The following is a 109,838-nucleotide window of genomic DNA, read 5'->3' on the forward strand; positions in this document are numbered from 1 at the left end:
AGGGCGTTTTCACATTTCTCTAGAATTTTATTCACATGCACCTTCCATGTTAACCTTGTGTCCATCCACATACACCCTATCCTCGTTATATGCGGGGGATACGTTCCTCGAAGTTGACGCATAATGTGAATAATTATTTAAATGGAGAAAATAGGGATGCGTTCCAGAGGGCTTCCTAAATATGTTTTATCTGTAACTTATTCACATTTTCACCATTACCGCACAAAAACAATACTACAAGACCACATTTGTATTATATTTCATTAATTTAAGGTAATATTCAACATAATAAGTCATAGAAAGTTAACATCCTAGGGTGTACAGTACTCACCAACAGTGGCAGGTGTGTTCACTCCGGGAGATGAGTGGTTGTTGTGGTGTTGGGCAGCTTTACATGGATAAGGTAGATGGTTGTGGTCGACAGGATCATATCAAGCACAGCAAGAGGTGAAGGAAGAGTCACAGAACTCTTAGAATTGTCAGCAGCAGAAGATGACACTGATTTGAATAAAGTGGTGAGGGTTGTTTGCTTTGCAGCATTTTGTTTTTCAGCATAAATTTGCTTATAGGAAAGAAGGGTTGATGGCAGGGAATGACTGAAATGCTGACTCCGTTCTAAACTTGGGTCCATGTCCATCACCATTTGTGCCAAATGTTCCAACTTCCACCATTCCCTCACCGTTGGTGAACTCCCGGGATTTTCAAAATCATCTGTTGCTTGCAGTATCCGAGAGATAGCTCACCGTAAAAAAAAACGTATGCCTTGAATGTGGATCACACCTTGGTCGAGTGGTTGAATCAGTGATGTTGTGTTAGGCGGCAGGAAACGCACTGTTATGTTAGGATGAATGCTGTCCAAATGTTTAGGATGGACTGGCGCATTGTCAAGCAACAAAAGAACTTTAAAGGCAAGATTCTGTTCTGGGCAGTAGTGTCCCAGAGCTGTGTTACCTTCGGCTGATGCCGCGTTGTTTATAATTTCCAACTTTTTCTCAAGCGTTAAAGCGGTTCTCTGCCGCTCGGCTGATGGCCCAGGACATGACATCGGACGCTTAGGAGTCATAGTTAAATATTTCAAGTGCAAAATCACTGCACTGTAGGTTAAAACCAACAAAAGTTTAAGAGCGCAAGATCGCGCATCCTTGCCAAAACCAGTGCCAGAGTGGCAGGAGTGAAATTGTGAGGCACGCGCACCTGACTTGTATTGGCGGGAAAGCGGTGCTTCTCGCATAACTGTGAGTTTTGGACGCATATAAGGAGACGTTGGTAGAAATAGGTTCCTCGCATAACTGTGAATCCGCATTGTCTGAAGACACATATAACAAGGAGAGTGTGTATCTAGAAACCTTACCGCTGACTCTTGTTTAAGAGATTTACCGTATAACTTAAGACCAATTTTGGGTGAAGTGTTTCTTTTAGAAAAACAAATAACTTGAGTCTTTGCAACAGAAAATTTAAACCCCCACCAACATCCCCTACTTCATTAATAGCTGCCTGTATTTTCCTAACTATATTATTTATATTCCTGTCTCTCATCCACCTTGCACTATCATCAGCATATAACAATTTGGAAATGTCTAAGCCAACATTTAAGAAAATATTATTAATCGTAGCATTCAAAATGAGTGGGCTATAAACACTCCCCTGTGGAGTCCAATTCTCCATCTCATACTCCTTAGAGAATGTTGTTCCCACCCTAACTTGTACCTTTCTATCTCACAAAAAAATCCTGAATCCTGTTGAACATTCTACCACCTAATCCCATCCTTTCCAGTTTAAGCAGCAATCCTTGCATCCAAGACATATCATAAGCTTTCCCGACATCAAATAGAACTGTTACCACTGATTCTTTATTAACTTGTGTCTTATGAAGATCTGATTCCAAACTTAACACTGAGTGCATAGTCATTCTCCCTTTATGAAATCCAGACTGGAATACAGCTAATATTCCACTACTTTCCACGAAATAAGAAAGTCTTGCTATAACCATTCATTCCAATATCTTTTACACATGTGAAGTTAGCGAAATAGGTCTATAACTGGAAGGATCTGATTGATCCATACCAGGTTTCAATATAGGGATGACAAATTCCTATAATTTCCAGGCAATGAATTTTTCCTGGAAACTAATTTCTATGAAGCTGAAAGTTACCCTTCAAACCACATTTTATTAAAGAATTTCAAAGCCAACATGTTTCGAATCCGATAACCATGAAAACATATTATGATAAATATCATCTGTCCCAAGTAATACCTGACCAGCACCATGAATAGCCATTTTAATGTAAATTTAACATCCAAGTGGGAAAATCTGAGGATTGCTTGCCAAAATTCTTTCTCTATAATAACTCTCTTTTTTACTTAAATTGGCCGTACTATGTACACTGATGTTTTTGTGACTAATTCTACTTTTTCAGAGTTAGCAACTGCAACCGTCTTCCCATCCTACAAAACTAGTAATGCACCAAGTTTCCTATCTCCCCCATGTTCTGTATCATTGCCCAGACTTCCCCTACCTGGATCTCTTTCCGAATACTATCACACTACATCGTCCAATACATTTTCTTTGCACTTCTCACTACCTTTCTGACTATAGCTAGTACTCTTTTATGTTATATGAAAGACAAATAGGAGTAACACTGCCCAACTTTGCTAAAAGCTTTATTCCGCTCCGTCACAGCTCTTTTACATTTATCCATCCACCAAGGAATAGCTCTCCATTTATTATCTCCAAACAATCTGGGAATTAATTCCTTAGCTTTGAGCTGAGTTGTTATTACTCAACTCAATATCCTCCAGCAGCAGCTGGATGCCCTTTGGCTTGTACAGAAGAGTGAGGAGATAACTGATCAGAGTTACAGAGAAGTAGTCACCCCGAAGTTGCAGGAGGCAAGTAGCTGGGTAACTGTCAGGAGGAATGGAAATGTAAATGGGCAGTTAGAGCAGAGTACACCTGTGGCCATTCCCCTCAAAAATAACTATACAGCTTTGGATACTTTGTTGGGGATGACCTCCCGGGGGAATGCCACAGTGACCGGGTTACAGGTGCTGAACGTGGATCCGTGGTGCAGAAGAGAAAGAGTGAGAAGAAGGGCGCAGTAGTGATAGGGGACTCGATAGTGAGGGGAACAGACAGGAGATTCTGTGGACGTGAAAGGGACACCCGGATGGTATGTCGCTTCCCAGGTGCCTGGGTCGGGGACGTCTCAGATTCCGTCCACAACATTTTGGAGAGGGAGGGAGAGCAGCCAGATGTCTTGGTACATATTGGTACCAATGACATAGGAAGGAACAGCAAAGAGGTTCTGAAAAGAGATCTTAGAGTGCTAGGTAGAAAGCTGAGAAGCAGGACCTCCCAGGTAGTAACTTCTGGATTACTGCTTATGCCACGTGCCAGTGAGGATAGAAACAGGATAATTTGGCAGATAAATGCGTGGCTGAGAAGCTGGTGCAGGGGGCAGGGGTTCAGATTCTTGGATCATTGGGATTGCTTCTGGAGGAGGTATGACCTGTTCAAAGGGACGGGTTGCGCCTGAACCTGAGTGGAACCAATATTCTCATGGGCTGGTTTGTTAGAGCTGTTGGGGAGGGTTTAAACTAATTTGGCAAGGTGAGGTGGGAACTGAAGTGAAGAGACTCAGGATAGGACGGATGGTAAAAAAGTAAAGATAGTGTGCAGTCAGACTGTCAGGAAGGGCAGTCAGGTGATGGGACAAAATTGCAGCCAACAGGATGAGTATCAAAACATTAGGGATGTAAAATCAAAAAGGGTAGCAAATACGGTACTCAAGGTGTTGTATCACAATGCGCAGAGTATAAGAAATAAGGTGGATGCTCTTGTTGCACTATTACAGATTGCCAGGTATAATGTTGTGGCCATCACTGAATCGTGGCTGAAGGATGGTTGTAGCTGGGAGCTGAACACCCAAAGTTACACATTGTATTGGAAGGATAGGAAGGTAGGCAGAGGGAGTAACGTGGCTCTACTGGTAAAGAATGGCATCAAATCAATAGAACGATGTGACATAGGATTGGAAGATGCTGAATCCTTGTGGGTTGAGTTAAGAAACTGCAAGGCTAAAAGGACACTGATGGCAGTTTTATACAGGCCTCCCAACAGTGGCTGGGAAGTGGACCACAGATTACACCAGGAAATAGAAAAGGCATGTCAAAAGGGCAATATTATGGTAGTAATGGGAGATTTTAACATGCAGGTCAATTGGGAAAATCAGGTTGGTAATGGATCTCACGGGAGTGAGTTTGTTGAATACCTGCGATGTGGCTTTTTGGAGCAGTTTGTCATTGAGCTTACTAGGGGATCAGCTACACTGGATTGGGTGTTATTTAATGAACTGGAGGCGATTAGGGGGCTTAAAGTAAAAGAACCCTTAGGAACCAGTGATCGCAATATGATTGAATTCAACTTGAAATTTGATAGGGAGAAAGTAAAGTCTGATGCAGCACCATTTCAGTGGAGTAAAGGAAAGTACAGTGGTTTGAGAGAGGAGTTGGCCAAAGTAAATTGGAAGGAGCTGCTGGCAGGGATGTCATCAGAGCAGCAATGACGTACATTTCTGGGAAAAATGAAGAAGGTGCAGGATAAATGTATTCCAAAAATTAATAAATACTCAAGTGGCAACATAGTACAACCATGGCTGACAAGGGAAGTTAAAACTAATGTAAAAACAAAAGAGAGGGCATACAACAAATTAGCAAAGCAAAAATTAGCAGAAAGATAGAGGATTGGGAAGTTTTTAAAATCCTACAGAGAGCAACTGAAAGCATCATTAGAAGGGAAAAGATGAACTATGAAAGAAAATTAGCAAATAATATCAAAGTGGATAGTAAAAGCTTTTTCATGTATGTAAAAAATAAAAAGAGAGTTGACAGTGGATATAGGACCACTAGAAAATGAGGCTGGAGAAATAATAACAGGAGACAAGGAGATGGCAGATGAACTAAAGGAGTATTTTGCATCAGTCTTCACTGTGGAGGACACTAGCAGTGTGCCAGATGTCATACTGTGTGAAGGAAGAGAAGTGGGTGCAGTTACTATTACAAGGGAGAAGGTGCTTAAAAAGCTGAAAGACCTCAAGGTTCAGAAGTCACCCAGACCAGAGGAACTGCACCCTAGGGTTCTGAAAGAGATAGCGTTAGAGATTGTGGTGGCATTAGAAATGACCTTTCAAAAATCACTGGAATCTGGCATGGTGCCAGAGGGCTGGAAAATTGTAAATGTTGCTCCACTCTTTAAAAAAGGAGGAAGGCAGTAGAAAGGAAATTATAAACCAGTTAGCCTGACCTCAGTGGTTGGGAAATGGTTACAGTCAATTGTTAAGGATGAGGTGATGGAGTACTTGGTGACACAGGGCAAGATAGTACAATGTCAGCATGGTTTCCTTCAGGGGAAATCCTGGCTGACGAACCTCTTGGAATTCTTTGAGAAGATTTCAAGTAGGATAGATAAAGGGGACGCAGTGGATGTTGTATATTTGGACTTTCAGAAGGCCTTTGACAAGATGGACACATGAGGCTGCTTACCAAGAGCCCATGGTATGACATGAAGGTTACTAACATGGTTAAAGCATTGGCTGATTGAAAGGAGGCAGTGAGTGAGAATAAAAGGATCCTTGTCTGGTTGGCTGCCAGTGACTAGTGGTGTTCCGCAGGGGTCAGTGTTGGGAACTCTACTTTTTATGCTGTATATAAATGATTTAGATGATGAAATAGATGGCTTTGTTACCAAGTTTGCAGATGATACAAAGATTAGTGGTGGGGGCAAGTAGTGTTGAGGAAACAGGTAGGATGCAGAAGGACTTAGACAGATTAGGAGAATGGGCAAGAAAGTGGCAAATGAAATATAATGTTGGGAAATGCATGGTCATGCACTTTGGTAGTGGAAATAAATGTGCGGACTGTTTTCTAAATGAGGAGAAAATCCAAAAATCTGAGATGCAAAGGGACTTGCAAGTCCTTGTGCAGAACACCCTGAAGGTTCACTTGCAGGTTTGGTCAGTGGTGAGGAAGGCAAATGAGGTTAGCAATCATTTCAAGAGGTCTAGAATACAAGAACAGGGATGTGATGCTGAGGCCTTATAAGGCACTGGTGAGGCCTCACCTTGAGTATTGTGAGCAGTTTTGGGCTTCTCATCTTAGAAAAGATCTGCTGGCATTGGAAAGGGTCCAGAGGAGGTTCACAAGGATGATTCCAGGAATGAAAGGGTTATCATACGAGGAGCATTTGATGGCTCTGGATCTGTACTCACTGGAATTTAGAAAGATGAGGGAGGATCTCATTGAAACTTTTCGAATGTTGAAAGGCCCAGACAGATTAGATGTAGAAAGGATATTTCCCGTGGTGGGAGACTCTAGGACAAGAGGGCACAGCCTCAGGATAGAGGGGCGCCCTTTCGAAACAGAGATACGGAGAAACTTCTTTAGCCAGAGGGTGGTCAATTTGTGGAATTTGTTGTCACATGCACCTGTAGAAGCCAGGTCTTTGGGTGTTTTTAAGGCAGAAATTGATAGGTTCTTGATTGGACATGGTATCAAAGGTTATGGAGAGAAGGCCAGGATATGGGGTTGAGGAGGAGAAAAAAAAAGGATCTCTCATAATTGTATGGCGGAGTAGACTCGATGAGCTGAATGACCTATTTCTGCTCCTATGTCTTATGGTCTGATTGTCTTAAAACCAAATGATCAGGAAATCTACCTTCACATAAATCATCAAATTCATCCTAATTTGCCTTTTTAAAATTCCATCTAGGTGTATGAGTATGTTTCCTGTTATACACATCTTTTCCCATTGTACAGATAATGGGGAAATGATCGCTCCCCACTGATACGTACATCATTCTGCACTTCCCAGTTACACACCCTTGCTATGTTCTCAGATAGCAGCAGAAGATCTGTAGCAGAAACAGTGCTGTTAAATAGATTTATCTTTGTACTTCTACCAACATTCAAGCAGACCAAACACTTTTCTTCCAGAAAATCTTCCACTACCATCCCATTCCCATTTGTGTCACTACAGCTATGAGAATTAAAATCCTCACACTTTAAAATCTTATTTTTTCCATTTCCACCCATACTTTCTAACATATCAGGAATTAACCTTTCACAAGGGTTATAAAAAATTATTCTCTGTGCTTTACTATTCTTTCCCCAAATTTCAACCACAATTGACTTATAAGCAAACCAGATTTCCGTAACTCTATGTGCTGTCCCATTTCTGACAAAGGTAGCCGCCACTCCTCGATTGCCCATTTTCCAATCACATCTTGTATCAACGTAACCTGTATCTTAAAACTTAAACAAGATTTCAACCAGGTTTCCCGTACATCAGGTTTATTTGGTAAATCTTCAATTAATTTCTTAGACCTTTGACCATTAGCTAACAGGCTTCTAGCATTCCATTAACAGCCTTTCTTTGGAGTCTGAACATTATTTAATCCTCCTTGTAAGGCATCATAAATAATTTCTAAAGTTCTTTTATCTCTAGGTGTTTTTCTGCAGGTTTTAATATAATTTTAATTTTTCTATCCTACTTTTAGTACAATTTACCACATCTGCCATGAAAATGACAAACTTTAGTTTATCAACAATCAACAAACCCTTTGTATACAATCATGCACTTTACCCACCGTCTTTAATCTATCTGCATTCTGGATATTAATAGGTTTCATTGGCACTCTCTACTGTAGATTCTGCAGAACTTCTGAATATGAAGTGCCGTTTCCAGCCAAACACAAGTAAACCCCCCTACAGCAACAGCAGGCTCAGTCCTTTGCTCTAACCCCAACCAGTTTAACTAGCTCCTTTTTTCTCCAGAAGTCTTGAAAGCCCACTCCAAAGTTCAAAAGTTAGAAGTTTAAAGTTCAAAATAAATTCATTATCAAAGTAAATATATGTCACCATTTACCACCCGAGATTCATTTTCTGGTGGGCATACTCAATGAATCTATAATAAAATAATAACTATAAGAGAATCAATGAAAGATCACACCAATTTGAGTGTTCAACCAATGTGCAAAAGACAACAAACTGCAAATACAAAAAGAAAGAAATAATAACAATAAATAAATAAGCAATAAATATCGAGAACGTGAGATGAAGAATCCTTGAAAGTGAGTCCATAGGTTCTGGGAACACGTCAATGATGCAATGGTGAGACAAGTAAGGTTCAGTGAAGTAATCCCCTTTGGTTCAAAAGCTGAGGGATAATAACTGTTCCTGAACCTGGTGGTGTTGTAGGTTTTCACAAATAAAATGGCGTGAGGCATTTTATGTTTAAGAAAAACTCCAAACACCAAACACCAAGCATGGTAACAAAACTTCACTTAATTACATCATCACGTCAGACCAGACCCTTAAAATGACCCCCAACTCAATGTCAGTGGCACTTCATGATGATGGATGTGAGTGCAACGGGACTGTAGTCGTTGAGGCAGGACACTGAAGACTTCTTCGGCAGGGAGATGATGGTGATGGTCTTGAAGCACGTAGGAACGACAGTGCTGCTCAGGGAGTTGTTGAAGATGTCAGTGAGAATCTCTGCTAGCTGGTCTGCACATCCTCTAAGCACTCTGCCAGGAATATTGTCTGGTCCAGCAGCCTTCCGTGGGTTGACCCTGCACAGGGTTCTCCTTACATTGGCCACATTAAGACACAGCACCTGGTTATTGGGTGGCCTTCCTCGCCACCACGTCATTTTCCGCCTCAAAACGAGCGTAGAAGTTGTTCAACGCATCTGGGAGGGAGGCATCACCAGCATAAGCAGGTGATGTTGTCCTGTAGTTGGTGATGTCCTGAATACCCTTCCACATGCGCTGCGTGTCACCGCTGTCCTGGAAATGGCTGTGGATTCACTGGGCATGTGCACACTTTGCCTCTCTGATGGTCCGGGACAGTTTGGCCCTCACTGTTGTTAGGGCTGCCTTGTCACCTGTTCTGAAGTCGGAGTCTGGGGTCCTCAGCAGTGCACGCACCTCCGCAGTCATCTATGGCTTCTGGTTAGCGCGTGTAGTGATGGTCTTGGACACAGTGACGTCACCGGTGCACTTGCTGATGTAGCTAGTCACTCATGCCGTGTACTCCTCTAAGTTGGTAGAGTCGCCTTCAGTTGCAGCCTCCCTGAACGTGCCAGTCAGTGTCAATCGTGGTATCAGGAATAAAATTATCTGGCACTCGTAATGGCTGCCCGAATACCAATTCAGCCGTGGACGACTGCAGGTCCTCTTTTGGAGCTGTTCTGAACCCCAGCAGGTCCCAGGGGAGATGATCATGCCAACATTCATCAGTCAGGGAAGCCCTCAGAGCAGCACTTAAGGAGTGGTGAAACTGCTCACATAGGCCATTAGACTGTGGGTTATACACCATGGTGTGATGTACCCTAACACCGAGGTTCTGGGCCATCGCAGTCTGGAGGTCTGATACGAATTGGAGTACACAGTCAGAGGAAATGTCAGATGGAGTGCCAAACCAAGCAAAGCGGTTGCTGATGAATGCCCGAGCCATGTCTGTGCCTATCGTTGATGCTAGAAGAACGACCACGGTCCACCTAACGTACAATCGAACATAGTGAGAAGGTGCATGAAACTGTGGGGGTGGGGGGGTGGGGAGACCAACAAGGTCCACATTGCCGTGGTCAAACCGTCGCTCAGGGACCTCAAAAGGTCCTGGACATGATGGTTAATTTTTGCCTGCTGACACTCCGCGCAGGCTGCAGTCCAATCATGCACCTCCTTTCTGAGGCTGAGCCGTACAAACTTTAGTGGAACCAGTTTCTGTGAAGCTTTCCGGCCTGGTTGAGAAAGTCTACGCATGAAGTTAAAAACAGTCCGCCTCTAGTTTCCTGGCACTATGGGGTGAGAGCGACTGGTTAAGACATCGCACAGAAGGAAACCCAAGCTTCCCTGAACCAGCCCGTGACTGCTGTTCAGTAATCCTGGGCCTCTGGGTCAGCATTTGGCCTCAACGGCTGGTCATGACAGACAATCATTCACGGCATTATTTTTCCTCTTTATATGCTGAATATCAGTTGTGAGCTCTGATATTTAGGCCAGCTGGTGTTGCTGCCATGCAGACTAAGGGGCTGATATTTTGGCCATCATGTGGACAAGGGGTTTGTGGTCAATGAATGCTATGAAAGAAAACGAAAATGGTGGACAGCCACATAGAGACCAAGAAGCTCATGGTCAAACACACTGTACTTCCTTTTGGAGGGACAGAGCTGCCGGATGAAGAAGGCAAGTGGCTGCCGTGAGCCTCTGACCAACTGTTCATGCGCAGCATAGTCTGAGGCATCAGTAGTAATGGCTATAGGTGCACCGGGGAGTGGGTGCACCAGTAGGGTTGCATTGTAAAGAGCTTGTTTGTTATCATCAAATGCCCTGGCCATTTCCACTGACCAACCAGTCAAGCGCAGGATTAGAAGTATTGTCTTTAAGCACACTCTATGGGGGAGCATAAAATCAGTAGCTCACAGAATGAAGCGGTGAGAGAAACTTACCATACCTAAAATCTCCTTTAGTTTTTTAGTAGTGCAGGGCAGTGGGAAATCCATAATAGCGGCTACTTTTGATGGGAAGGGTTTTGCCCCTTCTGTGGAGATGTGATGGCTGAGGAAGTCGATAGTTGACAACTCAAACTGGCATTTAGCAGGTTTAATAATCAACCTGTGTTGGCTTAAGACTTTGAAAAGTGTGTGGAGATGAGCTATGTGTTCGGATTTAGATGTGCTGGCAACAAGTATGTCGTCCAGGTAAACAAAAAAAAGTCTAAGTCTTTTGATACAGAGTCCATCAGCCGTTGGAAAATCGTGCTGCATTTCTCAGCCCAAACGGCATGCTCAGAAATTCGAAGAGGCCAAACGGAGTTATCACAGTCATTTTGGGAATGCCTCCAAGCACCTGACAGTAGCCCCTAACTGATTTGATTTCAGAAAAAAATTAACTTTCTGGCCGAACGTGCCGAAAAGTCTTGGATGTGTGGGCCTGGGTAACGATCGGGGGTGGTGACCTCTTTAAGGCATTGGTAATCACTACATGGGTGGCAACCACCATCGGACTTAGGGACCATATGGAGAGGTGAAGCCCAGGGCTATTTGATCACTGTACTATTGCAAGCCGTCCCATGTTGGCAAACTCAGTCTTTGCGGCAGCCAGCTTTTCTGGGTCCACTATATGCACGCTGGGGCAGGGACTGGCAGGCCAGCTGTGGAAATGTGGTGCTCGACCTCATGTTTTGTGACTGTAATGGAGAATGTGGGCTTCGTGAGGTCTAGGAATCCTCCCAGCAGCTGAGTAAACTCACATGCGGTGGTGCAGAGTTGTCGAGAACTTTCTGGGGGAGCAGGGTAATGAGGCAAAGTCCTTGACATCCACAAGCTGGCAGTTGATTAAATTGACAAGCTAAGCATGGGTGCATGAAGCAGCACCAATGCTGTCATCAGTGTAGTGGAGGAAGAGTTGGGGAGCATTACCAGGGAAGGCTTAGTACATGGACTGTTCTACGTAGCCAATGAAGAGGAATGAAGCATAGCTGGGGCCTATGTGGGTGGCCCACTCTCCTCCTCCTCCATCATCTCCCCCATGTCATCAGACACCCCCACTGGAGCTCGCGTCTTGTCCACTATATATGCTGAGATGTGACCATGGCTACCCCTTGAGTCTGGAGAAGGTGGGAGGAGCCAAAAGAGAAATTGTTGAGGGTGAGGACCAGTTCTGCCAGACCTGTTGCTATGGCACCTCTCAGCCAGATTTTCAATATCCTTCCTATATGCTGATTCATCACCAGCTTTGATTCGGGCAATGGCAGTAGTGTCATCAACTCGAATATGTTGTTGAAGTTGTGTTTAGCCACACAGTCATAAGTGTAAAGCAAACACACACCCCTGTGGTGCACTTGTGATGATGGCAATTGTGGAGGAGATGTTGTTGCCAATCCAAGCTGACTGGGGTCTGCAAGTGAGCAAATCAAGGATCCAATTGCACAAGGTGGTATTGGGGCTAAGGTCCTAGAGCTTAACGATTAGATCCACAAACCTGACTGTCCAGGTAGACCTATTGTCTCTGCCTGCTTCTGCCTCACTGAACATGTCCTCATACCTCGACTCTATTCTATCCCCCTTGGGCCCTTCACACCTATATCCACGACACTTCTCATGCTCTCGATCTCCTCAGTAACTTTCAGTTCCCTAGCCCTGACCACCCCATTTTCATCATGGATCTCCAGTCCCTATACACTTCTATCCTCCATCAAGAAGCTCTTTGTTTCTTTCTTAATAGAAGAACCAACCATTTCCCCTCCACCACTACCCTCCTCTGTCTGGCAGAGCTGGTCCTCACCCTCAACAATTTCTCCTTCAGCTCCTCTCACTTTCTCCAAATTCAAGGGTAGCCATGGGCACCTGCATAAGCCCCAGCTATGCCTGCCTCTTCGTTGGCAATGTAGACAGTCCACATTCCAAGTCCTCCCCGGTAATGCTCTCTAACTCTTTCCACGCTACATTGATGACCGCTTTGGTGCTGGCTCATGAACCCATGCTGAGCTTGTCAATTTCATCAACTTTGCCTCTAACTTCCACCCTTCCCTTAAATTCACCTAGCCCATTTTTGAAGTCTCCCTCCCCTTTTTCGATTGTTCTGTCTCCATCTCTGGAGACAAACTGTTGATCCACATCTTTTATTACCTACCGATTGCCACGGTTATCTTGACTATACCTCTTCCCACCCTGTCTCCTGCCAAAAGGCTATTTCCTTTTCTCAGTTCCTTCATTTCTGCCACGTCTGTTCCCAGGTTGGGGCTTTCCTGCCCAGAACATCAGAGAAGGCCTCCTTCTTCAAAGAAAGAGGGTTTTCCCTTCTTCCACCATGGATGCTGCCCTCACCTGCCTCTCCTCCATTTTCTCAACATCCACGCTCACCTCAACAGTGATAGAGTTCCCCTTGTCCTTACCTACCACCCCACAAGCCTTCACATCCAACACATCATCCTCTGTAACTTCCATCATCTCCAATGGGATTCTACTATCAAAACATATTTTTACTTTCCCCCTTCTCTCTGCTTTCCAGAGGGATTATTCCTTCTGTGATTTCTTTGACAACCCATCCCTTCCTATTAATCTCCCTCCTGGCACTTATCCCAACAAGCAGCCAAAGTGCTATTCCTGCCCATTCACCTCTGTCTTCACCTCTATTCAGGGCCCCAAACAGTCCTTGAAAGTGAGGCAATCCTTGACCTGTGAATCTGCTGGGATCATCTATTGTGTCCTGTTTTCCCAATGTGTTCATTGAACACCTCCGCTCCATCTGCATTTTTTTTCCAATTCCCGTTCTGACATGCCAGTCAAGATGAGGCACCTTTAGGGTAGAGGAGCCTATATTCCATCTGGGTAGCCTCCAACCTGATGGTATGAATATCGATTTCTCCTTCTGGTAAAAATATTTTCTCTCCCACTCCCCTCTGCCTCTATTCCCCACTCTGGCCTCTTACCTCTTCATACTTGCCTATCAGATTCCTTCCTCTCCAGCCTTTTATCTTTTCTACCCTTCCTCTCCAGTACTTTATCTTTCCTACCCTTCCTCTCCAGTACTTTATCTTTCCTACCCCACCTCTCCAGTCCTTTATCTTTTTGACTCACCTGGCTTCACCTATCACCTTCTAGCCATCATACTTTCTCTCCCCCACCTTTTTATTTTGGCATCTTCCCCTTTCTTCTCCAGTCCTGGAGAAGGGTCTCGGTTCAAAACGTCAACTGTTTATTCATTTCCATGAATGCTGCCTGACTGCTGAGTTCCCTTAGCATTTTGTCTGTTGTTTATTGATTAGTTTTGAGGGGATAATGGTGTTGAATACTGAGCTGTAGTTGATAAAAAAAAATCAGAAAAAAAAGTCCAGAAGCATTGATACTTAACAGCAAGTTTTTAAAATATATAATCCCCTTCAAAACAGCTAACCAAATACAAATCTCACTGTCAGTCAAGATCATTGCTGCAAAGTTATAGTGCTTATTATGAGATTTCTTCTCAGTTCTTACTCTGGTCAATTGCTTTTGATTTCCTCAGCATTTTATCCATGAAAATCAAACATCAGGAAATCCACATGCCCTAAATCAAATTGGAAAGTATTGGTTAAATTTGCTCTTAATGAGCAATTAATATAATTTAAATTGCTAAATTACCTTTCCATCAGCCTGAAGATTCAAGGAGAACAGAAATATTTGTTTTGTCTGAAACTCTGAATAGATTTGGAGATTGGAGAGTGTATAACGTAGCTTGGTGAAATCACCTGTGACTGCAGATGCTCAAATATGGAGCAAAATAAAACTGCTAGAAGAACCTAATGGTTCAAGCAGCATATGTGGGGGAAAGGAATTGTTGAGCTTCTGGTTCTGGACCCTGAATCAGGTCATCAGTTAAAATCAATATCTAGGGCACATATGTCTAAAGACAAATTAGCTCGTTTCTATTCACATATAAGCCCAATTTGTGATAGATGCCATTCTGAAGTTGCTTCCTTGACTCATATGTTTTGGTCTTGCCCTTTCTTGCATAAATATTGGAAAGATATCTTTGATATTATTTCTACTGTTTTGCATATTAATTTACAACCACACCCCGTTACTGCAATTTTTGGGTTACCAATGATGGGAGATAGTTACTTATCCCCTTCAGCCTGTGAGATGATTGCTTTTTTAACATTAATGGCTAGAAAATTTATCTTATCGAACTGGAAAGAGGTCAATCCCCCTACTACATTTCAATGGTTTTCTCAAACTATATCTTGTTTAAATTTAGAGAAAATTAGAAGTGGCACCTCCGACCCTTCGGTTAAATTTGAAGAAACTTGGAGACCACTTATTCAACATTTTCATATGATGTAGTTTGACCTTCCTGAATCTTTTTTTTAAAAACTTAAAATACACGGATAGAGAAGTGGAGTTAATGACATTAATGATTCTATTCTATCCAATGTAATATGTTAGCCTGTCTTTTTTTTTCTAGTTTTGTTTTTAGTTTTATTTAGTTTAGGTTAAAATCGCTTAGTTTAATTAATGTCTTTTTTTCCTTTTCTAATTTGGGGTTTGTTTTAGATTTTTTCTCATTTATCCCTCTACCATGTTTAATTATATTTAGAGTTTGGGAAATTTAATACATCTGTATTATTACCAATGTTTGTCATAGTCATACTTTATTGATCCTGAGGGAAATTGGGTTTCGTTACAGTTGCACCATCCAAGAATAGAGTATAGATATAGCAATATAAAACCATAAATAATTAAATAATAGTATGTAAATTATGCTAGGAAATAAGTCCAGGACTAGCCTATTGGCTCAGGGTGTCTGACCCTCCAAGGGAGGAGTTGTAAAGTTTGATGGCCACAGGCAGGAATAACTTCCTAGGACGCTCAGTGTTGCATCTTGGTGGAATGAGTCTCTGGCTGAATGTACTCCAGTGCCCAACCAGTACATTATGTAGTGGATGGGAGACATTGTCCAAGATGGCATGCAACTTGGACAGCATCCTCTTTTCAGACACCACCGTCAGGGAGTCCAGTTCCATCCCCACAACATCACTGGCCTTACGAATGAGTTTATATTTGCAATGTCAATTATTAATAATGTAATCCCAATCTCTGTTCATTAATATTGTTGCTATGTTTATAATTCTGAAAATTAATAAAGAAAATTAAAATCAATATCTGTACTTTCTTAATTCAGCATTTTTTGGGTATTGACATTACTAGCAAGACCACCTTGTGAAAGTGACAGTGAGCTACCTGTTTGAACTCTTGTAGTCCTTATGCCAAAGGTGCTGTTGTGTAGGGAGATCTATGATTTAGACTGGTGGCGATAAATGAATGGCAATATGTTCTCATGACTGGATAATGTGCAGCCTGGATGGATACCTACTACACTTTTTTTGTGGAAGTTGTTGTGATTTTGGAAGATAGAATTACTTGCCTGAGCTGAAAAAGTGTCTATTTGGTATATAGCACACATTGCAGCCAAGGTAAATGATAGCAGAGAAAATAATATTCAATTAATGAATGGAGTCCCAATCAAGCAAGAGTCCTTAATTTTGACTCCAAAGCCCATGACCAAATATGGGCAAATTAGGGCATCTTGGTCAGCATGGATGAATTGGACTGTTTCCTTGTTGTATGACTATGATTCCTTGCACAAACGATTCCTACTTTACGTAATATTTCAAGCATCTTCTGTTTTCATTTAAAGTATCTATCATCTGCATTTTTTTAAGTTTACAAGTAGGTACTTGCGGATGCTGGAAATCCAAAGCAACGCACACAAAATACTGGAGAAACTAAATAGGACAAAAAAAATTAAATTGTCAGGCCAATAATGTCATTCGAAAGATGACATTAAGGCTTGAATTCTTCATGCGCATCAAAAATTTCATACTGGGAAAACTACCCTATACGTGCATCGGAAAGGATTGCATATAACTGCTATTGATTCCAGTAAGCATTTGAACGCCGCACATCATTTCTCCCATCCCAGACCGGGATGTTATGAAACTTGCCGCAGCTCTTTTGTAACTGCCAGGACGCCCCGCCCCCTTCGCCACTCTCGGCCAATAGCAGCGGCTCTCGATGTCACGCGGCGGCCGCTTGGTCCATGCTCGGGAGCTGGTCTGGCGGGTTTGTATACGTCCGCCAGTCGGTCGGGATATGTCGGATACGCGTAGTGTGGGTGGTGTCTCGTCGCTGGCGAGTGAGGAAAGTTCGGGTTACTGCGACAGTGGCGGGTTGGTTGCCGTAAGGAAGCCCTGGGAGCACGAAGGGGTTGCCCCTCCCGCGGTAGATCGGGTGGCAGCCGAGCGGCTGTGGGAGGTCCTGAAGCGGTGCTCCGTGGCGGGGGACCGTGGAGCTATGCAGCTGAGCGGCTTGGTGGACTATCTGCTACTCGGCTTCAAAGCTGGAGGCCTGACTCCCACCGCCGGCTGCCCGGCCCCAGCTAAGGGCCTCCTGGATTGTGGCCGCTGCCGGCAAACTCTTGCTGGCCCGGTCACTCTGCGCTGCGGCCACACCTGGTGCTGGCGGTGCCTCCTCTGGGATCCCCGGTGCCAACTGTGTGGGGAAGAAACGGCGGCGCCGGGGGTCGAGGCTCGGTCCCTCCGGTCCAGTGTGATCCTGAGTCATCTTATGGCCAAGTGGTTCCCGGCCCAAATGAGCCGTGTTCGGGACAACTTAAGACTGGAGGAGTTATTGTCCGAGGGTCGATACCCCGAGGCGTTGGCCTTAGTGGAACAACTGGACTTAAGTGAGTATCAGGACAGGTGCGTGGTCGGATGCTGGTGGCCGTGAAGTGCAGTAGTGAATGGAGTGGCAGCTTTTCAGGGGATCCTTATTGCTGTTGCATTCACCCGTTTGCCGGCCAAGAACTGGTCTCATTATGTAACAGTATGCCGACCATACAGGCTTATATAACCAAGGTGAAGTCACCAGCTTGGTGTTTTAAAACAAGTTGGGGGGGAGGGGGACGCTCGGCAGAAATTCACCCCTTTAGGACTTTGGTGACCTCTTTTTAAATATGTAACTTTTTTCTTCGGACTTAAAATGAGCCATACATCCACTCTCCAGAACAACATCAGTCTGGTTACGTAATCCCTCGCAATTACTTATGAAACAGGGAATTTCTTCACTCGTTGTCGGAATTGTTTACAGTAAAGGGAGGTGGAGGCTGCGTCTTGAAATGCGCTCAAAACGAAGAGATTTTCTAATATGAATGAACCGGGTATCAGACAAGAAAATACCGATTAATGGGATTGACGTGCGTATGTTCTTGTACGAAGTTTCTGTATTTTCAAACGGCGGTGCTTTCCGTTTGCCGTGGCGTTTGTCCCCATCGTGCCCATGTTTATGTTGTTATTTGTTATCATAAGCGAAAGAGAAACATACTCTCAGTATGTCAAGCATCATTGTTTTCGGAAAGATTCAGGTTGGAACCCTGTAACAAGGGCAGGAATGGCTGCTGAATGCTCCGGGGTTTAGATGTTTCAAAAGGGACAGGGAAGTGGGGAAATGGCATTGCGAGTCAGGAATAGTATGGCAGCTGCAGAAAGAAAGGAAGTCTGGAGGAGTTGTCTGCTGGGTCTGTGTGCGTCGAAAGCATAAACGGGAAGGGAGCAAAATCACTATTGGGGTTATTCTATAGACCCCCTCCCCAATAGCAACAGACACCGAGGAACAGATCAGTCGGCAGATTTTGCCAAGGTGCAAAGTGAGCAGGGTTCTTGTTATTTGTGACTTCAGCTGAGTGGCACCTCTTTGCAGAAGGTTTAGATTTGAAAGGAATTTGTTAGGTGTGGCCAGGATAGGTTTCTGACACAGTATGTAGACAGGCTGAGTAGAGCAGAGGCCACAATGGATCTGGTGCTAGGTAATAAACCAGGTCAGAGGTTTGGAGACAGTGATCACAACTCCCTGACCTTAGCCTGCAAGAAGGATGGGAGCAGATGGTATGGAAAAGTAATTAATTGGGGGAAGGGGAAGAGTTAGTGCTGCAATTAGAGAGGAACTTTGGAGCACAAGTCGGGAGTGGGATATTCAGTGTGACTTTGTGCATGGTAAGTTGTGTCTAGCCAATCTTAGTCTTTTGAATAACTTACTGGGAAAGTTAATGAAGGCAAGGCAGTGGATGTTGTCTTCATGGATTTTAGCAAAATCTTTAACAAAGCCCCTGGATGGGAAGCTGTTCAAGAAGGTTCATTCGCTTGGCATTCAAGATGAAGTAGTAAACTGGATTAGACATTGGCTTCACAGGGGAAGCCAGAGAGGGGTAGTAGATGATTGCCCCTCTGACTGGAGGCCTGTGACTTCTGGTGTGCTGCATGGATCAATGCTTGGTCTGTCATCCATATGTTTGTAATCAATATTCATAATCTGGATGGTAATGTAAACTGGATCAAAATTTGTATATGACACCAAGATTGGGGTTGCAGTGGACAGTGTGGAAGACTGTTAAAACTTGCAGTGGGATCTGGACCACCTGGAGAAATGGTGGAGGGAATTCAGTGTAGACTAGTGTGAGGAGCACTTTGGGAGGACCAACTATGGTGGGTCTTGGTGAGCGGTAGGGCACTTAGAGGTGCGGTAGAACAGAGGGATCTGGAAACACAGATCCATTATTCATTGAAAGTGGCATCACAGGTAGAATTGATCATAAAGCTTTTGGCATATTGGCCTTCATAAATCAGGGTATTGACTACAGGAGTTGGGATGTTATGTTGAAATGTAGAAGATGTTGGTGAGGCCTAATTTGAAGCATTGCATCCAGTTTTGGTCACCTAGCTATAGGAAAGATGTAAATAAGATTGAAAAGGTGCAGGGAAAATTTACAAGGACGTTGCTTGCCCTAGAGGACCAAGTTATAGGGAAAAGTTGAATAAGGTAGGACTTCATTCCCTAGAATGTAGAAGATTGAGGGAGATTTGATAGAGGTGTACAAAATTGAGGGGTATAGATAGAGTAAATACAAGCAGGCTTTTTCCACTGAGGTTGGGTGAGACTACAACTCGAGGTCATGGGTGAAAGGTGAAATGTTTAAGAAGATGATGAATGGGGTGGATGGCTGGTGAGTGTGGAACGAGCTGCTAGCATGTGGTGGATGAGGGTTCAATTTCAATATTTAAGAGAGATTTGCATAGGTACATGGATGGGAGGAAAATGGAGGGCATATCAATAGCTTGGCATGGGCTAGTTGGCCCAAAAGGCCTGTTTCTGTGTTGTAGTTGAGAGGAAGAGAGGAACTTATTTAAGAGCTCCAGAGGTATCCAGAAAGCTGAAGAATGGACTTCAGAGAGCAAGAAAAAGGTGTGAGAAGTCCTTGGCGAGTAGGATTAAGGAAACCCCAAGGTATTCTACACATATATGGAAAAACAGGATGACTAGACTGAGGGTAGGGATGAAATGTATTGGGAGGTGGAGAATGTAGGGGAGCTCCTTCATACCTTTCTGCAGCATTCATTAGTGAGAGAAACCTTGACATTTGTGAGGACAGCCTAAAGCAGGATGATATGCTAGAACATCTTGACATTAAGAAAAAAAAGGTATACTGGAACTTCTGAAAAATATTAGGATAGATTAGTCTCCAGGACCAGACAGAAGTTACCCAGGTTACTGCAGGAAATGTGGGAAGAGATTGCTGTTCCTTTGGTGATGATCTTTGTCCTCACTGGCCACAGGCGTGAGATCAGATGATAGAAAGGTGGCATATGTTATTGTATTGTCTAAGAAAGAGACTAGGAATAACTCTGAGAATTACAGACTGCTGTGTCTTATTTCAGTTGTGGGCAAATTGTTGGAAAAGGTTCTTAGAGCCTTCATTTTGGAGATTTGGAGAAGTCTGATTAGCGGTTCTCAGCCTGGTTTTGTGAGGGACAGTTCATGCCTCTTGAGCATGATTGAATTCTGAAGATATAACAAAGCACATTGATGAATGAAAAGGAGCGGATGTGTGTATATGCATTTTACTAAGGCATTTGATAAGGTTCCCTGTGGTTGGCACATAAGAAAACCAGAAGGCATGGGATCTAGGGAAACTTAGTTGTACGGATTCAGAATTAGCTTGCTCTTAGATGACAGCGGTTGTCGATGAACCTTATTCCGCCTAGAGGTTGGTGACCAGTGGTGTTCCACAGGGATTTCTTCTGGGACATCTGCTCTTTGTACTTTACTAATGTCTTGGATGAGGAATGAATGGGTGGGTTAGTAACTTTGCAGATGACATAATGGTTGGTTGTGTTGTGGATGGTGTAAAAGATTGTTATAGGTTACAATGGGACATTGACCAGATGCTGAGTTGAAAAGTGGCAGATGGAGTTTAAACCAGAAAAGTGTGAAGTCATTCACTTTGGAAGGTCAAATTTGACGGCAGAGTACAGTATTAATGGCAGGATTCTTAGTGTGGAGGAACTGAGGGATCATGTGTCCACATCATAGATCTCTCAAAAGTTGTCCCACACGTTGATGGGGTTGTTAATAAGGTGTACGGTGTGTTGTCCTTCATTAATCAGGGGATTCAGTTTATAGCTGCGAGATAATGTTGCGGCTCTATAAATCGTGGTTACACCTCAGTTTAAATATTGGTCACTTCGTTGTAGGAAGGATATGGAAGCTTTACATCAGATGGCACAGAGGAAACTCACTGGGATGCTGCCTGGATTAGAATGCATGCTCATGAGGGTGGGTTGAAGCAAGCCAGGACTTTCCTCTTTGGAGTGAAGGAGAATGACAAGTGATATAGTAGAGGTGTACAAAATAAGAGGCCTAGATAAAGTGGGCAGACAGCTGAGCTGCTTTTCTCAGGGCAGAAATAGCTAATGGGGAGGGGGGCATAATTTTAAGGTGGTTGGAGGAAGCATAGGGAGATATCAGAGGTCAGTGTTTTTTTTTTCCACGCAGAGTGGTGGGTGTGTGGAACGTGCTCCCAGGACTGGTGGTAGAGGCAGATTCATTAGGGGCATTTAAGATTCTCTTAGATATACACAAAGATGATGGAAAAATGGAGGGCTATGTGCGGGGTAGGATTAGATTGGAATAGATTAAAAGATCAGCACCATATTGTGGGCTGAAGGGACTATAATTTGCTGTAATGTTTTATGTTCCATATCAGGACTGAGTACAAAAGGTTGATGTCCAGTTTACAGTAAATAGATGACGAGGGATGGTATATAAGTGGAACCAGGTGTGGTAGGAGGTGGCAGATGGAGCCAAATAGGAAGGGTAATTAATCTAAATAATAGGATGGGGCGGTAGTAGAAATAAAACCTCGTTGGACTGGTAGAAGTGGAAAAAGAAGGTGTGTGTGAGGGGAGGAGAGTGTTGGGTTACTTAAATATTAAACGTTACAGTTGTAGAAGTATAGTGCAGATGTTGGCTGTCTGGATCTATTCTGTCCAGCAACACAGAATTCAGGAGTGTTGATATCATTAGCTAATGTGTTTTTTTTTGTAGATGGATCTAATGAATTGCTTTCCAGAATGCAAAAATCTATCTCAGCCTTGTTAGTAATGGTCTGAGCTAACATACTCAATCTTAAACTCAATTTTGAAGATGAAGTGCTTTTCTGGATATTTAACACTACTTCATTTCTTTAGAACCCAATGATGTTGTCTTACTGGGCTACAGGGCTGAATCATATGCTGGTCTTCAATTATTCACAGAAGCGATGGAAGATATAGAAGCTTTGTTTTCAAGAATGCCTGCTTGGCCGGAGGTATGTTTTTATTTTGCATTTTCTTTTTGGCAATGAAATGTAATTTAGCTCTATCTAAATTAATCAGTTTAATTCATCCTATTATATTTTCTATAGTTCTGCCTAGTAGGATGTATACATTAAGGTAACTAAAAACAAGTTCTAAAACACTTCTATTTTGAACATAGCCTATTTAGACAGATAGATGAATAAGAAAGCTTCAGAGCGATATGGCCAACTACAGCTAAATGGGTGCGTCTCAGGCAACTTGGTTAGTATGGAATAGTTGGGCCAAAGGGCCTGTATCTGACTATGAAATGCTGCATTATCTTCACACCTTTTGAACAAGAGAAAATTTCAACTGGTATTTAAAATCCATGCTTCTCCATGAAAGAGCTAAAAGATCTATGCACTATGATATTTGCCTTTTTTAGATAAAAGACAATAGCTGCCCATTCTTTCTCTGAAGTATGATAATTAGTCTACCTCCATAACTCTTAAATCTCCCCTGTTTGTCCAGTGCACTCACTTGCTTCATCATTGAAATGTTCCCACAACCAATGATCTCATTTTAAGGACTCTTTATCTCATTATCTTATGTTCTTGCTACTTATTGCTATTTATGTATATTTGCATTTGCACAATTTGTTGTCTTCTGCACTCTAGTTGAGCTTTCATTGATCCTGTTATAGTTACTATTCTATGGATTTGCTGAGTATGCCCCCAAGAAAATGAATCTCAGGGTTGTATATGGTGATAGAGGTGTACTTTGATAACGTTTCTGTCCTTGTTGCAATCAAGGAAACTTTAATCTGTAGGCATTTGGAAACTAAAATTTTAAGATGCATTGATTCCCATCAGTCAAACTGCTAAAGTACAAATAATTAAAGCATCATGTCAATCTCCTGTAATGTGTGCCAATATGAAAACCCTTTAGATTTGTTCAGCTAGTGATCACCTTGGTTTCCTCGGCTGCATAGGTCTAGGGAAGACAATCTTCAGCCCCAGCAAACTTGTGAGATTGAGGTGCGCTTGATCCCACCCCGAACCTCGGTTTGTGTGGGTGCTGTGTCATTGCTATCCTGCTACAAATTAATGCCATGAAGTAACAGAACACTGCATATAACTAAAGGAATTATATTTATGAATCTTAACTGAAGGGTTAGTAAAGAATAACAAGAAGAAAAGGCATTCTAATTAAACAGTCAAATGTGCACAAGTTGGAGCTCATCTTGAACTTCACTGTCACTCGCGCTCTGGGCCCTCGGTCAACGTGAAAGCGCACACCACCTTCTGAACGTTGCTAGAAATCCATGTCGAACAAACGGGTTTCCCACAGGATCATATGCTATGACCGGTTCTCCCCAGTGTCTTCCCTTTTCATCTCCTCTCGAACAAAAGCCCCAAGCACAACCTCATTATCCTTCACCAAGAAAACCTCCCCCTAATTGGATGGCACCCATGCCACATCATCCCTTATTTTCAACAATAACCAGATGAAAGCAGAACAGCAGCTCTTACAGAGCTGCTAAATAAAATACCTACAGCATAACAGTAAAGATGTGCTTCACTGAGCAGCACAATATGATGTGAGCATTAAATAAATCCTGAAACTGTTCTTTTGTATTGTAACTTAAAATGAAGCTATTGGGAGCATATAAAAGTATGTTTTGAATTGTATACATTTTAACTAATCTAGCTAAAGCTTTCCCACTACTTAGATCAAAGTATAAATAATATGAAGCATTTTAATGAGAGTTCTAAATAAGTTTTAGTAATGTTATTCGGAATTTTTTCCCAAAAATATCTGTTACAGAGCTCACTGCAGCCTTCACAGTGCGCTTTTAAAGATTGTAATCTATTAAGTCTTAGCACTATTTTTAGAAGAAAATCTCAAATACGTAAGTGGAAAAAAAACAAATCAGTTAATCTTATTTCCTATATGTAAAATACCTTGCTCCACTGCTAGAGAATTCATTAATTTATATGGTTTGCAAATAGTGAAAGTAAGAAATAAGAGGCCTTGATTCAGAATCATTATGCACATGGTTCAAAACTTGGGTGGAGTAATTATACGTAGAGTACTGCAAAAGTCTTGGGCACATATTCTGTACAGCAGGGGGCTTAAGACGTTTGCATCGTACTATAGTAATTTTATGTATTGCACTGTACTGCTGTACGAAAACGATTTTCATGATGTTTGTAAGTGACGATGAACCTGATTCTGATTATGGGTCTCTATTACGGACTGAGTAGGAAGGGGGCAGGGAGAGGGCAATCGTGGTTTGGAAAAGTGGAAGGAATTGTTTAGAATAAAGTGACCTTGCTTGATATAGTTTACAGTTGCGAGAAAGTGCTTGTGAACCCTTTGCAATTCCCAGGTTTTTTGCATTAATTACTCATTAAATGTGGTCTGATCTTCATCTAAGTCACAATAATAGACAAACACAATCTGCCTAAACTAGTAACACACAAAAAAGTGTACTACTTCTCATCAATACTGAGTACACTATTTTAAGCAATCAGTCTCAGTTCAAAAAGAGTATCTGAACCTTTGGGATAGTACCTTCTACAAAAACTATTTAGAGTCAGATGTTCCAACCAATGGGATGAGATTGGAGGTGTGGGTTTCAGAGATGCCCTGTCCGATTTTATAATTGTTTTTTGGCATGGCCGTGTCAGAGTCCAGACCTTAACCCAATTGAGATGCTGTGTCATGTCCTGAAGAGGGTGATTCATGCAAGGTATTCCAGAAATATTGATTAATTGAAACAGTCTTGTATGGAGGAATGGTCGAAAATTCCTTTTTGTTGTTGTGCAAGTCTGATCAGCAGCTGCAGGAAACGTTTGGTGGAGGTTATTGCTGCTGAAGAAGGTTCTACCAGTTATTAAATGCAATGGTTCACATGATTTTTCCAGCCTGGACTGTGAATGATTAAACAATGTGTTCAATAAAGATACGAAAAGTACAATTGTTTGTGTGTTTTTAGTTTAGGCAGATTGTATTTGTCTATTATTGTGAGTTAAAAGATCAGACCACATTTTATAAGTAATGCAGTAAACCAAATAATTGCAAAGGGTTCACAAACTTTCTCTTGTAACTGTTTATGCACCTAAGACTTGCAGAGTACTGTAAATATTTCACTTTTGAAATAGCTATCTAGAAAGGAAGTTGTATTAGAATTCAAGTCTGAAGTTTGTTACTGAATATTTTATGGCCTAAATTGCAGTAACCATTGCATGTTAACATCTAAAAGTTTTGTTTAGAAGCTGCTTTCACTCTTTTAGGGTTACTTTAGAAAAGCTAGAGTGCTGCATTCAATGGGTCGGGTTGAGGAAGCCATACAATCACTACTTCAGTGTTTGGCCTTGGATGAAAACTTTACTCCGGCTGAAGTAGAAATGGAAAAGGTAACGTTCTTCTTCAGTCTTAAAGACTTCATGGCTGATATTGATTGTTTTCTTTTGGTAGTTGATGCAGTTTTTGAGGTACTAAATTCCTGAATATTTGTGGTTGATTTAAATGAAGGCAATATATAGATTCATAATTTTGGTAAGGATGAAGTTTTCTTTTAAAGAATATGTGTAACAACTTCTGGGATTGGGTGCTGGAGTTTGTACATTCTCTCCATGACAATGGATTGTCTGAGTGGGTTGTTTCTTGCATGCCAGTATCTAACTTGTGTCAATTTGTAGCTATAAATTGCCCATTAGTACAGATTAATGGCAAAATTGAATTGGGTGTTGATGGGTATGTACAAGGAAAGAATAGTTTGCAGGAATACAGGGGGAAATAAGGAGCCGAAAAACACAACTAATGGGATTAACTTGTTATGGTAAATTGTGTTTTATAACTATCCTGATTACTTTGGGATTTGTAACATTGTTTATTCACAATTAGATTTTATCTCATTTGCTGACACTCGGTCCTGAGAATGTCAAAGAAGGATTACTGCACAGTAGGAATAAAGCTTTAACAGTACAATTGTCCACTGCCGTTGCCTGCTGTCAAATTCTGCCATATTCAGCCAAGTTGAAAAATGAGGTGAGTTTTTTGATTTTTTTTTCCCCACATTGTTATGCTTTAATTCATTGGCTGCATTCAGTTTTACTTTGATTATTTTTTTACAATCTAATCTTTCTGCATTTTAATTATTATAGTATTTCACCAATATTGGCTAGTTGTTAATTGGTGCACAGCAGCGGATTGCACTAATAAAATTCCATTGTAAATCAGCAGATATCAAACAGAGGGAAGGGAGAGCAAGTATGTCTGGATCAAGCAGAATTGTTTCACTCCTCACCTTCCATGGGGAAGACTGTTGGATTACAAAGGGTTTCTTCGGTTCCACTGTTTTCAAGCGAAGAGAAAGCGGTTAACATGAAAAGAAAACTGTCTTTCAGTGATCAAGAAATAAAGGATACCGTCATTTGGAAGAATAAACACCAAAAACAGAGTTTGTTATTTATTTTATCATGTACATTTACAGATCTTGTGCTTTAATGCAGCTTTAAAGTAGACAACTCCTTTAGATGTAAAGGCTGATTTATACTGGTGCGTCAAATGTACGGTGTAGCTGTGAACCCTATGCTGAACCCTACGCTGTAGCCTAACGCGCACCTCTCCCAAAATGTAACTACGTGTAGCAACAACTGTGATTGGTCCGCTTGGTAGCATCTCATTTCCTCCTACGCTGCAATAGCTTTGCCATTGGGTGACTGAAGGGCAGGGAAGGAACTCTGGCTGTAATGCTTTCCATAAAGCTTTGCAGACCTCCGAAATTATGGAGGACCCTGTGCTTGACGCCAGTTTGTAGCTAGCTGCTACAGCCTGTTGACTTCCACCCAAAGCTAAAACTTGAACGGTGATTGCCAGTCTCTGAGTATATTGTGCGTACACTGGTGCGAAATAAATGGTTGCAGATGATGAACCAAATTTTTCAAATCTACCTGCTGACATCCGAAAATATTTGAAATGCATTTCCTCATCCATGTCTCTCAATGGCCGGACAAGCACAGAAAATTCACCCTCCTTCAGTTTCAGTCGCCATTGTTTGAAGTTTGAGTTTCTTCATGTTGAGTTTCAACACAAATAAACTCAACACAGTGGCATGGAAACCCCACCACCAACTAGCGTTTTAGCGGTGAATTGCAGAGAGACGCAGACACACCAACGCACAAGTATAAATGCACACAACGGCGTAGCCCACTTGCGTAGGCTACGGCGCAAGCTAGAACGCACAAGTATAAATCAGCCTTAAGAGTGCAATTGATGATCTCTTCATATCTGTCTAGTAACTGCTTAATTAATAAGTGATCTTAAAATTTCTTAATATTTTATGTAACTATAGCATCAAAACAATAGCAAGGTGTAATTTTTTGAGGTCTGTAAACTTTTAGATTATGATATGATTATGGAGATAAGATGTGTGTTTGCATCCATGTCTCCTTGCTCTAACACTCATAATCTGGGAAAGCTATTGTTATGCAAATCACTTAAGATTTGAGTAAACTGGATTGGAGCATTTAATTATTGACAACTATCATTTTTTGAGATGGTGTGGAATAGGCTCTTCCAGCCCTTTGAGCTGCACCACCCAGCAACCCCCGACAGCCTCGATTTAACCCTAACGTAATCGTAGGACAATTTACAATGACCTACATGTTCTTTGGACTGTGGGAGGAAACTGGAGGATCCTGGGAAAACCCACGTATTCTACAGAGACTCCTTACAGAGGATGCTGGGATTAAACTCTGAACTCCATCCTGAGCTGTAGTAGCATTGCACTAACCACTGCGGTACCCCATAATTAATAAGTAATACAAGATAGTCCTGTTGAGCTGTAAAGTGATTTTGATAGTGATAGTCCTGTTGAGCCATAAAAGAGAAATTTGCTTAGTCAAAAACTTAAATCTGTTTTTATTTTTTTACTTGTCTTAGATACTGAACAACTGTGCCATTCATGTTCTGAGAGTATACTAACAAAAGATCAAATAGATGTGTCAGACTTTGAATGTTCTCTTTGCATGAGGTAAGAAATAGTTACTGGAAATAATAATGACATGTCAATATCTATGGTTATTATAAATTTTAAGTACCTGCATCATAACTGAAATGAGTATTCTCAACCCTCTAAGTAAACAGGTGAGTAATAGTGCTCACATACTGTATAATTCATACATTTTATGGTTGAGTTTTTGCTTGAAATCATGACCCATATTTTTGCTCTAAAGTTACTAATTGTAAGATGACTTGTAGTTGCTCTAAATTGTTTTGGAAATTTTAGCTCCCTCTGGCTTTGCTTTTGCTTTTTTTAATCAAAATGCTTACCTACCCATGATGTTCATTTGTCTCTAAACACTTAACTCTGTTTTTGTTTTTGAGCATTTCCTTTTGGTAGGCACTCAGACAAAGTTATCATTCTTTGACATTTGTTAGTCTGACATGCTTGTATTTGGAGAATAGTTATAATTGGTATTGGACTTGCTAATACTTATTTACCCCACTTAATTTCCAATTCTATAGCAACTCAGTTTCTTGGACAGCATAGTAATGCAGCTCGCACACCTGTTGCCACAGCTCAAGCAAACTTTTATCTTGATCTCCAGTTCATTAATGTTGTTTCTATGTGCTCCCTTTGACTACGTGGGTCTCTACATCTCTACAAATGTGCAATTTAATAGTTTATTTGGCTACTGTAACTTTCCCTAATTATGAATGGTCAAATCTGGAAAGAATTGACAGGAATGTGGTGACAAATTGGTAAGAGAAAATTCATGGGGGTATGGCATTGAGAACTTAAAGCTGCTTTAAGAAAACATGGAATGGAATATATTTATGATAGGCAGTGGTGAATATACTCCCTTTGACAAAAGCATTTTTGTTCTACCTTGAAATTTCCTATTGCTCCATTGTATTCTGTACTCAATGCAGTTTTGTTTGGTTTTGGCTTGAATGTGGTTATATCTTAGTGTCCTCTGAAATGCCTTGTCAAGACACTGTTGTTGCAAGGGGCAATTATGAATAGACAGTAATTGTTCTTACCATTGATATCCAGATCCCAGAAAATGTAGAATGAAATACTAATGCATGCAATATGAGGTTCTAAATTTACCTTTTTCCTGAATTTTGATGTTGGCAGATTGTTTTTGGAGCCGGTCACTACACCGTGTGGCCACACCTTCTGTAAAGGCTGCTTGGAACGAAGTTTGGACCATAGCCTAATGTGTCCACTATGTAAAGATAGTCTAAAGGAAGTAAGTCTAACACCATGGTGTTTGTGTCTTAAGGTTTTTATTTAACATTAGGTGTCATTTGTTTAAGAGAAGGATGTGTATATTTTTTATTGACAATGTATATCATCAAATTCTACATGAATATTAACAGCCTCTCCAATTAATTTACAGCAGTTTGATGCATTCATTTAGCAATTTGATGTGGCTTCCAACTTTTAGTTAGTGGAAGAATACTAATCTTTTCTCGATTAGTTTGGAAGTAGTCCCTGAATTCCAAAGTTAGCAGTCGTGTTGTTCTCAAACATACAAGTGCTTGTGTTGAAGGATAGAACAGAGGGCTCCAATCTTGGGTACTGTAAACTCTACTCTGCCCCTGCAATTTTCCTTATTAAATTAGAGTTCATTTTGCACCATTATATTGTTTGCACTAGATGTCTTAGTGAGATGAGCATCATCTTTTGCATTTGCAACATTTCCATCTGGATATTAGGAGGTGATTGGAATCCCTTTAAGCTTATTTCATGTGGATTTTGCTGCTTATAAGAGTTATATTCCAAGTTGTTTGGGCAGAATTTGAATCCAGACATTAATATATTTGTTAACACGAGGAATTCTGCAGATGCTGGAAATTCAAGCAACACACATCAAAGTTGCTGGTGAATGCAGCAGGCCAGGCAGCATCTATAGGAAGATGTACAGTCGACGTTTCGGGCCGAGACCCTTCGTCAGGACTAACTGAAAGAAGAGCTAGTAAGAGATTTGAAAGGAGGAGGGGGAGATCCAAAATGATAGGAGAAGACAGCAGGAGGAGGGATGGAGCCAAGAGCTGGACAGTTGATTGGCAAAAGGGATATGAGAGGATCATGGGATAGGAGGCCCAGGGAGAAAGAAAAGGGGGAGGGGAGAAAACCCAGAGGATGGGCAAGGGGTATAGTGAGAGGGACAGAGGGAGAAAAAGGAGAGAGAGAGAGAGAAAGAATGTGTGTATATAAATAAATAATGGATGGGGAGGTGGGGCATTAGTGGAAGTTTGAAAAGTCAATGTTCATGCCATCAGGTTGGAGGCTACCCAGACGGAATATAAGGTGTTGTTCCTCCAACCTGAGTGTGGCTTCATCTTTACAGTAGAGGAGGCCGTGGATAGACATATCAGAATGGGAATGGGATGTGGAATTAAAATGTGTGGCCACTGGAAGATCCTGCTTTCTCTGGTGGACAGAGCATAGGTGTTCTTCATTACTGTTAATCTGGTATACTAGACGTTTTGTTCAACCACTCTAAAGAATAATTCAGTGATTAAAATATAATTGAGAAATGGTAACGCATTTTAAATGCATTACATGAACTTGTGTTGCTATATTTTTTTGACTATAAGTTCCTTTCATGAAATGTACTAATTCATGGTGTACAAATGTCCCCCGTTTTTCGAACGTTTGGTTTACGAAACCTCACTGTTACGAAAGACCTACATTAGTACCCTGTTTTCGCTTTCAGAAGGTGTTTTCACTGTTACGAAAAAAAGCAGCGCGCGATAAAAGGCAGCGCGCACCCCGAGCAGCCGCTCTCCCCCGGATTCGGAACGGCATTGCTTAAACACGTGTCTGTGAGCAGCCGTTGGCAAGATGAGTTCTATAGTATCGGAAAAGCCTAAAAGAGCTCGTAAGGGTGTTACACCTCGCGTAAAACTAGACATGATTAAGCGTTTCGATCATGGTGAACGAAGTAAGGACAAAGTGAGTTTGGCTTGTGGAAGCTGACGAGCATGATGTTGAAGAGGTTTTGGCATCCCGTGACCAAGATCTGATAGATGAAGAGCTGATGCAATTGGAAAAAAAAAGGATAACAATCGAAACTGAATACAGTAGCAAAAGTGAAGCAACTACGTGAGATTTTCGCTGCAATGATAAAGTACGACTTTAATTTTGAAAGGGTACGTCGGTTTAGGGGATATTTGCAGGATGGTTTGAGTCCTTACAAAGAACTGTGTGATAGAAAAATGTGCGAGGCTCAGCAGTCAAGCAAGTCTTCCACATCAGCCACAGCAGATGATGAACCTCGACCTTCAACATTGAGGTGAGCAGTCATAGAAGAAGATGAGCTGCCTGCTCCAATGGAAATAGACGACGAGATGACACCCCAGTGTCCCACCACCCCCAACCCCCAGGCCACGGACAGATACCGATTCGCAGAGAATGCAGCGGTAGCCAGGAGGCACACAACACATCTTTAAGAGAAAAGCCGAAATAAACATGCTAATTAATTAGGTGTCGCCGACACATAATTGTCGACCCAGATCAGAGACGACGCAATCTGAAATCGGCACTGATCTGGGCCGACAATTACGTGCCGGGTGGCACCTAATTAATTAGCATGTTTATTTCGGCTTTTTTCTTAAAGATGTGCTGTGTGCCTCCCAGCTATCACTGCACCACTGCATGCTTCGCGGCAATGTATCGGTCGGTGGCCTGGAGAGTGGGGGCCACTGTACCACCCAAACTCCGACTCAGCCTAACACACCATCATCAGTGTGCTCGGCGCTGTCTTTCCGATTCCGGTAAGTGATACTACACTGTACATACATTATTTCTACTTTATATAGGCTGTGTATTTTTACGTGTTATTTGGTATGATTTGGCAGCTTCATAGCTTAAAGGTTACTGGAGAGCACTTGCACCGTGCTTTTGCCAACAGCACTTGCGTGAGATTTTCTGCCGACGGTGCTTGCGTGAGATTTTCGCTACGGAGAACAGTTCAGTAATGATTGTGGAAAAGTATTTCTACTTTATATAGGCTTTGTATTTATCATATCATTCCTGCTTTTACTATATGTTACTGTTATTTTAGGTTTTATGTGTTATTTGGCATGATTCGGTAGGTTATTTTTGGGTCTGCGAACGCTCACAAAATTTCCCCATATAAATAAATGGTAATTGCTTCTTCGCTTTACGACATTTCGGCTTATGAACCGTTTCATAGGAACGCTCTACCTTCGGATGGCAGCGGAAACCTGTAAGAACATAATCTCTTGGTAGAAAGTCGGATGTTAAAAGTTGGATGTAGAAAAAAAAGTCATAATTCAAAATATTATGAATCCTTGTTTTATATGTCAGATGTTGAGTTCAGGATCACAAGGGAACTGAGATGCTTTCACTTGTACCTTATTGGAGAAATTGGGCTTGAAAGGGTTTTTGGCTGTGTTCCATTTGTAAGGCTATTACTGCCTCTGGCTATTATAATCAGAATTATCTTTGATTTATTGGGATTCCTGTTAAGTACTGGGGGCATTACATGGTACAACAATCTTTCAGGTCATCAAAACTACTATTCTTTATTGAGTGATTGAATGTCACAGTGATTCCATTTGGAGTAGACAATGTTCCAGTGCTATACTGGATGGGTTAGAAGTGTGCAGGAAATAAAAGCCTGACATGGGACTTTCTTAAGGAGATTTGGAGATGACCTCCCAGCATGGGACAGGTTGTTTATCTAGAATAAATCCTACCTGCTATTTCTCTGGAGAAACTCAATAGGTCAGGCAGTATCTATGGAGGGAAATGGACAGTTGACATTTTGGGTCATTAGGACTGGATCCAGTCCCTCCAGAGCTGCCTATTCCATCTTTTGTGGCTGCCTGATGCACTGAGTTGCTCCAGCAGTTTTTTGTTGTTCCAGATTTCCAGCATGTGCAGTTTTTCTTTACAGTTTCTCTGCCTACGTTTCCAACTGGTCAACATATTTTAAAAATCTTCCTCACTATCTACAACTGCACCAAATTTTGTTCTCTACAGAACTGCTAATCAGTTCATCTACATTTTGTCCAAATCATTTGTGTATTTCATAAACAGGAGGTCCCAACACTGATCCCTGCCAAATATATTCCACTTGGAATAATTCCCTTCCACCAGTGCCCTGAGTCTTCCATGGTCAAGCCAATTTTGAACCCAATCTCTATGGATCCCGTGTGACTTGATCTTTTGGATTAGCCTGCCATGAAGGACCTTGTCAAATACTTGACTGAAGCCCACGTGTACAACACTACCCTACCATCATCAATCAGATTGATCATATCCTAACTAAAGAATTCAATCACGTTTGTAAGACTTGACCTTCCCACCACAAAAGCCTTGCTGACTCTCCCTTATAAATTCGCTTTTTCAATCTATGAGTAAATGCTATCTCTAAGAATCTGATAGAAGGCTCACCAGCTGTACCTTCCAGATTTAGAGTAAAAACTAGTAGATGTTGAGTTAAAAAGATACCAAATATATGGTGACAAGCTAGATTGTGACTTCCTAACCAAACAAATGATGATAGATGCCGAAAAGAAATTGCCTGACTTCTACTTGAAACAAAAATCTATATTTTGTGTGTAATCAAGTCCTGTATGTAATAGAAAGTGTGATCATCTTCCTCAGAACTAGAAAATAGAATGCACAACTTTCAATGGAAAGTGCAAAATGTTTACTATGTAACAAATCACTGCCTACCATTTATGCATGAGGTACCAATGCTGCACAGAAAGCATGTCTTGAAACCTTGGATTAGATTGGTAAACTTAGCATTAAGTTGCATTTCAAAAAGTATGTGACAGTAAATGAAATTAAATTGATGATATTAAAGCTCGTGTAAGGAAAGATGGCTTATTTTTTATAAATACTATTTCTCTTCAGTATCTTGAAAACAGGAAATTCAGTGTTACCTGTATATTGAAAGAATTGATTGCAAGGTACCTTCCTGAAGAATTGTATGAAAGGCAAAAGATGCATGATGAAGAAACTGCTGAACTAGCTAAGTAAGTTGATGCTAACTGTGAACATTTCCTGTCTTAAGAAAGGGATTTTCAAAGACAAGAAAAGGTGGTGTGCATTCACAGTGATGCTATTGGGAAAGAGATACTAAAGGAATTTGGGAAGGGTACTTTACAAATCTTATGCATCAGTTTTGGTAGAATAATCTGTTAATGTACCCAATTGGAAAATATTAATCACTTTCTATTAGTTGGAAATATAAATATAACAAAGTCATTGCAATAGCTTGAAAAAAGATTGACTGTGTAGAGTGGTCTAAAACATTTGTGGAAACATTTGTTTAAAAAATTGTGTGAGCAAGAGTACTGGCTGGATTCTGTAATGTAACATGCTGATTTCTAAAATGAGTTTGGAGTCATTATTAAATAGCTAATATTGAAAGTGATGCATTGGTTTTGTATAGAAAATTAAGCATTGAGTTTTTCTATGAGTGAACTTGAAATGGTATGAGTTCTATTATTTCTTTCATGGGATTGTCCCAATGTGTTGTTAAACAAGTACTTTTAATGTAGGAAAAGTAGTTGACTCTCAACTATCTCTTCAGTTTTGGGGAAATTGGGAATGGGAGCAGCACTCCTTTACAATACTGTCAGGAAGTTATAGGCACATTTCAGTCTCAGAAGGAGAGTTTAAAGCCATATTTAAAACTCAAGTGAGAATACAGTCCAGACCCACAAGAGATTTTATTTGTTGTTGGGTTGGGACACAGTATAATTAATATATGTAAATCAAGCTGTGTGCTTGTTAATAGAAATACAAGTAGGGAATTTATTCCACACAATTGCCCTCGTGGCTCCTGATTATTTCTGAGATACATTAGAACAGACTTTCAGAAGGTACGATATGCCTTTGTCACAGGCGGTTGTTTGTAATTGATATCTCCCAGATATAGTGAGCATTCAATTCAAATATGAACTGATTTTGGTTTTCTTGTGAATGTACATACAGATACTGATGCTCTTTTAGTCAATTTTACATGAGGATAATATGAAGTTTATTAATTGATTTTTGTTTTCCCACCTTGATGTTATTTGGAGTGTTGAACTCCATGAAATTGTGGAATCCATAAATTATCTATTTTTTCTTTTTCAGTTTAACCAAGAATGTTCCTATTTTTGTGTGCACAATGGCATATCCTACTGTGCCTTGTCCACTTCACGTTTTTGAGCCACGGTATAGGCTTATGATTCGAAGATGCATTGATACGGGTACAAAACAGTTTGGAATGTGCATCAATGATCCACAGCATGGGTATGTTTTAAACTAATTATGACTTTCTATTGTTCTCAGATATTGGTCATTTGCTTACCGTAGCATGTTTCAAAAATAGTTCAATGAAGATTTGAGATATTGAACATAGAAATCTACAGCACATCACAGGCCGTTCGGCCCACAGTGTTGTGCCAACCATGTAACCTACTCTAGAAACTACCTAGAATTTCCATAGTGCATAGCCCTCTAATTTTCTAAGCTCCATGTTCCTATCTAAGAGACTCTTGAAAGACCCTATTGTATTCACTTCCATCACTGCCACTGGCAGTGCATTTCACACACCCACCACTCTCTGTGTGGAAAAACTTACCCCTGACATCCCTTCGGTATCTCCCTCTAAGCACCTTAAAACTATGCCCACTCAAGTGAGCCATTTCAGCCCTGGGAAAATGCTCATTCTATCTCTCCAATCCAGGCAACATTTTTATGAATCTTCTCTATAGCCTCTAACTTAAGCACATCTTCCAATGCCTCTCATCATTGAGCCAAAGATGACAAAATGTTACGGAGGAGCAAATGTTTTCTGGGGTAAGTTTGCAGCATGGAATGCTGAAGGGGAAATAATTCTAGCTTTAATCACCAAAGATTTGAATACAAAATCCAAGATGCCCTGAACTATTGCTAATGCTCTCCCTCCTTGCCACAACTATTACCTCTGGTATATTACTCTAGGACACATCCATAAATTAATCATAAAAGTTTTACAGCATGGAATTGGGGCCACTTTGTTCACCCTGTTTATGCCAATTATTGTGCCTATCTATACTAATTTCACTTGCCTGTATTAATTCCACATCCTATTATGCCCTGCTCATGCAAATATCTGTTCAGATGCATTGAAAAATATGCCCCTTAGATTTTTTTAAACTTCTTCCCCCTCTCCTTAAGACTATGCCCTCAATTTTTATATACTCCTACCATGGGAAGCAACCATTGGCTCTATATCCTACCTATGTCAGTCATATCTTCATATACCTCTTTGTCACCTTTGCTCCAGGGAAGACTAACTTGGCCAATATAATTTATCTTGCTAATTCTATCTCTCCAATTCAGGCAACATTTGTATGAATCTTTTCTACAACCTCTAACTTAAGCACATCTTTCATAGAAATAGGATAATACAGCACAGGACAGGCTTTTCAGGCCATGATGCTGTGCTGACCTTTTAACCCAACTCCAAGATAAAACTAGCCCTTTCCTCCCATGTGGTTGTGCACTTTTTCTTTCACCTATGTGCTTATCTGAGTCTTTTAAATATCCTTAATTTACCTGCCTCCATCGCCACCCCTGGCAGTGTATTCCACGCACTTGTCACCATGTTGGGAGGAGGAGGAACTGACCTCTGACATCCCCTTATACTGTACTTTCTTCGAATCACCTGAAAAGTTTGTCCACTTGTATTGGCCATTGCCGCCCTGGGAAAAAGGCCCTGACTATGCCTCTTATCTTGTACACATCGATCAAGTTATCTCTCATTCTCTTATGCTCCAAAGAGAAAAGCCTTGGATTGCTTAACCTAACCTCAAAACATGTTCTCTAATCCAGCATCATGGTAAATTTCCTCTGCATCCTTTCTAAGCTTCCACATCTTTGAGGCTACCAGAACAACCATATTACCTTGCAGCTGTTGAACTCAATCACCCAACTAATGAAGGCTAACACGCCTTTTTAACAATCTTATCCACGTGTGGCAGCTTTGAAGGATCTATGGCCTTGGGACCAAGATCCCTCTGTACCCCAACTCTTCTAGGAATCCTGCCCAGCTCTGCATCCTGTCAGTATCCTGTGTAATCTCTGACAGCCTTCTACATTATTCTCACCGCCATGAACTTCATGTCAAAGTTGCTACTTCACCCTCCACTTCCTCATCCAAGTCATTTATAAAAATCACAAACAACAAGGGTCCCAGAACAGATCCCCATGGGACATCCAGGCAGAATACACTCTATGTACCACCACTCTCTGCCTTCTGTGGACAAATCGGGTTTCCCTGGATCCCATGCCCCCGATTTTCTGAATGAGCTTACCATAGGAAACCTTGGCAAACACCTTACTAAAATCCATATGCATCACATCCATTGCTCTGTTGTCATTGTCATTTCCTCATATCAGTCAGACTTGAGGCATGACCTGTTCCTCTCAAAACCATGCTGACCATCTCTAATTGGTCTATGCTGCTTTAAATGCTCCTAAATCCTGCCTCTAAGAATCCTCTCCAGTATCACAGTGCCACTGAGGTAAGACTAGCTGCTGTATAATTCTCAGAATTATCCCTATTGCCTTTCTGAACAATGGATTAACATTTTCCATCCTCCAATCTTCTGGTAATACTCCTGTAGTCAGCGAAGACAGAAAGATTATTGCCAATGGTGCAGCAATCTCTTCCCTTGCTACCCATAGTGACCTGGGTATATCCTGTCTGGTCTTATCCAAATGTTTTTCAAAAGTTCAAACACTGCCTCTTTCTTAACCTTGACATGCTCCAGCATTTTAGCTTCAATGACCTCTCCTACCCCCTCAAATAAAGGCATATGCTTCCTCTTATCCTTGATCGATTCTACACTCACTCTAGTCATTCTCCTGATCTTCATGTACATGTAGCATGCTTTGGGATTTTCTTTAATCCGACTCACCAAGGCTTTTTCATGTCCCCTTCTATCTCTCCTAAGTCCCTTCTTAACCTCCTTCCTGGCTACCTTATAACACTTAAGCACTGTTTGATTTTTGCTTTCTATATCTTAAGTATGCCTCTTCCTTCCTCATGACTAAGTGTTTCATGTCTCTTGTCAGTCATGGTTCCTTTACTGTACAATCCTTTCTCTGCCTCAATGGGACTACCTAAGCAGAACCTCATGCAAGCGCTCCCTAATCAATCTCCACATTTCCATTGTACACTTCCCTTTGAGCTTTTGTTCCCAAATCATGCTCCTAAGTTCCTGCCTAAAGCATCATAATTGGCACTCCCCAGTTAATACTTTCCCATACTGTCTGCTCCTTTGCTCCTATCTATATCCAAGGCTGTGATGTGGTGTAGTGATGAAAGCAGCACAAAAGAGTACAAATGTAGCCTATCTAATGTCGTATGCAATTAACATGTCCAAACTTCTCTACCCAGTTTCATGCTATTCTTGGCCTCTCCACCTGTGCCTTCACTTTTTGAAGGCTGTGTATTTTTTTTGTCAACATCTCTGAAATTAACAGGGCCTCGCCATTCACCATGTATTAACAATATGCCAAACATTACATGCAAGTTGGGAGCAGGAGTAGGCTTGTGAGTCTTTTGAACTTGTTCAGCCCTAAGGTCATGGCTGATCTGATTCATGTCTCATCCTGTTTTTTTCAGTCTTCCTACTGCAATCTTGTTTTTCAAGAATGGGACTTCTTTTGCCTTAAATATTCCAACAATTGTATTGTTCTTTTGAGGGTGATGCATCTTGGAACCCTTGTCAAAAACATTCTCCCTTTTTTTAAAAATTGGATGCCCTCTCTTTAAACAACCATCACTTGTTCTAGATTTTTCTACGGCACACTGCAGGATCCTCAATTTTAGTCACTTTTCACTCATCATGCATTCTGTGGATACATCCAGCCTGTTCAATCCCTAACACCCTCATTTTAGGTGTGCTTATAAATTTCTGCACTGCTTCCATCCATTGCAATCAAACAAGGTTAGTATTGATCATATTATTCCAGCTAGGTCTCATTAATGATCTTTATTACTGAAGATGAACCATCCTACTTTTGTATTAATTTCTAATAGTCATTAAACAATAGCATTGTTAGTTTTCCCAGTTACTGGCTATACTTGTGTATCAGCTTTTCTTAAACCGTGCACTAGAACATCCAATTCTTTGCGTAAAGTGCTCAAAAATATCTCATCATTTATATAATGTTTCTTGCTTTTAATGCCTAAACAATATTTTCTCACTTACTGCATTTGCTGGATTTTTGCCCAGTCATTAACCTATACTTTGTAACCTTTGTATTCTCTAAACAATTTACTTTCCAACCTATGGCTATCAAAATTAGCAAGTTTAGTTCATTACAGAAACATGGAAAATAGTGCCAGGAACAGTGGTCCTACAAACTTGCTCTGCTGTTCAGTGTGGTCCTGGCCGATCCTCTATATTCCTGCTAGTTTTTGTCTGTTGTCAATAAATCTATGCTGCACTCCTCCACAATTAGTGTGAAACTTCTTCGGTAAGAAGTCAAAAATGCACATGTACTCCATATTGCTGTCACGAAGCCCTATAATTGGAGCATGGCATCCTAGCAGTTATACTCAAACCATTTGCGTTGAAGGCCAACATACCATTTTACTTGCTTCACTTGCATATTTGCTTTCAGTTTTGGTGCACAAGGTCATCCAGGGGCCTTTGCTATCCCAATCTATTATTTAAATAAAACTCTGCCTTTGTCCTATCAAGTGGCTATCTTCACATAATACTGCATTTCCCACTCTTTCAACTTGTCTAAATCATAACTCACTTCCATTAAGTTTCATATTGGCAGGTTTTTAAAAAAATCCTCAATAATTAATACAAATGACAACGGACACCATTTGAACTCAAGTAATCCATAAGTATCATTTTATTCCTACTATTTTGAGTATCAACTAATTCTCAGTTCATTCCAGTACCTTACCTCTAATCCCACTGTAATTCTTGGCCAGAGGTCTTTTGAAAATCCAATTAGGTTTTCTCCATTAGTTCTCATATTCTACAAGTTCATTCTTAATCTCCTGCAGTTTAGTCAAAAATTTGCTCTTAATTCATGTAGTTTTTGCTAATCTCATTAGTAATTTCTGTATCACATGTTTCATAATGGCTTCTAGCATTCTTCCAATTTGACAATTGTTGTTTTCTCTTTTAAAATACAGGGTTACATTTGTGGTTTACAGGAATAGTTCTAGAATGCAATAAATTTAGTAATTTTGTTTATGTTTAAAATATTGAATATAGTTTTTTGTCATAGCAGTAAATAACCAGTGTTCATCCCTTGAAGTTATCTCAGTACTGAGCCTTAAACAGCAGTACCTGGAAGTTGTATAAGTTTATGAAATTGCATCATTGATAGAGTGAATGTCTGGATGTTCTTCCATGTATATATTTTTTTGAAAAATAAGATTTTAAAATTTGGGGTTCAACCACCATGCAAAATAAGCAAATTTCAGATAACTATTAACATAGTTTATAAAACATCACACAACATTATTGATTCATTATGTAGCCCCCCGGCCAGCCTCAGGGTCGCTGAGCTTGCTGTCGTCTAGGGAAACAGCCCTCGGCCCCACCAAACTGGGTAATAGTTTGTGTAGGTGCTGTGTGATTTACCCCATCCCACCCAAATAACAGACAATACACCAGATACGATTAAATAATTTACAGTTTATAGATATTACTGGAACTATATAATTAATAGAGAATAAAATATAAAAGGCGCCACACTTTTCAAAGTTCAATCTCTTCGTGCACAAATAGTTGGAGCTCAGGATCCTCCTTCACCCTGCGTCTCCGTTCGGACCACCTCGACCTGCCGCCTGGGACCAACGATGGTGGTCAACCAGACGGTCTACACGAGTCTGTCTCCGTCTCCTCTCCTTGCCAAACACCCTGGACCTCGGACTCCTGCTTGGGGTCTGACCCTGTTAGTGGACTCACAGCACCTTGTCCATCCTCTATCTCTCTCCCACCTTCTGCCAAAACCCGTGCATCACACAGAAAGAATAACATCTATCCCAATTGGTTTGTAACATCCTCTTATCAATAACATAATCCAAACAAACTGCTAGCGGGAGGACTTTCTCAGCAGTTAACATAACAAAGAAGCCATTTCAATTATAACATAACAAAGAGCCATTTTAATTAGCCTACGCAGTAACATAAAAGAAGAAACCCCTTACAATTATACCTGAGTGTGACTTTTGAGATCTGGATACTTTGATTGGAGAATAATGCAATCTATAACATGTTCTATGCTTATACGGGAAGAAGGAAGGTCAAAGTATGCCAGATCTTTTTACCATCCTAGGTCCTTACATGTAAGTTATTCCCATTGTTTATAGATTTACTGACTATGGCTGTATGCTGCACATAAGAAGCATTCACTTCCTTCCTGATGGGCGATCAGTTGTGGATACTGTTGGTGGAAATTGTTTTAAGGTTTTGGAAAGAGGACAAAAAGATGGATACTACACTGCCAATATTGAATACTTGAAAGATGTAAAGGTAAAGATTATTTGGAGCATTTACTAACATTGTAGATTGAAGTATGGAATTTTGTAGGTCCAGTAATTTTACACTACAAAAAAGTGTTTTCACTTCAAATTTTTTCTATGTGTAACATTTTTGCTAGAACTGATTTCTAAACTTTCTATATTTACTCCCTTGAAAAGAGGTTTTACGTACCAATTAAAACAAATACAAGTTCCTCATCCAGTAGTGTAGATGTCTACCCATTCCCCAACCAACATATGTCTATGGGATGCATTTTAAGAGCAGCAAAATTTCATTAACTTGTCCAAACCACACCTTCATTAAAAGAGTGAATTGTAAAATGGAAGCATTTCTATCTGATCAATTCTGTAAGAGCACATTCATGGTTCATGAAAGGGTATTTGATTCTAGCATTATTCCATATGTGTCTCCTCAAATTGCTGTACTTGGCTGCCTTTCTTGAGCCTTGTATTCTTTGGATACTGATATACTTACTACTTTAACTAGTTGATATATCTTGTGTGGTTTTCAGTATTGTTGATACTAAATTTATGTTTAAATGTGTTTACAGGTTACAGGAGAGGAGTTGGGTGAACTTATTGATCTACATGATAAGGTATATGTACAAGCTTGCAAATGGTTTCAAAACCTGAAGAGCAGATTTCGTAGTCAAATTCTCCAGCATTTTGGATCAATGCCAGAGAAGGAAGAAGATATACAGGTAATGTGCTAAAAGTAGGGCTGGTGGGAGATAACAAACAAGAGAAAACCTGCAGGTGCTGGAAATCCAAGCAACACCCACAGAATGTTGGAGCACAGGCGATATTTCGAGCTGGGGCCCTTCATCAGGTGCTGATGAAGGGTCTCGGCCTGAAACATAAGCTGTACTCTTTTTCCGTAGATGCTGCCTGGCCTGCTGAGTTCCTCCAGCATTGTGTGACTGTTTAATGGTGGGAGATGCCTTGTATGCTGTGGACAATATCAGGTTTTAAATATTTTATTGTAATGTGATAAATAATCATTATTACATCAAATTTGGTGTCTACATAATCTTTTCATCTTGAGGTAAGATCAATTAATACAAAACACAAGTGCAAATTATATATGAACAAATATTTGGCTATATCTCATTGTTTATGGAGCTTTTGATTTTTATAATTTTGCTGTGTTGCTTTGCATTTTATTAGTGATCATAACTTTAAGTACTTGTCAGCTGTAAAAGCTTTTGCAATATTCCAAGGTGTGAAAAATGTATACATGCAAATATTTTTTGAATACTGTTGTACTTAGGGACCTCCGAATGGACCTGCTTGGTGTTGGTGGCTTCTAGCTGTTCTTCCCGTGGACCCTAGATACCAGTTATCTGTGCTGTCCATGACGTCCTTGAAAAATCGTTTAATTAAAATTCAGAACATTTTGATATATTTCTCCAGTGCAAGATATCGACCCAAGTGAAAATCTAAATGGACTTTATTAAAAGATCTGCTAATTTATATGACCTGCTGCTTTCATGTGGTTCAAAAATAGAAGGAAGAAACTGTAAATATGCTGTAAATGGGAAGAAACTCATTTATTTTTAGCCAACAAAGGTTGTAAATAAACCATTTTGGAAGAGAATTCAGATTGTTTGTATTTGCATTGTTTTAGAAGTTATTCTGATCATTTGGGTACTGCTAAAAGTGAATTAAGTACTGTGGGTTTGTTCTAAACTCTGAGCAATATAGTTATAAATTTAAAAATTGAGTACGATTTGAATGGATGTTTAAGACTTGTTGGTATCTCAATCTTGAGTGGTGACTCAATGTAAAGGCAAGCCTCTCTATTTGTCAGACTACTTCCTTTCATATACAGTTAACTTGACCATGAGAACCATCCATTGATGCCATTGCCATTGTTTTGCCAAAAAGGATGAACCTTGGCTGGATTTGTTCCTTATTTCTTTCACAAGATGGTAAAGTTAGCAAGAAAACAGAAAATACGATGTCAATGATCTATTATCCCAATGTGTAAACAATGTGTATGTGTCACTAGGATTCTAGATTCTTTTAATTACACTATTTTACAAATACAAAAAACTAGAATGTAACTGTGCTATGCAATTATTATTCAAGGTTTTCATTATAATAAGTAACTAACCTCAATGGTTGGATGCTTTTAAGATTTGGGTTTATGTAAATTTAGTGTAGTTTAAAAATTATTTGTTTGCTTAAGTGAACTACAAAGCTGTTTTTGTTTTAAAAAAACAATTCAATTGACTGGTTACAGTACATTTGGTCATGTGATGGTTTGTATTTTTGCTCTGCTTGTAATTTTTCAGGTTTTAATTGCCGGTACAGGCATTGACTACATCTGTAACCTTTGTAAAAGATTTCTACAAAATTCCAGTTAGCTTGTATATTTTTGAATAAAATCTTAAATTATAAAACTAGTCATGTCATGTATATGAAAATATCAAGCAGCTTCATTTTGCTAAAGTTTAATTGATTTTCACCTTTCTGCAACCTGTTGATGGAGCGTAGCAGTTAGCACATTGCTTTACAGGCAGCAGCAAAAATCTAACCCCAATCAGTGATCATGTAGCATTGTATGTTCCCCCATGACTGTGTGGGTGTGCTCTGGTTTTCTCCCACGTTACAAAGATGTACTGTTAGGGTTAGCGAGTTAGGGGAAGTTGGTGTTGGAAGCTTGGCAACACCTGTGGGCTGCCCCAGCACATTCCTCTGATTTGATATAAATGACACATTTCACCAGATCTTGATGTACAAGTGACAAAGCTAATCTTAATTTTGACAGGAGGGATGCCTCAATTATGTATTACATAGATCTAACTAGACTATTTTAACCTGTTATTTTTACCATTTTCACTTGAATGGTTATTTAACATTTTAGCTTTCAAAGATAGTAAATCAATATTCTAAAAGCTTGAGGACAAAATATAGGAACCTTTGTCTAGTCTCATGGACTCCTTTTTTCTATATTATAGTTTTTCTATTTCCTCCAGGTCAATGCCTGCTAAAGCTTGATTCAACCATAATTGGAAGGGAAATTCTGTAGCCAATCCTTGGAATATGTTACAAACTACCTAAGGCGGCAGAGATGGGTTGAATTTTGTAAAAAGGGGGAAGAGCAAAACCAGTTAAGGAATTTATGACCCTAAGGAAAAGAAGCAACTTTTAAACTGCCTACCTTTGGTACCTGTGGGTGAAGTTGGCTAGTGTGTATATATGCTGACAAATCAAACAGTTTCGTCTGCCATATGCGGCATATTTAAGATTATGGTTCAGAAGATATTTCACCTCAGTGGGCAGAAACTCCGATTAAAGTTCTTGTGAAGGATCTTGGCCAAAACATCAATTGTTCACTTTCCTCCAAAGAGCTGACTGAACCACTGTGTTAATCCTGATTACATACTGCCTGCTCAGAACTGGCAGATGTGCAATGCAGTACTATTTCCTTAAAGCCTATTTGAAAATGAATGTCAGTGGGAAAGGAATAGTAAGTCTGACAATGGAGGGGGCAGAGGGAAAAAAAAAATCCAGCGATCCGTCAGTCAATATAGGTAACTGCTATGATCATGGCAAGCAATACAATATTTCTACTACCAGGACTCAGAACAATAAAGTTGAAACTAGAACAAGAGGAGACAGGAGAAGTCATTGAAAGTGGGAACAGAATTAGTCATTTAATAATGAGCTTTCAGAGTAGTGACATGCATTTGAAAGATGTAAAGGAGGCACAGTGGGAAGAGTTCCTGCAGTTATTCTGAGATGCCAGGAGGTAGTGTTTTTTAGAACTGGAAGTGACTGGAAATTCAGTGAGATCATGGCCCCACAGATTTACTGAAAGACCCTTGCAAAAATCAAAGCACTATTAGGATACAGGGGCCTAAGTAGTGTGTCCAAATTGCTTTTACTGTGGCCTTTGTCAGCCTCTTTAAAATAAGTAATTGGGATAACACACTCAGGCCCACTTTATTAGGTATCTTCTGTACCATTTCCTATAGATCGGTGACCAGAACTGCCCCCAATACTTAAAAATGCAGCCTCATTAACATCTTATGCAACTTCAACATAACCAACTCCTGTATGCAATGGCCTGATTTTATGAAGGCCAATATGCCAAAAGCTAACTTAACCACCATCTCTACATGTGAAGCTACTTTGAAGAAATTATGGATCTGTATTCCTATGGCTTTGTTCTACTGCATACCTCAGTGCCAATCATGTAAATCATTAATATAAATGATAAATAACACAGATCACACTGGTCACTGCAGCACACCACTAGTCATCAGTCTCCAGCTTCTAGTTGGACCCTCTACTTATTACCGCATGGGAAGGTCTCCAGCCAGAGGTAGGAAGGTTGATACCCACAATAATTTCTCAAGAACAACCCGTTAACTTGACTTAAGGGTTCTTGAAGATCAAGGAGATCGGTTAGTTGAAAATTACCTGCAAGCAAAATGATTGATTATATTCATTATCAGGACTAAAAGGCTGAGACTACACAATGCCATTTGGGACACCTCCAGGTCACGGTTGATGCATATTTCTTCTGATTGTGCATGAGAATCAAGCTTTCAAAAAGACTGAATAGGCTCTGAGCGCTGAGAGTTAGAACAGCTGTTTGACAGTAGGGAAGTTGGAAAATTAGGGCACCAGAATATTTGTACTGCCTCCAAAATACTATCTTAGAACAAAGACTTCGCGAATCTGTGTTTATCTGCAAATGCTTCTGGAATATTGGCATGAACACCATTAGTTATGTTATTTGAAATGTCACAGTTGCATTGGTCTTTTCTGGTAGGTTGTAGGAAAAATAGAAATTGGAGATTACAGAAGATCTCAGTGCAGTAGCCAATGATGTCAAAATATACCATCAGGCTTTGGGAGAGAAGTATATTGTCTAGCAAGAGATACTGGAAAGCACAGAACAAAAAAAAAGCATAGTGAAGGAAGGTCATGTAATCAACAGCTAACCAGTTTCAGTTCAAAGCATAGCTGAGACAGCATTACTGCCCCCCTTGGTCAATCCCATTGTAATCATCCTACTGTGAGCTACCCAGAAGATAGGACAAGCAGATAGGTGTTTGGGACAGGACATTTGGTAGATTACAAACCTCAAATATTCTGGTAATCTGGTTATCAAATGATTAAAAATTGTAGAAAAAAAATCAGCAATTTGAAAAATATTAGGGAAACACTCATGTGGACGAAGTTAGAACATCAAGGCTGTATAAAGGCAACAAGCCAGCCAGTGGTGTAGTGTAGTGGCGTGGCATACTCACCAGACTTCCCATCCATGCTGGGTAGAGTGCTGAGCTAGCCTCGTAACAAGAGGCGATTATTAATGAAATGGGAAGGTTGTTGCCCGCTGTGCCAGAAGGCATGGAGAGGAACAACAACAATAAACTGTGCTTGGAAGGTGTGCAAAGGAATACTTTTTTTTATATAAAGTGTTGTACATTTAGTCCAATATCAGTAACTCCGGAGACCAATGACTGAAGACAGTCAGGGTCTAATGGCATGATTGAATGCTGTCCCAGCTCATCAAGAGCGATTAACATCTGAATACTAGTACAGAGTTATGAAAATAATCATTCTTGTTTGAAATTACACAGCGAAGCTTTGAGTATTTTTGAATCCATCATGATTTTATTATGTGCTGCATTTAAATGTCAACACTGGCCACCATCCTCTCAGCAGGTTTGTCCCACTGCAAAACATTTAGCACTTTTGTAATTATCAACTGATTAAAAGGTAGCTCAAACTATTCCCATCCACTTGTTTAAAAAAAAATCAGCGTAGCCCCCAAAAAAGTTAGCAATAACTTGTAGAAATAGTTACTAACAAAAAGATAATATAATGCAGGAACTGTGAAATTAAACTATCTGACAACAACAGTAATGTAACTTGTATCTTCCATAATGATTACAGATACATACCCCTGAACAAATCTAGACTAATATCAGAATATACCCAGCAACTTCAGTAGTGATTACATGCTCAAATTTATCCTGCTGGGGGCCAGTTCAGGTGCTGCTACACATTAGCACACAATCCCTTAAATTGGTGGTGTTGGGGGGGGGGGGGGTGGTTGCATGGATGTGATAAGTAAACAAAACTGCAAGGAAGAATACTGACTTTCCAACTTTGTTAATACTAATGTTGACATCTAGGAAGAGGTACTTTATTTGAGGACGTTAAGAACAGTAACTATAGCTTAAATTGTCAAGAGAACAGTTCTAGTAAAATGTTTTTCTTAAGTGCACTGAGAAGGTCACTTCTGTTAAAGTAACTCACTAAATAATTGACTATTGTACCTTCGTCAAAACTGGGAAAGTTAAATTGAAACATTTTAAAGGCAAGACCGAGTCAAATTTACTTTTGTAATGTTTACGCAGCAGGCAGAATATTTATGTAAAAGGGATTGGCCTTAACAGATCTCACTCAAGCAAGCTATTAAAATTCAAAGGAGAAAATTCCCACTGACCAAGATGAAATACAACCAAACACCCTCATATAGATACTGAATGGAGACTAACTGATATTTCGGTATTACAACCTAAAAGCAACAGCTAAAGAGAGCAGACCCTCTCTCTATTTTCTGGAATTTCCAATTTCAAGAAGATTTTGTTAAAAGTCACAGAAACCTCATTCTCTTTATCCAGTAGATACATTGGTCTTCAAACATTTGTTTTTATGATGCAATTAAGTTCATGATCACTGAACAAACAACCTTACTCATAAATCAGTGTCTTCCTTGGGCTTGTAACTGCATAAGGACATTTACTTTCTAATTCTTGATGCAAGTTTTATTTTAAGTTATGCTACTAGTATTGTACCTTAATTATAAAGATTGTTTAGAAATTAATTTTCCAAAAAAACGTAAGTTACATCCAACTAGCAGCAATAGCTGAATCCTGTAACATGTGCATTCAGTAATGCAATGCCCAAATGTAACCAGACAAATAGAACATCATTTTAACACTTCAAGATTAACTTCATTTCACTAAATAACTGAAAGCTTTTGAGAAGGTGGAACTTTTTGATCACATGTTTCTTAACTGCTTGTCAGCTTGCTTCAAGGAGATCCAGTTTTTCAAAATGTTTGCCCGTAGCTTGGCCCACACTAAATGATCAAATTGACCAAAGATCTGAGCAGCAAAAAGGGCAGCTGCCTCAGGAAACAGAACAGTGGAGCAGCCAAGACCTAGGAAAACAAATGGCACATTTAGAAAATGTCCACCTTGCACAAGAAACAAAATACATTTTAATCACACAAAAAAACTGACAAACCTCCACCCTCTACCCAGTTCTCCACACTTAATATACTTGAATTAAAAACACATATGGGCACTGCAAGTTCTTCCCCCATTCTTCCCTACAAAACTGCTCAAGCTCTGTCAGATTGCAAAGGATCAGGAGTGAACAGCCCTTTTCAAATCCAGACACAAACTCTCAATTAGACTGAGGTCTGGACTCTGACTTTGCCACTCCAGAACATTAATTTTGTTGTTTTTAAGCCATTCCCATGTAGCTTTGGCTTTATGCTTGAGGACACTGTCTTACTAGAAAAAACATCTTCTCCAAAGTTGCAGTTCTCTTGCAGACTGCATCAGATTTTTCTCCAGGATTTCCTTGTATTTTCCTGCATTCATTTTACCCTCTACCTTCACAAGCCTTCCAGGGCCTGCTGCAGTGCAGCATCCCCACAGCATGATACAGCCACCACCAAGCTTCACTGTAGGGATGGTGATGATGTGCGGTGTTTGGCTTAAGCCAAGCATAGCGTTTAGTCTGAAAGCCAAAAGCTCAACTTTGGTTTCATCAGACGATAGAACCTTTTTCCAGCTGACTTCAGCATCTCCCACAAGCCTTCTAGCAAACTTTAGCTGAGATTTCATGCGAGGTTTCCCCCCGCCGCCCAAAACAGTGGCTTTCTCTTTGTCACTCTTCCATAAAGCTGCAACTGGTGAAGCACCCGGGCAACAGTTGTTGTATGCATAGTCTCTCCCAACTCAACCAATGAAGCCTGAAACTCCTCCAGAGTTGTCGTAAGTCTCCTGGTGGCCTCCTTCACTAGTCCCCTTCTTGCATGGTCTTGAGGACAGCCTGCTCTAGGCAGATCTACAGCTGTGCCATATTCTTTCTATTTCTTGGTGACTGACTTAACTGTACTCCAAGGGACTTGGAAATTTTCTTGTATCCATCTCCTGACTTGTGCTTTTCAATAATATTTTAATGGATTTGCTTGGAGTGTTCTTTCGTCTTCATGGTGTAGTTTTTGCCAGGCTTACCAGCAGTTGGACCTTCTACATACACTTGCATTTTTACTACAATCAATTGAAACACATTGAATGCACACAGGTCTCCAAAAACAGATCACAACAAAGTATGTGACTTCTAAAACCAAATGGCTGCACCCATGATGATTTGGTGTATCATACTAAAGGGGGTGAATACTTTGTAATTAATCCTTTTGTGTTTTATATTGGGCCAGATTGAAAAGGTCAGGATATCAACGCTGGAGGCTAGCTACGGGCTGGTTCAGATTACCGCTTGAAGCAGCAGAACCCAATGTTCAGATGGAGCCAGGCCAAATTGAAAAGGTAAAAGATGCCAGAAAGATCAGGGTGCCAGGGCCAAAGGCAAGGTATGGGCAGATTAAGAACATGGCTTTATGATGTTTACTCAGCTCTGCACTGAACTACAGGACTCTCTTGGGGACTTCCGTTCAGAAGCACTATTTATTTGCATGATTACCCCCCTCCCCATTGCACATTGAGTGTTCGACAGTACTTCTTATGGGTTATTTTCTTATGTTTTTTTTCCATATATGGTGTTTGTTTCATGGTTGCCTGTTAGGAGAATATCAAGGTTGTATAATGTATACATACTTTGATAATAAAATGTACTTTGAATTTTGAGAACAACCCGTGTTTCTTAACGAGGCACTCCAAACTCCACATCAATATATTGAACCCAATATTACCCTAATTTTCTCTACCGTGTGCCATCTTGTTGAATGCTTTTTGAAAATCCAAATACACAGCCACTAACTCTCACTTTAGAACTCTGCTAGTTATGATCTCATATTTAGATGCCCTCAATCATCTTTTCTTCAATACATGTTAACTCTCTCCAATCATGATTTAAGTGAGTGTTATCAGGAACCATATTAATACATCATCAGTGATTTTTTTTTGAATAGTGGATTACCCACTTCACTTTCCAGATCGAGATTAAGATCAAAATCAAATCAAGAGCAGGACCCTCAAACCCTCAAAATGGCAGGATGCAGAACATGTTCAGGGAACTTCTAAGAACTTAAAACAGGCTGCAAACAAATCTCTACATGGTCACTGCCTAGACCAAGGGTTCCCAATCTTCTTTAAAAAATGCCATGGACCCCTACCATTAACTGAGGGGTCAGTGAACCCCAGGTTGGGAACCCCTGGCCTAGACTCAACCTGACAATTTGAAATGTGGTCTGTCAAATATACTAATAGCAGCCTGCTTTGAAGTAAACTATATTAAGCATCTATGGATAATATAACAAGTTGAAAATTTAATACTTGGAAATGCCACTAACTTTTGTTTTTAATTTTGTTCTAATTGTTTTCTTTCTTGTGTCAATGTTGGACATGCAACTGTAAATGACATATGGTAGTAATGGAGATAGATTATCAAATTATAGGATCAATTTGGATGTAGCAAAAACCAGGACACTGAAAATATTGGTAGATCAAAAAAAAAACACCATCAAGAAAAGGCATCTGCAATTTTTTCCCTTTCATTCTGATGTTCACTCTAATGAAGATATCAAAACCAAATATAATTGACACACAGGTTAATAAAGACAGGATCCAACAAGATTCCTCAAAACAACTAATACTAATATCTAAAGAGCTGCTCAGAGGATTCTCAACAACTTACCACTAGGCATTCGCAGTGATGACCAAATATCTTCAGCACCCCAATCAGCAGATATAGGAGGGCAGTTTATAACAGGACAAGTAGTGTTTCCAGACAGCACCGGTCCTAAACCATTACTTCTGCCAGCAACGGCCACAAATACAGTATGAACACCATCACCTAAATGTTACGAAATAAAATGCTATCAGAGATCCCGTTCTTTTAGATCATAAGCTCCACTTACATTTTAAATTCCACATGTCAAGTAACCGATAAAACACAAGCTGGCTTAAAGATTGATAGCACCACATTCCTGTGAAACAAATTAATCTTGTACTGTAATACAAGTTATTATAAAAGATACTGCAATACCAATTATGAAGGAAGTTAGATAAGGGAATAGTGCAATACGATCAGTTTTTTGAGAAATATCAGTTCAACATCAATAAATGGAAATCAAAATACTAGATGCCAGAAATATGAAGACCTTCTACTTGAGACATTAATCACTTTTCTTTCCATAAATACTGTTCAACCTGACGACTTTTCCTAGCAGTTTGTTTTTACGTAAGCATCATTTCATTCTCAACTTCAGCAAGGCTACTTGGGTAGACAGGAGATGCTGAGGAAATGAAGTGTACAAGTATGTGAAGTCAAGTTTATTGTCATTTTACTATATACATGTATAGAACAAGTACAGCCATATAATGTATACAGAACCGAGGCAAAGTTTTTCCATTAAGACAATTTTATATTGTGTAATGATCCATAATTGAGGCCACAAGGCTAGGAATTTCTTATGGAATCCATTTTGCTTTCACATCAAGTCGAAAATTTAGGAATGCGAAAAATAATTAACCTAGTGATTACATGCCTGTAGAAAGTTTTACATCAGACAGCAACTCTTTGTACTATAATCCATTACAAACACCAAACCAAAATTCATGTGAGTGGAAGCAAGGCATCAATAGAAGATAATTTCATTCACTGCATGTGATACCATTACAGCTAGACAAGCTGTTCTTTATTTAATATTCTAATTTTCATACATCTCCTTTCTGAAGGATAACAGGAAAATATCTGGTGTTCCTGAGCCGCTTGGAGGAACCAATAACTCATACTATACATCTTAATCAGTTTAATAAAAAAAACACCTTAAATCTAGCATTCTCTGTCACAAAAATGAATGGGTTGATCTGCAAAAGACACCCAAGGCAAGATAACTCAGGAAATTGTTAAAATGCAAAAATCAAAGGCACACAAAAAAAAACACCTAGTTTCTGTTAAGCTATTGCTTCTTTTGTATTGTTGCAACTTGATCGATAAACCTGTTGTGTTTATAACCAACATGTGTACCGTTACTATTGGTCACATACATAGCAAGTTAGGTTAAATTAAACCTTGAAAGTAAAACAAAAAATAAGAAACGACAAATCTTAATGTTGTTGAAATAGCACTGATGGCTATAAAAAAAATAATCTAGTATTAAGGGCCATCACAAAATAATGGGAGAAAAATAAGCATAGCCCGACACTTACAATTAATTTTAACTAGCAAATTCAACAATATACGAATTGGTTATAATGGCTTATAGCAGGTTTCCTCGGGGTATTAAGTATTTATAACTTAGCAATACTACATATTATGATTAAAAAAATTCAACATTAGGACCTCAAAAGGATTGAAATTCACAAACTCCTAAGTATTTTGATTGGAGGTATGACATTACTGTGGTCAAACCTAGCTTCCAACACAACGATCTTTTAAAGATCAATGGCAAATAAATGTAGATGTATGTGATAATCAAAAAACACCAGGTACTGGAAGTCAGCAATAAAGTGTGCTCCAACTATAAGTCAGTTAACGTCTGTGCTGAGAAAAGCAAAATTGACATTGTTCTTACACAAGTGATTGCACCAGAAATTCCTTAACCTTTTTGTCTTCCTTTCAGGTTAAGGAATTCCTGTGTAGTCTTTCCTCAAAGGAAAAACTAAACAGAAAGAACCACATTTTGTTACTGCTTTAAGATAAACAAATGAAAAGACAATTTAAATGCAACTCACTATTTGCATTAGTATAGCAAATACAGAAACTGGATTGCTAGTATTAAAGGTTATGTGGCAATTTTAGGAAAAAAAATTTGAAGACGGATAAACGGAATACATAACCTTCGAGAAGAAAAATCAATGATTCCAATCTTCTATTCCCCATTCATACTTCCCCCACCCTCCCCACAGGTCAAAACTTCTCTGAGGGAGAGAGAAGTTAACAGACATCCCACCCTGCAAAAACTCATTTCAGGGAGGTAGCACCATCAATTTGTGGGAGACTCCCGGAACTTCCGGGAGAGGTGGGATGTCTGCAATAGAGTAGCTCCTTAGCAGCTAGCCAGCTAGGTTAAATAACGTTAGCTATGCTAATGAATGAATGACACCTGTTAAACTCATCTCAACATGTTTGTTACAGTCTTAACCCATCATGGGCAATAGAAAAGTCAATGTTGCAAACAGCACAGCGAGCAGCACTATCATTATTTTTGACCCCTATTAGGCAGGGGTACACTTTAGTGTAGTCTGGGGTGACATACGTTTTATATTTTCTTTTTTTGAAACTCTGCCATGGCGCGCTCTCGCTCTCTCTTAACCATATAACAATATAACAATTACTGCACAGAAACAGGCCATCTAGTCTGTGCTGAATGCTTACTCTCACCTCGTCCCACCGACCTGCACTCAGCCCATAAACCTCCATTCCTTTCCTGTCCATATAGCCATCCAATTTAACTTTAAATGACAATATCAAACCTGCCTCAATCACTTCTGCTGGAAGCTCCTTCTACACAGCTACCACTCTGAGTAAAGAAGTTCCCCCTCATGTTACCCCCTAAACTTTTGCCCTTTAACTCTCAACTCATGTGTTCGTTTTCGTTTTTTCTCTCTCTCTCTCAAAAAAATTGATTTTCATGATATTGTATATAATTTGCAGGCATCAAGGAGCCACTATTAATATGCAGGAGACTCCTGGAACTTCCGGCAGAGGTGGGATGTCTGAGTTAATGGTGAAAACTTAGGGAGGCAGCTAGAACAAGACATAGATGAACCAAGGTGGAATTCGTGGAAGACAAAATTGTACGAGAAAAAATTTTACGGTGGGAATTGTAAGAGAAAATTAGAAATAGTGGAAGAACAAAGCCACCTACTAACGACTGCCAGCTTGCTTTACCCTCTGGCTACCAAGAGAATTTAGTTCCTATTTTCTTGCACATTCAAAAGGGAAACATACAAGTATATCAAATATATCACTAAAGACTGCAAAAAACCCACAAAAGCAAAAAAAAGTTAGAAAATATTGCAGTTCATGAACAAGTATATTTAAATATCTCTTTTAGCTGACGGGCTTTGTGTGATAGTTCAAATATGAGAATGAAAAAGAACTGCATACAAATGGAATGGAACTGATATTTTCTTTTGGATTACGAGATTCCAAGGTCAAGATTGCAGATGTGTTTTGGAAGTGACTTGATATTTCTCCCCATAAATACCAGTGCAGAGATAAATTTAAAATTCAAACAAAATTAGGCAGAGCTAATGGGAACTGTTTAGCATTAGCTAATTCAGATTCATTGCTCGTAATTGACTGAAAACAGCTAATTAATGCAAAAATTCAAATATCTTGTAGTGAGATGAATTTGAAATGTCTTTCCCAGCTATTTGCAATACACTATGTTGTGTATTCTATTTTGTATTACAAAACATAATAGTTTGTATTTTGTAAAACAAAACAGAAATCCACAATTAGACTTTTTAAATTCCCAACTGTATATGATCTTTCTGAAGTCAGGGTTCAGTAAAGTAGCACAAAATCCGAGTTAGAATTTTAACCCCCATTCCCAAGACACAAGATGTATCATCATAAAGGTTGCTTACCTTCATATTCTGCTTTAATTTTCAATGTCTCATCCGTACCTTTATGAGCTGATGAAATCCTCAGTTCACAAGGTATGCCATAATTTGCACATGCTTGTTTTATTTTTTGGCCATGGCCAAGATCACTGCTGGATCCCATAATTACCACCACTCTTTTGGAAGACTTTGTCACTAGCAGATTCTGCATGGATATTTGAATAAGTTAATGTAGTTTACCTTTCAGTTTAGTGCAAAAGATAAACATCAAATTCAGAAAATTTTCCTGTTAATGTATTCACAATCTTATGCATTTGCACTACAGCAATTGATCCAGACTTTACATTTGAAAGCTTGTTGGATCAGATACTATCACAGTCCAGCACAGAAATTACAGACCGTATAATATAAATAACGAGACAACCGGGTGACCCATTGGGGCACCATTTGAGAGAAGTGTAGTGCAGTCTGATGTGACCAGAATGAACACTAAATTTTCCTGAATGCTACTGATATCGCTTTGCTTTGGAAACTGAAGTAGAAAACCTCAGATTATTAAAGAAGAATGACGCTTAGCAAAGCAAATATAGCTGCTCCTCGTTTAACAAAGGACACTTTTGATGGCATCATTTCTGGTTTATCTGCCACCCTTATGCCTCTCGTTGTCATTCTGGAGACGTGCAGCCCTTTCATCCTCCTTCTCTTCATCGCTCCTGCTGTTTATTGTTTGTCTCTGATCCTGGAGATGTGTATGCCTCTCCTCCTGTCTCTTCTCTCAACTTTTTTTTGTCCTGACTCTTTGATCCTGGAGTCGTGCGGCCCCGGCCTCATCTAATTCTTGTTCTCTCCCTCTCCTTGCCGCTTCCCAAGGACGTTTGCCATCATCTCTTGACCATAATGTACCCCTTCCCTTTCCACACGGCATAATTAGGCTGACCACTTTTTCTTACCCTGATGCTGGATAGAAGATACGAAGCAGTAACACCAAAGGATGCAATTATTCTTGATGATGTGGTTGGCGCTCTCCTAAATGGACGTGATATAGTCACCGCTGTCCTTTGACTGCAGCAAAGGGTTTTATGGGTGGCTGGAAGTACGTCATTACAATAAGATTTAATTATCTCTTATTGATTGGGTGTCCCAATCCTGTACATGCTGATGGTGATTAGCAGTATGTGACCCCTTGAAATAGAGCTGCCTTGCCCTTTTGCTCCGGTAGGTGTTGCTGCTGAGGCTGGCTGTGCGCATGCGTCGGACTGTCGCGTCCCGATTTCCACGATGGCCGATCGGGTCTCAGGTGAAAGCCAGCCTGTTGATTTTTGGTGAATGAGCAATTTTATAAGAATAACCCTGATCTTAGCCTGCATTCTGTAAGTTAGTACATTTTAATTCGATTTAGCCATAAAAAGTGCCACTGTAATGCAACGTTTGCGTTAATTGGAGGTCACAAACAGACAGACAGAGCATGAGAGTTTTATTATTATATAGATAAATGGCTATCCAAGAGAACAATGGAATGGTCAAAACTGGAGATTTGAAAAAGACATGGTCGTAGGCAAATTTTAGAAGGGGGGCGGGGAGGAAGATAATGCTCTCAGAAAAAAAAAGTCAAATATTGATTTCCATGATTTGGTTCTTCCCAAAACTTAAGTATGATGCATCAGGCTGACAGACAAAATATGGATATAGATGAGAGTACCTCCTTTAATCAGATATCATCCATCAAAAATATGCTTCGTGATTTACACACTTAAAGTTTGAAAATACCTGTACTCTTTCTGCTACCCATTCAAAGTTTCTCTTGACTACTTGCATAGCTTCAGGTGTTACTTCTTTGAGATCACGATAAACCTAAAAGGCAAAAATACAAACTGAACACAGCACTTCCATAAAAACAAACAAATGTTAGATTGTTTTTTTTTTTAAAAAAAAGTTACTGGTAACATTAAAATACAAACTCAAAGGCAACACTCTTGCAAACTATGTCTGCAGTTAGGAAGCAACTAAAATGAAAGCACTTTATTTTTAAATGAAGAAAACAATAGTCAGCTAAATTCCATTTCACTAAAACAATTAAATACAGGAGTTTCAAAAGTTATCATGAGCAAAGCAAAAATCTGAAGAATTTTGTATTTAAGTTAATGACAACAATGACAGCAAGTTACCAAATACTTCTCTAGTAGGAAGCATTTTTCAATATAAAAATTCATCAACTTCAGTTAGCATTGCAAATGAATATTTACAATGTTTCAAAGTTACAATGAAGTAGGAAATCTTCAAAAACATCCAATTTTGGTTGTGCTCAAGGATGAGCAGAATGTTGCTTACAAAAAGGGCATAGTAGGAATCTACACTGCATTCCAACCCTTCAAAATTGTAATCTAGGAGAAATGCTATTCTATTAGAAGACATTGTTGAACTGTATGATTAATGAAAAATAAGCTGGTGAGATTGATTTGATTTTATAAAACAAAACCTACAAATGAGGAAATCACCAAAGACTAAAAGTAGTCAGCATAATTATGGCAATATTTATTTTAGCTTTCCTGCAGGCTAGAAGGAGACATACTATACCAATCCAAGAACTCTTTATACCTGTCTTTGCAACAGGTGCCTTAGCCACTGACAAAATTTAGGAGCTTTGACCGAGATCATGTTGCGAGAAATTGAGATCTGGGATTTATGCTACACTTCTCAGAGGGTCTTCCCTTCAACTTGGAGTAAAAAATTTCAAATCTATAGACTAAATACTGACCTGTTTATCCTTTTGCAGGCTTCGATCCCCTAAAGGCCACAATCTCCAGGAGTCGTTGTCAATCACATCAGCAAGTAAAATCTCCTTGGTAGAAGCACAAACTCCAAATTCCACCTACCAAGAAGAAACTATTAATTAGTTCATGCAAAAAAATACTGCTTGCTTGTTTCATAGGAAGATAATTACTTACTTTCATATCCACAAGTGTACAGTCTTGAGTTGCCCAGGCCTTCTCCAATATCTCAAACACAGCCAAAGTGGTACGATTCATGATGTCTACTTCACACCGCTCAATTTGCAGCCCTCCACAGTTAAAATGAGCTTCAATCACTTGTTCTTCGGACCACTGTGGATCATTGTTGGCATCATCCTAAAAGAAACTTAGAAATTAGTTATTTGACATGAAAATCTCCTAGCATCAACCTTCATTAAACTTTTGTTGCTTTAGTCTAGGCTGACTATAGAACAATCGGATCTCTTTATGGTTAGAGGTTCTGACCTTCAGATATTTGCTCTCAGGTAGATGTATTTTTTATCAAAAGGCTCAAAAGACCACAGGCAGTATTGTGATGATCCTCTGCCCTATTTGATATTTATCCCTCAACCTCACTAGTTACTTCACTTCTTGAGAAACTCACCTGTCAAATATTGGCACTTGGCTTTCCTCCACTACAAAAATGACAGCACCAATAATTTCATCTTAAAGTCAAATAGTACTGTACAGCACAAATCAGTAGTCTATGCTGCCCACAACCATCTATACTAATCTCATTTACCTGCACTTGGTTAGAAGGTTTCTTTGTCTTGGTAATTGAAGTGCTGATCTAGATACTTATTTGACTTGAGTATCTGCCTTCAGGGACTATTCCAAATTCTAAACATCTTTAGGATGAGGAAAAACTTGTTCCACAGATCCCCTCTAAACCTCCTATCCTTATCCTAATTAGATGCTCTTTAGTCTTAGATATGTCCGTTACCTAACCCAGGGCCCTCAGAGTTCTGTATACTTCTACAGGTTTCTCTTCCATTCCAAGGAGAACAAGCAACCAAAATGCTCCATCCCAGGCAACATTCTAGTATAACCTTCTGCACCCTCTCCAGTTTAATTACATCTTTCCTAGAGAGTGGTCATTTGAACTGTACACAGAACTCTGTGGCCGAAGCACTGCTTTAGAATGTTTTTAACTAGACTTTTCCCTTAAGTCTTGGAAACTGCCCTATGTTCCAATCCCCATCTAATGATGGGGAAATCACCTATTTTCTGCTTTTACAACTTATCTACCACCATTGACTCCTTCAGATTCCTAGACAAAGGCCCCTGTTCTGCCACACTCCCTCGTGCACAACCATTTATTGCGTCATTTGTATTCTCATTGATTGCACCCTTTTGCACTTAGCAGGATTATATTCCCCCTATTATTGATCATGCATCTTTAAAATATCATAAGCAGCTTCAACCCAACCTGATAACATCACTGAGAAAAAAAGTGTCCCTGGAGTCCACCTGTATACTCTATGAAATTTTATAGCGTAGTCAACTTCATTGGTTTATTAAGCCAAAATCAGTTTTAAAATTTATTTTAACTGTCAGCTGATAAATACACAGCAAGGTTTGTAGAAAATGGTTCCATGCATCATCTCTACTACAGTTTCTTACGATTCTTTCTAAAATAACATTCCAAGGATGCAAAAGAGACTCAAAAGTTAATTGAAAATACTCTGTGCCTCAGACTTAAACTTACTGGTTAAACGATATTTAATGTTGTATTGCAGAGATCATTACAATGTTTTTTTTCCATGCAGCTGGAGAATAAAAAGGACCACCCACATAAAGATTAACGGCAAAAAAAAAGAACAAGAGGAGAAAGTGTTACAAATACCTTAAAGAACATTTCCATCTTTGGAGGAAAAAACTTAAATCCTTCCTTTACACCGGGATTTCTTTTCAGAAAAGAGCCAGTGGCAACTCTTCTACAGACCCACTCAATTGGAATCATGTGACAATTCGCTGCGACAAATGCCGTTTCTCCACACTGCTTCTCAAATGCAGTTTTTATCCCTTTTGAACAACAGAAATAATTAGCATGGTAGCATTGCAATTTGTGCAAATGTTCTACAGCATCTGTGATCATCCATCAGAGTTCAATTCCCACGGCTGTCTACAAGAAGTTTGTACATTCTCCCCGTGAGCTTCTTCTGGGTGCTCTAGTTTCTTCATAGATTCAAAAGTAATTTGATTTAGGGTTTATAAGTTGTTGGTGTCAGAGGCATAGCGACCTGTGCGGGCTGCCTTCAGTACAATCCTCACATATGTTGGTTATTGATGTAAAAAGCAACACATTTCACTATGCTGCAATTGCCTTATGTGACAAGTAAAGGCTGGTCTTCAAAAATAAATTCTTCCAAAAAGACTTCAGCAGCAATGCTCTTTGACTCATTTATACAGTTAGAAACAGGTTCCATGGACCATTACTTTAAACCAACCATAATGCCTGTCGATACCACTCCTACTTTCCTGTATTCATTCCATGTAGCTTTATGCCCTGTTCATTCAAGTAGCAGCCCAAAAACTACTTAAACATTACTGTTCATGCCCCCAACACCTCCATATGCCGACGAAAATCTACCCCTGCGGACTCCTTATAAACTCCCCCCCCATCCATTTTGAATCTATATCCTCTAGTTTTAGAGGCTCCTGCCACGGAAAACAGTTACTGGCGATCTTGCTTAGCCATGCCTTTTAATTTTATACCCTTATTCCCCATCACTTTCCAGCTTTCTTCACTGCAAGGAAAACAGACCGAGCTGATCCAATTACTCCTGATAACTCAAGATTTGCAATTCAGGCAAACACCCTGTGAATCTTTTCTGCATCCTCTCATTACCTTTCATGTGCGCTGACCAGAACTCTAAATGAAGCCAAACCAAAGTTTTGTACAACTGTAACAAGGCAACCCAATTCTTGTACTCCCATGTCTTGGCAGATGAGGCAAACTTATCATATGGATTGTTCATCACCCTATGCATTTTCATTTTCAGGGAACTATCTAATTTTAACAAAAGGTCTCTTCTGTTCTTACCAGCGTCCTGCAGTAGTCTGAAGACAGACACGGTAGTTTTAGTGGAGATAGCGGCCTTGCCAACCATTTGGTCTTTCCTGGCTGCATTTCCAGCCGTAATCTGGTCCTTGGATTTGATCAACACTTGTCCTGGACAATCCAGTAGTTCATAGACTTCCTTGGTCTTTCCTTCATTCAGTTTTTTCCCTATTTTATGTTCTGAAAAAATGTTTTAACTTCAGATGTTTAAAAAGATCATTGGATGAAACTGAAGAAACAGCCTTACAGACAATAGTCCATTTAACAAGCTGTTGCACTTGTCAGACTTACAGGGTTTATGTATCAGGAGGGAAATCAGTGGGTAGGGAAAAGTGCTACTCTTGCCCCTATATCTCTTCCCTCACTACTATTCAGGGACCAAAACAATCCATCCAAAACAAAACTTCACCTGTGAGTCTGTCAGAGTCATCTATTGTACTCAGTGCTACCTATGTGGCCTCCTCTACCTCAAAGGACCTCTTCTCTGTCTGCAGCAAAAGGCAGGCTCTTCCGATGGCTAGCCATTTCAATTTGACTTCACATTCCCATTCTGGCATATCTATCCAAGGCTTCCCCTACTGCCATCATGAGGCAAAACTCCAAATTGAAGAAGCAACACCTTATACTCCATTATGGCAGCCTCCAACCCAATGGCATGAACACCAATTTACCCATCTTCTGGTAGTCTCTCCCCCCACCTTCCTTCTTTTTCTATTCCCCATTCTGGGTACCCTTCCACCTCACCTCCATGTGGTTTCCCTCTATGGACCACTGACCTCCAATATTCTTTCTTCAGCCCTTACCACTTCCATCTATTCCCCCTTTACCTGATTTCACCTATCATCTGCCAGTTTGAACTCCTCCCACACCCCCACCTTCTTATTCTCGTTTCGGACCCTTCCTTTCCAAGCCTGATACAGGGTTCAGTACGAACTGAAGTGTTATTCCCCTCCATCGATACTACCTGACTCGCTGAGTTTCTCCATCATTTTATTGCATCTGCAGAAGCTTGTGTTTAAAATAGCCAAATCATTTTTTAAAAATTTCAGGCCGGTTAAGTCCTGCACCCTAGAGTCACTCTAGCTAGGATTAGTAATAGCTGTTGGTCGAGACCGTTTCCCAGGACAGCCTCAATTTTCATCAAGGTATGCGCCAGAGAGCAGCCCAAGACAACATTAAAGTTCGCGAAGCTGTTCTCCTCTTGCTTTGCATTTTAACAAAATCTCCTCCCGCAAAATCATGAGAGCTCAGACCACGAGACTCAGACCGCTTCTATCCCGCTATTATCACTTTTGTACGGACCTCTCAAATGTGAAAAGATAAACTTAATCGCCTAATTTACTTCGTTGTAGTCCTTATACTGTTTTTGCCTACTTGTACTTTCCCTTTAACCACAACATAATCTGCATTTCCTTTGTTTTTTAACTATCTTTGTTAACCTGTGTATGGCACACAAAGCACAAGCTTCTCTTTGTACATGTGACAATATAGTAACCAATTACCAAAAGGTGGCACATTGCGAAGGAGAAATTATCAAACAGGAAAACTTTTTCATTTACCTTCAATGTTCTCCATCTTGCGTAAAATTTACCTCTGAAACATAAAATCAAATAAAAAGTTGTCTACTCGATTTTGCGCGCGCGTTTTGCAACCCACAGAACATTCAGACTTCTTGTTTACACATTTTAGAATCAAATCGTACAATTACGACAAATGAAAATCCGCAAACACCCGGTCAGCAACCTACAAATAAAGGAGCAGGTCAGGGTTTGTTGAAAATACAAATAAACGCAGAGGGTAGTCCCACATCGCCATTACCACGTGGAACCGCACCGTCCAAAGGACGCGGTGCGGTGCCCCAGAGGCAGGCAGGCCGGTAGGCCCTCCCGTCCCCAAGTCGTGTTACCTGCCGATACTCGCCACTGGTCTGCCGGCTCCAACCACCGATCGCCACAAAGGCAGCCGCGGCTTAAATGTGAGGGGAGGCCGGGGCCCGGGGGGGAGGGCCGCCGCCGCCAATCCGACTTCAGGGAGGAGTTCTGCCAAAAGAAGGGTGGGGGGGGGGAGAAGCGAGAGTTTCGGGAACAAAAGCAACCTGTGCGGGAAGCGGTTGAAAATAAGGTTGGACGACGTTAGTTTACATTTTTAAAGAAGTTCTGATTCTGGTTCTGAAGTACAGTAGCGAAAGTCAGAGTTTCTTTTGCATTCATTTGCGCCGGGGGCTCCTTCGCAGCGCTGGTGCGGTCCAACTTCCGGGGCCGAGCATGTGCCGTCGGGGCGGGAACAGCCGGCTGACTTCTCTCATAACAGAACTAGCGAGTGGTCGTGTGTTGGTGTGGTTGGGGAAATATATGTGGTTTTTACCCCCCCTTTCCCCGTAGTTACTGTCAGAGTAGTAGAGGTTCAGAAGGGAGGGAGTTGGGCGAAGTTGTGCGGAGGGGTTATGGAGTTTGAAGAGTCGGGCATCGGTGAGGAGTGCGGCGTGTTCGGTTGTGTGGCGGCTGGCACGTGGCCGACCCATCTGAACGTCCCGCACGTTATCGCCTTGGGTCTGGTAGCGCTGCAGCACAGGTAAGTGCCTGGTGCAGACCGAGACCGGGAGCCTCTGCAGAGTCCTCCCCTCATTCTGTAGTTTTACAGTGGGGAAATCGGTGTTTTCCTTTTGTTCCAGTCTTTGCACAAACTCGTTAAACATTGCAGCTGTTGGAGATCTGAAACCAAACCAGAAAATGCAAGGCTGGGCAATTCATCAGGTGGCACGTGGAGGCAGAGAAACTTTTCAAGCCTTAAGACCTTCCGGCTGATCTCCTTGACGAGACTATTTAGATATATGGGGCGGGTAGTATAATTTTTTTCGTGTTATGTCTTTTAACTGCAAAAGCAGACCAACGCATGTGCTGAAATTCGATCACAAGCAAATCCAACAACATCTGTGGAGAGAGGAATAGAGCTACTGTAATGTTACCGCTGGACTATTTTGACATTATTGATTCCGGGGGGAAAAAAATTCACTGGCACCATTTGCAAACTGAATGGTTTGCTCAGTGAAAATCAGCTTCTTATAAACTTTTTGCACATTTGTCAGTGCAGTAGTGATATTCAATATTTACAGTAAAATGCATTAAAACATCATTTTGGCCTCTTGGTTGAATCTATTGCAACTAGTTCATAGTGTTAAATGCAACAAAGTTAATAGCTTCAAGCATCGTTTTCCTGCCCTATCCCTACATCCTTTAATTAACTGAACTACAGATGGGAGAGTTTTATTAAGTTAGTGCGTCGCATTTTCATACACTTGCAGTGCCAGTCCTGTGCATAAAAGAAAGTTGCATTCCTGTGTTTGGATGAAGTTTTTTCCTTACTATTTTATTAGTTAATTTTTATAAAATTAACTAATTTTATGGTCTATTTTCCAGAGCAATGTTCTGACCACATGTATTAGCTTCCGCCAATGTAATCTAGTTATTGATCATGTGGAACATACACACCATTCCAACCAAACATTTCTCTGCACGCAAGCTTTCTCTTACACATATATCTTATTTATCCTTATATATTCTTTTGTTCTTTATTTCATTCATTAACGGGATTTATGTCTCGCACAAAGGACAGTTGTTATGGTTGCTGGATGTTTCATGCAGCAAGATCTAGACAACATGCAAGCAAGGGCCAAGTAGTAAGTAACAGGCATCCCTCAAAGGTGCTAGACAGTGACCATCTCCAAAAAAAACACCTACCTTCAAAGTTCCGAGTAAGTTTATTGTCAAAGTACAGATATGTCAGCATATACAACCCTGTGATGCATTTTCTTGTGGGCATACTCAATAGGCCTAATAACTAAAATCAATGAAACGGCAGACCAGCCAGGGTATAAAAGATGACAAATTATGCAAAAACAAAAAGAGAAATAAATAGCAATAATTATTGAAAACATGAGATGAAGAGTCCTTGAAAGTTAATCTATGGGTTGTGGCAACAGTGAAGTAATGAGGCAAGTGAAGTGATTTACTCTGCTTTAACAGTATTTACTACTAAATTGTTCACTGAATTGTCTTGAGTGCCATCTTTCTCTCAAAGCTCAACTAGATCAGCTGCATAAATACTTAGGCTAAAATAATCAAAAATTACTTGCTTTCTGGTTCCTCGGAACCTATCCAGCATTTAAAAGCCAGAAATCAAGATCATAGTAGGATTTTCTTCACTTGACTGGTTGAGTACTGTTTCTACAACATGCAGGAAGCTCAGTCCCATCCAGAATAATGAAGCCTGGTTGATTGTCATTCCAGCGCCATCTTAAATGTTCAATCTCCATCGATGATATTCTGTGGCTACATTAACTTCTACAGTAGCCACTTTATTAGGGACACTTGCTCATTAATGCAAATATCTAATCAGCCAAACGCAGCAATTCAATGCGTAAACACATGCAGACATGGTCAAGAGCTTCACTTGTCATTCAGACCAAATACTAGAATAGGGAAGAAGTGTGATCTAAGTGACTTTGACCATGGAATGATTGTGTCAGAGATGGTATAAAAGTTGCTGGTGAATGCAGCAGGCCAGGCAGCATCTCTAGGAAGAGGTGCAGTCGACGTTTCAGGCCGAGACCCTTCGTCAGGACTCACCTCTTCCTAGAGATGCTGCCTGGCCTGCTGCATTCACCAGCAACTTTTATGTGTGTTGCTTGAATTTCCAGCATCTGCAGAATTCCTGTTGTTTGTGTCAGAGATGAGGTGGTTTGAGTATCTCAGAATCTGCTGATCTGGGATTTTCATGCACAGCAGTCTCTAGAATTTACGGAGAATTGTGCAAAGAAACATCCAGTGAGCAGCAGTTCTGTGGGCGAGAATGACTTGTTAATGAGAGAGGTCAGAGGTCAAGATCGACTAGTTCAAACTGGCAGGAAGGTTACAGTAACGCAGGTAACCATGCATTACAACAGTGATGTGTAGAAGAGCATCTCTGTACACACATGTCGAACCTAGAAGTGGATGGGCTACAGCAACAGAAGACCACAAACGTACACTCAGTGACCACTTTATAGGTACAGTTAGTGAGAGCTTTATCGTCATTGCTGAGGACAACGATATTGCAATGCTACTTTGTTCAATGCAAAGCAGCATAAAAGCACAATGACTAAATTTAAAATAATGTCTGAGTAATTTAGAGTGATATCTTGAGTTACAGCAGAATTAAAAAACAAGTAGTTCTAAAATTGAAAGAAACAGTGGCCACACCATTCAAGTGTTGCACATGCCGATGTTATAAAATATAATGGTTAAACATTAAATAGACTCAAGGGGACACATGAGAGTGTAGTGGTTAGTACAGTGCTTTACAGTACCAGCAATCCTTGTACCAGTTGATCTAGTTGTTCAATTACTGCACCTGCCTGTAAAGAGTTTGTACATTTTCTGTGTAACTGCGTGGGCTTCCTTTGGGTGCTCCGGTGTCCTCCCACAGTTCAAAGATGTACCAGTTGGTAAGTAAATTGGTCTTTGTAAATTGTCCCTTATTTAGGCTAGGATTAAATCGGCAGTTGCTGGGCTGTGTGGCTCGAAAGCCAGAAGGGCCTACTCTGCACTTTATCACAGTAAGTAAAATTATGCTCATGTATTGTACTTGGAGGTTGCCCATACTGCCTGTGAACTATAGGTGGATGGAGGGGCATTGCTCATTTGCACGATAGCCCCGGGGAGGGGTGGGGGTGAAAGCTGCTTTTCAGTCTGAATATCCATGCAAAGATATCTCTGTACCTCCTACCAGATGTTAGGAGATTGAACAGGTTATTACTGGGGTTGGATGAGTTCACTGCGATTTTTCCGAGCCCGCTGTAGACATTGTGAGTTGTGGATGGTTTCCATATAAGCCCATAAGACATAGGAGCAGAATTAGGCCCATCAAGTCTGCTCTGCCATTCAATCATGGCTGATCCTTTTTGTTAATCTCCTCGACCCCAGTTCTCAGCCTTCTCCCTGTAACCTTTAATGCCATGTCCAATCAAGAACCTATCAATCTCTGCCTTAGATACACCCAGTGATCTGGCCTCCACAGCTGCATGTGGCAACAAATTCCACAAATTCACCATCTTTTGGCGGAAGAAATTTCTCTGCATCTGTTTTGAAAGGGCGCCACTCTATCCTGAGGTTGTGCCTTCTTGTCCTGGACTCTCCCACCGTGGGAAACATCCTTTCCACATCTACTCTGTCTAGGCCATTGAACATTCGAAAGGTTTCAATGAGATCCCCCCATCCTTCTAAATTCCAGCGAGTACAGACCCAGAGCCCTCAAACCTTTCTCGTATGATACCCCTTTCATTCCTGGAATCATCCTTGTGAACCACCTCTGGACCCTCTCCAATGCCAACACATCTTTTCTAAAATGAGGATCCCAAAATTATTAACAATACTCAAGGTGAAGCCTCACCAGTGTCTTATCACATCCTTGCCCTTGTATTCTAGACTTCTTCAGATGAATGCTAACATGGCATTTGCCTTCCTCACCACTGATTCTGATTCTGATTCTTTCTGATTCTCCAAGTTGTACATTATGTTGACTTGGAAGTGCATCATAATTCCTTCATGATTGCTGGATCTAAGTCTTGGAATTATCCAACAAACAGCTTTATGGAGTACTTTAACCAGAAAACTACAACAGTTATAGAAGGTGGGTTGCCACCAGCTTTTCAGTAGGAATTGGTAATAAATATTTACCTTGCTATAGAAACATAGAAAATAGGTGCAGTAGCAAAATGATTTTCCTCTTGAATTCCATGTCTCTAATTTGGTGTGCGCTTTTCACACAGTTCCGTGTAGTGAGTTTGATGTTATGATCACTGTATGAGTACTTATTTCAAATAAAATATTTAATGGGAAAATGTACTGGTGACCAGATTTGATCAAACTCTTGGTGCTGTGGAAGAGCTTAAAGACTAGAATCTTCCATGCCAAGGAAAAACTCCCAGCACAGATTCCTTCCGGTGCTTCCACTAAAACTCAGGTGTAACATGCTAAATTATAAGAAAAAAATAAACCAAAAAACTGAGTGCAATTCATTTAATTTTTTTTCAGTTAACCCTGCAATACTACTGATGGATTGGAAATGCTCCTAGTGCCAGTGTAATTATGTTGTTTGGCAATTATGCATGATCACTGATTGCATCAGAGGTAGTTTAGTTCTTGTATCCTCCACATTCCTATTTGAAAAGCTATTCAAAGGTTACACAAATAGTGTTCCTGACTGATTTGTTCTTTCTAGGCAATTAGTTCTGCAAAAAAAGTTTTTCCGTTACAGTTTGCTTCCTGAGTGCTTTCATACCTCTAACTATTCACTCCTTTTCTTCCCGTCAGACATTCCAAAACCTCTTTCTTTTGAAAAATATTTGGAAATTTGCCTTAGAAATGCACTACAAAGATGCATCAATTTTTGTTTGATAATAAGAAATAGATTGTGATATTTGTTGCTCTATGACAAACATCGTTATCAGAGTGGAACTGAAGCCAGGGAGACCAGTTAATATGGAAAGGTTTGTGTATGTTCAGTGGCTGTTTTATCTTGTAGATCTTCAGCATTCAATTTAAGTTTGCCCTTCTCAGCAGCATTCAGGATCTTTGCAAATTAAAGACTATTTTGGGTCCTCCTTGTAACTTCTATTTGCACTTTCATAAGAATGGTAGAAATAATACAGAAAAGCTGCTGTCAAATCCCGAGCAATTGTTCAAAAGAACAAATGAAGAGGAAGCCAAAGATCAGAGTCTGGATTAGAAAGTTTGCAAATTCTTGTAGTGGAATGTGAGATGAAGCCAGAAATGGCTTCTGATTCCGGCAGGGAGCAGTCAAATTACTATGTATTAAGTATTATCAAATTGACCACATATTTTCTACTAAATAATCAGACCCAAATTAAAAGAAACTTTAGGCAATGTCTTTGATTAATGTAACCAATGCTTGTCCTTGCTGGTCTGCGTATTGCAGATACACATACCTAACAATATTCATTTTGCAATTAATAATTTCGGTTTTTGCAGTGTACTGCTGCTGCAACACGAACAAATTCAACATCATATAAGACGATGATAATTCTGATTCTGAAATTTCAATTGCAGAGATATGGGCATTGGTGTTGGAGAGAATGAAAGGGAAGATCTGTGATAGGATGGTGATGCAGAGAGAAAGTAAATGGTTTTAAGTGTTGGTGCTGTCTGAATGAGAGTGGTAAAAGGCAGTGAATAACTTAAGCTGTGCCTGCTGGATGTGTGAGTAGGAGTTATAGAATGAAGTCTGAAATATTAGAGGTCTTACTGGAAATGGGATGAGAATCAGTGTTTGCAGATATTATTTTTTAATAATATGGGCACAGGCTAAGAAAAGCTTCAAAAGGTGAATGGAATGCTGGACTTTGTCTCAAAATAACAAATCAAAGCCCTGTTTAGACTGCATTACCCATGCTTAACATTCATAACAGGTATCTGTATGTTTCAGCTAAGGTTGTTTATATGTGGGAAACAATTTTGGTGCACATTCTGATTTGAGGAACATACCTCGTAAATCTACTTCATTTAATTTTGCAGAATACCTGGAAAGATAAGTTCACTATGGTGCTTGTTCATCATGTTTAAGTTGAAGCATTAGTGTAAAGCTTTGTGAGAAATGATTGAGAACAAATGTTAAGCATATTAATATGAAATTTAAGTGTATATTTACTTGGAATAGTTCTACCTCTTTGTTGGACTAGGATGTTCGAGATTAGTCAAATATATTAGGGTTATACAGAGAAAGGGGTTACTGACACTAAGACTTGATAGCCTGATGGTTATCCAGTGAAAAAACAACTGCGTAACAATGTTGTTTGCTCTTTGCTAGATTAAACCTATTTATCAACAACTGCATGATTTATTTGTACTACAAAGTTCATTGTGTTACTTACACAGAGCACATTTTTTGTGTGTTAATAGTTTAATCTATTCCTATCAATATAAAATTGTGAAATAATTCATTTCCTTCTGAAATGTCTTCCCTCTGTTATCCCTCTGACCCGTAAATCTTTCTCCCGATGTAATAATTAATTTTGTTGTCTTTACTTTTCATTGAGTAAACTGTATTGATTATTATTTCAGATTTCCAGTGTCATAGAAAAAACAACTGCAGTAATGTTGCTTTTAATTTGTTAGCCTGAATTTAATCTCAATTGTATAAACCAAATGTGCAATGCAAGATACACCAAAGTGTCTTGCCTATCAATTTTTAAGGCAGTAGTAAGGAATACAATTGTTTAACAAGAGAGATCCAAACTTCCTGTAGCAGATAAAAATATTAAGCGATTTATCTATGAGCTTTTGGGTATTACACTCTATTGCCAATCTCGGGTTCGTAATAGTAAGAGATTGTCGAGAAGTGATAAAATTGGCTATTGTGTGGTATTTTGCCAGATATAACAAACAGGTATGGAAGTAGTACTGCATGCATGAGACCTTCAGAATATTTGTTTACATTGGAGAGTTTTTTGATACAAGATCCTCTTGCAATAGAAGTAACTCCTGAGTGTTAATTGTACATTATATTTTTATTAGTGGCTTGAATTTCTACTTAAGAAAACTCAAAAGTTATGGAGTGATGAGGGTAATTGATTTCAGTGTAAAAACACTTGATCTCGTTTCTAAACCAAGTACTTATTATAATGATTGTTGAAACTTCCAAAAATATTTTACAGAGGTCAGGAAAGTGCTGGAATTGTGACAAGTAATGGGAGTTCCTCACCATCATATATGACACACAAGGTATGTCTTAGTTGTTACATCATATTGATCTTTACAATATAAAGTAGTTAATTTAGTAGATTTTATTTGTTTACTCAATTTACAAACTAATTTCATTCTTCTTTGGGGCATCGAGGAATGAAAATTGTAGAAGTTAACATGTAGAAGTTAAATGTAGAAATTGGCTGAGTTTCTGGCATACATAGCTTATATATAGTGATCTTAAAAGTTAAGCAGTTGTATTCACTGTTCCCTCACTGCTCACCCACTAGAACGTCGGTCACCTGGCCAGGCTCATAACCCAACACCAGGTCAGATTCAGCTTCTCCTCTTATTGGACTATGTACGTATTTATTAAAGAAGCCCTCCCAATGCACCTAACAAGTTCTGCCAAATCTAAAGGTTTTGCACTAAGAGGTCCCAGTTTATATTAGGGAAGTTGAAGACCCCCATGACAACTACCCTATTTTCATATATAAGAGAAAATTTGCAGATGGTGGAAATCCAAGCAAACACACAGAATGCTGGAGGAACTCAGCATCTATGGAAAGGAGTACAGCTGACATTTCGGGCTGAGAACTCAGCAAGCCAGGCAGCATCTATGGACAGGAGTACAGCTGACATTTTGGGCTAAGACCCTTCTGTACAACTGGAGACTTTATCTTTTCAATGATTTCATGTTCCCTGGCCCCGATCACCTTACTTGCACTATGGATGTCCACTCCCTTTGCGTCTCCATCCCCCACCAGGAAGGCCTCAAAGCTTTCGGTTTCTTTCTAGACACTAGACCCACTGACTGACAGCTACCTGGACTATACCTCTTCCCACACTGTTACTTGTTAAAATGCCATTCCCTTTTCTCAATTCCTCCATCTCCACCACATCTGCTGTCAGGATGAGGCTTTTCATTGCAGAGCTAAGGAGTTGTACTCTTTCTTAAAAAAAGGGGGCTTCCCTTCCTCCACCATCAACACCCCCCTCAACCACATCTCTTCCATTTCATGCACGTCTGCCCTCACCCCATCCTCCCACCACCCCACCAGGATAGAGTTCCTCTTGTGCTCACCTACCACCCCCACCAGCCTTCGTGCCCAGCACAAAATTCTCTGCAACTTCTGACATCTTCAGCAGGATCCCACCAGCAAGCACATTTTTCTCCCTGCACTTTCTGCTATCTGCAGGGATCCCTATGCGACTCCCTTACCATTCGTCCCGTCATCCCTTCCCACTGATCTCCCTCCTGGCACATCCTTGAAAGCAGAACGAGTGCTACCCTTGGCACTACATCTCCCTTGCTACCATTCAGAGCCCCAGACAGTCCTTCCAAGTGTAGCGACACTTGACCTGTGAGTCTGTTATGGTCATCTACTGTATGTCGGGGAGACCACCTCACTGAGCACCTAGGCTCCATCCACCGGAAGAAGTGGTATCACCCACTGGTCACCCATTTTAATTCCACTTCCCATTCCCATTCTGATATGTATGTCCATGCCCTCCTTTACTGTTGTGATGAGGCCACACTCAGGTGGGAGGAATAACACCTTATATTCCATCACGGTAGCCTCCAACCTGATGGGATGAACATCAATTTCTTAAACTTCCGGTAATGCTCCTTCACCATTCCCCATTCCTATTTCCCTCTCTTATCTCATCTCCTTATCTGCCGATCCTCCGATCTGAATGTACTCCCTCCACCACCACCCTCTGCCTTCTGCAGGCAAGCCAATTCTGAATCCACCTGGCCAAACTTCCCTGGATCCCATGCCTTCTAACTTTCTGAATAAGCCTACCATGTGGAACCTTGTCAAATGCCTTACTAAAATCCATATAGATCACATCCACTGCACTACCCTCATCTATGTGCCTGGTCACCTCCTCAAAGAACTCTATCAGGCTTGTTAGACACGATCTGCCCTTCACAAAGCCATGCTGACTGTCCTTGATCAGACCATGATTCTCTAAATGCCCACAGATCCTATCTCTAAGAATCTTTTCCAATAGCTTTCCCACCACAGACGTAAGGCCCACTGGTCTATAATTACCCGGACTGTCCCTACCACCTTTTTTGAACAAGGGGACAACATTCGCCTCCCTCCAATCCTCCAGTACCATTCCCGTGGACAACGAGGACATAAAGATCCCAGCCAGAGGCTCAGCAATTTCTTCTCTCGCCTCGTGGAGCAGCCTGGGGAATATTCCATCAGGCCTCGGGGACTTATCTGCCCTAATGTATTTTAACAACTCCCAACACCTCCTCTCCCTTAATATCAACATGCTCCAGAACATCAGCCTCACTCATATTGTCCTCACCATCATCAAGTTCCCTCTCATTGGTGAAAACCAAAGAGAAGTATTCATTGAGGACCTCTCTCACTTCCACAGCCTCCAGGCACATCTTCCCACCTTTATCTCTAATTGGTCCTACCTTCACTCCTGTCATCCTTTTTTCCTTCACATTATTGAAGAATGCCTTGGGGTTTTCCTTTACCCTACTCGCCAAGGCCTTTTCATGCCCCCTTCTTGCTCTTCTCAGCCCCTTCTTAAGCTCCTTTCTTGCTTCCCTATATTCCTCAATAGACCCATCTGATCCTTACTTCCTAATCCTCACGTATGCTGCCTTCTTCCACCTGACTAGATTTTCTTCCTCACTTGTCACCCATGGTTCCTTCACCCTACCATTCTTTATCTTCCTCACTGGGACAAATTTATCCCTAATATCCGGCAAGAGATCTCTAAACATCGACCACATGTCCATAGTACATTTCCTTGCAAAAACATCATCCCAATTCACACCCGCAAGTTCTAGCCTTATAGCCTCATAATTTGCCCTTCCCCAATTAAAAATTTTCCTGTCCTGTCTGATTCTATCCTTTTCCATGATAATGCTAAAGGCCAGGGAGCGGTGGTCACTGTCCCCCAGATGCTCACCCACTGAGAGATCTGTGACCTGACCTGGTTCATTACCTAGTACTAGATCTAGTATGGCATTCCCTCTGGTCGGCCTGTCCACATACTGTGACAGGAATCCGTCCTGGACACACATAACAAACTCTGCTCCATCTGAACCCTTGGAACTAATCAGGTGCCAATCAATATTAGGGAAGTTAAAGTCACCCATGATAACAACCCTGTTATTTTTGCACCTTTCCAAGATCTGCCTCCCAATCTGCTCCTCTGTATCTCTGCTGCTACCAGGGGGCGTATAGAATACCCCCAATAGAGTAACTGCTCCCTTCCTGTTCCTGACTTCCACCCATATTGACTCAAAAGAGGATCCTGCTACATTACCTACCCTTTCTGTAGCTGTAATAGTATCCCTGACCAGTAATGCCACCCCTCTTCCCCTTTTTCTGCCCTCTCTATCCCTTTTAAAGCACTGAAATCCAGGAATATTGAGAATTCATTCCTGCCCTGGTGCCAGCCAAGTCTCTGTAATGGCCACTACATCATAATTCCATCTATGTATCCAAGCTCTCAGTTCATCACCTTTGTTCCTGATGCTGAGACGGGAGGAGAATGGGGTTGAGGGATAATCAATCAGCCATGATTGAATGGCGGAGCAGACTCTGGGCAGAATGACCTAATTCTGCTCCGATGTTTTACAGTCTGATCTTCAGTCAGCAATGAAACAAAAGACTTCATTGTTGGCCCAAGAAAAAATGCTCTTCAAAAGATTGAGTAATCTCCATGGCAAGCATTTTCTCTTTTTCAACTCTTAACCAGTAGTGAGTTCAAGAGTTCTTATAGTAGCAATGTCTAGAAGCAAAAAGAAACATTTTAAATTAATAAGGTTTCAAATGAAACTTGCCTCATTTGAAGATATGGCATTAGTGCAACTTCTATTTCAATGAGCTCAGCTCTCTTTTTTTTAAACCCATGATATACAGTCTACTTCGTCTCCAACCTGCCATCCTAGGAAACAATTTGGAGAATTCTCACTGTAGTCCCTCCTTTGCAAATGTACCGTTCCTTGTATAGGAATATCACACCTAAATAAAACATTCTAGTTCTAGTTTACATGCATTGATGTTTTGTTTCACCAGGGCTCAAATTCATTAGAGCAAGCCCACAGTTCTCTTGTATTCAAATCCCCTTGCTAGTCAGACCATCATGCTGTTAGCTTTTTCTCATTAATTACTGAACCTGCACGTTAACCTTCATTGATTTGTGTAGCATACCTTGGTCCCTCTGATACCAATGTCTTTCAGTCTCTCACAATTTATTTTGCCTTTTTCTTCCTAACAAAGTGGATAACTTCACATATTTCCACATTATGTTCCTTGCCCATTCACTTGTCTAAATTATAGTACACATATCAAAATTAACTAAATTGTAATTTTGTAGGAATTTACAATGCCATGAAAAGCAAATCTGCAGAGTTCAAACCATTACATGAATAAGTTGTGCAACTGTGATTAACATTGTGTCTAAATAAATACTTTCATCATAGAGGCCGTAACTAAAAGATAAAGATGCTCCAGGATGAACTTGGGTCTTTGCTCGCTGGTTTAAAAAATTTCTTGCTATGTCCATGATCTATTATTTGCTTTCATTATGGGTTTTCTCAACTTACTCCATGTTGCTTACCCAAAAATTCCCTCTCAGGTAAATGCACTTGCATGTGTTAGAGTAAATTGTAACAATAAATTTTATTTCTTTTTTTTAACTTATTTGAGGTATTGTTCAAATCCACAGTTATTGACAGTATTTTGGAGTGGTACTTCACAGAGTAGAAACACAACTTTATGATAAATATGCATTGAATGCAGTTGCTTATGTTTAGTTTCCAAAATACATTCAGAGAAACATTGTAAATATCATGAATTAAGAGGATTTTTTGTTCCCCTTTGAAACTGTGATAGTTTTTAACTCAACGTTACGGAAATCAAGAGCAGCTCTAAAAATGTTTTTTTTTAATAGGGAATGGGCCTCGTAAGCAATAACTTTCATGAAGATCAGATAAAAAAGCTTCGCAGTGGAAATCTGGGTATAGGACATACACGATATTCTACATCGGGTATTTCCGAGTTACAGAACTGTCAGCCATTCGTGGTGGAAACACTTCATGGAAAGATTGCTTTAGCTCACAATGGAGAATTGATCAATGCAAAACAATTAAAAATGAAGGTATGGCATTGGTCTAATTACATCTGATGAAGTAATAATAAATGAAAATGTATTTTGAACTATTGTCTTTTAGTAAATGTTTACAACACAAATGATTATGGATGAATAACTGAGATGAGATCCAGGTCCAAACTTCATTTCCTGGTAAATACGTTACGTAAGTGTCATGTTTGTTTGCAAGTAGCACTTGCCTCATGTAAACACAAGAGATTTTGTAACTGATGGAAATCCAGATCTGCACATAAGAAATGCTGGAGAAACTCAGCAGGCCAGGCAGCGTGAATAAACAGTTGACGTTTCAGGCTAAAACTTTTTCAGGACTGAACTTGCCTTGTGTCGCAGTTTTCAATACAGCTCCCATTTCACAAACTTGAGCTCAAACAGTACTGATGTTCCATTTCTGTAGTGAGGTGTGCATAAAGTAGGAAACATAGTGTTCTGACACAATTGAAGTTTATGGTGGGGGTTGATGAGGCCAATGACTAATTGTTCAGCTGCTGTTTCTTGTCTTGCACACTTAACTCAGCCTTGAGGTAAATTGTGCTGAAAGTAAACAATGGTGTAACTTTGCACCTCATTGTTATATTAATCTTTCATTCATGTATTTATGGTCGCTGAAAAATTAGAGCATAAAGGATCGTTTGAGGTCAGTGAGACACCGCAACTAATGGTCTCTTCCTTGTAGAGAAGAGGCCTCTGTTGCAATGCTAATGGGTCATGTGTGATTGCTAGTAATTGTCTCATGGTCGCATGACCTTGTGCCATTAGATAGATAAATTGTAAATATAACTCTTGTTGCCCCTGAAGTATGGACATACATTGAAAACATATTTGACGGGCCAGCTGGTGGCGCAATGACATCGGTGCCGGACCTGAGAGTGGAGGTTCCCGGGTTCGAAACCAGTGGGGTCCGCTCCTGAGTAATTTTCCATCCGTGCCGGGTTGAGTGTGGAGATCGCAACTCGACCTCGTAAAGTAAAAAGGGGAAAATACTGTGAAAATGTCTGTGTGAGGAGTGGCACGCCACACAGTCTGTCTCTCGCTCCACGCCTTGTAAAAAGCCATGAAAAAGACATCATCGCGGACACGCACACGCATAGACGCACATGCACAGACTTGCACGCATGCAGGCACATGGCAAAAAAAAAGAAAACATATTTGACATCCAAGGCAGCCAGTTATTGCACAGGTATTTATAGATGAAACAGAACCTCAAATTTAATGCAGCCAGTACAATTTGTTTGCTTGGCTTCCATGTGGCAAATCACCAAGCAGTAGCCCTAACAAGATTTGCATTTCTGCAATTCACTGTTATAGATGCAATCTGAATTGAAAGATCCACTGAGAAGACATCAACTCCATTGCAAATTTTTCCACAAAACTTGCAATGGAGTGTTCAAGTTGGAGCATTGCCTAAGCACTAGATCATCAAGAACGTGCTGGCTCTTGTAGAATAGTCCCATTTGCTTGTTTTATTCTCAGCCCTGTTCAGTTTTTTCCCTCATGCCTATCCAACTTCCTTGTGAAATCATTGATCATTTTGGCTTTCACCAACATTATAGATGAGTTTGACTAGATTATCATTCTACTCACTGCACTTCAGTAAAGAAAAGTTCTTCCTCATGTATTACTCAAAGCCTTGAGTCTTTGTCTCTTAGCCCTTGCACTAGAAGCTTAATCAGAACAGTTCTCCTTTGCTTGACTTATGACAAACAGGTCATATAATCTTATCCTCATCACCTCTGTTACAGCTTTGATAAGGTATCTTGCTCTTGGATTGTCTGCTATAGAGCTTAGAAGCTCAAAATAATAATACTCAAATGTCAATATTAAAGAAAATGTTAAAACAGGTTATGTTTTGCAAAACCCTGCAGTTTCATTCCATCTGCAACCTGATGGCATGAACATCAATTTCTCCAACTTCTGGTAGAGTCTCCCTTGACTCCCTCCTTCTATTTTTCAATTCCCCATTCTGGTTATCTTCTCACCTGCACATCACCTCCCTCCGGTTACCTCCTTCCCTTTCTTCCATAGTCCACTGTCCTCTCCTATCAGATTCCTTGCTCTTCAACCATTTATCTCTTCCATCTCTCCCCTCCATCTTCTTATTTTATTGCTTCTCCCCTTAACACCCATCTTCGCCTACACATGGTCTCGCCTATCAACTGTCAGCTTGTTCTCCTTCTTCCTTCTGCTTTGTTTTTGTCTCTGCTCCCTTTTTTTCCAGTCCTAATTTAGGGTCTCATATGTCGACTGTTTATTTCCCTCCGTAGATGCTGCCTGATTTTCTGAGTTCTTCCAGCACTTTGTGTGTTGCTCAAGGTCTCTAGCCTCAACAGAATCTCTGTGTTCATCAATTTCAGAAGACTTATTTAAATTTATTCATTGTAGAAATTGGACAGTTGGCTGAATCAAATGTTAAAATTTGCCATCAAATCAGTTACTTCCATGGAAATTTCACATTCTCCTTTATTTGGAATAAGCTGAACTTTGAACTTGTACCCCCAGAATTGATTAACATTACAAACAATTGTGTGTAGTAAAGAATCCCAATAGTTTCTATATAATACGAGAACAAGCTTTTCAAGCTTTACCTGCAAGTTAATCGTGACTGATGTGTCCCAGGTCTTAACTCTTCTGGCAGTTCCATGAATTCCCCATGATTCAAATATTTATCTATGCTCCCGTTAAATATCTTGTGATGTAGCCTCCACAACTGTACGCAGTAGAGAAATCCAGATAGTCAGGAGAACTTCCAGCACACCTCACTTTTGAATGAATACTCTGCCCCTTACCTTGTAACTATGCAATTTCATTCAAATTCTCCCACTAATGGAAACATTTCAACAGACTCCTTAAGATATTATATGTTTCAATAAGAATACTCATAGAAATGTAGAAACGTAGAAAACCTATAGCACAATACAGGCCCTTTGGCCCACAGTGCTGTGCCAAACATGTACTTAAATTAGAAATTACCTAGGGTTACCCATAGCTCTCTATCTTTCTAAGCTCCATGTACCTATCCAGGAGTCTCTTAAAAGACCCTATCGTATCCGCCTCCACCACCGTTGCCAGCAGCCCATTCCACGCACTTACCACTCTCTGTGTAAATAAAACTTACCCTGACTTCTCCTCTGTACCTACTTCCAAGCACCTTAAAACTGTGCCCTCTTGTGTTAGCCATTTCAGCCCTGGGAAATATCCTCTGAATATCCACACAATCAATGCCTCTCATCATTTTATACAGCTCTATCAGGTCACCTCTCATCCTCCATCGCTCCAAGGAGAAAAGGCCAAGTTCACTCAACCTATTCTCATAAGGCATACTCTCCAATCCAGTCAACATCCTTGTAAATCTCTGCACCCTTTCTGTAGTTTCCACATCCTTCCTGTAGTGAGGTGACCAGAATTGAGCACAGTACTCCAAGTGGGGTCTGACCAGGGTCGTATATATCTGTAACATTACCTCTCGGTTCTTAAACTCAATCTCACGGTTGATGAAGGCCAAAGCACCATATGCCTTCTTAAACTACAGAGTAAACCTGCGCAGTAGCTTTGAGTCTCTTATGGACTTGGGCCCCAAGATCCCTCTGATCCTCCATACTGCCAAGAGCTTTACCGTTAGTACTATATTCTGCCATCATATTTGACCTACCAAAATGAACTACATCAGGCTTATCTGGGTTGAACTCTATCTGCCACTCCTCAGCCCAGTTTTGCATCCTATTGATGTCTGGCTGTAACCTTTGACAGCCCTCCACACTATCCACAACACCCCCAACCTTTGTATCATCAGCAAATTTACTAACCCATCCCTCCACTTCCTCACCCAGGTCATTTATAAAAGTCGCGAAGAGAAGGGGTCCCGGAATACATCCCTGAGGCACAGCACTGGTCACCGACCTCCATGCAGAATATGACCTGTCTACAACCACTCTGCCTTCTGTGAGCAAACCAATTCTGGATCCACAAAGCAAGATCCCCTTGGATCCCATGCCTCCTTACTTTCTCAATAAGCCTTGCATGGGGTACCTTGTCAGATGCCTTGCTGAAATCCATATACACTACATCTACTGCTGTACCTTCATCCATGTGTTTATCCTCAAAAAATTCTATCAGGCTCGTAAGGCACGACCTGCCCTTAATGAAGCTATGCTGACTATTTCTAATCATCATATGCCTCTCCAAATATTCATAAATCCAGCCTCTCAGGATCTTTTCCTTCAAGTTACCAACCACTGAACTAAGATGCACTGGTCTATAATTTCATGGGTTAACTCTACTCCTTATCTTGAATAAGGGAACAACATCTGCAACCCTCCAATCCTCCAGAATCTCTCTTGTCTGATTGATGATGCGAAGATCATTGCCAAAGGCTCAGCAATCTCCTCCTTTGACTCCCACAGTAGCCTGGGGTATATCTTGTCCGGTCCCGGTGACTTATCCAACTTAATGCTTTCCAAAAGCTCCAGCACATCCTCTTTCTTAATATCTATATGCTCAAGCTTTTCAGTCCGCTGTAAGTCATCCCTACAATCACCAAGTCCTTTTCCATAGTCAATACTGAAGCAAAGTATTCATTAAGTACCTTCACTATCTCCTCCGGTTCCATACACACTTTTCCACTATCACACTTGATTGGTCCTATTCTCTCACATCTTATCCTCTTGCTCTTCACATATTCGTAGAATGCCTTGGGGTTTTCCTTAATCCTGCTCGCCAAGGCCTCTTATGGCCCTTTTTGGCTCTCCTATTTCTTAAGCTCCTTCCTGCTAGCCTTATAATCTAGATCTCTCTCATTATCTAGTTTTTTGAACCTTTTGTAAGCTTTTCTTCTGGACTAGATTTTCAACAGCCTATGTGCAATACGTTTTCTGTACCTTACCATTGTTTCCCTGTCACATTGGAACGTACCTATGCAGAATGCCACGCAAATATCCCCTGAACATTTGCCACGTATCAGAATCGGAATTAAGTTTAATATCACCAGCATGTGATGTGATAATATTCAGGGGGTAGGAACATTATCCAAATGTTGCAGTTCAATGCAATACATAATCTAGCAGAGAAAAAATATTATAATAATTAATAAAGAAGTAAATCAATTTCAGTATACGTATATTGAATAGATTTTTTAAAAATGTACAAAGACAGAAATACTGTATATTTTTTTTTAAAAAGTGAAGTAATGTGGAAAGATTCAATATCCATTTAGGAATTGGATGGCAGAGGGGAAGAAGCTGTTCCTGAATCGCTGAGTGTGTGCTTTCAAGCTTCCGTACCTCCTGCCTGATGGTAGCAGTGAGAAAAGGGTATGCCCTGAGGGCTGGAGGTCCTTAATAATGGACGCTGCCTTTCTGAGACACTGCTCCCTGAAGATGTCCTGGGTACTTTGTAGGCTAGGACCCAAGATGGAGCTGATTAGATTTACAACCTTCTGCAGCTTCTTTTGGTCCTGTGCAGTACCCTTCCATACCAGACAGTGATACAGCCTGTCAGAATGCTCTCCACTGTACAACTCTAGAAGTTTTTGAGTGTATTTGTTGACATGCCAAATCTCTTCAAACTCCTACTAAAGTATGGCCACTGTCTTGCCTTCTTTATGACTATACGGATATGCTGGGACCAGGTTAGATCCTCGGAGATCTTGACACCCAGGAACTTGAAACTGCTCACTCTCTCCACTTCTGGTCCCTCTGTGAGGATTGGTATGTGTTCCTTCATCTTACCCTTGCTAAAGTCCACAATCAGCTCTTTTGTCTTACGTTGAGTGCCAGGTTGTTGCTGCGGCCCCACTCCACTAGTTGGCATATCTCACTGCTGTACACCCTCTCATCACCACCTGAGATTCTACCAACAATGGTTGTATCGTCAGCAAATTTACAGATGGTATTTGAGCTATGCCTAGCAACACAGTCATGTGTATATAGAGAGTAGAGCAGTGGGCTGAGCACACACCCGTGAGGTGTGCCAGTGTTGATCGCCAGCGAGGAAGATATGTTATCACCAAACCGCACGGATTGTGGTCTTCCTGTTAGGGTGTCGAGGATCCAATTGCAGAGGGAGGTACAGAAGCCCAGGTTCTGCAACTTCTCAGTCAGGATTGTGGGAATGATGGTAATAAATGCTGAGCTATAATTGATGAACAGCATCCTGACGTGGGTGTTTGTGATGTCCAGGTGGTCTAAAGCCATGTGGAGAGCCATTGAGATTACGTCTGCCATACATTTCCCTGAGAACATCTGTTCCCAATTTATGCTTCCAAGTTTCTGCCTGATAGCTTCATATTTCCCCTTACTCCAATTAAATGCTTTCCTAACTTCTCTGTTCCTGTCCCTCTCCAATGCTGTGGTAAAAGAGATAGAATTGTGATCACTATCTCCAAAATGCTCTCCCACTGAGAGACCTGACACCTGACCAGGTGCATTTCCCATTTCCAGATCAAGTACAGTATCTCTTTTTGTAGGCTTATCTACATATTGTGTCAGGAAACCTTCCTGAACGCTCATAACAAACTCCACCCCGTCTAAAGCCCTTGCTCTAGGAGATGCTAATTAATATTTGGGAAATTAAAATCTCCCATCACAACAACCCTGTTATTGTTACGCCTTTCCAGAATCTGTCTCCCTATCCGTTCCTCGATGTCCCTGTTACTAATAGAGTTATTGATCCCTTCCTGTTTCTAACTTCCACTCACAGAGACTCAGTAGACAATCCCTCCATGACTTCCTCCTTTTCTACAGCCGTGACCGTATTTCTGATCAACAGTGCCACGCCTCCCTCCCTGTCCTTTTTGAAACATCTAAAGTATGGCACTTCAAGTAACCATTCCTGCCCCTGAGCCATCCAAGTCTCTGTAATGGCCACATCATAACTCACGTACTGATCAGCGCTCTAAGCTCATCTGCTTTGTTCATGATGCTTCTTTCCTTAAAATAGACACATCTCAAACCATCGGTCTGAGCGCATCCCTTCTCTATCACTTGCTTATCCTCCCTCTCCCACTGTCTCCAAGCTTTCTCTATTTGTGAGCCAACAGTTCCTTCCTCCATCTCTTCAGGTCAGTTCTCTCCCCCCCCCCCCCCAGCAATTTAAACTCTCCCCAATAGCCTTAGCAAACCTCCCTGCCAGAATATTGGTCCCCCTCAGATTCAAGTGCAACCCATCCTTTTGGGACCGGTCATGCCTGCCCCAAAAGAGGTTCCAATGATCTAGAAATCTGAATCCCTGCCCCCTGCTCCAATCCCTCAGCCACGCATTTATCTTCCACCTCACTCTATTCCTGTACTTACTGTCATGTGGCACAGGCAGAAATCCCGAGATTACTACCTTTGAGGTCATGCTTCTCAACTTCCTTCCTAACTCCCTGTAGTCTGTTTTCAGGACCTCCTCCCTTTTCCTACCTATGTCGTTGGCACCAATATGTACCACGACCTCTGGCTGTTCACCTTCCTGATTCAGGATATCATGGATACGATCAGAAACATCCCCGACCCTGGCACCTGGGAGGCAAACTACCATCTGTGTTTCTTTCCTGCGTCCACAGAATCACCTGTCTGACCCCCTAACTATAGAGTCCCCTATTACTGCTGCCTTCTTCCTTTCCCTACCCTTCTGGGCCACAGGGCCGGACTCTGTGCCAGATGCGCAGCCACTGTTGCTTCCCCCAGGTAGGCCATTCCCCCCAACAGTATTCAAACAGGAGTACTTACCGTTAAGGGGGTACTCTCTAGTATCTGACTCTTGCCTTTCTCTGTCCTGACTGTTACCCACTTAACTGTCTCTCGAAGCCCCTGTGTGACTACTTGCCTATAGCTCCTGTCTATCACCCAGTCACTTCTTCTGGAGGTTTCCTAACCCAGTCCCTAAGGAGCTGCAGCTCGACGCACCTGGCACTGATGTGGCTTTCCAGGAGGTTGCGAGTCTCCTGGACTTCCCACATCCGACACCCAGTACAGAACACTGGCCTCACAGACATGATTCCTATTTCTATTCTTCACAGGTAACCTATCTTGCCTTGACCTGTTTTGCCAAAGCCCTCCTACTCTGTCTACCTCTACTTCAACATCCGCTGTTTCCGAGACCCGCTCTATAAAGCTGTCTCCTTTTAAACTCTTCGCGCTGGTCTGACTTGCTGACGTCCACGCACTTGCGCAGTCGTCCCTTGATCCTTGTTTTTCTAACTCCAAAGGATACATAACTAACCTCTTAGCTATTCTTGATTGTCAACTTTTTCATGTCTGGGGTTCTATGAGACAATGTTCGTTCCTTGCTGAGTAGTGCCAGTAAGCTCTGATGCCATGAAGGCCAGTTAAATTACAGCCTTGGTGGTGAAAATTAGCCCAGGTGTAGTTGCAATGCACTCCTTTCTGGAAGTTGTATTTATGTCCATGTGCTGCTGGACAAAGAAAGTACTGTTTCTAGGCAAAGTTGTTTACACTCGGGCATTGGGGATGACAGGAGATGGGGATTAGGTGGAAGGGAATATAACATCTTGTTGAATGGTGGCACATTTTTTTTGTGTGCTCTTCCAATGTAAGTAATTGCAAATTTAAAGCTTCACGTTGAACAATGAAATTGTAATTCATACCTGTTGTATGTTTCAACTGGAGTAAAATAAATTGCTTCTCAATTGCTATTGCAGGTATTACGTCATGGGGTTGGCTTATCAACCAGTTCTGACAGTGAACTTATTACACAACTTCTGGCTCTGACACCTCCAAAAGAAGAAGCTGATACACCAGACTGGGTGGCCAGGTACAGGAAATCACTTTTCTCAGACTTTTAGCTTCATTTTGCAGCATGGTCAATACTGCAGTAAAAATTAACCAATGAGAAAATAAACATTCACTTAATGAAAGGGACAAAGATACTTCTGAATTATATTTCGTATAGCTGCTAGAGGGATATAAAACATGCATATAAAGCTACTTAAAATACAATCAGATAATTGATTGTTAACTGCAAAGAAAATGCAATTAAAATTAAACAGTTGGACCCAACAGTATATTTAACAAATATGTTTTCCATCATCTTTTTAAACATAATCAGTAAATATTTTAGCAACTGGAAAATTGAGGGATTTGGCTGCATGTACAACAGATTAACCTAATATTGAAGTGTACTAAGAGTAGTAAAAAAGTAGATAATTGAGTGGTTAGCAATTCAGAGCTTGTGTTGGTGTGTTGATGTATTTGACATTTTTCAAACTAAGCATCAATTTTTTTTCACACTTTCCCATTGCCAACTTGAAAAAAGTCATGTAATATGACTTTTAAAGATTATGCAGATGAATATGTTTTTATAATCATGTATTAATATTTGTTTTGCAAATTTCCCTAAATCAATCAATTAAATTAAATAAAATATTAATGTCTTTTATGTGTACAATATAGAAATTACTGAGTGGGAAAAGAATTTTGTATGAACTTTGGAATAGTCATTAATATTAAAGTTACATTAAAAATAGTTTATTTGCTATGTTTGTTGAAAAGGGTATTGTCATTTATTGAACATTTAGCAAGAAGAAAAATCATGAACTAAAGTGCCTTCATGGAGTTAAGTTGCAGATTTACCTGGAGTACTGCATATTCACTAGCAAATGCAGTGCTGCGCAGCTAGCATGCTGAATGGTGTATTCTCATGGCATCAGCCCAGATACTGGAGCTTGACAGCTGAAATGTTACACCATGCGGCTGTTTACAGAATTATGCAAATTACATGAATTCATGAAATACAAAGAAGGTTTGTTATGAGCTACATATCAAAATTTCTTTTACTTTGTGGTTATTATAGAAAGCAACTTAAGAGTACAGGGTTCACTATGTAAAGTAGTACTTGCCCTGTCAGTGAAATTGGTATTCAGAATACCCTCATTAAAAGATACTTATGGACTCTATTTTCATCCTTGTGGTTTATAGAAGTATCTAGATTTCATCATTTTCTGCTTTGGAGCATCAACAAATAGTTCAATGGCAAATCCAGTGAATTAGTATCTTCAGCAATGCTAGGTGCTGATTGGAAGGTACATGAGTTAGATAGAATCAGATTTAATGTCTGAATGCATAAATATATTTTAGCTTACTTGCCAAAGAACAAATATAGTGTTCTGGGTAGCCAAGTTAAAAAAACATAACAGAAAGTTTCTTCTTCATGATTTTGGCTAAGATTTGTTGAGAAAGGAAATACAAAAATCAATTAATGTATACTAGTTTTTTTTTAAAATGCTCACTAGATCAAGAAACATCAGTAGAGAGAGAAAAAATTAATGTTTCAGGAATGATGAACTTCTCTCGATTTAACTGGATGTTATGCCAATGTAAGTTGCCTCTCAAATTTGAAACAATAGAATGATTAATAGAATTTTTTTTCAAAAGCAACTTTTTCACATTGAGTTGAAATATGTATGTTAAGGGGAGGGATTTTTTTTTCAAATGTAACATTTGTGGAAAATGTTTCAAGTGCAGTGAATTCTAGTTAATTGGGACACACTGGGACCAGTACATTTTGGTCCAGTTAGCCGAATTTTCATGGAAATAGTTAAAAAGGTATTTTCTTTAAAAAAAAGATAACCTACCTACCGTTTAACTGAGTAATAAATTATGCAGAACACATCAGAACACTATCAATGCTGCTGCAGTAGTATAAAGCTATTGGTTCCTAATAGTTATCGATAGAGGATAATAGTCGTGTTCACATGATTGACTGTAAATAAATAAAGTCAGCACAGGCAACTAGTGCAGATAATGGACTGCCTTCAATCAATGCTTTCAATGATTGCATCCTCTAAAACATAACATTCAAGGCAATTCAAATTCTTCGTAATTCCTAACTTGTTAAAGAAGTAAAATTTCATTTTCACTCCCAGCGCTTTCTGACATCTTCAAGCCTGAATGCCTGAAACGGCAGTGAACAAAACAGTTCTGAATTGTCTTACTGCTTATCTCTCTCCAACTATCAGCAACTAAAATCACAGCTTTTTGAACAAAAACATGCAACTGATGCTATTTAAAAACTGTTCACTCTAAGCACAGTGTTGTGTCTAACAGCCACACAAGTGCATGTGACTGCCTCTAGTTAGAAAATGTTCGGTAACAGTCTCCTGTCCTAATTTAGCAGCATAGTGTCCCAAATAAATGTAGAGAATCCAGACTATTTTCTTGATTAGTTTCTGTTCTTTGAGTTGTCCCAAATCAACGTCGTCCTGATAAACCGATGGCCTAGTTAACTGGAATGCACTGCATTAGTTTATAGTCCATGAAAACTAGCTGTGTGATCTAATGAATAGAATTTTGTGGTTTCCCTCTAAATTAATAGCTTATAATTAGGAGGCCCATATGGCCAGTTTTGATGAAAATGAAGAAAAAAACATGCTGAAAATATGAAATAAAACAGAAAATCCAGAAAACTCTTGGCAGGTTAGGTAGCATCTGTGTAAAGCGAACCAGTTCATTTCATCAGAACTGGAGAAGAGAGAAAAGCAGTTTTAAGGCCAATGTTGAACTTCATTTCTAGGATTAGAAATTTGATGACAGCAACATCTACCTCTTACTCAATACTGCTTATGTATAAGGATGTAATCTATGCTGTCCGTGACCCTTATGGAAATCGTCCCTTGTGCATTGGCTGCCTTGTACCAGTTTCTGAACTGCGAAGTTCAGGTAAGAAAAAAATCTACGAATTAAACTGTATCTAACCAATTTGCTGTGATTGTCTAATATCCATTTTTTAATTTTCATTTATTGAAAAAGAGCCAAAATTCTATTTTTTAAAAAATTCAGACTCTGTTTCTTGTCCCAAGTTGCAGGAAAGTGCTAGAATAATGAAAGTGAAGAGTTTTGCTCAGAGTACTAATTTTATCTATAGTGGATATCAGGGTCAGTAGGTGCCTGGCAATGGAGAGGTGGGAGGTCCAAATGTTTTAAATTTGAATTACCTTTGGAATTTTAGGATTAGATTGGCACTATTCACTATGCTGAATGTAAACAAAAGTGAGAATGTACTTCATTTGTTATCTTTCCTGTTCATTATGGGGTGATATTTCATTGATTGTTGAAGGGAATTTGAAATTTTATTGCTTCATAAAATGTCAGTGGCCTTAACTAATTTGTGAGGAAATTCAAAATGCTAAAACAGTACATATTATGCCCTGACTATTATATAGAAGGTATTAAATTCTTGGCCAGTCAGTATGAGACTATTTGTTCAATGAATGCTTCCAACTCGGATGAGTAGCTCATTACATGACAAAGATGATGTGTTGAGTTTAGTCATATACCCCAGAGAGAGAATGTGGTACCTGTAGTGGAAATCTTGGCACAGGAAGACAAAACAAATGAAGAAGACAGCCCAAATCACCCTAGTGTACCTGGTGTAAAAGGAAATAAAGTATTCATTCTCTATGTAACAACTGTTCAGAATAGAACAATGCCCTATGTAATGGCCCCAACTACTTTTTTAAAAAGGTGTATTTTATTAGGCTGCTCAATGTCCAGAAGAGCCTCTGAAAAATTGTATTTGATTTTCAAACTCAGACAAGCTTTCGCTTTCTAAAAGTTGTACTCTGGTTATTGTCAACACATGCTCTGTTCTCTTCCCCTATTTAAATCTTGGGCTCTAATTTTAGTGATCTGATGAGGTTACTAAGGCTAACAAACAGTTCCAAGCCAAGATAATAGTTGAGGTTGCTGGGTAGTCAGGAAATCACAAGTGCAATGACTTGCAAGAGATAACACTAACAAATAAAATTCTGTATGTAGAAGTGAACAGTATTGTACTATATTGCAATTCTGAACTGGTAAGGTGTTACGAACCCCGTAACTGGGTTGCCAAACCAGCAGAAATGGATCAGTCAGTTGGAGTCTGGATTACTAGAACTAAGAAAGTTTTATTAAAGAAACAAGCAACACAGTACTCTAATCAAAAGGATAATAAATGCAACAGTTCAGCAATGATAAACACACATGTACACAGAATTAAGATAACAGGATCAATCAAGCTCTGTCGTCGTCTAGGGGTAAATGACCAGTTTCAAAGTGATGCAAAGTTCAGTTCAATTTAGTTCAGTTCAGTTCGCAGTAACCACTGCCGTGGGAGATGGACAGTGTGGGGGAGGGAGAGAGAGAGCATAACGAATGAATATTCAAACGGCTTCCACACAAACCTTCGATATTCTTCGCAGTCAGCTTTCGGGCGAGCCCTTTGTGATGTCTTCTGAGGTCACCAACCGTGACCCCTCCATTTCCAGATACGATTGTTTTCTCTGCGGTGAACCTGGCACCCAGGCAAGGGCGGACACACACCAGGTTCCCGCTGATCGTGCCTTTCCACCCTGTGCGTCTATGGCTTGGTCCCGCGACCAGCCTTCCAAAACTTCCCACCAACTTGTGGGAGGTCTCGTGTGTGTCTTGCCTTAGCGAACCTGTCCTTTTTTATCCCCCTGCTGGGGTATCGCCTGTCCATCACTTCAAACAGTTCAGGGTTCAAAGGGGGAGACTATCTTGACAGTTCTCCTTCCGTTAAACTCTCCCATCCCTTCATTAACATCTCCAAATGCTGCTCCATTGTTTTCCTTATCTCTCTTTCTCCTGAAGACAGGTGGCAGACCAACTGCTGATCCCACTGGTGCCAGCACAGGCCAGCTAACATCTTAATCTATGTGTATTCTCGTCACATAAGGCATCTAGGAACATTCTGCCACTCAAATGGAAATGATCAGATACAAATAATAGTGAGTTAGTGGTACAATAAATCCCAGTAAATTGAAAATACCTGAAGTACTTGGCAGCCAGTATGTGTAGAGAGAGAAAAAAATTTCAGGTTGCTGACTTTTTGTCCTGATAAAGTTTGAGGTCCACGTGCGAATTTAAAGCTTGGTTCAAGTTATAACAGGATGGGGAAAAAAGATTTGGTTAAGTCTATAAGTGGTTGGCCTATGAGGAAATGCAGGGAATTGAGGGTAGAATTTGTTCTGGGTGCTAAGTAGGAAAATGTTTTGACTCACTGGGGGCTTTGGATTTAGGAATTAAACTATGCAATTGATTTGGTGATAGGGAAGTAGTTTAAGAGTTAGCAGTTGTCAGTTGGACAGGAAACAATTTATTTCTTCATTGGACAAGTAAATTACATTCTGTGAAAATTTTTAATGTTATTTTGGGTCAAAACTGTCTGCATTTGAAATTGAGATTGGTTAGCAATTTTTGGATGCTTTTTCTTTTGACTGTAGGAAAACCAGACATTGAAATGCATCCTGAAGGATGGGTGGTTTCTTCTGAATCATGTAGTTTCCAATCTATTGGAGCTAGGTAAGGATTTATTTTATGTATTTTAATTTGGGCCTGATTTAACTAGGTTTGTAGCTTTCCTAGCATTAATAACATGAATGCTACACATGCTGATAGAATAAAGGCAGAACATGTGCTGAGTGATGTTGATTGCTGAGGCAGGTGTTTCCAAGGGATGAATCTGCCTCTGAAGCTGGCACCAACAGGCTTATTCACAAAGCATGGTGTACCACAGTCAGCCCCCTCTGGAAGATACTGGCTGCCTACTCTATATCTATGCCTCTCAAGGTCTTATAAACCTTATCACCTTGACATTATCTGCTATTGCTTAATTTTGGTCACTAGGCATAGAAAAGGTAAGGACCTAATAAATGAGTGCAGTTGTACTCTTCGTTTTCTGATCATGCTGTTCTTGGTAGGGATAAAGTAGAACCATTAATCTCTCTCACGTTGGTGCAGATTATTGAATTATGTAAAACTGTAAGATCTGTGCATTATTCTGTACAACAGAATACATTTATGCAATGTCTTTAATGTCATAACACACAACAAAACAGTTCACAGAAGCATCAAACAAAATTTAATATAACCTATATCAGGAGATTTAGGGCAAGTGAGAGTTCACCATAGAAATTTACAATGCAGAATGAAGCGATTCATTGTAGCACCTCCCTGCCAGCCCTGGACAGCTTCTAGACATATCTCATTTCCTGGAGTTTCTACTTTGTCTTAGCTTGGTAGGTAATTATTTCCAGATCTGCCAAAATGGAGAAATTTTCTTCTTAACTACTTGGTAATCTTTCCACAATTATTTTATTTTTCATTTGTGCTTCCTATTTACTGACTTCGCAGCTAAAGAAAATGCCTTCTTCTATCTTGGTTATCGATTGCCTTAAAATTTTATATCCCTTGAATTATTTGATGAGGAGAGCAATAATGGAGTATTAAGTTTTCTGTTAGCTTTATTTAAATCTTCTGCATGCAAGCTAGCTTTTGTTGAAGATGGTCATTGCATATCACTTTAATGACCACTTATCATATTGTTATTTACTATTTATCGCTTCATATCTGAAACTGGTCTAGGTCTTGCTTACTGCATGCAGTTGTGCACTATGTTTGCTGATTTGTCCTCACAACCATCTAGCTGGCACCATAGCAGCGTGAGTTGTTTCCTGTGAAAACATCTCCGTACTCTTGGGTTGTAAAAAATCATTTGCTGCTTCATTTGACAGTAGAAATAATCATTTTGTGTAGTTTTTTGATGGGCTGGGTTTAAAGAATAGAGTGGTGATACTGAATGTGACACGCCATTAGTTTGCCACCCCGGTGTAGCAAGTAGAGTTGAAGTTATAATACTGAAGGGAGAGTTGTACTAAAGTAAACAATAGTCTAACATAGGTGCCTTTACTATCCAGGTAGCCCATAGATGAGTATAGGGCCACGAAAATTACCTGCTTCTATGGTAGGTGAATTGCAGTGTATCAAGATCATTTGGGAGGCTGAAGCTAATCTGTGCCATGACACAAAGCACTCTCAAGGTTCATTTTCAAGGTTCTTCATTATGGTTCATTTCAGAGCCACTGGCAGTAGTCATTAAGACACCTTAACTTGTTTTTCTTAAGTACCTGTATAACAGTGGTCTTGAAAAAGATGGAAACCTCAGATCAAAACAGGGAGAGAATAAAAATGTTTGCATTAGGAAACAGCTCTGCTTCTAAGGAAAGGAAGTTAATTGATGAAGCAGCTGAAGATAATTGGATCTACGATACTGCCCTGAGAAGCTACCGTGAATCTGTAGGATTTGATTTCTTGATCTCCATACCCATGTTCCTTAATATGTGTTATGACTTCAGCGATTGGATTGTTTTTCCTCTGATGTCCAATGACATCAGTTTTACCAGGCTCCTTGATGCCATACTATCAAATGCTTCCTTGATGTGAGGGGGAGTTGCCCTTTTCTTTCCTCTAAAATTATTTTAATTGATGCTAGAAGTAAGGCTAATAATGACGTCTTAGGCAGCGTGATCCTGACAAAACTCAAAATACACATTGAAGAGCAGGTACTAGTGAGTAAATGGCCCTTAATGTCATCATCGATGACACCTTGCTCTGAAGATTAAGTGCACATTGGTTGAGTGGTAATTACCCAGATTGAATTTATCCATTAGTAATTCCAGAACAGCTCTTAGGATCTCTATTAAACTCATTTCTCTTCTCTATCAATGACCTGGATAAATGTGTTGTATGAATTGCAGATACATTTGCAAATGACAACTGATGATGTATCTGAAATGGTAAGGATGAAAGGGAAGCTGTATCGGGAAGTTGTCATTTAGTGTAAAAAAAAAACATTGTGTGATTGACTTTGGGTCTCGTTTCCGGAATGAATAAGGGCAATGCGAGATTACATGCTTGAAGGTGTTTAGAAAGAGATTGGAGCAATAAATGAGACTGGTTTTCAGGAATATGTTTATATCTACTATGAATGTTTATATTTTGACATTACTACCTAGTGCCATTTATGATTTTTTTTCAAACTTCACTGAAAACGTATAAATATTATTCGTCTTACTATTTTTTCTAGGTATTTTCGTGAAATATTACCAGGAGAAATAGTACAGATTTCTAGGGATGGAATCCAGACACTTGATGTTGTACCAAGAGCTCGGGGAGATCCACCTGCATTCTGTATCTTTGAGTATGTCTATTTTGCCAGACCTGACTCCATATTTGAAGGTAATAATGAATTTTATCTGAATTCTTTGGACAGCCATTTAAAAAAAAATTTCCAATTAATACAGTTGTAAAATGTAACCTGGTTCACTAAATCTTCATTCAGCATTGCTGTAGTTAGAAAGTATTTTTAAAATCTTGTAATAAAGGTGGTTTGTGTGTTGTTACAAATTACCCTTCAAATGAATAAAAACTATACTTGTCTGCTGTAGTAATTACATTTTGGCTGGTGCTACTTTGACAGTTCTGTTTATAGTTACAGTACAAGTGGTCCTACTAAACAAACCTACATTTTGACGAAGGGTCTCGGCCCGAAATGTCGACTGTACCTCTTCCTAAAGATGCTGCCTGGCCTGCTGCGTTCACCAGCAACTTTGATGTGTGTTGCTACATTTTTGTTTTTGTTGAATTGAATTGACTTTTACTTATATCCTTCATATATATGAGTAAAAATCTTTGCATTACCTCTCCATCCAAATGTGCCATTTATAGTAATTTATAATAAATAGTATGCCTTGCTTATGCACTCAATGTTAAATAAAATTTGTACTTTGTGTGTAGAGTGGTGTACAAATAATTTGATTTGTTTAAAGGCAAAAGAATTATTATCCAAATTTCTTTGTTTTTACATGTTTTTTATACTTTTCAGTCGATATCTGTGCAATATTCATTTGTATTTCTTTTTTTGATTAATAAGGGCAGATGGTATATACAGTCAGGCAGCGATGTGGGCGGCAACTTGCTATTGAGGCACCTGTAGATGCAGATTTAGTGAGCACCGTTCCAGAATCCGCAACTCCAGCAGCACTTGGTTATGCACAGGAGGTATGTAAACTCCAGACTCTTAAACATGTTAGAATTATAAAACTTAGGAGCAGGCCACTTGAAGGATTATTCTGATAGCTGGCTATTTAGTGGAGCCATCCAATTAAACCCTTTTTTAGAAAATTACTATTGAAGTTACATTCACCAAACAAGGTAGCTTTGATGAGATCACTTCAAATAAGTAACAATGTTTAAAAACAAGTTTTCTTATGTCACTTCCTGATTCTTTTGTTAGCTGGCTTATATTTGTTTCTTGTAGTTACAAACTACCTATTAATAAGAGACGATTTCCTCATTTAACTTTACCAAAAATGTTCATGATTTTAGGCTGCTAAGTTTTTAAAAAATTACTTGCTCAGTTTTGATGAGAATGCCCATAGCTGCTTCAGTCTTGTCTTATTATTTTAGTCTCTTTTCAAATGCTAGTGCACAGAAATGAATGCGGAACTAAATGGGATTTTTGAAGACTTGGGTATTTACTTTTGTGCTTTGTTTTTATTAATGAAGCCATGGATTAGGTATGTTTTTTAAAATTATCTCAAATGATCCTACCATGTACAGAGTATTATGTTGCAAACACTTCATGTTCTCTCTGTTCCTGCATCCTTTTAAAACTATATAATTGGTTTGTCTGGTCATTTTATTCTTAACCAAAATGCATATTTCTCAGAATTTATTCCGTTTTACCATATTACCAGTCTTCTGAACTCGATTACTGTCTCCATAGTTCAGAATGTTTCACTGTTCTATGTCACCGACAAAATTGAATCATCCCCTGTTGATTGGCATTCAGACCATTAATCCATAAGGTGCAATGCAGCTAATTTTAAATCCCAGGAATTGCATTTAAATAGGATTAGCAGAATTTTAAAAACTAACAGATGAATATTTAATTATCATTTTGTTTCTTTAATATCAGTCTGATAATTTGGATTTGCACAAAATTCGGAGTGTTATCTGAACAGTGTCAATAAAATGCCACTAAAGGTTTTGTGTGTGAAAATATAAAAAGTAAACATATAGCAATTAACTGTACAACTTTAATTCATTTTTATTTGACAACAATGCTGCATATGGGAAGTAGGGATGAAGAATCAGATTTTTTTTTACATTTATTAATGTTTTTAAATTTTTTGCTAATTTGAGAGTTGAAAAATTACTTATCCATGTTTACTGATTTACTTTTGAATCTGAGCTTGTCAAGTGCACACTTAATGCCTTCTGGCATTCTCAGTAACCCTGTTACTACATCAAGTTAGCTACTACAGTTGCTATGCTTTGACTATAAATAATATTGTATTGTCTTAGATGCTATACAAGTAGGTTTCAGTGACTCGAAACACTGAAGATTTCCCCAAAATAATAAGAGAATGACATTCTTGAAGAAAGTATAATTCTCCTCCTGCTAGCCACTTATTCCCAAATATTTTAAAGATATATCTTATAAATATAAAGGTGAGATAGTATTAATTTGGTTGGGGGGAATATTGATATTGTTCCTTTTGTTCTACAGGCCGGACTACCATATGTTGAAGTACTATGCAAAAATCGTTATGTGGGCAGAACATTCATTCAGCCAAATACAAGACTGAGGCAACTAGGAGTAGCACAAAAATTTGGAGCCCTGAGTGATAATTTTGCTGGAAAACGGATTGTGTTAATAGATGATTCAATTGTGCGTGGAAATACAATTTCTCCAATTATTAAACTCCTGAAGGAAGCTGGTGCCAAAGAGGTATTAGTAAAAGAAGCTTTGGAACATTTTAAAAAAATGTAATATGATTATACTACATGCGTAGCATTAAATATGTATTTAAATTAAAATAACTGAACTTCAAAAAAAGTACCAGTTATATCAATGTTGACATAGAGCTTTATTGAGCTTTGCTTACCTTTCAAAATGATGGAATATTTTAAATGATACTAAGATACCTTGCTTTTCTAAATTGTATAAATTTGCTTTCAAAGGTACACATTCGTGTGGCTTCACCTCCAATAAGATTCCCTTGTTATATGGGTATTAACATTCCAACAAAAGAAGAATTGATTGCCAACAAACCAGAATTTGAAGACCTTGCAGGATATATAGGTTTGTTGAACTATCTCTTTTGACGTGAAAAGTGTAATTGCATGTCAGTAAGTTAATAATACAGCAATTTCCATTTTACAGGGGTTTATTGGGTCAGAAGTGAAATTCCACTTGATTTTGTTCTAGATTTGGACCACTGTCAATGAAACAACATTCATCAGCAAATTTAATCCTAATCCAGGGTGAGATCTGAAACAGCTTAATACCTTTTGCCACCACAGATGCTGCTTGATCCAGCAGGTTCTCCAACAATCTATTTTTTGTTTTGGATTTCATATCTCTGTTGTCCTTCCCAGAACATTAACAGTTTTGATAATTTCACGGTTTATCCCTGATAAATGTGCAAAAGATACAAACTCAATTGCCTCTAAGATTTAAAAAAAATACTTGCCTGGGCATTGCTCTGCGTATTTATTGATTAACAATTTGCTGTAAGCAGTGTTACTGCTAATATTAGAAAGCATAAAAGGTATTTTGAATCCAGTCCTGCCAGTGCACTTCAGGAGAATGTAAAGGCCCTGGAGAGTATACAGTGGAGATTTATCTAAATGCTTCTTGGAACTTAATCTATAATGTTAGTTTGGAGGAGTTTGAGCTGTACCCCATGTACAAAGAAAGTTGGGAGGGGATTTAAAAAATTGTACAAGATCACAACCAGCTTAGCAAGAGTAAACAAATAAAAATTTTTCCCATAAGTGAATGGAAGAAGAACCAGATAAAGCAAATTCAATATAATGGACATGAGTTATGAGGATATGCAGGAAAGATTCTTTACAAAAAGAAAGGGTGTGATCTGAACTTGGCTGCTTATAAGGTTGTGGAAACACTCAGGAGTTCTAAAATTTAGTTAAATACCCATTTAATTAAAGGTAGATTGCAAAGATGTTGGGAAAGAGTAGAGAGTTGGGACAGCTGGATTGACTATGGATTTTGTACTCCAAATGACCCTTCTTATGTTCTGTTCATTTTCTTGTATTAACTTGCATTTCTGGATCAGTCAATGTTAATTTATTGCCAGTAGGCACTCCACTCCAAATGGCAAAGCACTACACACTGGCAGAGCCCTGCTCAAGATACTGGCATGAACAACCAACCCTGGGCATCAAAACTTCTGAGATGGAAAGAAGCTTGACAGATGCCATATGTCCTTGACTTTCAAAATTTATTAAAAATCAATGAAAGCATTTACTCATTGAAATTGAGTGACTCAAAACAGTTTTCTGATTGTTAAAAAAAATAAAGCAAGCCCAGTTTATTACTTTTATCCCTCCTCGGCTATTCCTCTACCTTCCATGGTCAACTACTCTAGCATAACTCCAGTTCAACCTTCGCTTTCTTGGCTGAAACCTGATCATTCTTCCACGGCCAACCTACCATAAAGAACTTTCTTTTCACTTTTGTGAGTCCTAATTTTTCCTCAGAGTAATTGCTCTAACCTTCGGTTCTTCTTTCTTTCTTTATAAATCTGTCTTTTTTCGCTGAGGTCTCATGCTTTTTGTCTAGTTTGTTTGATTGGAGTGTATTTCCATTTTAAAGTTCATTTTTGTGATCCCAGTTTGGTTGCTGTTATCATAGGAACATAGAAAGCATACAGCACAATATAGACCCTTCAGCCCACAAAGTTGTGCCGACCATGTCCCTACCTTAGAAATTACTAGGCTTACCCATAGCCCTCTATTTTTCTAAGCTCCATGTACGTATCCAAAAGTTTCTTTAAAAACCCTATCGTATCTGCCTCCACCACCGTTGCCCATTCCACACACTCACCACTCTCTGCGTAAAAAAAACTTACCCCTGACATCTCTGTACCGACTCCCCAGCACCTTAAACCTGTGTCCTCTTGTGGCAACCATTTCAGCCCTTGGAAAAAGCCTCTGACTATCCACATCATCAGTGCCTCTCATCATCTTATACACCTTTATCAGGTCACTTCTCATCCTCAATCGCTCCAAGGAGAAAAGGCCAAATTCACTCAACCTATTCTCATAAGGCATGCTCCCCAATCCAGGCAACATCCTTGTAAATCTCCTCTGCACCCTTTCTATGGTTTCCACATCCTTCCTTTAGTAAGGCGACCAGAACTGAGCACAGTACTCCAAGTGGAGTCTGACCAGGGTCCTTTATAGCTGCAACATTACCTCTTGGCTCCTAAATTCAATTCCACAATTGATGAAGGCCAATACACCGTATGCCTTCTTAACCCCAGAGTCAACCTGCACAGCTGCTTTTGAGTGTCCTATGGACTCGAACCTCCTCTGATCCTCCACACTGCCAAGAGCCTTACCATTAATGCTACATTCTGCCATCATATTTGACCTACCAAAATGAACCACTTCACACTTAACTGGGTTGAATTCCATCTGCCACTTCTCAGCCCAGTTTTGCATCCTATCAATGTCCCGCTGTAACCTCTGACAGCCCTCCACACTATCCACAACACCTCCAACCTTTGTGTCATCAGCAAACTCACTAACCCATCCCTCCACTTCCTCATCCAGGTCATTTATAAAAATCATGAAGAGGAAGGGTCCCAGAACAGTTCCCTGAGGCATACCACTGGTCACCCACCTCCATGCAGAATATGACCTGTCAACAACCACTCTTTGCCTTCTGTGGGCAAGCCAGTTCTGGATCCACAAAGCATGTCCCCTTGGATCCCATGCCTCCTTACTTTCTCAATAAGCCTTGCATGGGGTACATTATCAAATGCCTTGCTGAAATCCATACACACTACATCTACTGCTCTTCCTTCATCAATGTGTTTAGTCACATCCTCAAAAAATTCAATCAGGCTTGTAAGGCAGGACCTGCCCTTGACGAAGCCATGCTGACTATTCCTAATCATATTATATCTCTCCAAATGTTCATAAATCCTGCCTTAAATGTTGCTTCAGTTAGTTTTTATATTGCGAAACAGGCAATGTAGACCCACTTTTTGGGCAGCAATAAACATATTTATTGTTTGGAATGTATTTCTTATGATTAAAATATTATTCTATGTTTATTATTCCAGTTTAGTTTTTTATAGTGAAAAATATGCTTCATTTTAAGCTCATTTTCTTAAAAAAAATCTTAGGAAATTTTTAATGCTGGTAATATGATATAAGACATAGGGGCAGAAATAGGCCATTTGGCCCATCAAGCCTAGAATGTTCCCTCTAATTTGTAATTTCTAATAAATCTTATGATGTTCAGTTTTTTGTCCAGTGACAATACTTGCACTGAATAACTTTTTCAATAAAAACAGTATAAATCATCGAGCTCTAAAATCTGTAGACAAATCATCGCAAACTCCACTTTGTCAGCACTGTCTGTAACAGAAACCAGAAAAGAAAATGGGATTGTGTACTATTGTGAAATATGCCTATCATGCCAATGAGGTAGAGTTTGTGTGCTATTAGTAAAAGATGTGTGTATGCACACACCTTCGAGGGATCATTGCGAGTTTGCTTTGCCATTCCATCGTGGCTGATTATTACCCGTCTCAACCCATTCTCCTGCCTTTTCCCTGCAACCTTTGACACCCTTACTAATTAATCTCCACTTTAAATATACCCAATGACTTGGCCTCCGCAGCTGGTTGTGGCAATGAATTCCATGGATTCACTGCCCTCCAGTTAAAGAAATTCCTCCTTGTCTCTCTTCTAAAGTAACGCCCTTCTATTTTGACGCTGTGCCCTCTGGTGCTATATACGCCACAATAGGAAGCATCCTCTCCATGTCCACTCTTCCTAGACCTTTTGATATTCAATAGGTTCCAATATGACCTCCCCCGCCACCGAACGGGCCCAAAGCCATCAAAAGCTCCTTATATATTAACCCTGGGATCATTCTCGTGCATCTTTTCTGGTCTCACTAATGCTAGCACATCCTTTTCAAGGAAACAAAAACTGCTCACAATACCCTAAGTGTAATCTGACCAATACCTTGTAAAGCCTCCGTACTTGCAACTCTGAATCCAAATGAGCTTTCAAGGTTTTTTGATTGAGCTCAAGAATTGTGATGATAATAATTAAGTCAACTGGAAACTGAAAACAATAATTAAATGAATGAAATAGCAATAGTTCTGTCCAGTATTTTAATGTATAGAAATGAATAGCTAGGCCCAATATGACATTTTTTATGCCCTTTTAGACCTCTGTCAGATGCCCAATCTAGGTGACTGTAGTCTCTTTAGTTCAAGTAATGAAAAGAAAATACAGAAAATCAGAAGTAGCAGAGTTGAATGATTTGAGTGGGGTTTGGGTTCATTCACATTGCTATGGAGCAGCAGTGCTAATAACTAGTGCCTTAGAGAACTAATTGCAAAATTGTTCTGGTGTTGTACAGTAAGTACAATATTGAATTGGACTGTATCTTCAAACATACTCTGTTTTCAGACAGTTGTGTAATTTTATTTTTGGACAGCTGTATTCTGGATTTCTAGCCTGGGCATCAAGTCTTTATGTACACCCAGTAGCCACTTTATTGGGTACACCTATTCATCTGCTCGTTAATGCAAATATCTAATCAGTCAATCATGTAGCAGCAACTAAATGCATAAAAATATGCAGCATTGTCAAGAGGCTCAGTTGTTCAGAACAAACATCAGAATGAGAAGAAATGTAATCTAAGTTACTTTGATTGTAGAATGATCGTTGGTGTCAGATGGGATAGCTTGAGTATCTCAGAAACTGCTTATGGGGTTTTCATCCACAGTGGTCTAGAGTTTACAGAGAATCGTGCAGAAAAACAAAAAACATTCAGTGAGCAACAGTTCTGTGGGTGAAAATACCATGTTAATGAGGGAGGTCAGAGTTAACACTGGTTCAAGCTGACAAGATGATGATGGTGATTCAAATAACCATACGTTACAACAGTGGTGTGCAGAAAGGCATCTTTGAATGCACAACACACCTAACTTTGAAGTGGATGGGCTATGGCAGTGGAAGGCCACGAACATCCCTTCAGCGACTCCTTTATCAGGTACAGGATGTACCTAATAAACTGGCCACTGAAGGTATACTTACTCTCTTTCTTGTAACAAAACGGATCCTGACCCGGATCTGGGCCGTACCCTCCAAATATCCGGACCTGCCTCTCAGTTTTTTTGCACTGCCTTACTTTCCATTTTTTCTATTTTCTATTTATGATTTATAATTTAAAATTTTAATATTTACTAATTTTTACTATTAATAAATTTAATATTTATAATCCAGGGAGCGGGAAGCACAGAATCAAATATTGCTGTGATGATTGTACGTTCTAGTATCAATTGTTTGGCGACAATAAAGTATAAAGTATAAACTATAAAAAATCTGAAAATTCAAGCAGAAACAGTAAAAGGTTTTGTGTGGTACATTTAGTAATGGTTTGAACTAGAACTCTACTATTTTGTGTAATTAATAGTTTATTATTCACATTCTAAATACTTTATAAGCAGTTATAATTAGTGCCTAACTCTTGAGTTGGGTGATTTTTTAGTTACTGATTTTTGAAATGATTCACAGATTTTACGATGGATGTGGTGTAGAATTGTAGCTACTTTTACTTCCGTACTTTGTCAGTCTTTGTTTTGCATTCCCTTATCCTGACATTTCTTTATTGCTGTTTTATTATATTAATTCCCCATTTTTAATCTTTCTATTACCTTATCATACTGGAGGTAAATCTCAAGGTAAATGGTGTTAATATTCATTATTGTTCATAGGAAGATTCACAACAATTCACCATAGATGATCATCAGCATGAATCCACATGTATCTATACATTGAGCCAAATTGTCCTTCATCCAGCTTGACCCTTGCACTATGACATCAAAAGGTCTGGATTAGGTGGTAGTAGAGACGCTGTTCCCAAGAATCTGCGGATATGGCCTCACTGTAAAGGGACGATCTATTACAACTGAGATAAGGAGGAATTTCTTCAGCCAGGGGGTGGCAAGTCTGTGGAATTCATTGTCATAGAGGCCAAGTCATTTGGTGTATTTAAGCAGAGACTGAAAGATTCTTGATTGGTAAGAAGGTTAAAGGTTACAAGGAAAAGACAGGAGAATGGGATTGGAAACAACATCAGCCATGACTGAATGGTGCAGCAGACTTGATGGGCCCATTGGCTCAATTTTGTTCTTCTGTTATATAGCCTATTCTCCTGGCTCCATTTCCCTTTTGTGCCACAACAGGACCATTGGCCCTGGTGCTGCAGTTGTGAAGCAGAATGGGTTATTAACTAGGGGGTAGATCACGAGGCTCCAGAATATCCTCATAGTGAGAGTTCACCACTTGCATGGTTTGCTCTAGATATCATTGATCAAAATTTAAAAATGGTTCTAAAGGACTGGTAAATTAAAATATTAAGAAAGAAAACTGAGCAAACCATTAATCTGTGCTCTTCAGATGATTGGGATTGCACTAATAGCACCAGTTAATAAATGCATAAAGTTAAGGGACTAAATATAAAGTGCATGTGGTTCTTCAACTCAGTACATTTGTGTAGCTGCCAGACTTAGTGGTGAGTCCTGCAGCAAAGTGGCCTTCATGTTTGACCTTTGGCTTATCTAAAGAGCTGACAGTCAAAGATGAGTACATTTTGGTCTGCTGAAAATAATGGTAATGCAAGCTGCATTTTCTTTTTTTTTTAACTTGAGCCTCCCTTTGAGAATTACTAGGAGCACTGAAACAGCTTCTGGGGCTTACTGACCTACATATTTTCTGAAATTACATAAGTAGGTACAAAATCAGAGGCGGCACAGTAGCGTAACTGTTGGTGTAACTCCTACAATTCTGCTGATGTCTGTAACAAGTTTGTGTGTTGTTCCTGTGATTGCTTGGGTTTCCACCAGGTGCTAATGTTTCCGCCCACATTCCAAAGACATAGGTTTGTAGGTTAATTGGTCACATGGCTGTAATTGGGCTGTGCAGGCTTGTTTGGCCAGAAGGGTCTGTTGGCGCACTGTATCTAAACAAGATAAATAAATTTCATCTGTTGGTATTATGCAACACACACAAGATGGTGGAGGAACTCAGCAGGCCAGGCAGCATCTATGGATGGTCTTGGCCCAAAACGTCAACTGTACTCTTTTCCATAGATGCTGCCTGACCTGCTGAGTTCCTCAAGCATTTTGTGTGTGTGGCTTGGATTACCAGCATCTGCAGATTTTTCCTCTTGTTTCTGTTGGTATTATTTTATTTTTCAGAGATGTTCGTTCCTGCTGTCAATTATAAAAGCCATGTACTTTGTTATGTAAATAAATGTGCATATTGTATTTATTAAGTAGATCGTCCATAGATTAGTTGAAGGGAAATAGAGGGATTTTAACCATAAATTTCTCAATTTTTGCCAGCCTCTAAAAGCACTATTACTGGACAGTCTGGCACATTGTTAGGTATTTTAGCACAAACTTTACTGAAAACAATTTTTATTGAACAAATTTCATACTAAATAATACTGAAAATTACCAAAATATGGTGAGAAAATGAATTTGTGTAACCCTGTGGAACTGGAGTGGTGAAGTTGCTTGGATTATATAGTTGTACTATTAAGTAATTTTTATTTAAGATGTGAAGGCATCCTCTAAGAACATGAAGGCGTTCTGTTACTTGTCAAATTAAGTATGTATAACTTTTCTGATGTACTTTGTGTTGCATTAGATTTGAGACTTTTATTACTTATTAATAATGCATTTGCATGAGTTCTTTCATTCAATCTTTATTCATATTGTACAAGATTCATGTTGTGGGCAGTGCTGCTTTTATCCATATAGTCATCATAAAATGACTTAACAGTTTGCAGCTTCACTTAATAATAACCACTTGTTGTTATCCCTTTTGTTTTGAAGGTGCATCTAGTGTGATTTATCTTTCTGTTGATGGATTGATATCTGCTGTACAAGAGGGAATTAAGAGGCAAACAAATTCCATACTATATGATACTGAAAATGACAAAACATCAGTGAGACAAATAGGTCATTGTACAGCTTGTCTCACAGGAAAATATCCTGTGGAGCTTGAATGGTGAATTTGCATTAATTATGCCCCTGTTGTTATTCAGGTTTATTTTTGTCAGTATGTCACCATCCAGTCATTCTTCTTGAAGGTGCCAGAATTTAGTTCTCCTTGCACAAATCCATGTCCTCTATTACATTTTCTTTGCACCTCTATGGAACTGTTGAAGACTGTATCACTTGACTGTAGACATTCCAAGGATCGTCTTATGAAGTGCATTTATTAGAAATCATTTGATATCAGAGAAATACATCTTCAGATATTGACTACAATATTTTGGAAATTCTGACATAAACTTATTGTGGAGAAACACCAGACTGCAAGAGTTTAGAATACCCTTGGAAAATGAACATATTTTAAAATTTCTTCATTGGTTTGTTTCTTTTTTTAAGATGGCTAAATTTTGCAATGTTGCTTCTTGTCTCATATGTAACAGGGGCACAGTGTTTTGTAAATGCCACCAGATCAAAGAGATAGTAAAGTTGGGTGAAGAGACTTGTTTAAGATTTTTTTAAATTTTAGCTATATAAGACTTCATTTGAGTTAAGCCTTTGACTGTCCATAGGCTCTTAAACTGGCTGCTCAACAATTCATTAGCTAATTAAATTGCCAAAGGCTGTGTACATAGTTGAAAACAAAAGTAGTTTACTTTGTACAACTGGATGGCCTTTAGATATCAAATGTGCCTTTTATTCCTAATTATAAGTATTTCGTTTATATGGTGAAGCTTTCAATCCCCGTATCTTTGATTTTAGAATATCAATTATCAACCATTGTACATTATGAATGTGTTGTTATTTTCATCTTGTATAAAAACTTGTATGAAAAATGTAGATAGTAGGCTCAGTATATCTCATAACAGTGAGGCTTTTTTTAAAGTTAACGTTTTGTCCCATAAGATCAATTGTCTAAATAGTTTGTACCTTTAGAACAAATGTACTTCTTTTCTAAAAGTCCTTTTTTTGTTGTTTTAATGCATTGTTCCAATATTTATCTGATTTGTAATATTGACAATTGGTAAAAGAAAGTGAAGTCACTTTTTCATTTGTATTTTCCGACTAAATCATTTTGCATTCCACCATTGCAATGTTAAGCATTAGTGGGTGTAGCAAATCCATGGTGGAAAATTGCAAGATGTTATGTAATAAATTACATAAAATATTTAGTTCCACCCTTTTTGCTTGTATGATATCCAGATGTGTGTGTGATAATTTTGTCCACTATATTTGAATTTGAAATTGAATAATTTTTTGTTACATTTGGGGGGGGGTGTTGAAACATTTTTAATTCTATTTGGAATTTTAAATAAAAACAATAAATATTTAGAAAGCACAGTAGAGAAGTCAACATCTTCAAAGAAAATTAATTCTGTTGATGTCTTAGATTAGAAGCTCTTTGATTTAGATGTACAAATGTATGTCATTCTCGTTATCTTGGTGGTGCTTTGGGGATACTGGTTGTTTGATGTATTGTCAGGTGAGACAAAACCATGATGGACTCTAGTTCCATGATCCACTGTTTAAGAAGAACATAGACTGGCACTTCTGGTAATTGGGCTATTGCTTTTGGTAAGTTGAGCTGCTTTACTTGTTTAGAGATACAGTACGAGAACAGGCCTTTCTTCGACCAATCTGTGCTGTCCAATTACACCCATGTGACCAATTAACCTACTAACGTACACCTTTGGAATATGTGATGATGCTGGAGCACGTAGTAATGTACACACTCTGTAGACAGCACTGGAATTGGTACAGGTTCATTGGCACAGTAGTAGCATTTCCAGAGATATAGCAGCATACAGTAGCATGCAGAAGTTTAGGCACCCCGGGCCCGGTCAAAATTTCTGTTACTGTGAATAGTTAAAGTGAGTAGAAGATGAACTGATCTCCAAAAGTCATAAAGTTAAAGATGAAACATTCTTTTGAACATTTTAAGCAAGATTAGTGTATTATTTTTGTTTTGTACAATTTTAGTGTGAGAAGGGGGGAGGAAAGGAGCACCATGCAGAAGTTTGGGTACCCTAGGAGATTTGAGCTCTCAGATAACTTTTACCAAGGTCTTGTTAGGGCTATGGCTTGTTCAGAGTCATCGTTAGGAAAGGCTAGGTGATGCAAATTTCAAAGCTTTATAAATACCCTGACTCCTCAAACCTGTCCCAACAATCAGCAGCCATGGACTCCTCTAAGCAGCTACCGAGCACTCTGAAAATTAAAATGAATGATGCCCACAAAGCAGGAGAAGGCTATAAGAAAATAGCAAAGCGTTTTCAGGTAGCTGTTTCCTCAGTTCATAATGTAGTTAAGAAATGGCAGTTAACAGGAATGGTGGAGGTCAAGTTGAGGTCTGGAAGACCAAGAAAACTTTCCGAGAGAACTGCTCAGCATTGCTAGAAAGGCAAATCAAAACCCCTGTTTGACTGCAAAAGACCTTCAGGAAGACTTAGCAGACTGGAGTGGTGGTGCACTGTTCTACTGTGCAGTGACACCTGCACAAATATGACCTTCATGGAAGAGTCATCAGAAGAAAACCTTTCCTGCATCTTCACCACAAAATTCAGCATCAGAAGCTTGCAAAGAAACATCTGAACAAGCCTGATACATTTTGGAAACAAGTCCTGTGGACTGATGAAGTTAAAATAGAATTGTTTGGTTGCAGTGAGCAAAGGTATGTTTGGAGAAAAAAGGGTGCAGAATTTCATGAAAAGAACACCTCTCCAACTGTTAAAGCACGGGGGTGGATCGATCATGCTTTGGGCTTGTGTTGCAGCCAATGGCACAGGGAACATTTCACTAGTAGAAGGAAGAATGAATTCAATTAAATACCAACAAATTCTGGAAGCAAATATCACACTGTAAAAAAAATGAAGATGAAAAGAGGATGGCTTCTACAACAGGATAATGATCCTAAACACACCTCAAAATCCACAATGGACTACCTCAAGAGGTGCAAGCTGAAGGTTTTGCCATGGCCCTCACAGTCCCCAGACCTAAACATCACTAAGAATCTGTGGATAGACCTCAAAAGAGCAGTGCATGCAAGAAGGCCCAAGAATCTCACAGAACTAGAAGCCTTTTGCAAGGAAGAATGGGTGAAAATCCCTCAAACAAGAATTGAAAGACTTAGCCGGCAACAGAAAGCATTTACAATCTGTGATACTTGCCAAAGGGGGTGTGATACTAAGTACTGACCATGCAGGGTGCCCAAACTTTTGCTTCGGGCCCCCGTTTTTTGTTATTTTGAAACAGTAAAAGATGGAAATAAAAAAAGTAATCTTCCTTAAAATATTAAATGTGTCATCTTTAACTCTATGCGATTTGGAAATCAGGTAATCTTTTACTCGCTTAGCGAAATTTTGACCAGGGGTGCCCAAACTTTTGCATGCCACTGTAATTAGGCCATTTGGCTCATTGAGTCTGCTCTGGCATTTTATAGCTAATCCATTTCCCTCTTGGCCCCAATTGGCTGCCATCACCCTGTGCCCCCTCATGCCCTTGCTAATCAACAATCTATCAATCTCTGCCCTTGGCTAAAGAAATTCCTCCTCATCTCCATTCTAAATGGACATCCCTCTATCTATGGAAAATGGTAAAGCAGTGGTTGTGGAGGGATGGTTTAGTAGCTGGTGGTGTTGAGCAGCCTTGCTGCTTGGGGAGAGTAATGGTGGAGTTCCCGGAGTGGATGGTATGTAGCCCACCCCCTGATGGAAGTGGGACAGACATGAGCAAGGTGGGTGGGATCCTTTATGATGTTACTGGACCATCATTCCCACTATCCTGATTGAGAAGTTACAAAATCTGGGTCTTTGTACCTCCCTCTGCTTTTGGATCCTTGACTTCCTAACTGGAAGACCACAATCTGGATGGATTGGTGATAACATCTCCTCACTGACAATCAACACTGGTGCACCTCAGGGGTGTGTGATTAGCCTACTGCTCTACTCTCTCTATACCCATGACTACGCAAAGCTTAAATACCATCTGTAAGTTTGCTGATGATACACTCATTGTTGGTAGAAACTCAGATGGAGATGAGAGGGTGTACAGGATCAGGATATACCAACTAGTTGATTGGTGTCGCAGCAACAACCTGGCACTCAATGTCAGTAAGACAAGAGAGCTGATTGTGAACTTAAGGAAGGGTAAAACGAAGGAGCACAAACCAATCCTCAAAGAGGGATTAGAAGTGGAGAGTGAACAGTTTCAAGTTCCGGGTGTCAAGACTGCTGAGGACCTAACCTGGTCCCAACATATCGATGCAGCTATAACGAAGGTAAGACAGCGGCTATACTTCATTAGGAATTTGAAGAGATCTGGTATGTCAACAAATACACTCAAAAACCTGTATAGATGTACCGTGGGGTGGGGGGGGGGCATTCTGACAGGCTTCATCACAGTCTAGTATGGAGGGGGGAGGGGCTACTGCACAGGACCGAAAGAAGCTGCAGAGGGTCATAAATTTAGTCGGCTCCGTTTTGGGTAACGCCCTCCAAAGTACCCAGGACATCTTCAAGGAGCGGTGTCTCAGAAAGCAGCGTCCAGGTCACGCACTTCTCTTACTGTTACCATCAGGTAGGAGGTACAGAAGCCTGAAAGCGCATACACAGCAATTCGGGAACAGCTTCTTCCTCTCTGACATCCGATTCTTAAATGGACATTGAACCCATGAACACCTTTTTTAATATTTCTCTTTTTGCACTATTTTAAATCTATCCAATATACATATACTGTTATTTATTTATTATTCTATAATATGTATTGCATTGAACTGCCGCTGCTAAATTAACAAATTTCCTGACACATGCCCGTGATAATAAACCTGATTCTGATTCTGACTTTGAATCTTTAAAAACATCTGTTCCATAACCCAAGAGAAAACATTGCCACTTTGGGACCTGAGCGGCGACTCTTTCAAGCAGAGGGTGGTGAGTAAATGGAACAAACTGCCGGAGAGAGTGGTTTAGGCAGGTACAATATTTTTAAATTAAAATAATAGATACATAGAAAGACTGAGAGAAATGGGCCAAATGTCGGCAAACGGCACTATCTTGGTCAGCATTAGCAAGTTGGGCGGAAGATCCCATTTCCATGCCGGATTATTCTATGACTAATGATAATTACTTATTTTATAAATTCGAATACCAATCCCGTTATTTTAGTAATCAAATGCAATTCAGATTTCTCGTTCAAAACAGAAAAAAAGTAAATTTTGTTGAGTACTGAAGTAACGATGCATTGTTATGGGCACAATTTAGTTATTAAGCAGAAGTCTCCATCTACCCTCTCAGCTGGGTGTGAAAGATCCCTTGTCACTGTACCAAGCCTAGTTTCATTCCAAGTGTTCTGGGCAATATCAGAAAACTAAAAAAATGCAGATGCTGTAAATTTAAAACAATAACATAAAATGCTGGAAATATTTAGCAGGTTGGGCTACATCTGTTGTGAGAGAAAGAGTAAAAAGATTCTTCATCAGTTTGTTGCTGAGTCTTTCCAGCATTTTGTGCTTTTCATCACATTGCACTTTGTGTGGGCTTGTTTCGCACAAACTGACGACCACATAAAATACCTCATCTTTCATTGATTACACTTTTAAGGCATTTCATAGCTGCAAATTACCTTAGGG

General features: G+C 39.8%; 3 protein-coding genes across 8 annotated transcripts; 2 read left to right on the plus strand and 1 right to left on the minus strand.

Annotated features, from left to right (window-relative positions):
* The first annotated feature begins 16,675 nt into the window (after window positions 1-16,675).
* lonrf1 (LON peptidase N-terminal domain and ring finger 1) lies at window positions 16,676-60,703 on the plus strand. 5 transcript variants are annotated; one of them, XM_072252670.1, is made up of 13 exons: window positions 16,676-17,285; window positions 22,123-22,241; window positions 25,509-25,631; window positions 26,122-26,265; window positions 26,458-26,677; window positions 28,162-28,252; window positions 29,363-29,477; window positions 34,127-34,248; window positions 35,357-35,515; window positions 41,601-41,763; window positions 42,323-42,472; window positions 50,254-50,362; window positions 60,129-60,703. In XM_072252670.1, the coding sequence occupies exons 1-12, from the start codon at window positions 16,694-16,696 to the stop codon at window positions 50,314-50,316; spliced, it is 2,061 nt and encodes a 686-aa protein (XP_072108771.1). In that variant the 5' UTR covers window positions 16,676-16,693; the 3' UTR covers window positions 50,317-50,362; window positions 60,129-60,703. The 5 variants fall into 5 exon arrangements, with proteins under 5 accessions (XP_072108771.1, XP_072108772.1, XP_072108769.1 ...); XM_072252671.1 differs by lacking the exon at window positions 60,129-60,703 and adding an exon at window positions 54,654-54,669; XM_072252668.1 differs by lacking the exons at window positions 50,254-50,362; window positions 60,129-60,703 and adding an exon at window positions 43,042-44,155.
* Window positions 47,384-63,655, minus strand: paics (phosphoribosylaminoimidazole carboxylase, phosphoribosylaminoimidazole succinocarboxamide synthetase). Of its 2 annotated transcripts, none has more exons than XM_072252674.1 (10): window positions 63,565-63,655; window positions 62,983-63,016; window positions 61,406-61,603; window positions 60,206-60,384; window positions 58,516-58,695; window positions 58,326-58,439; window positions 57,338-57,421; window positions 55,595-55,775; window positions 51,690-51,848; window positions 47,384-48,963 (listed from the first exon to the last, which is right to left on the minus strand). In XM_072252674.1, the coding sequence occupies exons 2-10, from the start codon at window positions 62,996-62,998 to the stop codon at window positions 48,803-48,805; spliced, it is 1,272 nt and encodes a 423-aa protein (XP_072108775.1). In that variant the 5' UTR covers window positions 62,999-63,016; window positions 63,565-63,655; the 3' UTR covers window positions 47,384-48,802. The 2 variants fall into 2 exon arrangements, with proteins under 2 accessions (XP_072108775.1, XP_072108774.1); XM_072252673.1 differs by lacking the exon at window positions 63,565-63,655 and adding an exon at window positions 63,330-63,462.
* A 53-nt stretch (window positions 63,656-63,708) lies between these two features.
* Window positions 63,709-105,052, plus strand: ppat (phosphoribosyl pyrophosphate amidotransferase). The gene is made up of 11 exons (XM_072252675.1): window positions 63,709-63,994; window positions 71,133-71,199; window positions 76,099-76,305; window positions 84,953-85,065; window positions 87,823-87,968; window positions 90,533-90,611; window positions 93,175-93,326; window positions 94,021-94,148; window positions 95,662-95,883; window positions 96,117-96,237; window positions 104,054-105,052. The coding sequence occupies exons 1-11, from the start codon at window positions 63,867-63,869 to the stop codon at window positions 104,230-104,232; spliced, it is 1,542 nt and encodes a 513-aa protein (XP_072108776.1). The 5' UTR covers window positions 63,709-63,866; the 3' UTR covers window positions 104,233-105,052.
* The last annotated feature ends 4,786 nt before the right edge of the window (window positions 105,053-109,838 follow it).

This window comes from Mobula birostris, chromosome 3 (assembly GCF_030028105.1).
Source record: "Mobula birostris isolate sMobBir1 chromosome 3, sMobBir1.hap1, whole genome shotgun sequence".
NCBI classification, from domain to species: domain Eukaryota; kingdom Metazoa; phylum Chordata; class Chondrichthyes; order Myliobatiformes; family Myliobatidae; genus Mobula; species Mobula birostris.

Bases quoted from the DNA above. Each gene is read 5' to 3' on its own strand.
- lonrf1 (XM_072252668.1), top strand. From the start codon at position 16,694: ATGTCGGATACGCGTAGTGTGGGTGGTGTCTCGTCGCTGGCGAGTGAG. The intron at 17,286-22,122 runs GTGAGTATCAGG...TCATTTCTTTAG, and splicing joins AGTGGAACAACTGGACTTAA to AACCCAATGATGTTGTCTTA. The intron at 42,473-43,041 runs GTAATGTGCTAA...TGTTGTACTTAG, and splicing joins AGAAGGAAGAAGATATACAG to GGACCTCCGAATGGACCTGC.
- paics (XM_072252674.1), bottom strand. The intron at 60,385-61,405 runs GTAAGAACAGAA...GTTGTTCAAAAG, and splicing joins CAGACTACTGCAGGACGCTG to GGATAAAAACTGCATTTGAG. The intron at 57,422-58,325 runs GTCAGTATTTAG...TTTGCCTTTTAG, and splicing joins GCCTGCAAAAGGATAAACAG to GTTTATCGTGATCTCAAAGA.
- ppat (XM_072252675.1), top strand. From the start codon at position 63,867: ATGGAGTTTGAAGAGTCGGGCATCGGTGAGGAGTGCGGCGTGTTCGGT. The intron at 85,066-87,822 runs GTACAGGAAATC...CTTCATTTCTAG, and splicing joins ACACCAGACTGGGTGGCCAG to GATTAGAAATTTGATGACAG. The intron at 87,969-90,532 runs GTAAGAAAAAAA...TTTTGACTGTAG, and splicing joins TTCTGAACTGCGAAGTTCAG to GAAAACCAGACATTGAAATG.